At 39.8% G+C, this 135,946-nt stretch overlaps 26 protein-coding genes across 34 annotated transcripts; 11 read left to right on the forward strand and 15 right to left on the reverse strand.

The window, feature by feature from the left end:
* The first annotated feature begins 23,947 nt into the window (after positions 1–23,947).
* BDBG_04983 (40S ribosomal protein S12) lies at positions 23,948–27,353 on the forward strand. The gene is made up of 3 exons (XM_002625073.2): positions 23,948–25,021; positions 25,221–25,548; positions 25,655–27,353. The coding sequence occupies exons 1-3, from the start codon at positions 25,019–25,021 to the stop codon at positions 25,777–25,779; spliced, it is 456 nt and encodes a 151-aa protein (XP_002625119.1). The 5' UTR covers positions 23,948–25,018; the 3' UTR covers positions 25,780–27,353.
* BDBG_04984 (uncharacterized protein) lies at positions 25,331–29,985 on the reverse strand. The gene is made up of 2 exons (XM_031721926.1): positions 27,240–29,985; positions 25,331–27,170 (listed from the first exon to the last, which is right to left on the reverse strand). Exons 1-2 carry the CDS (start codon positions 28,750–28,752, stop codon positions 26,977–26,979), a joined length of 1,707 nt encoding a protein of 568 aa, XP_031578447.1. The 5' UTR covers positions 28,753–29,985; the 3' UTR covers positions 25,331–26,976.
* A 1,449-nt stretch (positions 29,986–31,434) lies between these two features.
* Positions 31,435–33,761, reverse strand: BDBG_04985 (galactonate dehydratase). Its single transcript, XM_002625075.2, has 2 exons — positions 33,321–33,761; positions 31,435–33,250 (listed from the first exon to the last, which is right to left on the reverse strand). Exons 1-2 carry the CDS (start codon positions 33,494–33,496, stop codon positions 32,275–32,277), a joined length of 1,152 nt encoding a protein of 383 aa, XP_002625121.1. The 5' UTR covers positions 33,497–33,761; the 3' UTR covers positions 31,435–32,274.
* Positions 33,762–33,997: 236 nt separating this feature from the next.
* On the reverse strand, positions 33,998–35,763 carry BDBG_04986 (DNA glycosylase). Its single transcript, XM_002625076.2, has 5 exons — positions 35,620–35,763; positions 35,543–35,550; positions 35,257–35,461; positions 34,870–35,186; positions 33,998–34,782 (listed from the first exon to the last, which is right to left on the reverse strand). Exons 1-5 carry the CDS (start codon positions 35,690–35,692, stop codon positions 34,204–34,206), a joined length of 1,182 nt encoding a protein of 393 aa, XP_002625122.1. The 5' UTR covers positions 35,693–35,763; the 3' UTR covers positions 33,998–34,203.
* Positions 35,764–35,886: 123 nt separating this feature from the next.
* Positions 35,887–40,067, forward strand: BDBG_17110 (uncharacterized protein; the record flags this gene model as incomplete). The annotated part of the gene is made up of 3 exons (XM_002625077.2): positions 35,887–36,610; positions 36,684–37,503; positions 39,152–40,067. The coding sequence occupies 3 exons, from the start codon at positions 35,887–35,889 to the stop codon at positions 40,065–40,067; spliced, it is 2,460 nt and encodes an 819-aa protein (XP_002625123.2).
* A 1,944-nt stretch (positions 40,068–42,011) lies between these two features.
* Positions 42,012–47,755, reverse strand: BDBG_04989 (uncharacterized protein). Its single transcript, XM_031721927.1, has 4 exons — positions 46,615–47,755; positions 45,339–46,528; positions 45,231–45,252; positions 42,012–45,152 (listed from the first exon to the last, which is right to left on the reverse strand). The coding sequence occupies exons 2-4, from the start codon at positions 45,766–45,768 to the stop codon at positions 44,027–44,029; spliced, it is 1,578 nt and encodes a 525-aa protein (XP_031578448.1). The 5' UTR covers positions 45,769–46,528; positions 46,615–47,755; the 3' UTR covers positions 42,012–44,026.
* On the forward strand, positions 46,041–47,437 carry BDBG_04990 (uncharacterized protein; the record flags this gene model as incomplete). Its single annotated transcript, XM_031721928.1, has 3 exons — positions 46,041–46,260; positions 46,489–46,725; positions 46,905–47,437. 3 exons carry the CDS (start codon positions 46,041–46,043, stop codon positions 47,174–47,176), a joined length of 729 nt encoding a protein of 242 aa, XP_031578449.1. The 3' UTR covers positions 47,177–47,437.
* Positions 47,756–47,986: 231 nt separating the features above from the next.
* Positions 47,987–49,274, reverse strand: BDBG_04991. Of its 2 annotated transcripts, none has more exons than XM_031721929.1 (2): positions 48,891–49,274; positions 47,987–48,832 (listed from the first exon to the last, which is right to left on the reverse strand). In XM_031721929.1, the coding sequence occupies exon 2, from the start codon at positions 48,469–48,471 to the stop codon at positions 48,175–48,177; it is 297 nt and encodes a 98-aa protein (XP_031578450.1). In that variant the 5' UTR covers positions 48,472–48,832; positions 48,891–49,274; the 3' UTR covers positions 47,987–48,174. The 2 variants fall into 2 exon arrangements, with proteins under 2 accessions (XP_031578450.1, XP_002625127.1); XM_002625081.2 differs by having other exon boundaries at positions 48,086–48,109; positions 48,179–49,060.
* A 549-nt stretch (positions 49,275–49,823) lies between these two features.
* Positions 49,824–50,207, forward strand: BDBG_04992 (uncharacterized protein; the record flags this gene model as incomplete). Its single annotated transcript, XM_031721930.1, has 1 exon — positions 49,824–50,207. One exon carries the CDS (start codon positions 49,824–49,826, stop codon positions 50,205–50,207), a length of 384 nt encoding a protein of 127 aa, XP_031578451.1.
* A 3,663-nt stretch (positions 50,208–53,870) lies between these two features.
* On the reverse strand, positions 53,871–61,246 carry BDBG_04993 (ribosome-interacting GTPase 1). Of its 3 annotated transcripts, none has more exons than XM_031721932.1 (13): positions 58,985–60,119; positions 58,769–58,905; positions 57,441–58,690; positions 57,325–57,345; positions 57,214–57,256; positions 57,042–57,116; positions 56,896–56,932; positions 56,751–56,821; positions 56,336–56,673; positions 55,921–56,277; positions 55,715–55,835; positions 54,673–55,634; positions 53,871–54,566 (listed from the first exon to the last, which is right to left on the reverse strand). In XM_031721932.1, the coding sequence occupies exons 3-12, from the start codon at positions 57,459–57,461 to the stop codon at positions 55,615–55,617; spliced, it is 1,104 nt and encodes a 367-aa protein (XP_031578453.1). In that variant the 5' UTR covers positions 57,462–58,690; positions 58,769–58,905; positions 58,985–60,119; the 3' UTR covers positions 53,871–54,566; positions 54,673–55,614. The 3 variants fall into 3 exon arrangements, with proteins under 3 accessions (XP_031578453.1, XP_031578452.1, XP_002625129.1); XM_031721931.1 differs by lacking the exon at positions 53,871–54,566 and adding an exon at positions 61,040–61,246 and having other exon boundaries at positions 54,799–55,459; positions 55,551–55,634; positions 58,769–60,919; XM_002625083.2 differs by lacking the exons at positions 53,871–54,566; positions 58,769–58,905 and adding an exon at positions 61,040–61,246 and having other exon boundaries at positions 54,799–55,634; positions 58,911–60,919.
* BDBG_04994 (cysteine dioxygenase) lies at positions 57,616–60,074 on the forward strand. Its single transcript, XM_002625084.2, has 5 exons — positions 57,616–58,528; positions 58,632–58,703; positions 58,785–58,922; positions 59,009–59,066; positions 59,179–60,074. The coding sequence occupies exons 1-5, from the start codon at positions 58,271–58,273 to the stop codon at positions 59,292–59,294; spliced, it is 642 nt and encodes a 213-aa protein (XP_002625130.1). The 5' UTR covers positions 57,616–58,270; the 3' UTR covers positions 59,295–60,074.
* Positions 60,209–63,787, forward strand: BDBG_04995 (capsule-associated protein CAP1). Its single transcript, XM_002625085.2, has 2 exons — positions 60,209–62,633; positions 62,750–63,787. Exons 1-2 carry the CDS (start codon positions 60,787–60,789, stop codon positions 62,799–62,801), a joined length of 1,899 nt encoding a protein of 632 aa, XP_002625131.1. The 5' UTR covers positions 60,209–60,786; the 3' UTR covers positions 62,802–63,787.
* Positions 63,788–64,685: 898 nt separating this feature from the next.
* BDBG_17111 (uncharacterized protein) lies at positions 64,686–70,127 on the forward strand (the record flags this gene model as incomplete). The annotated part of the gene is made up of 10 exons (XM_031724898.1): positions 64,686–64,839; positions 65,019–65,536; positions 65,615–66,406; positions 67,213–67,284; positions 67,363–67,390; positions 67,485–67,591; positions 67,726–68,307; positions 68,380–69,107; positions 69,187–69,907; positions 69,975–70,127. The coding sequence occupies 10 exons, from the start codon at positions 64,686–64,688 to the stop codon at positions 70,125–70,127; spliced, it is 3,855 nt and encodes a 1,284-aa protein (XP_031578454.1).
* A 399-nt stretch (positions 70,128–70,526) lies between these two features.
* On the reverse strand, positions 70,527–73,004 carry BDBG_04998 (uncharacterized protein). Its single transcript, XM_002625088.2, has 2 exons — positions 71,735–73,004; positions 70,527–71,543 (listed from the first exon to the last, which is right to left on the reverse strand). Exons 1-2 carry the CDS (start codon positions 72,084–72,086, stop codon positions 71,002–71,004), a joined length of 894 nt encoding a protein of 297 aa, XP_002625134.1. The 5' UTR covers positions 72,087–73,004; the 3' UTR covers positions 70,527–71,001.
* A 320-nt stretch (positions 73,005–73,324) lies between these two features.
* On the reverse strand, positions 73,325–76,764 carry BDBG_04999 (protein phosphatase 2 (formerly 2A), regulatory subunit A). 3 transcript variants are annotated; one of them, XM_031721934.1, is made up of 10 exons: positions 76,599–76,755; positions 76,137–76,481; positions 75,957–76,062; positions 75,707–75,858; positions 75,114–75,605; positions 74,924–75,038; positions 74,725–74,869; positions 74,562–74,662; positions 74,160–74,497; positions 73,325–74,043 (listed from the first exon to the last, which is right to left on the reverse strand). In XM_031721934.1, exons 2-10 carry the CDS (start codon positions 76,197–76,199, stop codon positions 73,702–73,704), a joined length of 1,854 nt encoding a protein of 617 aa, XP_031578456.1. In that variant the 5' UTR covers positions 76,200–76,481; positions 76,599–76,755; the 3' UTR covers positions 73,325–73,701. The 3 variants fall into 3 exon arrangements, with proteins under 3 accessions (XP_031578456.1, XP_031578457.1, XP_031578455.1); XM_031721935.1 differs by having other exon boundaries at positions 76,137–76,388; positions 76,599–76,734; XM_031721933.1 differs by having other exon boundaries at positions 76,137–76,764.
* Positions 76,765–76,787: 23 nt separating this feature from the next.
* BDBG_05000 (phenylalanyl-tRNA synthetase, beta subunit) lies at positions 76,788–80,779 on the forward strand. Its single transcript, XM_002625090.2, has 9 exons — positions 76,788–77,095; positions 77,172–77,212; positions 77,278–77,297; positions 77,353–77,429; positions 77,494–77,623; positions 77,691–77,957; positions 78,018–79,068; positions 79,168–79,334; positions 79,402–80,779. Exons 1-8 carry the CDS (start codon positions 77,043–77,045, stop codon positions 79,329–79,331), a joined length of 1,803 nt encoding a protein of 600 aa, XP_002625136.1. The 5' UTR covers positions 76,788–77,042; the 3' UTR covers positions 79,332–79,334; positions 79,402–80,779.
* Positions 77,966–81,798, reverse strand: BDBG_05001 (40S ribosomal protein S3). Its single transcript, XM_002625091.2, has 3 exons — positions 81,334–81,798; positions 80,701–81,014; positions 77,966–80,463 (listed from the first exon to the last, which is right to left on the reverse strand). The coding sequence occupies exons 1-3, from the start codon at positions 81,485–81,487 to the stop codon at positions 80,119–80,121; spliced, it is 813 nt and encodes a 270-aa protein (XP_002625137.1). The 5' UTR covers positions 81,488–81,798; the 3' UTR covers positions 77,966–80,118.
* Positions 81,799–81,838: 40 nt separating this feature from the next.
* Positions 81,839–84,975, reverse strand: BDBG_05002 (protein phosphatase). Its single transcript, XM_002625092.2, has 3 exons — positions 84,617–84,975; positions 84,042–84,542; positions 81,839–83,981 (listed from the first exon to the last, which is right to left on the reverse strand). The coding sequence occupies exons 1-3, from the start codon at positions 84,638–84,640 to the stop codon at positions 82,203–82,205; spliced, it is 2,304 nt and encodes a 767-aa protein (XP_002625138.1). The 5' UTR covers positions 84,641–84,975; the 3' UTR covers positions 81,839–82,202.
* Positions 84,976–85,025: 50 nt separating this feature from the next.
* On the reverse strand, positions 85,026–87,640 carry BDBG_05003 (phosphotransferase enzyme family protein). The gene is made up of 5 exons (XM_002625093.2): positions 86,767–87,640; positions 86,466–86,677; positions 86,221–86,396; positions 85,561–86,167; positions 85,026–85,477 (listed from the first exon to the last, which is right to left on the reverse strand). Exons 1-5 carry the CDS (start codon positions 87,220–87,222, stop codon positions 85,180–85,182), a joined length of 1,749 nt encoding a protein of 582 aa, XP_002625139.1. The 5' UTR covers positions 87,223–87,640; the 3' UTR covers positions 85,026–85,179.
* BDBG_05004 (G protein coupled receptor family protein) lies at positions 87,531–93,466 on the forward strand. Of its 4 annotated transcripts, none has more exons than XM_031721937.1 (5): positions 87,531–88,186; positions 88,259–88,460; positions 88,526–89,353; positions 89,477–90,891; positions 90,954–93,466. In XM_031721937.1, the coding sequence occupies exons 1-4, from the start codon at positions 87,933–87,935 to the stop codon at positions 89,672–89,674; spliced, it is 1,482 nt and encodes a 493-aa protein (XP_031578459.1). In that variant the 5' UTR covers positions 87,531–87,932; the 3' UTR covers positions 89,675–90,891; positions 90,954–93,466. The 4 variants fall into 4 exon arrangements, with proteins under 4 accessions (XP_031578459.1, XP_031578460.1, XP_031578458.1 ...); XM_031721938.1 differs by having other exon boundaries at positions 89,477–89,788; positions 89,873–93,466; XM_031721936.1 differs by having other exon boundaries at positions 89,477–93,466.
* Positions 90,066–93,153, reverse strand: BDBG_05005 (uncharacterized protein). The gene has a single exon (XM_002625095.2). It carries the CDS (start codon positions 93,080–93,082, stop codon positions 90,485–90,487), a length of 2,598 nt encoding a protein of 865 aa, XP_002625141.1. The 5' UTR covers positions 93,083–93,153; the 3' UTR covers positions 90,066–90,484.
* On the reverse strand, positions 93,286–95,188 carry BDBG_05006 (uncharacterized protein). Its single transcript, XM_031721940.1, has 6 exons — positions 94,984–95,188; positions 94,863–94,879; positions 94,772–94,795; positions 94,294–94,706; positions 93,585–94,229; positions 93,286–93,528 (listed from the first exon to the last, which is right to left on the reverse strand). The coding sequence occupies exons 1-5, from the start codon at positions 94,994–94,996 to the stop codon at positions 93,725–93,727; spliced, it is 972 nt and encodes a 323-aa protein (XP_031578462.1). The 5' UTR covers positions 94,997–95,188; the 3' UTR covers positions 93,286–93,528; positions 93,585–93,724.
* Positions 95,189–95,300: 112 nt separating this feature from the next.
* On the forward strand, positions 95,301–98,576 carry BDBG_05007 (uncharacterized protein). The gene has a single exon (XM_031721941.1). The coding sequence runs from the start codon at positions 95,388–95,390 to the stop codon at positions 95,805–95,807; it is 420 nt and encodes a 139-aa protein (XP_031578463.1). The 5' UTR covers positions 95,301–95,387; the 3' UTR covers positions 95,808–98,576.
* BDBG_05008 (uncharacterized protein) lies at positions 96,337–97,669 on the reverse strand. The gene is made up of 3 exons (XM_002625098.2): positions 97,409–97,669; positions 96,819–97,272; positions 96,337–96,728 (listed from the first exon to the last, which is right to left on the reverse strand). The coding sequence occupies exons 1-3, from the start codon at positions 97,486–97,488 to the stop codon at positions 96,684–96,686; spliced, it is 579 nt and encodes a 192-aa protein (XP_002625144.1). The 5' UTR covers positions 97,489–97,669; the 3' UTR covers positions 96,337–96,683.
* Positions 98,577–103,457: 4,881 nt separating the features above from the next.
* Positions 103,458–109,423, forward strand: BDBG_05011 (uncharacterized protein). The gene is made up of 2 exons (XM_031721942.1): positions 103,458–108,868; positions 108,961–109,423. The coding sequence occupies exon 1, from the start codon at positions 105,680–105,682 to the stop codon at positions 106,733–106,735; it is 1,056 nt and encodes a 351-aa protein (XP_031578464.1). The 5' UTR covers positions 103,458–105,679; the 3' UTR covers positions 106,736–108,868; positions 108,961–109,423.
* On the reverse strand, positions 109,239–109,611 carry BDBG_05012 (splicing factor 3B subunit 10; the record flags this gene model as incomplete). The annotated part of the gene is made up of 2 exons (XM_002625102.1): positions 109,239–109,250; positions 109,369–109,611. The coding sequence occupies 2 exons, from the start codon at positions 109,609–109,611 to the stop codon at positions 109,239–109,241; spliced, it is 255 nt and encodes an 84-aa protein (XP_002625148.1).
* Between the last annotated feature and the right edge of the window lie 26,335 nt (positions 109,612–135,946).

The following is a 135,946-nucleotide window of genomic DNA, read 5'->3' on the forward strand; positions in this document are numbered from 1 at the left end:
AGTTCAGATTGACAGAACAGATATCAGAGTTAATAATTCTCTCACTAAGTCTATGCAGCAATTAGATATCTTTTTTAAGAAAGGCTTCAAATCATCTTCTAGAATCTGATAAATATTAGTAATTTCATGAAGACTGCATGATGCTGAAGACAGAATGCACTATTATAATCTAATAAAAGATAGAATTAATCTTCTCAGAGAAGCTGACACTGTATATTTTACTTACAACTCAGAGAGAAACTGAATATGCAGGTATCAGATACTCACTCATAATAATTTTGATCTTTCACTTAATAGTAAACTCTGTTTATCTGCATGAAGTGATGATAGATCAGCAAGATTACAGACTGATAACATTATACTATTTAACTCAGTGAAAACAAATGTAATGATATTTATCAATTACTTAAAATTCATCACTATATAGAAGAGAGATGACACAGTTCTTCACATATTCTCTCTATATCTGAAGAGTCAGATATTAGAATGACATAACAGTTTATCTACTAAAATGAGAAAGAATATAAGCATCTCTCTCTCTATCACTGTTAATAAGTTAAAATGTGAGTTTCAGCTATTAGAAGAAGAAGCTTGAATGAAAGCTCTGATTCTGTATTTTTTCTTTAAGAAGTTGAATAAACTGTCTCTGACATTATACATCTTATAGAAGATTAACTTACTGTGAGTCACTGCAATCTCTAACTTCATTATAATAAAGAAGCTTCTGTGAAAAGATTTAAAGTTCAATCTTTTCTTAATTACACTGCTCATTCTTACTGAACAATTGAATAACTTCTGATAATAAATTAGAGATAATAAGTCAGTCATCTGACATGTCTAAACTGATCAGAAGACTCAATTCACTGACTATATATATAGTTTCAGACATTTTAAACAGAATAATGATTACTGTCTGTATCACATCTTTCTGTTTAAGTAGACAGAGACTACAAAGTTATCTGTGTCTACTGTGAAGACAGCAGTGATTTCTCTAAGTGCTCTTATAATAAGTAAGTTGCTGATAGACTGACCGTGTGACCGTATCTGAGACCAGGACCAGATTTTTTGATAGTTTCATTATCAATTTGACCGATCTCATTACATGATTTTAACATTAGATAGTAGTTCTATACTGTCTCAGTGAGACTTACTGTCTACTCTTATCATATTTTTCAAATGAGATCATGATTTTCACTTCTCAATTTAAATTATTTTTATTGCTTTAAATGACTTTAAATCTCATTTGAGTGTTACCAAAAAGCATTACTTTTTAAAAAATTAAAAATAGTCTAAAAAAACCTTAAAATATCTAAAAATAGTAACTTTATGCCAAGAATGAAACTAAATGAGATCAAATGAGATCACTTTCTTATTTTTTTCAAGTCATGGTTTCATTTTAAGATCTCATATATAGTCACTTTGCATGTTTTTTTAATGACTAGTCCCAGCGGGATTCACGCTAAGAAATGTATGGGACCAGATCAAATGAGATTAAATGTGAAATTCATGGTCTCAGCGGCCAGTCTAGTTGCTGATTCAGTATATAATAGAAGAAGAAAGACTGCTAATACTCACAGCAGAGTGCTACATCTGTGAAGACTCTCATTACATTAATCACTATCTTAAAAAAGAGAAGAACAGCAATTATTCAGTGAATCAAGTTAAACTGAAGAATACTGAGAAAGATGATGATAAGCTGCTGAATCTAGATCTCAGTCTAGATTCTGACAGTGAGTTAGAAAAATAATCAGTGAGATAGATACTGAGAGACTTATTTTATCTACAGACATTCTCTTAGATAATTATCTGAATATCTTTAACACTGATATATATATAATTGCAGTGTGTGACATCTCTATAAGTGATTAAGAATATATTAGCAGACTGTAGTATTTATCTTACATCTTTCTCATCATTTCTGTTATTATATTACAAGACAATCTCTCTGTCTGTATAAATACAGGCATGAGTATATTACTTATCAGTATAATAATAACAAGTCTATTCTTCTCTCATTATTAACTGACCTCTATATCACATGATCAATATATGAGTATTCAAGAAGTTAACTCAGAAGCAGATGAATTAAATCTATTCATAATAACAGATCTTATCTTAAAGATAGATGATAATTCTTTTTTCATTGTTAAAGATGAATTTCACTTAGTATGATATCTCAGATGCAATATAATCATGACTAATAATGTATTATTATCAGTGAAAGCAACTATCAATATTCACAGTGAGTATGTTATATTTTATAAAAGATATTTCATAAATATCAAGATTATCAGAGATGCTATCTGTGCAGATAGATACTTATTAAACTCACAGTTATCTCAGCAGCAGAGGAAGATTGTCATTTATACTATTAATACTAATGTTATTTATTATTTTGACTTGAAAGATTCTGTTTTCTATCTTATACATTAAATTGCATCACCTGTGCCCTGCCTTGTTGATAAATGTGAAAGATCAGAATAATTCACTTTAAATTCTTACAGCAGACACTCTTATCAAGCAGGTTTAAGTGAATATATCAGATCACTGAGCAGTAGAAGACTGAGCAGTTATTCAAGCAATCATTAATCAACATCACAAACTATTTAACTTCAGTCTAGATTTATTTTTAAATGATATTAAAATATCACTACAGTTCATCAATAAGAGTAACTTTTTCAGCCTGAAACAGAGACTCTATTCTCTGTCTTAAAGAGATTATAAAGTCACTGATCAGATTCTGAACTCACTTCTGTAAAATAGAAGAATCAAATATGTTTCTCTCAGAGACAGAAATCTTATTACTTAACTTATCTTTGTAATCTGACTTAGAAGAATGCTGAGAGTAATAATTAATTTGTGAAAAATAAATACATACTTACTTCTCAATGTATACTCTCTATTAACATAATAAGATATATTGCAATCACTCAGCAGTTCTACAGTATTCTCATTTATAGACATTCATCAAGACTTCTTTTAATAAGCAATTAAACAGAGTGATCATTTTAAAATCATATTTATAACTCTGCATCAAGGTCTTGAATATTTTATAGTTATTATAATAAGATTAGTAATCTTGTCTGAGTTCTTTCAACAGTGTATGAAGAGAATTCTAGTGAAATTTCTATAGTAATTTGTATTAGTCTATATAAATAATATCATCATCTTCTCTCACTCACTGAATGAATATCTTTATTATATACAGTAAGTCTTCAGAGCTCTTGAGACATCTGAAGTAATAATGTTATTAGTTAAATATCATTTCATATATCTCTTGATGCATTTGCTGAGTCATCATATCAGCTGACTAGATATATCTACTTAAGAAGAGAAAGTAGCTAATATCACTAATTTAATCTTCTCTATAACACTCAGAGAACTAGAAGGAATTATCAGTCTCTTCAATTATTATCATAATTTTATCAGCTTTTATACAGATTAGATAAAAGTATTAGAAACTCTCAAGATTAAGTTACTGTATAATAATTCAAAAACAGGTGAGAAAAGAGTATTATACACAGCTAAGATTAAGTTGATGAGATTTGAGAACTCACTGCAGTTTCATACTCTGCTCACAGAAGTCAGATATTTATTTAACATAGTTAAGTAAGTCTTGATAAACACTATTACTCAGACATATTCTGACTTTAAATATCTCTTTATATTGTATATAAATGTCAGTAAGTAAAGAGATATCAGAGTAGTTCTATATTAAGTTAGAATAAATAACATTGAAAGACCTGTTCTATTTCTCTCTCATTAATTAAGCACAGCTGAAAAGCACTACTGAGTAACTGAATTAAAGTTTTTTGAACTTATATGAGCTCTGTAGAAATTACTGCAGTATTTAGACAGTGAGTTTACAGTTACAGATTAACATACTCAGAGAGCAGAGCTGTCTTCTCAATATTCTGAATTATAAAGCACATTCAAGATCTGAATAAGGTCTTAATTCTCTTCTTCTCTGTCAGCTTCTGCTAATTAATTAGAGAACAGAAGTATTATTAAAAATTATTATCTCTTAATAAATAAAAAACTTATCAGTTTTAACTTCTTTATCTTCTACTTTAATACTCTCTCAATCTTCTTCTACTACTGCTTATTTATAGTAATACTCTTCTTCTCTCTTTCTCTCTTTATCTTGATCTCAAATCATTCTCAGAACTTCTTCTAGTCTTATTACTACTGTATAAGACTCTTCACTATCTTCTTTTTTAATCTTTTATAGATAGTGTTATCTGTATTATTTCTATACTTAGTTCAGTCTAAATCTATCAGAAGTGTTACTTAAAGTTGTTATTATTCTACTCTGTTACAGATAGACTGGCCGCTGGGACCATGAATTTCACGTTTGATTCCATTTGGTCTGGTCCCATACATTTCTTGGCGTGAATCCCGCTGGGACTAGTCATTAAAAAAACATGCAAAGTGACCATATATGAGATCTTAAAATGGAACCATGACTTGAAAAAAATGAGAAAGTGGTCCCATTTGGTCCCATTTAGTCCCATTCTTGGCATAAAGTTACTATTTTTAGACATTTTAAGGTTTTTTTTAGACTATTTTTAATTTTTTAAAAAGTAACGCTTTTTGGTAACACTCAAATGAGATTTAAAGTCATTTAAAGCAATAAAAATAATTTAAATTGAGAAGTGGAAATCATGGTCCCATTTGGAAAATGTGACAAGAGTAGACAGTAAGTCTCACTGGGACAGTATGAGACTACTATTGAATGTTAAAACCATGTAATGGGATCGGTCGAATTGGTAATGAAACTATCAAAAAATCTGGTCCTGGTCCCAGACACGGTCACACGGTCAGTCTAGTTACAGAGTCTTTTCAAGGCATTATAATATATCTTATAATCTATCTTCTCTTACTTAAACACCTTCTTCTTCTCTCTCTTCAATCTGTGATAGTACTCATGTGTCTTGATAATCTGCAGAACCGCAGAATATTTAAAGAGAGATGATATAATTAGTTTCAGTAAGTATTAAAGAGAGATGAAGATAAAAAAGACAGTTAGAAATAATATAATAATAATAATAATAATAATAATAATAATAATAATAATAATAATAATAATAATAATAATAGTAATAATAATAGTAATAATGATAATGATGATAATGATAATAATGATAATAATAATGATAATAATAAAAGAAAGAGTGCATTGAAATATATTACTGACTTATCAAATATAGAGAAACTTAAAGAAAATATTAACAGCTTTCAGAGATGTATGAAAACAGCTACAGTATTGCATAATAACATTATCTTTCATTGAATACATGCACTATTAATATTCTTTATATACAGTTATTATATAATCTATATCAGAGATACATGCAGAAAACAGATCTTTATTACTAGAATAAATAATTATAGTAATTCTCTGTTTTTATATTATAAAGATAAGTTATTCTCATTTCTTTCTTCTCTCTTTTCTCTTCTTCAATTAATCACTAATTTCAAGCTGATATGAAAACTATTAAATCACTCTCAGAAACTCTCAAATTGAAGAGTATAGATTAATTAAATTTTAAATACAGAAGAAATTAAATTATCTTCTATAGATTTAATTATTCACTCTCTCTTTAAATAAAATAGTGATCATGTTCTCTTCTCTCTCTCTCAATCAAATGAAACATAGTCTGTAAAAAGTGAGTATTACATCAGATTATAATAACTAATATGATTTCAGTATACAGAGCTGTATATACATAGTGTATACTTAACTGAGAGACTGTATAAGTTGTAAACTGACAGCAGCATCTCAGAAAGAGCTGTGTAGTATAAGAAAGCTATAACTCTCAGTTACATACACAGAGAATAAATCACTACAGTAAGTATATATACATTGCATGAAAGTAACACTTTTTAATAACACTCAGTCTCTGATATCATGAAAATAGAGTCTCTTCATAAGATTTATTTTTATCAGAAGTTAGAGAATTTTATATTTTTTAAGATTATCTTCACATGTTTTATCTGTGAAATCAATGAGAGAAATCATTGATTTCAGTATTCTACTCTTAATATTATTTAAGTAATAGTAGAGTTCACTCTGATCACACTTTTTAAGTGTATATTTTCTAATTATTCACATTTATATAGATATATACTGATTATTTATTAGATAATATTAAGATAATAATTTATTACAGTTATATTATTCTCACTATGAGAAATATATAATTGATAATAAATATTGCAAAGACTCTGAGAAGTAAGTATTTTAAGAATATTACAGCTCTGCAATCTTGAATTTTTTTTTTCTTTTTCTTTTCTTTTTCTTTTCTTTTTCTTTTTTTTTCATTGTGATTTTTTATTGTTTTTATTTTATTTTTTATTTTTTATTTTATTTTTGTATTTTTGTCATGTCTCTGACTGTGTTAAGACTCTGCTGTGATTCTGCATAGCTTATTACTTCTCTGTGAATAATTTTATTTATTCTGCAGACTGTTTAAACCGGTTCTCAATCACTCTATGATATTATTCAGATATATTATAGAAAGATCTGATTAATAAACATAAGAATCTCACTTCTATATAAGATCAGCAGATTACTCTTTCTTAACAGTGAGATGTCACTGAGATATCACTTCAGCTATTCTCACTTATGAAATGAGAGAAGAGTAGTCACTTATTATCTATATAGAATAGCTAGATGCTGACTTCTTATTAAAGAAGTCAGTAATTCATTTTTCTTCTACTGAAATATATACAAGAGTTACTGCATTTCTCATACAATCTTCTTAGTATACTAAGTACTATATCTGTGATATTCTCATGATAACTCTGTAGTCTACAAGCTTGCTATTCAAGTAAGATAGTCAAGCTCACTTATACAGCTTCTTAAACAACTATCTCTATATAATACTGCTGACTAGTCACTGCTTCAGTTTTATTATATTATAATTCAAATCACTTAATCTGATTACAAGTTTGAATCAGTCAAGCTTTAATAGATTAATATGACCTCACATATCTGTGCTGAGACTGACTTAATCTTATTCTCTAAGAGAAACTTCACATCATTCTCTAGAGTGTGTACATCTCTATCTCAGCAGAAATCTGAGATTTCTGAACTCACTGTATACTTTAATATGAATTCTTCAATTACTCTGCTACTACTGCAGTCTCTACACATCTACATCTATTATAAAGATAGAGAGATTAAGATTGAAGATTCTCTGAATTATAAGAGAAATACATTATCTAAATTTCACAGCTTCATCTATACTCTTGAATGAAAATTTCATCTTAACTTAAGTCAGTTTAATACTCATGAGATATAAGTAATATACACTGTTAACCTTCTTAAAGGCATCTGTATGACTACTTGAGTCATTAAGAAGAGAGAGCTTGAGTGTACTAATACTGTCATAACTTGAGAAGAATTCAAGAACTTTCTACTGAATCAAATTAAAGATTATTACAATTATGACTTCATGACAGTGCAGTGATTCAACTCATTATATTAATAAGATAATAAGAATTCTTTCAATTTCAATGTAAGATTTGAAGAATATTGAGAGAAATTGACTGATAATTTGAATCAATTAAAGACACAGCTTTATCTTGTAAAGCTGACTTATAAGATATGAATAATAATATCACAGTATCAGAGTTCATTAATTAATTACACTGAGCTTGTCAACTTGACTTTCTAAATCTATTTGAATAATCAATACTCTGAGAAAAAGATTAATAAGACTTCTTCTAAGTAATTAATAACAGAATCTAAACAGCACTGTGACAGCTCTAGTGTGAAGAAAGTAAAGAAGAATTTCAAGTATTCTAATTCTTCACTCACTATAAAGAAATATTAAAAAAGATTTGATAAAGATCTCTGTTTTAACTGCAGAGCAGATAATCACTATGCTAGTAATTATAAGAAGTTAAAGAAGAGAAGAAACTGAGAAGATACTTTCTCAAAGTTAACTCTTCTTCTGACAAATGTATCTGTGAAAGATAAAGAAGAGAAAGAAATAAAGAATTAATAATTCTTACATCTCTGAGTTTATGTTACAATTACAATAAATACTCTGAATAAGAAGATATTAGTGAGATATCTACTCAACTTCAGAGTAAATACTAACTTCATATTCTATTTCTTTTCTTTGATGAAGAATTGAAAGAAGATAGACTTATCAGATCATGTGAAATTTACTGATGAAATAAAATATCATCATTTTAACATAATTTAAGCAAAGTGTGTAATCACAGACTTAGAAGAAATCTTTAAGAAGAGCAGTCTGCTTCTTCACATAGTTAATATCATAGATGAGAATGTTATTCTAGATCTTTTATAATTGAGAGAAAACAATTCTCTCATTGACTGAGTCACTCAGATGTGATAATACTGTCTGTAACATGGCGGAACTGAAGCAGTGACTAGTCAGCGGCATCACATAGAGATAGTTGTTTGAGAAGTCATATGAGTGAGCTTGACTATCTTGCTTGAATAGCAAGCTCATAGGCTACAGAGTTATTGTGAGGATATCACAGATGTGATACTTAGTATACTAAGAAGATTGTATAAGACACACAGTAACTCTTGTATATATTTCAGTAGAAGAAAAAATGAATCACTGACTTCTTTAATGAGAAGCCAGCATCTAGCTATTCTATATAGATAATGAGTGAATACTCTTCTCTCATTTCATGAGTAAGAATAGCTGAAGTGATATCTCAGCAGTGTCTCACTATCAAGAAAAAGTAATCTGCTGATCTTATATAGAAGTGAGGTTCTTATATTTATTAATCAGATCTTTCTATGATATATCTGAATGATATTATAGAGTGATTGAGAATCAGTTTAAATGAGATGAAATCATCTGTATGAAAGTAATGAGCTGTGTAGAACTGTAGTAAGGTCTTGACACAGTCAGAGATATAACAATATTCTTCTCTTTAAAAGTATAGTTCTGATGCTCTTAAGATTACTGAATTAGAAATTATCTTTGTTATATAGTAATAATTATCAACTGATTAACAGTGTATATACTGTATAAAGAAATAGATGAGTTTTTCTACTGACTGTATAAATCTTTCTTTTCTCATCTTTATTCAAACTGAACATGTAGTAAGTGAGTTCCTTATATATTAATTTGAAATGTGAAAAATGTAGTTAATAAGTGACTTATAGATCTCTCATTATATTTCATTCTATATATAAAATTCTCTGCAAAAGTAATATGTTTTAGAGACAAAGCTAACAGTAGTGATAGAATTTTTTAAAAAGATTCTCTTCTCTGTGAAACATTTTTCTTCTCTTTCTCTCAATTGTAATAGTAAGTGCATGAGAGTATCATTCTTGAAGAATAATAAAGAACTTATTCTGATATTTTTTAGTGAGTAATAAATATCTTTGTGATGTGGCTGTGGCCTCTGTAACTGCTAAGAAAGCCAGGTTGAAGGTGAAGACAGCAGCATCAATGAGCTGCGAGAGCACTGCTCTTATTGCCACATCTTCTTCTTCTTCTGCATCTCTTACAGCTGTGACAGTAGTAGCTGCATCTTGCAGTGAGATGTCATTCCTTCTGCTGGCTGGTTCATCTGTGTTCAGTCTGTTCCCTGCCTCTCTCACTATCATTGTGACACCACCCCTCTCTTCAATTAACACAGTGATATATGACCCTGTGTGATCATTCAGAGAGAATCTCAGAGAGAGCTTGATTTCAGAGACAGCAGCTCTGAGAAGCTCAATCTGTAGTTCTTCTTCTATGGCACATCTGAGCTCTGCTCAGAATGCTGCTGAGTTGAATCTGCAGAGTTCTTCAGTTTCTTCATCTTCTCTCTGTGAGAAGACTTCAGTGCAGTCTCTGATCAGCACTGCTACTTGTCTACACTGTGCTAAGCAGCTGAAGAAGAAGAGGATTTTATACACTTATTTCTTCTCTTACTTCTATTGTTTCTATTATATCTGTAATAATAACTCCTATCTTTCTGTAAGTATTATCTCACAGAAAGATATCATATTGACTCTGATAAGAAGTTCAGATATCTAAGTAGTACAGAGTGAGAATCTCAGAGCTTCAAGTATTAATAGATTCTGTCAAGACTGAGAAGATCTCTCTTACTCATCTGTAAAAGAAGATGAAAGCATGAGTCTCTGAGATGAAAAAACATTTCAGAATGACTGATCTTAAGAAGAAGTCAGTCAGTATCACTGTTGAAAGTGCTATAAAGACTAATCACTAATTAAAGAGAATCTCACTCTAATTGAAGTAGATAACTAAGATGCTTTGTAAATTAATAAATTGATACTTTAAGTATCTCTTATGCTCTTCTATAGCATGCTTCTCTACAGTGCTGCAGTGCTAACTTCTCAGCAGACAAAGATACTGATGTCAGAGACTTCAATAATGAAGAATGAGTTTAATAAAGATGTAATTATTAATAAGTAGACTCTGAGATTCTTCTCTTTTTACTTTTTCAGTGAGCTGCAGTCTTATTAGAATAGCAGCAGTCTGTAAATTGATAATATTAATCTTGTTGATTTCAAATATTCTTTTTCTCTAACTGCTTCAGGAATTTTACACTTGTATAGTCTCATTAAACTTCTAAAAAACCCTTTGAAAGAAAATAGAAGAAGAGTGCTACAGAGCTCATAAGATGCCAGTTCATCACTGTGAGATTATCTCTAAAAAACTCTTTGAGAAAAAATAGAAGAAGAGTGCTACAGAGCTCACAAGATGCTGATTCATCACTGTGAGATTATCTCTAAAAAACTCTTTGAGAAAAAATGAGAAGTCTCAAGCAGTGTTTCTTGCTCAATGTCTCTGATGTGTAATGAAGTAATCTCTACTAGTCATCTTATAGCTTGCAATCTCTTTCTCAGCATTTTTCAAATGCTTAAGCAGTTCTCATGAATTCTCTGACAATGAATAATCTTCTCATTTCACAAGATATTGAAGCTTACTGTAATATATTCACTTGTTCAATATTTTCTTCACAAGATATTCAGTATTACTCTCAATCTCAATATTATTCAGCTGAGACAGCTTCATTCTGAGATATTGCTTATAGAGCTTCAAATAGAAAATGTGAAAAACAGAATGAATTGATTTCAATTCTATGAGTAATTTTAACTTATATATCTGCTTATTCATCACTCTTGTTACTGAGAAAGATTCTAGTCACTACTCACTGAGCTTCTTATATAATCTCATTATCTTAATATTCTTTGCTGAAAGTAGCACTTGATTCTCTATTAAAAACTTCATTAAGAGATGTTTTCAATTATAGTATTTCATCTGCTGCTTCTGAGTGTGATGAATGCTTTTCACTGTCTTCTCATGAATTTTATTCAAAAGTTTTAATCTTACTTTTACTTCTAGTACTGAGAAATACTCTATTCTCTGTATCTGTTTAATATTCTGACTGTCTATCTCTCTCTTTGAAACATTGTTCATGATGTCACTGAGTAATAAAGAATTATATTCATAATAAGCATAGAAAGAAGATACTTTTAAGATTGCATTCTTTACATTATTATATATGAATTCAGTGATTAGAAGATGTTTGAGTCAATCATTCTGATAATATGAATAGAACACTTGAAGATGCTATTCTAGTATCTGATTCTGATGTTCAGTCTGATCATCTGTCTGCAGATGAAATATGATACTGAGAAGACATCTTATCATAAAATGATAGTAAAAAGCTGATCAGTACTTGCTGATGAAGAGGAATTCTTAATCTGTTATCAATGATTTCAGAGCACTGTGATTATGAATAATAATATTTAAAAACAGATCAGTTAATTCAGAGGCTTTAATCTTTTTATAAGTAGAGATATATCTGATCATCTTTATAAAGTAGTTAATAATGACTAAAATTGAGTTATATTCTTTGACTCTTGTTGACTTCAGCAGATCAACTATGAAATTCATTGATAGATTCTGTCATAAGCTCTTTGAAACAGATAGTGATGTCAACTCACTGTATTACTTATACTGTGAGATCTTTATTCTTTAATAGATATTATAAGTCTCAATATACTCTTTAACATCTGTCTGAAGCTTGTCTTAAATATATTTATATTTTAGAAGCTTCTCAGTCTTCTCTAACTCAAAGTGCTCTGTATAGAGATTATTATAATGAATTCTTAATAACTTCTGATGCACTGTTCTGCTACAAGAGATGAAGACTGAATTATTCAGTAGTAGAAGTTTATATTCTTCTAGTTATCAGTGACTTGATTTCTTAGCAGTACTGCTCTGCTCAGAGTCTGTCTCTTTTAAGTTTAAACTAGATTCTTTCTTCTTCAACTTCTGAATTTGAGCTGCAGTAGAGATGTTCATCTTCTATAACTTATTAATGAATTTTAAAAGTAGTTAGATTGAAAGATTGTAGACTGTTTCATTCTTTATTAATTTAATAGTTGTAAGATATAATATAAGAAGCTCATGATCTTCAGTATCAGTTCTCTGCAGAGACTCAGGTTTTCTTCTATCTTCTATACTGAATCATGCAGCTGTCTTATCAGCACTGTTCTCAAGCTTTAGAGAACTTTAATTCTCTGCAGTCAGCTTCTTCTGCAGTGATGATAGAGATTCTTTTATAGAATTCTTCTCTACATCAATAATATTATAATCAGACTGTTTAGACAGTATATTGATAAAGTTAAGCTGATCTGAACAGTATCAGATATAGAAATCATACTCTGAAAGCAGCTCTGCTCACCTGGCTTAATGTTCTGTCAAGCTCTTTATTATCAAGAAGTAATACAGATTTGTATAATCAGTGAGAACTTGTACAGAGTACTTACTACTCTGAAGATAATATTATCAGATTTTAAAGAATTTAATAATTACTAACATTTTCTAATCATAAGTATCATATCTTCTCTGTGTGAGTGATAACTTCTTGAAGAAGAAGATCACTGATCTTTATTCACAGTATCTTATAGACTTTGTGAAAAAGTCTTCTCTCACAGACAATTCATTATCTGTTTTCTCAGAAGTGATTATCTTCTGATTCTTTCAATATTGAAAGATCTTCAGTGTCAACTGTGAAAAGATTTCACAGATCTCATTTCTGAATATATCAGTCTCACACTAACTGAGTAAGTTGAGATTAAAGTGATTCAGTATTGTAATATCTGTAAAAGCTTGTTTCAATTCTGCAAACATCTGTACAGTGTCTTGAATGAGAGTAAACAGTTCTGTTTTTCTATCTTTCACACTTCTCTTTAACAGATCTGTAAGAGAGGCAGTAATCTGTGAATATGTATAGATAAATCATCTGTAGAAATTTATAAATTCTAGAAACATCTGCATCTTATAATACATTCACAGCACTGATCAGTTCTCAATAACAGAGATCTGACTTCTGTTCATTGAAATGTCATTTATCTCAATAATATAATCTAAGAAATCAATCTTCTGCATGTAGAATGAGCATTTTTCAGTATTTGTATAGAGTTAATACTGTCTCAAGCAACTCAATACTTCTTAAACATGAGTATTATATTCTTTCTCTGATTTTGAGAAGACTAGAATGTCATTCAGATATACTATACAGAAGATGTTGACAAGACTCTACAGTATTTCATTTATATAGATCTGAAAGATGACTGAAGTGTTATAAAGATTAAAAGATAAAACAAGATATTCAAAATTACTGTACTTGATATAAAAAGCTGTTTTTCAAATGTCATCTTTATTAATTCTGATCCTATGATAGATATTCTGTATATCAATCTTTGAGAACATCTTTGCTTCAGATAATTGATCAATCATCTCATTAATTAACAGTAATAAATAGTGATTCTTAATTATTATCTTATTGAGGTCTCTGTAGTCTATGCATAGATGTAGTCTATTATTCTTCTTGAGTACAAAGAGTATAGATGTCTCTGTTGAACTCTTTGATAAGTATATTCAGTTCTTTAATTGCACTTCTTTAAGATATTTGCATAGAACATTCAATTTCTTTATAGACAAGTTGTAAAGAGATCTGTATAATACTGTTACACTGTCTTTAAGACAAATCTTATATTATATCTTGATATTAGAAAACTTCACTGCTTCTCTTTCTGAAAAGACATTCTTGTAATCTGTAAAGAGATATTATGTACATCTATCTTTAATAACAGATACTGCTGCTAATCTTGCAGTAAGAGTGATGACTTCTTCATCTATTTTCAAGTCTTAATCACCTGTTATACAGTATATTGACTCTATCTTTTTCTCAAGATTCTTTCAATGAAACTCTTCAGATTTCTCTATTACTGTCTCTTCATCAGTGAGACAGTATCATCACATCTGAGTGACTCAGTCAATGAGAGAATTGTTTTCTCTCAATCACAGAAGACTCAGAATGATGTTCTCATCTTAGACTGACCGTGTGACCGTGTCTGGGACCAGGACCAGATTTTTTGATAGTCTCATTACCAATTCGACTGATCCCATTACACGGTTTTAACATTAGATAGTAGTCTCATACTGTCTCAGTGAGACTTACTGTCTACTCTTGTCACATTTTCCAAATGAGACCATGATTTCCACTTCTCAATTTAAATTATTTTTATTGCTTTAAATGACTTTAAATCTCATTTGAGCGTTATCAAAAAGTGTTACTTTTTAAAAAATTAAAAATAGTCTAAAAAAAACCTTAAAATGTCTAAAAATAGTAACTTTATGCTAAGAATGAGACTAAATGAGACCAAATGAAATCACTTTCTCATTTTTTTCAAGTCATGGTTCCATTTTAAGATCTGATATATAGTCACTTTACATGTTTTTTTGATAGCCAGTCCCAGTGGGATTCACGCCAAGAAATGTATGAGATCAGACCAAATGGGACCAAATGTGAAATTCATGGTCCCGGCGGCCAGTCTACCTCATCTATGATATTAACTGTGTGAAGAAGTAGACTGCTTTTCTTGAAGATTTCTTCTGAGTCTGTGATCACATACTTCACTTAGATTATATTAAAATAGTAACATTTTATTTCATCAGTAAATTTCATATGATCTGACAGATCTATCTTCTTTCAACTCTTTATTAAAGAAAAGAAATAGAATATGAAGTTAATATCTACTCTGAAGTTAAATAGACATCTCACTGATATCTTCTCATTCAGAGTATGCATTGTAATTGTAACATAAACTCAGAGATATGAGAATTATCAATTCTTCATTTCTTTCTCTTCTTTATCTTCTGCAGATATGTTTGTTAGAAGAGAAGTTAATTTTAAGAAGATATCTTCTCAGTTTCTTTTCTTCTTCAGTTTCTTATAATTACTGATATAGTAATCATCAGCTCTGCAGTTGAAATAGAGATTTTTATCAAATCTTTTTTAATATTTCTTTACAGTTAGTGAAGAATTAGAATACTTGAAATTCTTCTTTACTTTCTCTGCACTGAAGCTGTTATAATGTTATTTAGATCTCATCATTGATTGCTTAGAAGAAGTCTTATTAATCTTTTTCTTGAAAAATTGATTATTTAAATAGATCTGAGAAGCCAGGTTGACAAGCTCAGTGTGATTGATTAATGAACTCTGATATTGTGATATCATTATTCACATCTTATGAGTCAGCTTCATAAGATAAAGCTGTGTTTTTAATTGATTCAAATCATCAGCTAATTTCTCTCAATATTCTTCAAATCTTACATTGAAATCAGAAGAATTCTCATCATCTCATTAATATAATAAGTTAAATCACTGTACTGCTGTGAAGCTGTGATTGCAGTGATCTTTAATTTAATTCAGTAGAAAGTTCTTGAATTCTTCTTAAGTTATAATAGTATTGATACACTTAAGCTTTCTCTTCTTAATAACTTAAGTAGTTGCAGAGATATCTTTCAAGGAGATTAACAGTGTATATTACTCATATCTTATGAGTATTATACTGGCTTGAGTTAAGGTGAAATTTCTGTTCAAGAGTACAGATAAAGCTGTGGAATTCAGATAAGATATTTCTCTTATATCTCAGAGAATCTCTGATCTTAATCTCTCTATCTTCATAATAGATGTAGATGTGTAGAGACTGTGATGATAATAGAGCAGTTGAAGAGCTCATGTCAAAATATGCAACAGGTTCAGAAATCTCAGATTTCTGCTGAGATAGAGATGTACACACTCTAGGAAATGATGTAGTATTTTTCTCAGAGAGTGAGATTGAGTCAGTCTCAGTGCAGATATATGAGGTTATATCAGTCTGTTAGAGCTTGACTGATTTAAACTTATAATCAGATTAAGTGATTCAAATTGTAATATAACAGAACTGAAGTGATGATTAGTCAGCAGTGTTATATAGAGATAGTTATTTAAGAAGCTGTATAAGTGAGCTTAACTATCTTACTTGAATAGTGAGCTCATAGACTACAGAATTATTGTGAGAATATCACAGATGTAATACTTAGTATACTAAGAAGATTGTATAAGATATGCAGTAACTCTTGTATATATTTCAGTAGAAGAAAAAACAAATTACTGACTTCTTTGATGAGAAGTCAGTATCTAGCTATTCTATATAGATAATGAATGAATACTCTTCTCTTATTTCATGAGTGAGAATAGTCAGAGTAATACCTCAGCAATGCCTCACTGTCAAGAAAAAGTAATCTGCTGACCTTGTATAGAAGTGAGGTTCTCATATTCATCAATCAGATCTTTCTATGATATATCTGAATGATGTCATAGAGTGGTTGGAAACTGATTCAGATGAGATGAAATCATCCGCATGAAAGCGATGAGCCGTGTGGAACCGCAGCGGGGCCTTGGCGCGGCCAGAGGCGTGACACTGTCTCACTAATGAAGAGACAGTAATAGAGAAACTTGAAGAGTTTCATTGAAAGAATCTTGAGAAAAAGATAGAGTTAATATACTATATAGCAGATGACTGAGACTTGAAAATAGATGAAGAAGTTAATATCTCTACTGCAAGACTAGCAGTAGTATTTATTATTGAAGATGAATGTATACAACATCTCTTTACAGATTATAAGAATGTCTTTTCAGAAAAGAAAGTAGTGAAGTTTTCTGATATTAAGATATAATATAAGATTTGTCTTGAAGACAGTGTAATAACACTGTATAGATTTCTTTACAACTTGTCTGTAAAGAAATTGAATATTCTGTGCAAATATCTTAAGAAAGTGCAATTAAAGAACTGAATATACTTATCAAAGAGTTTAGCAGAAGCATCTATACTCTTTATACTTAAGATGAATAATAGACTATGTCTATGTATAGACTATAGAGGTCTCAATAAAATGATAATTAAGAATTGCTATTTATTACTGTTAATTAATGAGATAATCAATTGATTATCTGAAGTAAGAGTGTTCTCAAAGATTAATATACAGAATGTCTATTATACAATCAGAGTTAATAAAGATAATATTTAAAAAACAGTTTTTCATACTAAGTATGATAATTTTAAATATCTTGTTTTATCTTTTAATCTCTGTAACACTTCAGTTATCTTTCAGATCTATATAAATAAGATACTACAGAGTCTTGTTAATGTCTTCTGTATAGTATACTTGAACAACATTCTAATCTTCTCAAAAATGAAGAAAGAATATAATACTCATGTTTAAGAAGTGTTGAGTCACTTGAGATAGTATTAACTCTATATAAACACTGAAAAATACTCATTCTACATGCAGAAGATTGATTTCTTAGATTATTTTATTAAGATGAACAGCATTTCAATGAATAGAAGTCAGGTCTCTGTTATTAAGAACTGATCAGTACTGTAAATATATCATGAGATGCAGATATTTCTAGAATTTATGAATTTCTACAGATGATTTATCTATACATATTCACAGATTACTGTTCTTCTTACAGATCTGTTAAAGAGAAGTGTGAAAGACAGAAAAATAGAACTATTTACTCTTACTCAAGACACTGTGTAGATATTTGTAGAATTGAAACAAGCTTTTACAGATATTACAATACTGAATTACTTTAATCTCAACTTACTCAGTCAGTGTGAGACTGATATATCTGAGAGTGAAGTCTATGAAATCTTTTCACAGTTGACACTGAAGATCTTTCAATGTTGAAAGAATCAGAGAATAATAACTTCTGAGAATATAGATAATAAAATGTCTGTGAGAGAAGACTTTTTTACAGAGTCTATAAGATACTGTAAATAAAGATCAGTGATCTTCTTCTTCAAGAAGTTATCACTTACACAGAGAAGATATAATACTCATAATTAAGAAATATTAGTAATTATTGAATTCTTTAAGATCTGATAATATTATCTTCAGAATAGTAAGTACTCAGTACAAGTTCTTACTGATTATATAAATCTGCATTACTTCTTAATAATAAAGAGCTTAATAGAATATCAAGTCAGATAAGTGAAGCTGCTTTCAGAGTATGATTTTTATATTCAATATTATTCAGATTAGCTTAATCTCACTGATATATTATCTAGACAGTTTAATTATAATATTATTAATATGAAGAAGAATTCTATAAAAGAATCTCTGTCATCACTGTAGAAGAAGCTAACTGCAGAAAGTTAAGATTCTCTAAAGCTTAGAAACAGTACTGATAAGACAACTGTATAACTCAGTATAAAAGATGAAAGAAAATCTAGATCTCTGCAGAGAACTGATACTAAAGATTATAAGCTTCTTATATTATATTTTATTATCATTGAATTGATAAAGAATGAAACAGTCTACAATCTTTTAACTTAACTACTTCTGAAATTTATTAATAAGTTACAGAAGAAGAATATCTCTACTACAGCTTAAATTCAGAAGTTAAAGAAGAAAGAATTCAGTTTAAACTTAAAAGAGACAGACTCTGAGCAGAGCAGTGTTACTAAGAAATCAAGTCACTGATAACTAGAAGAATATAAACTTCTACTACTGAATAATTCAGTCTTTATCTCTTATAGCAGAGTGATGTATCAGAAGTTATTGAGAATTCATTATAATAATTCTCATACAGAGTGCTTTGAGTTAGAGAAGACTGAGAAGCTTCTAAAATATAAATATATTTAAAATAAGCTTTGAGCAGATATCAAAGAGTATATTAAGACTTATAATATCTGTTAAAGAATAAAGATCTTATAGTATAAGTAATACAGTAAATTAGTATCACTGTCTATTTTAAAGAGTTTATAACAGAATTTATCAATGAATTTCATAGTTAATCTGCTGAAGTTAACAAGAGTCAAAGAATATAACTTAATTTTAATTATTATTAATTACTATACAAAGATAATTAAATATATTTCTACTTATAAAAAGGTTAAAGCCTCTGAATTGACTGACCTGTTTTTAAATATCATTATTTATAATCATGATGCTTTAAAATTATTGATAACAGATTAAGAATCTCTCTTCATTAGTAAATACTGATCAGCTTTTTACTATTATCTTATAATAAGACATCTTCTCAGTATTATATTTCATTCAGAGACAGATAATCAGACTGAATATCAGAATCAGATATTAGAATAGTATCTTTAAGTATTCTATTTATATTATCAGAATGATTAACTCAAACATCTTCTAATTACTGAATTCATATATAATAATGTAAAGACTATAATCTTAAAAGTATCTTCTTTCTATACTTATTATGAATATAATTCTTTATTACTCAGTGACATCACAGATAATATTTCAAAAGAAGAGATAGATAGTCAGAATATTAAATAAATACAGAGAATAGAGTACTTCTCAGTATCAGAAGTAAAAGTGAGATTGAAACTTTTAAATAAAATTTATAAGAAGATGATAAAAAGCATTCACTATACTCAGAAGTAGTAGATAGAATACTATAATTGAAAATATCTTTCAATAAAGTTCTTGATAGAGAATCAAGTACTACTTTTAATAAAGAATATCAAGATAATAAGACTGTATAAAAAGCTCAGTGAGTGATAACTAGAATCTTTTCTAATAATAAAAGTGATAAGTAAGTAAATATATAAGTTAAAATTACTCTCAGAATTGAAATCAATTCATTCTATTTTTCATATTTTCTATTTAAAGCTCTATAAGCAATACTTCAGAGCAGAGCTGTCTCAGTCAGATAATATTAAAATTAAGAGTGATACTGAATATCTTATGAAGAAAATATTAAATAAGTAAACATATTACAGTAAGCTTTAATATCTTATAAAATAAGAAGATTATTTATTATCAGAGAATTCATGAAAACTACTTGAGCATTTGAAAAATACTGAGAAAGAGATTATAAGCTATGAGATAGCTAGTAGAGATTACTCTATTATATATCAGAGACATTAAGTAAGAAATACTGCTTAAAACTTCTCATTTTTTCTTAAAGAGTTTTTTTAGAGATAATCTCACAGTAATGAGCTGATATCTTGTAAACTCTGTAGCACTCTTCTTCTATTTTCTCTCAAAGAGTTTTTAGAAGTTTAATAAGACTACACAAGTATAAAATTCTTAAAGTAATTAGAGAAAAGAGATATTTGAAATTAATAAAAGATTAATATTATTAACTCACAGATCACTGCTATTCTAATAAGACTGCAGTCTGCTGAAAAAGTAAAAAGAGAGATTCAACTCTACTCATTAATAATTATACTTTTATCAAACTTATTCTTCATCATTGAAGTCTTCAGCACTGATATCTTTATCTATTAAGAAGTTAGCACTGCAGTACTACAGAGAAGTATGCTGTAGAAGAGTATAAGAGATACTTAAAGTATTAATTTATTAATTTATAAAGTATTTCAGTTATCTGCTTTAATTGAAGTAAGATTCTCTTCAGTCAGTAATTAATCTCTGTAACACTTTTAATAGCAGTACTGACTAATCTCTTCTTAAAATTAGTTATTCTGAGATATTTTTTTATCTTGAAGATTCACACTTTCATCTTCTTTTACAGATAAGTAAGAGAGATCTTCTTAGTCTTAATAGAATCTATTAACACTTAAAGCTCTGAGACTCTCACTCTGTACTGCTTGAGTATCTGAGCTTCTTATCAGAGTTGATATAACATCTTTCTATGAGATAATATTTATAGAGAGACAGGAGTTATTGTTACAGATATAACAGAAATAACAGAAGTGAGAGAAGAGACAGATATATAAGATTTCTTCTTTCTTCAGTTACTCAACACAGTGCAGATAAGTGATAGCACTAATTAGAGACTATATTAGAGTCTTCTCACAGAGAGAAGATAAAGAAACTGCAGAACTCTGTGAACTTAATTCAGCAGTATTTTGAGCAGAGCTTGAATGTATTATAGAAGAGAAACTACAGATTGAGCTTTTTAAAGTTACTATCTCTGAAATCAAGCTCTCTCTGAGCTTCTCTTCAAATGATTATACAGAGTTATACATTATTATATTAACTGAAGAGAGAGATAGTATCACAACAGTACTGAGAGAGGCAGAGAATGAACTGAGTACAGATAAGTTAACTGATAGAAGAGATGATATCTCACTACTAGATCATACAGTAATTATCATCATAACTGTAAGAGAAGTAGAAGAAGAAGAAGAAGAAGATGTAATAATATAAGTGATACTTCTGTGATCTGTTAACACTACTGTCTTCATCTTTAATCAAGCTTTCTTAACAGTCATGAAGACTGCAGCTGCACTATAAAGATATTTAATTACTAGAAAGTGTCAGAATAAGTCTCTTATTATCTTTCAAGAATAATATTCTTATACACTCACTATTATAGATGAGAGAGAGAAAGAAAAAATGAGTTATAAAAGAAGAAAATCTTTTCAAAAAATTCTGTTACTACTGTTAACTTTATCTCTAAAATACATTACTTTTACAGAGAATTTTATTCATGAAACAGAATATGATAAGAGATCTGTAAGTCACTTATTAACTACATTTTTCACATTTCAAATTAATATATAAGAAACTCACTTTATCATGTATTTAATTTAAACAGAGATGAGAAAGAAAGATCTATACAGTCAGTAGAAAAACTCATTTATTTCTTCATATTATATGCAGTATATATACTGTTAAATCAGTTAGCAACTATTACTATATAATAAAGATAATTTCTAATCTAATAATCTTAAGAGTATCAGAACTATGCTTTTAAAGAGAAGAATATTATCATATCTCTAACTATGTCAAGATCTTACTGCAGTTTCATATAGCTTATCACTTCTCTATGAATAATTTCATTCATCTTACAGATTATTCAAACTGGTTTTCAATCACTCTATAACATTATTCAGATATATTATAGAAAGATTTAATTAATAAATATAAGAATCTCACTTCTATACAAGATCAGCAGATTACTCTTTCTTAATAGTGAGATATCACTGAGATATCACTTCAGCTATTCTCACTTATAAAATGAAAGAAGAGTATTCACTTATTATCTATATAGAATAGCTAGATACTGGCTTCTTATTAAAGAAGTCAGTGATTCATTTTTCTTCTACTGAAATATATACAAGAGTTACTGTATTTTTTATACAATTTTCTTAGTATACTAAGTACTGTATCTGTGATATTCTCATGATAATTCTGTAGTCTATAAGCTTGTTATTTAAGTAAGATAGTCAAGCTCGCTGCTCACTTATATAACTTTTTAAATAACTATCTCTATATAATACTACTGACTAGTCACTGCTTCAGTTCTGTCACATTATAATTTTATATTTTTTTTATAATTAAAATTATATAAATTATAATCTATATTTAGAAAAGTAATAATATTTAATAATACTCTCTATTAAATTTTCAATAAATGAGTACTATGTTATAATATTATGTAAGTGAGAAATGATTTTATAATCTCATTTAATATTATTCTCAATAATGAGATCAGAATAAAAATGTAACTAAGAATTTAAATATATTCTTTATCTAAGACTAGATTTTTATTTAAAAAGTGAATCTGAAATCTTTAATATTTGAAATAATATGATTTGAAATTAATATAAAAAACACAAATCATAATCAGAAGTAATACATTTAAATAATATAATAACTATAAAGTTTGATTCTGATCTCAGACACAGTTATATAATCAGTTTAAATATGACTAGATTAACTGCTGAGATTATAAATTTCATATTTAATCTCATTTAATCTGATTTCATACATTGATTGATATGAATCTCACTGAGACTAGTCATTAAAAAAACATGCAAAGTAACTATATATGAGATCTTAAAATGAAATCATGACTTGAAAAAAATAAGAAAGTGATTTCATTTGATCTCATTTAGTCTTATTCTTAGCATAAAGTTACTATTTTTAGATATTTTAAGGTTTTTTTTAGACTATTTTTAATTTTTTAAAAAGTAACACTTTTTGATAATACTCAAATGAGATTTAAAGTCATTTAAAGCAATAAAAATAATTAAAATTAAGAAGTGAAAATTATAATCTCATTTAAAAAATGTGATAAGAGTAGACAGTAAGTCTCACTGAAACAGTATAAAACTACTATCTAATATTAAAACTGTGTAATGAAATCAGTTAAATTAATAATAAAACTATTAAAAAATCTAGTTCTGATCTCAGACATGATTACATAGTTAGTCTAAATATAATAACTATAAAGTTTGATTCTGATCTCAGATATAATTATATAATCAGTCTAGTTATAAGAGAGTAATTTTTTTTCATTTAGTAGCTTAATTCATTATTTAATTATATTCTTCTAACTCTTATTTAATCTCTTATTAACTAATATCTTCATAGTATTCAGATTTCTTTTATTAATACATACTTAGAGATATTAATAGAGAATATTAAATTCTTATAAAAAAGATAATATTTTAAATTTTGAATTTTTTTTATAGACAGTGATAACTTACTGAATACACTCTTTAATATTTTCATCTTTATTCATCATTGTGATGGTTATTAATTAATTAACAAGATTTTTATCATTTCAGTGTTTTTAGTAAGCAGCGGCACGATTAAATACTATTGCCGAGGTATCTTTTTGTATTTTTCTGCCAGAGATGGGCCAGATTGGGCAGGGCGGTACGTGGATGGGACTTGGCGTTGATGTCTTGGAACATCAAACACAGACAGGGTTTTCGCGGAGGTTGCTCTCCAGATATCTCCACAATCACAGGTCGGGGATCTTCCAAAATCAAGAAGATTGGCGCATAGGGCTAGGTCTCTTCACCTTACAATTTGTATGGCAATTTGACCCGGGGTTGTGGTGTGGTAGGGGTGGACGCGGGAATATCCCACGCGGGGGCTTCAAACCACGTTTGGTTGAATAACTCCACCACCAGACGGGGTATGCGGTCGGCGTTGGGGTCAAAATGCTTGTATGATCGAGTGCTCTTCGATAGATCTATCGGCGGGTTCTTATTCGAAAAATTGAGCGAGTTCGTGGTGGGGCGGTTTTTGCTCGATCTGGACAGCAGCAGATCTGCTGAGCTCAGAAACTGAGTGAGTTCTAGTTCAAGATAGAGTATTTATAACAATTATGTTAGCACCTTGGGTGGGAAACCAAGGTGTGCAGGTTTGAAACCCGCAGGGAATACATTAAATTCAGAACTCAAGCTCCTCAGGTTCCTAATAAATAAAGAGGTGTACAAATCACTACAATTAATCACTCTATGTTCCTGGGCTGGGAAGTTATTATTGCATTATCTAGTTGCCACTCATTCGTATTTTCTATGTTCTTGTTATCTTGGTGTGGTCTCAACACCTGTATTTCCTCCTGTATAGCCAACTCTTGGCCTGTATTTAACATCACACAAGAACTCATAATAAGCTCTGCTTGCATATGAGTATAATGGAATAATAATAATAATAATAATAAATCTGTCAAGATTTGTGACAACTGTCTAGCTGTTTATTTGAGCGCAATCTTTTTCCCGAAAATAAAGCTGCTTACATAATCGTATTCTAGGGCACACCAAAATAGGCGAGGCTCAAATTTTGGTATTTTCGGCAATTCCAACACCAAGAGATCACCAACTTTCAACCTCACACCGAAGAACCTCCTGTTTTCTACACCCACCTCTTTGAGGATAATCCGACATTGGAAACGATCCCCATCGATATTCCTATAATTGAAAATGGTACGTGCAACTACCTTCCACTCTGATCTACAATTGACGACATCCCATTCCTCACTTTGGCTCCATGCACAAAATCGCGCCCGGAGCGCAAGCAAACCATAAAGTGCATATCAATTGAGCCCTACACCTCCCACACTTGAGCCCAACAACAGAGCCAAAGGAAAATATAACTCATTGACATATTACAAAAAAAAAACAGTCGGACGGAGAAGAGACCGCTTCCAACCCGCCCGTCGGCGCTGCCGATGAGGTCGAGGTTTCCGCCGATGCTACCGCTGGCAGCTCCATGTCCGTCCTGGACGCTCTCAAGGGTGTTCTCAAGATCGCTCTGATCCACGACGGTCTTGCCCGTGGCTTGCGCGAAGCCTCCAAGGCGCTCGACCGCCGCCAGGCGCACATGTGCGTGCTCAACGAGGGCTGCGAGGAAGACGCTTACAAGAAGCTCGTCATTGCACTCTGCCAGGAGCATAAGATTCCGCTCATCAAGGTTCCTGATGGAAAGATGTTGGGCGAGTGGGTTGGACTTTGTATGTTTTTTTTTTTCTTCCCCCTTGTTCCTGATTGTTGGTTTTGGGAGAATTCTGTTTGGTGAGCTTGGGGAGCGCTAATTTAAATGTTTTTCACTTTAAACAGGCGTTCTTGACCGCGAAGGCAATCCTCGCAAGGTCGTTAACTGTTCTTGCGTTGTCCTCCGCGACTGGGGTGAAGAGTCCCAGGAGCGCTCCGTCCTCCTCAACTACTTCCAGACCGAACAATAGACCACTCAACCACACACCCGAGGTAAATAACTGGGTGGATAGGAGGTTAATGGAATAGAAAAACAAATTTAAGAAGCCATGTATATGTGCGAGTTATGGACGTGCTTGGTGGTGGACAAATATCTATGATTAATGAAAGGACGAAACTTCTGGCTTGATTTAAGAGCTAGGACCATGCTCAACTTGTAATTGAGGCGAAATTAGACAGGACTTTTGGGGACATAGGTGCTCTCCATTTTAGAGTACCGATCAATATTAACTCGCATGACACATTACTTGGTCTATCTAAATATTCGCCCCTGGTTCATTCTAGTCCACTTGGATTAAGATGGTAACAACTTACTATCTTAGTATTGAGTAAGAAGATGGCACCATTTGAAAGAAATATTGGACCACTTTCATTCATGCGTTCAGTTATTTCAAAGGCAAAATTGGGCCAATGTGATCGATATCCTGGCTTAAAAGATATCGATCTCGCATACCAAATGCCATTTATGAACAGGTGCACGAATACACATAACATAATAGAGATAATGATGAATGCCGCTCTCAGCAAATGAAATGCAGTGGGGTGTAGCGGCGTCTATGGCGTCAATGGCTAGAAAAAGGAGGGAAATCTCCCTCTCCCCCAGTTCTTCACATTAGATAGAAACAAAGCGGAAAAGAACAAACAGGACATAACAGGAGACGTAGCTGTATAGTGACTGCATAAGTTTGAGTGGCGCTGGACGCATAATGGTATAAATTTCAAAAGATAGACACAGATGGGAAAAGAAACAGTCAAAATAAAGGAAGGGTATAAGTTGACTTTCCCCAATCCCCTGTGATATCCAGCATTCATCGACGCCAATGAGATAATGATGAGGGAATAAAAAAATAAAAATAAAAATAAGGGGACCTGTCGGGGTATGATATTGGTAGCGACATCCGTGCACGTACACTCCGCATGAGATTGGACGGGATACCGTGAAGCAGATAAAACCTAATGCAAACCCGAAACTAGGAGATATATATTACATTATATACCCAATCATCAAAGCGCAAGGCTAACGTTCACTGGAGGTCGGATTTGCGTAATGCTTGGTGCCAGAGGACAAAATTATAGAAGGAGACTGGTGTGTGTATTTATCCAACCGGTTAATCGAAGTACATTGATCAGTGGATGAATCAATTAAACAGTCAATCAATGACAGTAGCTCAGCGGAAATCATAGGCAGGAAAAACCATCTTCTCTCTCATTTGTGGAGTTAGAGAGAGGTGCTGATATGGTGAACTGCCAGGGTCATAGTACATGCCCTCGATATGACCGTCCTCGCGACGAATGGAGATATAATAGAAGCCGGATATTGTGAGTCCTTGACGGGAATGTGACGGGGTAATAAAGCATCGTTCTAGCGGTGTAGGTGGGCTAAGCATATCATTATAATACCAAGGATGACGTTGTCGGGAATAAGACCAACCTTTCCAGCGCATTAAGATCCACCCCTTCGCAAGCCGCTCTGTCACCCATTTCTTGCTCACAAGGTTTCTCGCAGTTTCGGTGTAAGACAGGGCTTTGAACGGCTCGAGCTCGCGCCAGTACAAACCATCAATCTCCGCGCTTGCTTTGAAATTCTTCGTCTCCAGCGAGTGCGTGTTGAAGTCGATGATTTCACCCTCGAGGAAAGTGGATATATGCGCCCCTTGGCTATTGGAGGTTTTATCAGGAATGTTATAGGCTTCCATCGTTCCAGAAAGAGTCATCGTGTTATAATCAACGCTATGTATCGTAACCTTGACAGGCCAGTGTTCATGCCTACTGCTGCTGTTCATTTCCATTGGGCCGCTGTTTCCAATCTCGTGCGGAGTATCCGCTCCATAGCTGCGGCGGCCAGCGCTTGTGTATACGCTGCGACCGAGTTCGGTTCCGTTGATAATGACGGGATCATCGATTTGGTGTGATCTCGGTCTCAGATTAAACATCGCCGAACTAGAATAATGATTCGTAGCATGTTGTGAACCCACAAATACTGTCCCTGGCTTTAACCACGAAGAATCTGCAGGGCTACCTATTGACGAGGTGTCAAGGATAAAGTCGTCCTCGTTGCGGCGCAAATATTCATATTGTACAAAATCTCTCGCAGTGGCGGCCTGTACGCTCTCATCGTACGATTCAGCGAATCGCACCCTATCTAGATACTTTATTGTTTCTTCAAGGCGATCGCCCGTCGACCGTTCTTCGCCGTACATATCTCGAAGTTCCGAGGCGCTAATAGTCCTAGCCATATCCCCACGGTTGGCGGCCGAAGAACGGGGTGCCGGGGAAGTAGTTGAGCTCGTAGTTATAGTGGAAGTCGCAGAGGAAGGTTGCCAGTCTCTTTCCTCCGATTCGCGCCCGTCTCGTTCCCTATCGAGGATGTAGGTCTGTAGGGTACGAGTTCGGGAGGAAAACCTCGGGTGGCGACGAACAGATTGGAGTAACGTAGCAGTAGCCAGATCACTCCGACCATACCGTGACGGCTGAATTGATTCTCCACTATGGTCTCCAGCCCATAGACGGGGTGATGTTGCTGATCCTTCCCGCCTGTCATCCCGAGATCCCAGCGCCGTATGTCTCGCTCTTAGCAACCTACCATCCCACAATTCCTGGATAAGATTCGGAGGATCCACGCTAGTATCTTCGTCCTCTTCATAATCTGATCCTGGCGCCCATGTGTAAACAGAATTTGGTGGACGGGAGCGAGTTTCGTAGTTGGGGGCTCCATTTAGAGCTTCCCGACGACGGACGATAGGGATGCGACGGCTTACCCCGACAGCCACAGAGGGCCTTCTGTGATCGTTAGAATCCATACTACTATTCAACTCATCCTCCAAAGGCTGCAACTGTCTCCTTCGATGTCGCACACGACCAGGCGATGAATCTAGAGAGGGGCGTCTGCGCGAACGCAAAAAGCTTATGTTATCGGCATTCACTTCGTCTTCGGGTAGACTCATGGGGATGGCTGCGAGATCGGGGACAGTTCTAGAGATGGTCTGGAGCTGCTATTGGAGATAACGTAAGGAAGGAAATAAAGATAGAGAACTAAGAGAGTTCAAAGGTTACTGGTCCTTTGGTGATGGCCAGAGATGTCAGTTAGTTAACCTTTGCATGGATGGAAATGCGGATACGGCAGCAGACAAGGCGGGCTGTCAGGTAATGAACTGCGAACATGGGGCCTTTCGGCTATATTTTAGTCCTTGGCAGCCTTGTTTCGACATGCAAGGAAGTCAGATTATCGCATCACAACGAGTTGATAAGTCTAAAGCCAGGATGAAGATAGATGGATGTCGACGGAAAGGGGAGATGTCACTCGGCGGCGGATAAAAGACGAGGTGCTTATCGTTGGCGAGATTTCTCTAGTTCGTTCTTGCATCACTCAATCAAGACCGCGGCACGGGTTGACCAGCAACGACTAGACCTTATCACCCCCCATTTATTCTCCGCCACGAATACGAGTACAGGGTAGACTCATAGGAGCGATACGTCTAGCTAACTCCGACAGAAATCATAATGACTTACGGACGGATGTTGCCTGCCGCACTGGTCTCGGTGGAAGCCGTGGATGTGATCGCAGCGAGGAGGACGGTGACTTGTTCATCTCAGACCTATAGAAATCCGCTCAGATGAACTGACCAGGGTATACACAAAGAGCCGTTATATCGCCGCCGTCGTCGTCGTCGTTGTCATCTTCTGGCCTTTCTGTCTTTGACATTCTGACTGAAACGTCCAGTCAAATCCCTTGCAGCCTGCCCTCGTTTCACACTGTCATTCATGTTCAATCGATCCGACGAATAGCTCAAATTAGACAACGTTGGTGGTGGTGCTCTTTGTTCGAATATAGACAGGCCTTCAGAGCGCCATTCGAGTTGACTCGGCTTGGAAACGTGTTGGGGAGTCAACAACACCAACGTCCGCGTCACAGCGATATCCGTCTTTCTGATAGCTAGATCTTAAAAATTCCAACCTAAGGTATATAACTAACTAACCAGCTCGGTTACAGAACCTTGGGAGCAAGCTCCGTGGGGCATCTTTCGCACAGAACTGACTGTGGCGACTCCCACAGAAATTAACTCTCGCAGCAACGGAACAGTCCCAGAATTTCCACAAGAGCTTACGAGAACGTGTGCAAATATTCAATTTCGCGGGCCATCCGGCAGGCATTCTACAGCATCTTGCAGGAGGTTCAGAATTTAGCTTATGCTCCAAGGTTGCGTAGCTCCCGATGGTCAATACCTGCCATTCAGTATTGCACCTCTCTGAGGCTATATTCCGCTTGGAATTGTCCAAGTAGACCTCAGCGATGATGTGCCACGCTCATGTGGAATTGTCTCAGAAGCTGGGAGCTAGAGGTGTCTTTCGTTATCCCAAAACCACAGGTGCGCAATGAATTACAGTCCCAAGACGATAAGACTATGGCCATATCTTGAAGACAAAAACAAAGTGAAGCCGCGTTCACAGTTCTTGGTTGTATGAAGAACCATACTCCGTATGGATTATCATCTTAAATCAGCCATTATTCCAATTTTCGGGTTTATCCTTCCTTCACTATATGTAGGTACAGTTTAAGAGCATGGATTAAACTGTTTCTGAGCAAGCTGGCCAAGTTGAATAAGAAATCAGAAGGCGAGCGTAGAACGTGCACGGCACGGCACCGTTGAATATTCAAGATACCCGTTTCACGATCGCCGCTGTGTCCGTTTTAACGTGGCCGGCCTTATGGTCGCTCTCCACGATTCGGTGCGTAACTGATCATCTGGGGCCCATGGTCTATTATCGACCATGCTGAATCCGCCCATATCATGCGTCAAATCTCCCCCATTGACTTTTTCCGGGCATTCATTGATCATCCTTTTAAACAGATAAAAAGCACATATCGCGATCCACCTTCTCTGGCGCTGATGGGGGTAGGCTTTACCCTTTGAATAACGAGAGTTGAATTTCGACCGGTTTTGCCTTCAGCAGTTTGGACTACCGCATTCTTCAAGCGGGCTTTCCCGGGGGCATGCGCAGGTTGCCCATATTTTTCATTGCAGAACTCCTCGGCGATCTGGATTATATTGGTTTTGGTTTTGTGCCGTCAAAGGATCACTCACCCTTGTTGCACCAGAGGGGACTTTCGTGATATTTGCGACTTTTTACGATCCAAAAGTTTAGTATATTGTGCTTATACATATATACGGGCCCGGAGGGGGTGTTGGGTACTCACTTCCAGGCGGCCCGCCTAGCTGCTGCTACAGTTACATGTACATGTACATACAAGAAAGATAGCTGTTATCTGTCTGGAAAGACACCCGGCACTCAGAACTTGGCTGTACACTCAAAGGTGCTGGATACAAATAATTTGCCGCACATACCTTCATTTTCTTGCTTTTACCTGACAGTGCAAATTGTTGTTCCCTTTATTTAATTCCAAATGAATTGACAGGGTGCATAAATAGCACGAATTTCCCCAATGGAAACCGCGAAAGGCAGGTTGAGGTAGACGACAAACATATATATATATATATATATAAATATATAAAGTCTTCATGGCGTTTGAATTTAACGCAGAATCTCCCCCTCTTTCTTTTTTTCTCGGAAGTAGGACGAGGAGGCGGGTACCCATTGTTTATATGTATGCAATCCCAATATAATAACTCCTGCATTCTATTATTTTCTTTGTAAGCTCTTCTCTCTCCACTGTCCTGCTCCTGTGAGGTGCCCTTTAATGTGCTGCATAGTAAGTCCATGCACAGTACGTAGGCATATCAAACGGACAAGGTGGCCATTCCTTGTCCTGTTGGCTTGTTTGGCTGGCTAATATTCAACTTCGGAGATCATGAAATCGGCTAGCTGTTGGTTGGGCTTCTGTTGGAAGTGGTAGGACTCTTCTGCGATGTTTCCTTTATTAGTTTCGTTGAGGACTGACTGGTTACCGTACGCATCTAAAGTACTCAAAGGGCTGACGGAAATTGCTGAAGCTCCCTATTGCGCCTGAATCGAAATATCTACGAAAATAACGATGATATCAATTCAATTCGATCTAGTAGGATTACCCGGACACATCCAAGTCTGAAATTTGTTTTTTCCCAAACGAAACTCTTCGAATTGACATTAGTATTTTGTTTTGCTGTGCTACTTGCCGCAGACAGGCCTACTAGAACGGGACATACCCGTCCATGTATAAAACTGTTGTATGCTTCCAGCGTCTAACAAGCATCCAAGTGGTTTGATACATTGACGGTTTGCTCAGAATCCTGCATTTGAGGGGCTTTGGTGATGAAACAAGTTGTTTACCCCCGCCGACGATGACCAGTGAACTAGACAGCAATCGCTGCTTTCTCTAGAATTCTATGCCCAAGCCCGAAACAGAAACAAATTATTTACATCAGGATCTCCCTTCCCAGCTCTCGAAATGGAATGGGAAGAGTTGAAGGAGCTGCAAACGCCGAAGAAGGGCAAAGAATATTATATGTTGGGCATACAGACGGCATCAATTACCACTCCCTAATACCTCCATCAACTCCATAAAACCCCTTCGGAGGCCATGACTCCGCAGTCATCGCAACGCGCCGTACTTCCTCCTCATCAATATCGATTCCCAACCCGGGTTTTGTCAGTGCATCCACATATCCGTCCTTGACATCAAAAACTGAAGGATCCGTCACATAGTTGGTAATGTCGTACGAGCCCGCCTCCGTGTTATAGTGGATGCCCAGGCTCATCTCCTGGATGACAAAATTTGGAATCGTGAGGTCGACTTGCATGCTGGCGGCCAGCGAAATGGGGCCTAGCGGGCAGTGCGGGGCGATCGCCACATCGTACGTTTCTGCCATCGCGGCGATGCGCCGGATTTCGGAAATACCTCCGCAATGGCTGATATCTGGCTGCAAGACATCAACACTTGCATCTTCCAAGAACCGCTTGACGTCCCATCGGTTGTAGAGCCGTTCACCCAATGCAATCGGTGTCGAGACGTGGCCGGAGAATTGTTTTATGCCCTCCGGATGCTCCGAAAGTAGGGGTTCCTCGATGAATAAGGGGTGGTAGGGCTCCGCTAGTTTAGCAAGTTGTTTGGCCATGGGTTTGTGGAGACGGCCGTGGAAGTCAAGAGCGGCGTCGAGCCCTAGAGCCTTCACGGCTTTGAGGCGTTCGACGCTGGACTCCAGAACTCGTGGGGAATCAAGCCAGTTCACATCTTCTGTTGCATTCATTTTTATGGCTCTGAACCCTTGAGCTAGCCGCGCTTTGCCAGCTGCTTCAACATCTGCTGGACGATCGCCTCCAATCCAAGCATAGACAGAGATCTTGTTACGGAGCTTGCCTCCCAAGAGCTGATAGATGGGTACACCTAGCTGGCGGCCCTTGAGATCCCAAAGAGCAATATCGATACCGGATATAGCTGACATGAAAACAGCACCACCCCTATAGAAGCCGAGGCGCCAGGCCGTTTGCCAGATTTGTTCGATATCACTATGCCGGTTGGGTCAGTCATTGGATGTTTATAAATTTTGGCATTTGGGTGGATGGTCTTTTGACATACTCCGCTTCATAGCCCTGAAAGCGTTTACACAGCGCATTCAATGCGCCTTCGACAGCTTCCGAATGTCCCTCCAGGGTGCTTTCACCCCATCCATGATTTCCATCTTCATCAGCTACTTTCACGAACAGCCAGCGAGGGAGTACGCGGAAATATTCAATGCTCTTAATTTTACCCATGTTTTCCTCCTTGTACTTCTTTCGCGAGGGACCTTGTGGAGGGGTATTGGAGATCAATGAGGGGAAGTTCTCGTAACGGAAACCACACCAACTTATCGTTCGGAGAGGAGTCTATGGAGGGGTAACCTGATAACCGATAAAAGGGGAGAAAGGTAGCAGCTTCTATTTATATTGTTGAGAGGCGGGAACAAGACGTGGAAACGAGATACATGGCCGCAAAGCTTCCCTCTGAGGATTGAGTGTCTCCGATTCAACTGACAGGGATGGGGGTACTCAGAGCATATAATAGCTGAGAAACGGGGCTTAATGAGTTCAAGGGTATGAGAGATGTTGTGTATTGGCCGCTTGATTCCACAAGGTGATCGGAATCGTAACAGTTAATCGTGTAACTCCAACCCCTTGTCTCGCTTCCAATCGCTCGTCCTGTCGGTTGCAAGAAGTCTGCCAGAACGTGGACGTAGAAGAAAGATTCTACCACAAAAATCAACTGTTTTTTTAACACCCTGCCTCTGGTCAAAAGGAACGTTCTATTGTCTATTTTTCATCTATCTATATGTCCTTTTTGTGAATATATAAATATATAAATAAGTTTATACATGGAAGATATAAATCAACGATCACCACAGAGATGCAGAAGATGTCCAACGCTACAAAACCCATTCCAAACCTACAAATATACCCAAAAGAATCGCACCAATTAGTCCGCTCTAGTTTTGATTGCTGACCCGCGAAGCGTTCCAATCATCTGCCCGTTTTAGACACTCGAGAACGATATTCCAAAATGCATCAACATCGACCCCACGGGGTATGGTCACGCCGCACTTGCCGCGTTCTAAGGGACTTGCATTTGTCCGTCCAACCTCACCAGTAATCTCTGGACCTGAACCATGTTGACCATCTGTTACAACATTAACGAGGAAGCGCTCGCCGTCCCTATCATCGAAATTGAGAATTCCCGGTTTGCTTCCATTGTCACTATGGTTTAGGTTGGACAATAACACAGCAACGGCAACGGGGTCATGCAAGGGGGGTCCAACGTCAAGGCCAAAAACGCTTTCGTAAGTGTTTGCAAAGTAGATGAGGAGGGCGTGGAGGATTCGGCGGAGGACTGAGGGAGTCGGGATCACGCCATTCCCGTTCGCTCCTGGTTGAGTTTCAGTCTGTAAAATCAGAGACTGCACATTTGGCGTGCCTAATACTTTGTGGGTAAGATCTAGGGGTATTAAAACTGTTTTCCGTGCGAGAACCGGGGAAGAGAAAATGGATTGTGCAGATTCGGGATCACACTGAATTTATTGATTAGCCATCAATAAAATAAATGAAATCTTAAACTAGGACGGATCCTAAGATTCATTTCAAGGAAGGATACCAACGTAGATATTGAACTCTGCGAAATGTGTCGTATTTCCAATCCGGGCCTCAGCTCCTGGCCGCTTGCAGATAGAAGCATCTGAGAACCCACCACCTATGGCGCCACCCATGATGCTGAGACCGCGAATGTGCTCCGCAACTTCAGGAAATGTTGCGAAAAGTAGTGCGACATTGGTGAGCGTTCCAGTCGCCACTAGCCAAGCAGTATTTCTAGGCTGTGCCAGCAGGGCCTCTCGCATGGCGACAGTCGCATTTGGATTCCTCACAGGTGGTCGCGTCGGAGTAGGAAGTAAATCGGTCCCATCAAGTCCAGACAAGCCTGATATCATATCCTGCGTGTCAATTATTGATCTGGACGATAGGCAGAGCTCAGCATATGTTTCACATACCATGAATATCCGGTGCATGTACAGCTGCTCTACAGAATGGCTTGTATGCCCCTGGATATACAGGAATATCTGACCTGCCAATGGCTTCCAGGATGCATCCAGCGTTCACTGTGCTATTTTCAAGCGAACCATTTCCATGCACAGTACTGATCCCCAGCAACTTCAGAGATGGGTGGTGGGCAGCTAAGAGGATGGCAAATGCATCCTTTCACGTCCATTAGATTCAACTCCATTCCCACACTTTGTCGAAAAAGGTATCTAATATGCTGGCAACTTGAGAACTTACATCATGGCCTGATATAGGGTCAGCGTCAAGTTATACATTTCTTTGACTGGTGGGCATTAAAAAGGGGTAAAACTCACCTGGATCACAATCTAGCCAAAGAGGAGTCACCTGTCTTTCATGCGACAGGAGCTCAGGCGTCTGATACGGCATGATGGTGAAGGCTTGTGCAACGCGCTGTCTGCTGATACCGGCCTGACACTTTCGAAGATATTTACCTAACGTTCTACATACATATGTTCTTATCGATAAGATATGCGGGATGTGAAATACGCTAGTATGTATTAGTACTAGTTGAGACGCTAACCCGGCCTTATTCTCGGCCCGCTCCCAACTGGCGGAGCCGCATGATTTCAGCACCGAACAGCTGGCGGAGGAAGACGTCCGACAACGACCATCTCAACCTGCCAGATTACGAATCAAACCCAATCTCCCATTATTTTGGAGGCTCTTGTTCCTGGTATCGGCTGCCAATCCGTGTTGTCGATGCAATCATACTGGGGTATTGGCGAAGCGCATACAACTTTTGGGAGATGAGCAATAACACAGGACGAGTACGCCCTTCCCAAGCCGTTGCCTCCAAGTCTGGACCAACACCCTTCTCAGCTAAGCAGCCAACCCTTGCCGTACCATCCTCTAAATCTCCCTCCGCTTCTCGTTCACCTTCACAGGCTCGCCAATTGGGCAAGTCCATTGCATCAGCCAGTCAAACCAATGGATCCAACGATAAAGCTACAGCGGCTCTGATCCGCCGCGTTCTCTGCCCTCAGTCTGGTAGCCATGGGTCAGAACAGCGCGAGCGGGGAACCCCTCGACCACTAGAAGAGTTGCTTCCTCCCCTTACGAGTTCGAACGAAGTGGATCTACAGCTTTATGCTCTTATTGCAATCATAATTAAAGAATTCGTTTATGCCTGGTACTCAAAAATTACCCCAGACCACACGTTTACCGATGAAGTTATACAAATTATCGCCCACTGCACTCGTGCGCTCGAGCAAAGGCTCCGGCAAGTAGATGTGGATGCTTTGGTCTTGGATGAGATTCCTGCGCTGATTGAAGCACATATTGTTGGTGAGAATCGAGTGCAGCCGTGTGAGATCGATGCTTCCAAGCTGGCTGGGCTGACAACGGAATCGGAATATAGCGTACCGCACCGCCCGCCAAAGCCCACATTTAAACCGCTCTACGTCCTATCTTCATACAGTCTACCATACTTTGAACCCACATCCAGCGCTTTCCCCTGTCCCTGAGGTCTCCGACGGTGTGACGATCGCGGAGCAACAGAAACGAGAGACGGCGTACCGCCAATTACTTGCCCAGGGTGTTTTGGCTGTGCTTCTCCCAACCGAGGATTTGGAGAATGTTTACTTGAGGACATTGGTTGGTGATATTTTGGCGGATATGATCTTGGGCGAGCTTGTCGGTGATAAAGCGAGCGAGGGTCCATTTATCTGGGAGATTCTCACACGGCTCATCACCGTGATAAAACAAGACGGCCATAAAGACGAGGAGGCGGAGCACGGTCAAAAAAGCCGACTGGAGAGGTTTGGATTGTTTGTCCCCAGAGAGGACTCTGGCCGCAGCGATTCGTCTGGTGCAAACCAATCAAATTTATCAATGCTGCTGTGGAGAATACTGCAATATTGCTATCTGACATTTATGACTATTCGATTTGTATTGGTTGGACTTTTTCGAGTAGCGTCACCGTCGCTTCCCGTGTCTTCACATAGACTACCATCTACCTTTTCATCAACTCCCGCCAATCCTACGTGTGAATCTCAACCCTGGTCTCGCAATGGTAGCCCCCGTCGACCCGTTCTCAAATATAGAATGTTTGGCATGGTTTCGCAATTACTCGATGTGCCTGGACGAATGCCATGGCTCGGCGGGGTCCTTGCTCTCGTCCAGCATGCGATGGTCGAAGGGCCAGGAAAGTTTGGAGATACGGGACAGATAGTTGACAGGTAAGCCTAAAATATCGTTTTTGGTTTTGTTCTCCCATCCACAGTGCACGAATCGAATCGGCTTTTTTCTCCATTCTTTTCAGGAATGAATGAGACCTTCCCTTTATTGTGTCATCGTCTCTTTTTCGATGCTGTCCACCATGTGTATCATAATGTCCCAACGGGTAGGGCATCGTTCAAATCGTTCGTCACCTGTGCTGGGATCCCTGGCTCTTTTCAAAAAAAAAAAAAAAAAAAAAAAAAAAGGGATCATGCGGTGTTGCAGTTGCATCTGCTAAATATCCCAGCATGCAATCGCGGCATTGGAAGGGATACAGATGGGCCGTTGGTGATTGCGTGCATGGTCCTCCGGTCACTTGATCTGAAGGTCGTTGGCCCTCGTCCAATGAGCACGCCATTCTGCTCCAAGACAAAAGGTTGGCATCTGTGTGGCCTTTATCCACCCAAAGTTGCGCTTTCCGACATGCCCAGGAAACCCTGTCATCTTCACCCGTTACCCGTCTTTGTATGCACGGAGGTATTTTACCTTGGTTGTTGTCATTTTCGTCTTAACCTTACCGTTACAAAACGTGTTTTTACCGTATGGTTGCTCAGCCACTCAGCAACTTTCGATTTCCGTTTTCTTTCGTTTCTTCCTAGCGCCCTTTTCCACCCGTTTCGGCCCTTTCCTTTCTTGCAAAAGCAGTATTTTCCTTCGCAGTTCGGCTAGTAGCTGTTGCAGCATTTTGCTTCCTCCAACCAATGCCGGATAAAAGCATATAGCACAGGATCAGCAGACAGGCCAGAATAAGCCGGTCGTCCTAACCGCCTTGGCCTTTGCCCCATTGGCTGCTGTTATTTGGGTTGCTTTTGGCCGCCTACATCGGGACCGGGCCTTCCCTCCCGTCCGCGCAAAAGACGCCCATTTTCTTTTAGCGTGAGACATGCCATTGGTCGATCATTTCCTTATCGTTCTGGAATCAGCCAACCAACAACCGCAAAAATATGGCAGCTCAACACACGGGGAGTGGATCACGAAGGGATCCAGTCTGTGGATGCTCTACTCTGATCATCCCCCACATGATCTTCTCCTGCTTTATCTGCAAGGCAAAATTCCAGGCCATAACGAAATCGACAATCTCCAGGATGTCTCTTATCCCCGCTCTACCAGCCAATGGCCGATCAGTTCGAACTTTTCGGGCAATAAGCATATTCTGATCGAGGTGAGATCAGCGATATCGGGGGCTCCCTCTCTCCGCTCCAGGGGTTTTCGCATCATGGCTAGGGCGCAAGCAACGGATATTCTTTTCCCTTGTTTCTCTCACTCGTTTCGAAGCGCCTATGATGTCGCCGTTTCCGTTCGAGGAGACGCTCGTGATGATGTTTACAATCTTATCATCCCCCTCATTCGATTTTAGCTTCATCATCTTTTCTCCAATCGACCATGATTGATAATCTCGCTTTCACTGGTTCGGCGAGCTCCAAAACTTGCCCACTTTTGCTCTTGTCGTGATCCTCGTTCATCCCCCTCTTTTCAACAAACTAACGTTCTTTAATTTTCTTCATTCGGCTTGTGATTTTACCATGACTTCTCAATGTCCTAGTACGGACTTATCCTTGAAACGTTTCTTGCTCACCTGCTTACAACGTTCGCTTGGCCCCTCCTTAGGTTCCTGCACGAGACAATCCAGAAGCGTCTATTTACCCCCACATTACTTCCCGTTCTCCTACTCGCGATTCGAACAACTCTATTTCCCTTCAATACCAAACCCAGTCAGAATGCCAACATTTCTACTCTTAGCTCCTCAACAGGCTCCATGGTGCCTCAGGCTGAAGTGGGGATTAACAGTGACTCGGTTGGTAATAATGGTAGGATGGGATGGACTTTCTCGCTTACACCTTCACAACCCTCAGCACAATTGCCCGTAACTCTCCAAACCTGGTCGGAATCGCAAGCCTTGTCGAAGACTCAAGAAAATATGATCAAAAGAGCATGCGCTGCTAGCATACTGTCGCTAATCCCGCGTAGAGTGGCATTGACGGTATTCTGTATTCCAACCCTCCATGCGAAGAATCCGGGAAATAAAACCTTAAATTTAGAATCTCCAAAAATCACCAGTCCAACTATCCACAGCGGGAGCAGGGAACCAAAAGCCGTCACCGGTTATGAGGCCCAGCAGAGTTCATCGAGCAGCCAGAGGTATACAGCTCCTAATCCGCGCGAGTCGGGTGCCAATTTTCCTGCATCTCAACCCACTTCTTCTCCTACAATAACAAACATTCAATCTACAGTTACGAATAGAAAGAGTAAGAATAGCGCCGGTGCCGCCCCTATACAAACAACAGTGTTGCCTTCATCTGGATATGAAGCAAATGCCGGGGCCGATGATGAGGATGACAACGAAGAAACCAACGAACAAGAAGCCCTCCTCTTAGCCATTGAACATGATTTCTTGGACATATTTGCAGATAAATATTGTAACAAACACCTCATGTACTCCATCGTCGAGACGGTCCTCGTTAAGCTCCTACCTGAAATCTCCGAGCATGGCATCGCCGAATTAATGGCTGAACGAGGCGTCTAACCAGTATATACCTACTCCGTCTATGCTATTCCTTCCCCCTTTTTTTTTTTTTTTTTTGCTTATTCCTTCGTATTTTTCTGTTAAACGCCCTCCTCCGTAGATCATCTCATTATTCTTAATTTTTCCAACGTAGTCGCACACCTACAGGTTACCGTTTGCTCAGTAGGCCAGCGCACGCACCTTTTTTAAGCCACTGTATTTCGCGCGGTCCAGGTATGACCTCACGGAAGACCCTTTCCTCGCTTCCCCGCCGCTACCGTCTCGTATAGTTCATCAAGGGAGAGGATGCCGTACTATCTGCGCCGCGCTGCGCGCCCATTGAAAAACTATTGCCGATTCCTTCCCGTGTCGTGTTCAGCTACAAACCATCTTAGTTCTTTTGCATGCCTCAAGTAACTCTAATTATTTCTCCCCCCAAAAGAAATACCCATCCCCCCTTTAATCATTCCCCCGATCCATCAAAACGATTAAGTTGAGCGGAGATTAAAAGGGCAAAGAAAGTGAAAAAAGCGCCACTATATTCGTTACTGAAGCGCTGAAGCACAATAATGGCTGGCATTCTTCTTTTCACTCGACGGTCCAGGACCCGCTTTACCTTTTGTAAATATCAGCGATTCCTTTTTTGCATGCGTCCCTGCTATCTTTCTCGCTGAACAAATGCGTTCCTTTTAAAATCTAGGGAATAGAGTAGAAACAAACAATGTTACCCCATCTGCAGCTTTAATTGCTTTTGCTTGATTCTCTTGGATAAAAACTGAGCTGGATTGGTGTTTTAACTAATAAATGTCTGAATTTTTCCGTTTGACCACGAGGAGTCTAGGAGCTTTCTTTTTCTTTTTCTTTCTTTTCTTTTCTTTTCATTTCTTTTTTTTTTTTTTTTTTTTTTTTTTTTTTTTTTTTTTTTTTTTTTTTTTTTTTTTTTTTTTTTCCCTAACTGAACTAGCCATCTGAGAGCTACGCTGCGTACCGGTTTCTCATTTTGTGGACTTGTCCACCTCAGCCTTATTAACTGCTTCTCTTCCATGATACCCTGCATATGCGACGATACTGGTTGATATCCTTCTCTTTTAAAGGGAGAAAAAAAAAAAAAAAAGCATCCGTGCGGCGCAGAGTCAACTCGATGACGCTGCATAAAATAGTGAAATGGACCAGTTCCTACTCGCCAGCTTCGAAGGTTCGTGCCGTTTTTGAACGGCCCGAGGCGTTTTGTTTCGACCCCTCCTTTTGCGCCCGGGGAGTGGTTAGCTAAAATAATTATAAAAGATCTTATGATGGGCGAGGAAAATAGTTGCAGTGTAGCGTAGCGGATTTGATTTGTCCAAAAATCCAAGCATCAACAACGCCCAGCGCAAAGAGATACGTCACTTGCGTTTGGCTCGTTCGCGGGCGCTAAATTTTAAATTTTTTTTAACTCTTGTGGTGTTTGGCTCTGGTTGAGGGTTGAGTTGGTAAAGCGCCTTTTCCTGATAGATCATTTGTCAGGTCTCTGGAGCCGCTGGAGGCGAAGAATTGTTGATATATGGAGGGAGTACTTTTTAAGTTTCTTTAGATCATCCAACGTACAGAACGTAGAGTACGTGAAGAGTACCTATGTGGCTTGTTCCTGTACATCTCCTTTGCGAACATTCTTCTTTGCACCTGGGGTTAAAAATTATCTTTTGCATTACCGCCCTGTGAACCCCTTTTTTAAGACCGTGTTCGGCCAGAAATTCGACTGCTCACCTCCGCCGTAGTTCGATTTCTCATCCTTCCCCTCCTCCCCCGCCAAATTTCAGGAGAAGATATTTTTTATAACGGATAGCTTGAATTGGGAGAGTAATGCAAAGTGGCATTTAATGGAACTCAGTGCATCAAGACGTATGGCAATTGCCATCGGAATGTCCAAACAGCTAATACTTGACCTACTATACTCCGTATACTGAATTCACTCAGCTTGTGTACAAGTGCAGGGTAGAGTCCACTTTTATGCGGTTTATTTGTTGGGTTAAAATGAATATATGCCTTTAGGAACAAAAAATTAAAAAAAATAAAAATACAAAAGACATCATGAGAGAAAAAAAATAGTTATAAAGACCACATGATTGACTGTATGCAAATTAAGAGAACTCCCTGTAAGACATGACGTCGAAGCATGTGCATTTTCGTCGGGGTACTTAGGGTTGACGAAACTGCGCAAGCTACATATATCTGTATACATCTGATCTGAACTGAAAAGTCTTTGCTTGTCAGATCGGGCTGTGTCGGGTCAGCTTGCGTAGTACAAAAGTGAAGGCAAAAGAGCAGGGGATTAGGCGTGTGGGGATGGGGTTTGGACATAGAACAGCAAGATGTCGGAAACATGAGCTTCTCAAAAGTAAAATATAATATGGATGGATAACAGGTTTGGGGACTATATATGCATAAAGAACCAGAAGAGTTAGGAAAACAACATAAGAAAAGAAACTCAACAACCCAGCTAGCAGCATGGTCATTTCGAAGCTCCGTTGGCAATGTGGTTGTTGCACCATCCGGATGCTCTGCAATATGAGCACGATGGAAACGATAAGGAAACGGTGACTTAGTGTCAGTAGCTAAAATAGCCATAAAATCGAGAGCATGAAGAGATCAGATAAAAATAACACTTTCTTGAGAAAGATATGTCAACACAAGCCTCAAAACCTTCAACAGATAGCCATATGCCCAAAAATGCCAGCAACCCTTTCCCCGATTCCCGGGGTTTCATGCTTCCAAATTTTCATATAGCCATTTTCGAACCAATCACCAGGCCCCTTTCCGCGCGAGCGGTATATATTTAGATTTCCTGACACAAACAAAAACAAATCAAACAAAAAGGTCGGAGTAAAGAGAAGGGAAGAGAGTATAAAAAAGGAGATGAAACAGAGGGAAAAGAATATAGAGGGGGAAAAAAACATACACATATGAAAAGGGAAAGCAAAACGAAGGAGATTCCAATCCTCTTCAGACAGGTGGAAAGGCAGGAGAAATGCGATAAGGGGAGATAAGTGAATTGAAGGGCAAATAAATAATATCAAGCCAAGATAATAACTCCGTTGGAGCAGCAAGCTCTAGAAGTTGTAACTGCATCTTCCAAGGCTGATTGTTTCTGTTTTTTGTTCCGTGTGGATCCTTTCTTGTGCGATAAACCGACGAGTATGATTTCCGATGAATGATAACGAGTTGATGAAACAAAATGCAAAGCAAAAAGGGAAAAAAGATGACAAAACCGTAGAAAGTTAACCAAGCAAAAGCCGATGGTGGATTGGCTGAGGAAAAGTAAAAAAAGCATGATGAATACCAATAAAAATTTTATAATATATGGCAGTTATCAGGTAGGCGACTGGGGGTGGCGCAGTCGACGAAGACAAGAATTGCTCAAAATTCGTTAACCCTCCAGTACATTCATTACCTTGGCTTAAGACCCAGCCTGAGTTCAGAAGCGCCAAGCAAAGCTGAGGTCGGATACTGGGCCTTTCCCAGAATTGCACAACAAGTCCCGCCCATTTATTGGGACTGTTGTCGTACCACAATGAATTATCGTGACTTTGCCGTCATGCGGATATGTATCCTCGGCGCGTGGTGTAGGGGTGTGATACCCGATACCTAAGTTTGTTTCAACGTATCTCTTTCCTGACCTTCCGAAGGGAAGGTTCGGGTGTCGAGAGCAACACAGAGCAGGCCGCTGCGGCCGACGGAAAGTAAATCGCGGACGAGTTCCGCATATAGGTGATTGCGTGCTGCGATCGTGTAAAGGATTCCTTGGGGTTGATTTCCTTTCTAGCGATATCCCCTCATGAAAGTTAAAACAAAATTCGATGCATATTTTCGAGAAAATCTGAACTCATAATAAAGTATCAGAGAAGCTAGCAATAGCTTCCGTTGTAACGTTATAAAATGACCACTGAAAAAAAAAAAAAAAAAAAAGATGAAAAATGAAAAAAATATTTAGCCACGCCTTCGGGTCATAAAGTGTGAATGCTTCTCTTTTTGCTCACTCTGTGACCGTCAGCATGCTCATCGATGCGATGCAGTCCTGCAGTTTGGCTCTGCGCTAACTCGAGTTTTTGCATTAATTTTCCGATGGTTACATAGTCTTGTGCTACCAGGCCAGTCGGTTGACTGTTAAAATAGTTCAAAACAAGCTCCAGAGCACGGCGTGCCTCATCATGGGTAGGAGAGCTAGGAGATACTGGAGAGGCAGTAGTAGATTGCGGTGGGGGTGGGGGTTGCATAGAATTTGTTTTGATCTCAGGATTGCTGCGATTCCTCTGCATTAGGGGTGATTCACTTGATGACGGACGAGTATTTCCGTGGTCTTCATCGGCAACACTTGGAGACGTGGACGGCTGAAAGACATTTTTAGGTGACACATGATCCGACGATCCGTTGGCAACTGGGCCTGGTTCCGTCACGGCAATTGGGAATGTCTGGCTTCTTGGTCGACTGGAATTGTTGACCGAGTCTTGTTCAACACGTAATTGACTTTCAGGAATGAAAGGGTTCTCAGAGAAGATAATAGGGCCAGAACTGGCCGCGCTGGCCGAGAGCGAGAGTTTTCTGTCGAGTGAATTTGTACTTTGCGAGTGAGAGTGCTGCCGGAATTCAGCGCCATACCCCGGCAGGGCACCATCGATGCTCTCTTTCTTTATTGAACTTTTCTGTTTTGGAGACAGAGGCGAAGGTGTTGTTGTTCCATTCGGTGATAGAGGAGAAATTCCATTAGGGGTTTGACTCGATGCGTTGGCTTGTCCGTTTCCTGGGCTATCCAGTTCATTTATTGTATCAATTGAGCCCTTCCGCGACTGAGAACTCCGTAAATAATTCTTCTGCTTGAACTTTTCCAACCAATTGGAGTTCAATATTTTCTGATGGTTTTCAGGGCCACCAACAGTACTCGCGAAGAAAATGGCCTTTTCTTTAATCATCTCATCGTTTAATTGACCGCCTTGGCGCAAGTGGTTCCTGACCCAGTTCGACAGAGCCCGCTCAATATCCGGAAATTTCCCTTTTGACTTCTTTATTGGTGAACGACTTCCATCATCTGGGCAGAGATATTTTTCTTTTTGCCGTAGAACCTTGGAAACAGTGCTGAAAAAAACTAAGGTTAGCAAAGTGGACAGGCAAGGTAAAATAGCGCTAAGTCTTAAGGTGGTTTGTAATATATACCTTCGTTCCACCCCAAACAAGGCTATACGAATTAAAAAAGGAAAAAAAAAAGTCAGCATGACAGCGTCTACAGGAGTTGATTCAGCACACGGGGCAAGTATTCTTTACCTCCAATCTCTGTTTGTTTTACATGCGGGTGCCTTTCGTGATACTCACACATCCGACGTCGATCATTATCCGTGAGAGTCCGTCGCGGCGTAGGAGCTGTGGTTATTGGTGCTGTATGGATAGGATGCAGACTAGGCATGGAGGGCATCGGCATTGGCGGGAGAGGGACTGGGGGGAAGGTGGACTGTGTAGTCAACATGCTCGGCCATTGCGACGGCGTGGACAGAGGAAGTAATTGCTGCGATGTATACGGTTGCGGAATGGACATGCTATAAGAGGGTTCTACTGGCATGACTGGTGAAGAGCCATAGGTAAAACCATTGAACTCGTTTATTGGCGATTGGTGCTGAGACTGACCATATCCTCCTCCCATATCAACCCATTGAGGCGCGGTGAAATCATGATCTTGTGGTTGCGCTTCAGTATCCATTTCTCGCTCTTTCTCTCCTTAAACCAACTTAATGATGACCAGGATACCCTTTTTTCCCCAGCTATTAGCTTTGCGGTCCGTAACCTGTCGAGGTTGTAAGGGTGGGCCGAAGACGAGGCAATATGCCGCCAAGCTGAGGTGGGATAGTAAAAGTAGGTCCGCTGCAGCCAAAGCGCAAGTTGAGCGGGTCTTCCAACTATAAATAAGAAGAGAAAACCCGATGCATGATATAAAATAGCAGCGCGAAATACAGGAGCCCGGGTCAACTAAAAATGAAAGTGAAAAAGGAAAGGAAAAGGGCCAAAAGGGAGAAGGTCAATTCAAATGATTCCAGGTACAAAGCCAGACAAGCCCAGTTATGCACCTTTTCGAGCTTCGTTGATGAGAGCGACAGGAGGTCCGGGAGGGGCCGCACGGCCGTTGTTATAATAATCCGGAGTATACCACAAGAAGGCAACATAAAGGGACAAGGTGCAGAAGTACCCTTTGGAGGTGAGGGATTCTTTGCAAGGAGCAGATCAGCTAAGACTGATTGGTTTTGGCTTTTTTTTTTTTTTTCTTCCTTGGTAAGTAAAAGAAAAGTTAGGAGAGTACGAATGGCGCGAGAATAAAAAACAATAAAAAAGGCCACCAGGAAGTACGAAAAAAAGGCTTTTGGTGATCTGACTGGGTAACTCTGGTATTGACTTTTGCTAGACAGCTGAAAGTAACGGATTGCAGCCAATCCGCGGGGCTACCCGGACCTTGATGAGAGGGGGAACTGTCAACGCATTCATCTCATTAGGGCATTCATTTTACAGCTGGAAGAGAGTAACGAAAGACGGCAAGGAAATACAGTATTCTTACCAACACCATGCAGACAATACGTAAAAATGGAGAGGAAAGTCTCGCCCATTGGTGAATATAAAAGAGTGGACAGGCCGCACCGGCAATCTGGTTGGAGACCTCAAGTTTACGGTAATTATAGTCGCCCCCAACCCAAGTTCACCACCACGGCTTTAGAATGAGGGTGGATCTTGTAAGTAAGGTTTTAAAAATAAAATTATGAATGGATATGGAAAAACAAAACTGGTGGTAGAACTGATCGTTATGATACGGCGCAATCCGACATTCTTTGGAAACCACGCATAAATCAGACGTGAAACCCAAGGATAGAGAGGCCTTGGGCAGCAGAAATGTTTCCACCCACATTGTTACGGGGCGCAGGGGTAACGTATGGTCTGCGTGGTATTCCCATACAGTTCCAGCCCAGCCACAGACGAGACGAGGCCGTCAGAGACAGCAATTACCCAGTACGCGCGGAAAAACTGTCAGGGGAGGGGTGAGGAAGGGGATTGAAGAGATCCCGAAGCATCAAATAATAACTGGCAGGCGACCAAACTGCCTAGAGAGAGTAAGGCCTGTTTAGCGCAATATAATGCCTGAAAGTTTGCTGAGGGGAAGGTTTCGGCTGTGGGTAAATGTCATGATAGGGCAGAGGGGAGCTAGGCGGAGCATCAGCGATCTTGGTGTGGAAACATCGGCAAACGGTGGAAGGTAGGATGCATGGAATGGCTTTCCGCGTTGTTTGACTCGTGCTCTGAACACCAGATTCGAAGATCATTTCGGATCAGCTCTCAGTGGAGTTTCGAAACAACATGAATGGTCCGCGTTTTGGCGCCTTATTAACATCGAATCTCCTCCTAATTGTCTTAGTGTTGCATCACTGCGGCCGGATCTGCTTGACCCATTGGACCTCACTCAGTGTTGCAAGATCATATGAGCTTAAAGGAATCATCTGCCCATCTTTGGACCAGCTATCAGCCAAAGGGACGCGCCCATATGTAAAGCGGGAAAGAAGAGATGAAAAGTATGAGTATTATTACTTGACCGTCTTGTCCACGAGACTGAAGAATTCCCGAGGACGAGAGGGCTCTCAAATTGACATGATTCAAAGGATGGCATTTTGCCATTTCTGGAAGTCTGGGGAACACGAACCAGGATCGTACCCCGCTCCGGCTCCAGATCTCTTTCTTGGCGCTCGTTGATAATGGCAATCACGTGAGAATCGGATAAAGCTGGCTAAGCCCAATTAACCATAGGCAATCGAATATCAGCGCCCAGGTTTCTTAGGCGAGCAGAGCAAACCACTAATTTTTCTTTAGCGACTGACGTCTGATTTTTATGGTTCCTCCTGCCATAGATGCAAGGCCCAAACCAAAACGAAAGGGACATGAAGCGCCTGAGGAATATGTTCTGCTTAAAATTTGCTGATTGGCTGGAATTCCGGGTTATTTTGAATGTGTTCTCTTCAGTATTTGTGGACCATCAATGCAACTCTCAAGCATACAATTCTTTCGAACTAGTAACGATCAACCGTTTAGAAGAAAAAGCAAGCATTCGGTATGGCGAAGTAAAACGACATGCTTACGGAACAATACAATACATTACCAGGTTGACATATACGATACGGATGTATCGTCCTGTTCTTTCAATCGCACTAGCGGAGGCCACGGGCCCGGGCCGGTTGGATTTGTGCACTTCTTGACGCTGACCCTTGCTCTGTTGCCCAGTCGGAGTTTGGCTGGAGCGGCGTACAGTAACGAGGGAAAAAGCCATCGTGTCGCTTAGGTTGCTATTTTCTATCCTCATTAGTTGTCCCGTTGGATCCAATGTCTTCGATAGCATACGGTCATGGGCCTCCTCAGGGATCTTTTGCGCCATCCTGAGGTCAGGACTTTTGGGGCTGCGGGGAGCCGCGGCGAACCTGATTAATATTTGTTTGATTTTGGCGTGGAGGCAAGGGCTCTGTGATAGTTGATCGTTGAAGCAAGGACGGTCTGCTTTGACTGGGATACCAAACTTTTCAGCCAAGGGGACGGCCAGCCGTCACTGCTGCTGCAGCAGGAGGTTGATGATCTTATAGTTTGTCAAAGTTGCTCCACATGAAGGTTTGCTATACACCAACGAATGTCTTCATTTTGGAATTTCAAAAATCTTCACGAGGAAAAAGTTGCTTTTGATTTGATGAATTTTGGCATCCTGTAAGCGCTGGGGAATTTCGGAAATTTGACCGTGGCATTGGCTGTTGATCCATCATCAATATCTTCAAGATCTTTTGCGGAGCCTATGAGATAACTAACTAGGTCAGAGCAATTGGTCAACAACTGATACGATTTGGCTCCATCCCATGAGGACGGTGATGATGTATTTTACATGTGCTCGTTGGCCCAGGTTTCCCGCTTTTGTCGATCTCAACTCGGATACTTTTTTCATTTGGCTGTTGCGCATATTTGAGTCGCATGGCACAAAGCATCAGAGTAACATATAACATGTCGTAAAATAAGGGGATATCGAGGGGATTGCAATTGACGTCGTTGAGCCACTCTGGCTGACTAATCCACTCGCTTAACCAACAAAAGTTTAGACCTTCATCTATGAAATACAAAACCCTACAAGCTTGCTGAAATTGGCATTGCTGAAATTTTTCATTGCGAAGACAAGTGGGGGTTTGGCTGCAGGGTAAAATATGTGTGTGTGTGTGTGTGTGTGTGTGTGTGTGTGTGTGTGGAGATGAAGATTTTCATGTATAAACTCGGTGGACTTTACACGTTCAAATCCTCCCCAATCCGCCCAATCTGACGACGTATATAATAATAATAATTACTCCAGCTCCGCGTTGTATACTCCGTAGAGCCACTCCCAAAAGGATATTAATCCCATAACAAGATGTTATTCCGATGCCAAGAACTATGGCCTCCGGGACCAAGATGATTCTGATCCCCACGCAACTGTGTACTCCGTAGTGTGGTTTGGGATCCTTTTCAGCTCCGCCAGGAGCAGGTGTGTAATGTCCTTTATTTTAAAGAATTGCCTTCAAACCTCATGAACATAAGCATCATCGCTAACTGGGCTGCAGTATGATCCCTAGCGCGGCCAAGCAAGACTCACCCTGTCTCCGTTGAGCTTGGTTGAGTTAGGCCTGATCGACCGTCCAAGCTCCGCATATATTTTTCTAACTTACAAGAACTAAAAACAGACCCAGCTCAAGCTGGGCAAAAATGATCTATCAAATTATGACGCCGGCAGTCATGCTTCGGATCAGCACTGTCACCCCAGGAGCGCCAAGGGGTCCTTGGCTCAAGAACTGCGCAAAGACCATCCTGGCTCAAACTACCCCTTCATGGACGAGTATGGGCACGTTTTTGAAATCTCCTCCAGCCGATGGCACGGCAAGCCAGACCAAGGATGCCGCTTTTGAGCTTCCAGGTCCCTGTACATTAAGTCCTTTAGGGAAGATATTATTTGTGCAAGTCTCCTACAGGCCAAATAAATTCTACAAATCGTACGGATTAAAGGAGTGGCATTCACGGCTGCACAATATTCTGAAAGGGAAAAAGAAGGCTCTGCCCAAGGAAACACCAATAATAATGTCACCTTTGGCATTCATCCAGAGTTGAGCCCGCTCATCGTCAGTTTAGCTCTCAGAATTTCACATGCTCAGAATCTTCAACAGATCATTTTCGTGGACCAATAGAACATTTTTAGCACATATCTGAACATGATGTTGTGAACAGCGACCGATTATCAGCTTTACGGAAGAGACTGCGAGGCCTAATTTAATGACATTTGCAGAAGCGAATCCTGGATATCCTGAACAGATGCGACAATTCTTATCGCCAGCAGACTGCCCTCCTGAGTCCCCAGCTTAGATGTTTGAAGGTGCACGATAGACAGTTTCACCAGAATCAAAGATCAGCTGCCTACGCCGACTTTTCAGGCAAGATCTTTGTGGGTAATTGAACTCCATCTGCAACACAAAGATAAACCGGGAACCAACCACAAGAAAGGCTCAAGAAACACTTGGAGAGACAACTCAACCCAATTTTTATGGACGATTGTGTATTTCATTTCCATTGTTTGATTCTAATCTTCTGGGTTATTTCTTTGTTCAATTCTCATCAAACCCACGCATAGCTGCGAAAAAGCATCAAAACCCCTGCATCTTGTAAAATGCATCCGGCTCTAATAATCTGTACCTTGTCCCTCTCAAATTCAGCCATCTAATCTATCCTTGCCAGGTCTGGACTCAAAACTCAAGGATTCTTCTACTCCCCGGTCCGTCCCCAAAAACGCCGATGTAAAGGAGGACGCGGGTTTTCAACGACCTTAGGCCTATCCATTATTAATGCCAAGACGGAAACTTACAAAAACAGTCCCCTTGCTGCAATGCCAGGGCAAGATGTTGCTAGGCCTTAGCTCCATCCCACCCGAACACCTCGTTTAAATCCAACATCTTGCTTCGCAAGCAGGACAGGAATTTCCGTTTGCCATTGGAGCTTCTTTTAACTCCCACTGTTTCTCCATTTATGGTTAAAGGAATGGACTACGACCGCCGCAAGTCGTTCGCTAAAAAGAGAATAATATCTCGTTTGAACTTCCCCCACGGTTACGTTATGGACCAAAATCCATCGCGGCTCGTTTCAATCCTTGCTGATCCAGTCTTCCAGCCGGCCCTCCCTTTTTTGTGAGGTTCTTATGTAAGAGATCGCCCGGGCAAGTTTCGCACTATTTTTCCGGAAGCGAAAGGGAAAAGTTTGAAGCTGGTTCTCTTCCGCTTCGTGCGAACTTTATTTTCTTTTTCTTTTCTTTTTATGTCCTTTGTCGTTGCGTTGATGGCTGGCTGGCTGAGCGAAGCTAGAGAGTTGGATCAGAACTAAACAAGTCCGTTAAGGTAACTTTCAAACCTCCCTTCGTCGGCTGTCCCAAGCTGAATTGATCTGAAAGGAAGCGGGAAATAAAAATGACAAGGGTCTAAAGCTAACAATTCCAATGTAGGCTAAGGCCGGCTGTTTCCTAAAGTTTTTCCTTTTCATGCAGTATGAAGTCATCTGCGAAATCTGAATTCAAAAAGAACCAATAGAACGGAAAAATTGGCCGGATGCTTGAAGTGGGAACAATATTGCCATTTCACAGAGGTGAAAAATGTTAATTGAACAAGAAGGACAGAACCTGTTCGGAAAGTGGAAGAAGACTCCAATTCCAATTCCCGTTGCCTACTCTCATCCTTTCATTTCAATTGATATCCAGCTAATTTCGTTGTTTGCATGCATTCGTAACTCCCGATATTTTGCGTTCGGGTCCCTCGCCTAAGAGAGTATAAGTTCTTTTCCAAACTTTGGCTTCAGTGGTGCTGATCTGATCTGATGCCTTCCAGTGGTTTAAAAACTCTCGAGTTTTGAACTTTTTTGTCCTACATTACCTAGATAAGCCCTGGGGCCTTTTCTCGTGCGAGTTACAAGCTCAGGAACATCTGAATCAGAAAGCGTTGCTGCTGGGAGACTCGGTGAGAGAAGTGTCCCTGGAAGTACCTCTAAATGGGTTCGCAATAGCTGGGACAGCGCATGGCTCAGGGTCATGCATATGGAAGAGAGATATCCTTCCCCATATCTTCCCCAGGCCTTTTATTTTATCGGCTAGTTCATCGATTAACCGTTTCTTCGTCAGGCCTACACTCCAGTACATACATAACGCTTGAATCTCTGCCAAGCAAAGACATTGGGGTCTTTTTTTATTCAAGCGTTGCAACTACATGGCCAACCAAGAGTTCCAAAAAATGTGCCACGATAGGGGAGTGGTTCCCAGTCTGATATGCAAATGGATACCCACAGCTTGGAGAGAAAAGCCATTTATCGATATATTCCCCTAGGAGCTACTCCGTGAATCCTTCTATGAGGGAGGCTATATGGCAAAGAGATGCAACTGCTCCTATCAACAATCATCATACCAAACATACCTATCTATATTTCTCATGATGTCAATGGCGTTGCGCATCTTGCAGCACAGAGCCGTATCTACTACGTTGGTATGGTATAATATTCCGGAATCGTTACCAGCAAGCCTTAAACGCCTGCAAATGGACGAGATGAAACCCCCCTCAATTGACATGATAGAAGTTGCTCCCAAGGGGGTGGGTCTGACACTGAAGAACTCTGGTTTCGATTTCTAATTTCGGTGAACTTGGGTACATAGATCTTGATGTCCAGGAAATAGATCTCTTTACCGCTTCACCCTGTTGTCGTTCTGACAAATTGGCTCTAAAATAAACCGGGACAGGGTCCTGCTTAAGCCCATGCTCATGCTCATGGATTTCCCTGTTTTCAAGAATCCTAGGAAAAGAAACCGGCTCGATTGGGATGGAGAATGGTATCCCCACCTGGTCCAGAACGAGATGTCTCCTTCTTTACAAGTTCAACACCCTAACTTTGTTAATGATAGAAAACGAATTAAAATGAAAGTAGGCGTTTGCTTTCGGTGATAGGAAGCTAGGAGGCTCTCAAACAGCCCAAAAGCATTCAGACCAAGTTGAAGAAAAAGTGACAAAACCTCTCAACAATTGAGAAGAGTCACCTCCCGAGGTACTCCTATCTCGTTTACAGAGCTCTCCTCTTGATATGAATAGACACGCCCCGTTTTGTTTACTCAACGATACTCGAAGAGTCGGCCGACAACCCTGATTTCACGGCCGTGCTCTCCTTTCGAAAACACATAGGAATTGGGATGGCGAAAAATGAACCATCAAATGGACAAGCAGAGGATAGCTAATATAGGTGGACGGGGAATGGATATGCACGGTAACTCAGATACCCCAACTTTCGGTATATTCTTTAGACGTTTAGTTTGGTTCGATCCATGTTTACCTTTTTACGAACGCCTTTCAGCTGTCGATGAATGAATCTGAACGGGTCACTCACGACGCCGGCGCAAGAGACAGCGGAGAGACGGAGAGAGATAGAGAATGAGAAATGAGAATGAGAAATGAGAATGAGAAATGAGAATGAGAAATGAGAATGAGGCCTTCGCATCAATACCCGATAGAGAGTGGTTCTCGGCTATTGGAAAGAAATGAAGAACAGGAAACAAGAGGGGAAGACTGGACACCGGGTATATATATATAATCTTATAGAACTGGTTGGCTGGCTGACATCGCCTTTTTCCTTTTCATCTTTTTCTCCCTTCTACGCTCCCCTACTTCCCTTTTTCAAAGAATAATAAAAGTGAGAATATCCGGATAGTAAGTTAGTAGTAGCCTTGTGGTTCATAGCAACGAACGGGATGGAGGAGGGAAATGAAACCAGGGGAAAAAAAACTAGTAGCCGGGTTCAAGGTTCCGGAAGGGGGTAGTAGGTATTATGAAGGGCAGCATTGCACACACAGTCAGGTTCCCTTTACATAAAAAATAGAAAATAACGAAAATAAAAATAAAAATAATAAAAATCGATGACATGGTGAGATCGGATAACTATAAAACATAGGAAATATTTTTAGAAGATCAAATGCAAAAAGAGAAGCTGATGTAAATCACACTCATCGCAACCCTTTTCTCTCTAACTATCGAGAAGTCTTCTCTTTTCTCAAAAGATATGGTTCTTCTCAACAACGAACAATTAAAGGGGTAAGTAAGGTAACACAGATGGATATCTAGATGGCTTGGAGTCTTTTGCGACGGAGATGAAGCAAGGGTCTCCGAAAAGCGAAGAAGGGATAAACCGCAGAGTAGCGTTACACTCTACTCTGGTGGGAAAAAAAAGAAAAAGGAGACCGAGCCTGGTTTTCTTTGTTTGATTTTCTTTTGATTTTTGACTCTTTGACTTTTATTATCTTTTTTACACCCTTTTTCAGCCCTCTTCGTGGATCCATGGGATGGAAACAAAGACCCCATGCTTCTCGGTCGCTCACCGAGACGTTCGTCGTAACTAACCTGGAAAAGAGACCTGCCTGCACCGAGACTGGGGATGGATTGGGTAGATATCTATATACTACTAGGGTACTTTGCGTGTAAGTATAGTACGTAGAAGCAGAGCGCATCAGCCCCTTTTTGCACCCTTGCATAAAAGATATGATTGAACATGGATTCTCACATACATAGATACGGTCCACACGGTATGCATTTCCATACAAGGGATGCAATACGCCGAGGGAAAAGAAAATATGGATAGATAGACATTGTTACAGGTGTGTATGAATTCCTTCGAAAAGGGAAAAAAAAAAGGGAGGGGGGGGGGAGATGAAAAAGAACTGCCTGTGTTAATACACTGCTTTTCCTGTGAAAGCGGATACCAACATGAGCAAAACACTATAATCCTGAGTCGCTCTTTTGTTCGCTGTTTTACTCTTTTTGATATCCGCCCTAAAGACCATGTTTGTACGTGGACATCTCTCCTTGTGGCGGGAAAAGAAAAAAAAAAGATAGAAGAACCCTATATGCATTCTCCGTGATAGTCCCGACAGACGGCGACGACATAGGCAAAGTACGATAGATAGTACACACAAAGCTTGAAATCCATTTGGGTATAAAATCTAAAATCTAACATGCGTCAAAAGATTAAACTATAAATTTGCCAAGAAAGGAAAGCAATGCCGGAAACCGTTCGTAGGCTAAAACTTATTCAACAAAAAAGAAAATAACTTTTGTTTATTCCTCCGTATTCCTTGGATGCTATGCTTCCCATGATTCGTCTTGAGGAAAAGGGCGTGCGGGTCGAGAAGGCCACGTATGTTTCTATGTATCATGATCGTTATCATCGCCATGGTCCAGCTCCGTTGCGCTGGGTCGTGTGTCCCGGCCGAGAAAATATGTTTTGCGGCGACTGATTCGTGCATCGAGCACCAAAAAAAGAAAAAGAAAGCCATTTGGCTGGTTGTCATTCGTCTAAAATTGGTAAATTAGATCTCTTTTGCTATTTTTTCTGCCTCTTCCTGGTAGGGATTGCTGCATGGAGTGGTCCGTTGTTTGACTTTGCATAGCTAGGCCACCTTGTCTTTTCTTTTTCCATGGTGCTGTTTTATTTCATCTGCTTGATACTGTTATCGCTTGATAATTGTGACTGTACAGAAATTTCAAATTAGCATTGCACTTGGGTATGAGACAGAGGGGATAGGGAGGAGAGGAGTTGGTTTCGCATACTTATGTCCTCATCTGCAAGTTCATGACTGAGTCCCACTCTTTGTGGTTGATGTTTGACGGAACGACCATAAACGATTGCATGTTTGAATTGTTCTGCGATGGTTTTATGAATGGAATTACACTTGAGGAAAAAAACAGTTAGCTCTGTAACTAGGATTGCGGGTCCAAGTAAGTCCCCAACATGAGATCAATTGATTAAAACCTACGAAATCTTCAACGGTGCAAGCATTACGCCGCAGAACGACCGGGGACGAATAATCTGGAGTTTTCCCCTTGGGTTTTGTATAGACTCTCCTGAGATCGAGTTTCTCCCACATGAGCTCGAGCAATTCATCAATGTTCCACCCATGCTCAGAACTGATCGGGCACGCATTCGGGATTCGATAGAGCAGGTCCAATTCCTCAATTGATATAGCATCGATCTTGTTCAATGCATAAACAACGGGGATATAACTCCGACTCCTCGCCTCGAGCACGTCGATAAGGTCATCAATTGTCGCGTCGCACCGAATCGCAATGTCCGCAGACGAAATCCGATATTCGCTCATCACAGCTTTAATTTCCTAGCAAACCACATGAATGAGCAAAAGGCTCCTCCAAAATCCACTGGGTCAAACTTACATCATGATCAATGTGCGTTAAGGGCACGGTACTCGTGATGGAAATGCCACCCTTGTCCTTCTTCTTAAATACGATGTTCGGTGGAGACTTGTTAATCCGGATCCCAAAGCCTTCCAATTCCGCTTCAATGATTTTTTTATCCGTCAGGGGCTTATTCACGTCCAAAACGATGAAGATGAGATTGCAGGTCTTGGCAACGGCAATAACCTGCCGACCTCGACCTTTGCCATCTTTTGCACCTTGAATGATACCAGGAAGGTCGAGAATTTGGATTTTCGCGCCATTATATATCACCTGGCCAGGAACAGTCGTTAGGGTCGTGAATTCATAAGCGGCAGCTACAAAAGGAAAAGAAATGCTTTTAGAAACCTTCCCGCATTAAGTCACTGGTATATCCATGCGATTTTCGACGTACCCTCAGAATGCTGTCCTGTTATTTTGCTCATCAAAGTGCTCTTCCCGACAGATGGGAAACCGATAAACCCCCTTTAACACACAAAAAAGAAGTCGATTAGTGAAATGATGCCAACAACCATGCTGAGATCAGATTCAGAACGTACACGCTCGCTACTCCCGTGCGAGCAACATCGAAACCAACTGATGGAAGAGGAAAAGAACACCGTCAGTAAGCATTTGTATACAATGACGCCGGGATAAAGACAGATAAGAAAGCATGAGGGAGAAAAATATATAAAAAATAACTTACGTCCACCGCCACCACCGCTAGAGGTAGGTGTAAGAAGCTCTCTCTTTAGCTTCGCAAGCTTAGCTTTCAATTGACCTGCAAAAATAAAATAGATTATCAGCCCATCAGCTTCGGCATATCTGCACGGCCTACCCCGCTTCCCGAGCTATTGCATCAATAATGCAAAACGTACCTAAATGATACGACGTGTTCTTGTTTTTTTGAGTCCGAGCCATCTAGAGGGTGGTTAACTTCGGGGGAGTCCCCAGTTTCCGAAAGGTCATGGGTGGGTAGCAAGGCTTACTTCGGTCTCGATCTCCTTGATCTAATGGGTGCCAGCATGTGTCAGTTGGCAAGTATATCCAGGTGTGTTACAGTTGAAGCGCGGGGTTGGGGATGAAGGGGGAGGGCAGAACGGACCTTGTCCACAGTTGTCGCCATGCTTGCGGATTTGTAACTTTCGTCTTTCTATAAAGCAGAACAGGTATTGGAATGGGGTACTCAAAAAGCGGATGAGGCCAGCTCTATCTATACAACCTGTCTTGCTATCAAAGAGCGGAGATTTTGCGTGGACTTCGGTGTCAATTCGATTTTGATGTTGGGATTTGGGCGCCGGAAGTTCAATAATGTCGCTGAGTCATTTATTAGTCAGGCTTGGCATTGACCTCGCGTGGAATTCCCAAAAGGTTCCAAGGATGGTCCCGAACGGTTCCGGAAGTCGCTTAGTGTCGGATTAACAGGGGCAAAATTCGGGGAATCGGCTCATCGGGGGCTTCCAACTTTGGTTTTAAGGCTCCCAGTTGGGGGAAGTTAGGGTTAGACGAACCGCTGGGCGACGTTAAGATTTCCCTTGGGCCGTTATAGAACTGCGAAATATATATAGGGGTATATGGGGCCGGGCTCGAGTAGTAGCCACCGTGTGCTTTTCGTTCCTGACCGCCTGTTCAGCTAGTAGTATCTATTTTGCACCCAGGTGCCGCCTCCCGCTTGTTCGGCTCAGTCTGGTCTGGGCTCTTTCCTACCCGCGTGATCGAGTTCTCCATCCATCTGATAAGATTTCTCCGCCGCCTCCGCCTCCTACCTGCGCCGTGGTCCCACTGCATTCATTCATATAAGAGACCCTGCACCCAGCCCGCCGTAATTCTTAAATACCTCATAGGAACTATCTTCCTCGCCGTACTCCTCGAACCACGTTCATCTTTCTACTCTCGTTCTCAATCTCCAGGCCCAAGTGCACAGGTCCCGACACAATGCCGTATCTCGTGAACGGCGACTCCTCGCCCGAAGCCTCCCCCGTCGATGCATTCCACAGCTTAGTAGAGGACATCAACACAGTCCTTGGCCCTAGCTCAGGTCTAGATTCCGACGACGTCGATCCGATGGATATCCAGAAGCTCATGGAGGACTATACCTCCAACGAGAGTGAATGGGAACGGTATGCCTTTGGCGATGCTGGAAGAGCATATACGAGAAATCTGGTCGATGAGGGCAATGGTAAATGTAATCTGGTGAGTCATAGGCACGGATGGGCTTGGCGATGTTTGGAGTCATTGATCGATTGATGTCCATGATGCTTCGGGGGTGAAACATGCTAACGGCGAGGGTATATAGCTTATTCTCGTCTGGAGCCCTGGAAAGGGAAGCGCCATTCATGACCATGCCAACGCCCACTGTGTAATGAAGGTTAGTACCATTAGCTGGAGCCCGGTTTGTTTTTGACCCCGATTGAGGGGAAATTTCTCACTGACATTATTCCCGTCACAGGTACTAAAAGGGTCCCTGCGAGAGACGCAATATTCATGGCCCGAGGAGGACAAGGTACAGAAGGGGGAGCCATCACCCTTGTCCATAACCAAGGACACCGTGTATAAAGAAAACCAAGTCACTTACATGTCAGATAAGGTGAGGATAAGACGTGGACCAAGCTCCATCCTATTTTTAGAAACTTTCTGGGGAGAACATACACTAACAAGCTTAAAAACGAAAAGCTCGGCCTGCATAAGATCTCTAATCCTGACCCTGACGATTTTGCTATTTCCCTTCACTGTAAGTTCATCACTTGCCCAAACACGTGCCATCCCTCTTGCTGCATTTCGATTCATGGGAACGATTTTATCTTTTTCCATCTTCTTTGGAGGTAAACCTAACCTGGTGACAGTATACACACCACCAAACGCTGCTCATTATGGGTTTTGCCTTTTTGACGAGAAGACGGGCAAGTCGCGACACATCAAACAATCCATGTTCTTCTCCAGCAAAGGACACAAACTATGATTTCCGTGTCCTGCGAGAAGGGTCAACGAAAGTTGTCCCTGGTCTAGGTATCCGCTCTAGAAGTTGTAAATGAATGAAATGCGGGACGATAAGTGTTCTTTGCGCTGGAGCCCCGTTTTAATGAACCTTTCTGGTCTGGTGTCTTGGGGTATTGCAACTATTTCGGGTTTCGGGCTTGCGCTATAAATGACGTGATTTCATCCTAACGCCAGATGCATCTTAGCTCGTCTTCAACAGACCGGGGGTTTCGTGTGGACGACATACGCAGTACGGCGTATATTTTCATCACCCCAGCTACACGGCAAAACTCCCAAGGCGAGAGCCACTATTATTATTCTTAGAGCCGTTGTAATTAGCATTTTTATCCTCCTCTCCTTGTTTCAGAGAGTTTAGCCCGTTCTTCTTTTCTTTTTTTCAATCCATGCCCACTCCACTCTCCTCAATCAAATATATGTAGAGTTATTAGTTACACGTTCTCAGTAATTCTCCATGAACAGCGCCTTGCCACATTTAATATCAACCCCAAAAATAGTGCTGAGTACTCTATAGATTTCAACGAGCAACCAACAAAAGAGGAAGCGCATTCCACCGTTAGTGGCCGTCCTTCCGGCCTGGATGTGTGCTTCAAATTTAACACACACAGAGAGAGAGGGATTTCAAGACGAGATAAGCCGTATTCAGTCACAGGTGAGGTCAACTTATGTTTGAATCGATGTAGACGTTATTGTGGATAGATATTTCTATGTAAATGCGATCGTCTCCCTTGTCTGCTCCTCGCGGCCTTGTTTCCTATTAAGTTTGTTGATTTATTTGATTGATTCAAGCTTGGTTGGGTGTTTGTTTAAATTTGAGACAGATTCTTCGTCATTTGTCTCAGGAGCCTTGACGGATGTAATAATGTACTGTCCATGTACATGTACATGTACTCCGTACATACATTATTATTACGGTCTGTACTCCGTACATGTATGTACATACACTGCGTCGCTCCTACCCCCGACGTTATGCTGTCCTCTCCACCAACCGAGCCCCAAGCCTATCGCGGTTAAGCTTTGCGCCGAGTCGCTTGGCACGCGTCTAATCCCTGTCGATTCGTCACCCTTGGAGGCCAGACCTCGCGCTTACCGCTTTGGGGGCCTTGACATATTCCGAGAGGTTGGCTCGCTCTCACTGTCGCATCAGAGCGTTCATCGTCCTAGCACTTCCAGGAGTGGCTGAACAAACTTGCGCCCTAGGTACTTTTTTTCTTTTTTTTTTTTTTTTTCAGGGCAAAGGATCCTTCTTGCCTATAAAATTTAACTGCTTGGCGCTGGATCACGAACAGCACCCTCCCAAAATCACAGTTTTATTTACCTTGAACCAAATACGCCGGCCCAAAGGCTACATCTATACCTTCCCTTTTACGCCGTCCCTCAAAAATGCCATTGCTCTCTTCCTGAATGCCGCCCATTTTCGCCCTACACATGTCCGGACCGTTACTTGTCAATTGGGGATGCGAACGCAACGGTTTGTCGTCCTTTTGGCGGTCGTCTGCCTCGTAGGGCTTTCGTTTGTGCTACTGGGCCATCCAGTGCCAGCTGGGAGAGTGAAAGAAAGCGGGAAGAACAATCCGTTATTCATCCCGACTGAAAACCGTCCCAAAAATGTCGACCATCAGCGGCAGCAGCAGCAACAACAACAACAACAACAACAACAACAACAACAACCGCAGCAGCAGCAGCAGAAACAAAATATCCCTCACGAACATCCTATCACCGTCACAGACAAATCCCATCCAGTCGCCCAGCTATTCGATAACGCGAATAGAAAGTTCGAGAATGTCCGTGCCAGACAATCCGAGACGCTCAAGGATGCGGTGGAGGAATACCGACGTCGTTACAAGATGCCTCCCCCACCGAGATTTGACGCGTGGTTCAACTTTGCACAGAAGCGGGGTGTGAAGTTGATTGACGAGTACGATACGATATATCATTCTCTTCTCCCGTTTTGGGGACTGGAACCCCAATTAATCCGAACGAGGGCGAAGGAGGTTATTGGTTTTGATAATGGGGTTATCGCCGTCTTGATTCGGAGTGGCAAGGTTTCTAAAATAGCCGGTGGGGGTGAGGGTATTATGTGGAAGCGAGAGGCACTGAAGAACATGTTGGAGCGATTCGTCAAATACCTGCCTGACATGGATCTGGCCTTTAACATCCATGATGAACCTCGGGTCGTTGTTCCATATGATGACCTACAGCGTTTGGTGCTTCGTGCCGTAGATAACGCTCTGCCGAAGGCCTTTGCGAACGCCTCCCCGAGAAACTCCTGGTCACCACGGCCCAAGGACTTGAACAAAGGCGATAGGGTCGACGAGGTCAGGATCACGCGATTTAATCGATTTGCACATCAACCCACATGGACCATTTCGCGCATGTCCTGCCCTGTGGATAGTCCCGCGCGAAGCCTCGACGAAACAGCTGCCGACAATATAACCGCTTACTCCTACTCGCAGCTTGGCTTCATTTACAACACCACTGCTTTCTCAGATGTGTGCTTGACCCCTTCCCTCCGCCACACGTTCGGGTTTTTCGACCGCCCCAATGCGTTTGATGTCACTCATGATCTCTTCCCTATCTTCTCGCAGAGCAAGGTGTCTAGTTTCCAAGACATTCTATATCCAAGCCCGTGGTACTGGGCTCAAAAGGTTCCATACGATGCTACGATGGATTACGAATGGGATAATAAACAGGAGCAAATGTACTGGCGCGGGTCAACAACGGGCGGCTTCTCCAGAGCAGGGGGTTGGCGGCGACAGCACCGACAGCTATTCGTCAAACGGATAAACGGGTGGGATACGGCAAAGGTCTACGAACGATCCACCACAGCTGCAGAAGACAATGCATGGACCCTCAAGGACGTCGCACGGCGAAAATTTAAACACATCTTCAACGTCAAGTTCAGCCATATCGGCCAATGCGATCCAGAAGATTGCAAAGCGCAAGCCGAGTTCTTCGACGTTGTGCAATCTGCTGCCCAGCAGGATGCGTGGCAGTACAAGCATCTTGTCGACATTGATGGGAACGCGTTTAGTGGCCGCTACTATGCGTTCCTGCAGAGTAATAGCTTGGTATATAAGCTTGCGGTTTTCCGCGAGTGGCATGATGAATGGCTCCGTGCGTGGGTGCATTATATTCCCCTGAGTCTGCACGGGGATGAGCATGTGGAAACTGTACGATATCTTGCCACAGAGAAGGAAGGCCAGGCCATTGCGCGAACGTTGGCGGCTCAGGGGCAGGAGTGGGCACAGTCAGCGTTACGAAACGATGATCTAGAGGTGTATTTTTTTAGGTTGTTATTAGAGTGAGTTTCTTGCCTCTAGACCACACAGCCGCCCCAACCATTCCCCGTGTTATTTTATTTTATCTCTTTTAATCTTTCGGGTCCGAGTAATTACTAACCGCGTGACTACAATTTAGATATGGGAGAATTGTGGATGACAACAGGGAAAGTATAGGATTTTCTCCCTAACCTAATTGCAAGAGGAAACGGACCCATGAGGCGCCAGATTTGCATTTTTGCTCTGGGCAGGTGGTGTATCTATTTATATCTACGCGTACATACTCTTTTTCTTGGTTCTGTTTTTAATTGTCAAAACGTCGTCTTTTTTTTCCTGCTACATACCATATTTATTATCTCTTCTCACCGGGGCCGCCTAGGAAAACTGTTCCCTCCCCACTCCCCATCATAATTCTTGGCCCTCTCTCTCCCATCCACCTTCCTCGTTCCCTCTAACTCCTCGGCCCGGCTCCAGAGAACGTACTTAATATTCGGTTCGCCGATGAGCCAGCACATAGCATACCGCAACCAGCATGGAGCACGCACCGTGCATCGTGCAGTACTTATTTTCTCCCTTCCCTTTCCTTTCTTGAGCATTCGCGTGGTGTAATGAAAATTTGCAGCATTTAGTCGTTGAATCTTGCATTTTTCTTGTATTCGCCTTTTTTTTTTGGTTTTGGTTTTGGCTTTTTACCTTTTTCCCCCCCTTTTCAGTCTCACCTTGAGGTCTAATTCTCCTGCTCTTACATACCTATACCCTTTTATTATTTGTATATGGTTTTCTATTTTTTTGTAAAATAAAGATAGATAATCTCTCGGCATGGGAAAATTCTCTTGACGAAGCGGCGCGCTGCTGTCTCCTAATTTTCTTACTTGCCATGTGAATTCCTCTCTTTCTTGCTTTCTTTTTATTCTTTCTTTCCCCCCCTTCCATTTTCACATTCAAGGATGACATGTTGGTGCTAGGTTGTGTAGATGATGGGAATTGGATGTTAGAAAACAGACTGTATCTGATTGCTCCTTAATGTACAGAGATGTTGCACATAGGAAATGTGTATAGGCAGGTATTTTTATCTACTAGCTTTTGATTCCCGTATATAATTAGTTTATACAAACTTAACATGTGCCAAAAAGTTCGAAACAACAATTTCCTTACGTGCAAAAGGCAACATGACCCAGTTCCTCCAGGCCGAGGCAATGACGTCACTTCCTCCTCCTCCGGCCATCGGCCATCGGTTCCAACACAACGATCAAACTTGGCCACTCTCACACAACCTCATTACATCCAACACTGCCATATATCAACCCCATATTTTGTCACAGAACTACGTGGATCATATTCTCATTATTAGCAGTTATTGGCCAAATCGTCTCTTGCGGGAAATCCGAGCAAATCTCAAAGCCAAAGCAAAAACGCTATCGTCGCTCTTCAGTGAAAGATGTAGCTGCGCGCCCCCCCTGTCCCCTACCCGTGACGGGAATCTATATCCAGTTAAACCACAATAATCCATCCCCAACGTGTGTCTTTAAACCTGGTCTACCAAAAGCTATCCGAGGTAAGAAAGCCGATCTCAAGTTTGATCTTAGTTTCTTACATGTACCATTGATTGATAGCTGATCAGGCTTCAGTATTATCGGTCTGTGGACTGTAGCGAAAAAGGGGGCTAAGCAGGGGGTCCCGACTGAAGCTAGGGCTATGATTTCGCAGCCTTTTGTTGGTCTGTAGTGTGGACAAGAAGTATAAAAGCTGAACAAAAGGCACTTGCTAGGTGGCATGGAAGAGTAGCTGGGTAGGATACTACTTTATATGCTTTGGGAGCGCTGATAATCGAACGAACGGAGTTTTACTCTGCATTCCCTTTCGTCTTCTTCGCCTGCTACTCGTCTTTTTCCTTATCTACCTACCTCCGAAGACCGAATACCGATATACCCACACTGTGCCTTCCACAAATCTCTTCACATTATTATTCTGCCCACGATAATATACTCCGCTCGAAAGCTGGAATTAGGGTTAAACGCCGTGCCCCCTAAAAACTCTTACTGTATCTGAGCTGCGAGCTGTAATAATTAGAAATAATGGGGGAATCTTCACCCTTTGTCAGGGGTCTACTCGCGACCCTCATTGCGTGCTATGGGGTCTACACCTTTTTTACGTACGGAGTCCTTGCGATCTGGTCAGGGACTTTCTTCCACCGGACGACAGAAAAGGAGAAATTGGAGTCATTACTAGGTAAGGAATATCTGATATCCAGTTATAAATAGTACAGATTTTTTTGGCTTAGTCTGGAATTACGACTCGCCTAGCTATGTCTAATTCTTGCTGAGGGAGAAAATTAAAAGGAGAGAGACAAGGCAAATAAAGTGTGAGAACTCAAATCGGCTAATTTCGATTTAATCAAAAATATGTAGCGAAGGACCGCCTCTGGAACCTCTCTAAGCAATGGGAAGGTTTCTCTCACCACTTCATAACCCTACGGGACGGCTTCAAGTTCCACTACGTCGCTAATGACTCCGTCTCAAATCGTAAATCATCACCAAGACTGAGACCAGCAAAACCACTTGTCATTTTCGTTCACAGCTTCCCGGATAGCTGGGCGATATGGCGACACATTCTGCCCTCCTCATTACTCTGGGAGCGCAGCTCTATCGTCGCAGTTGACCTGCCCGGCTACGGCGGGACCGATTCTCTGCCAAGGTATAGCGCGACGGAGGTCATGGAACATTTTGCTGAGTTCCTCATCGCCATTCGACGGAAGTATGGGATTGATTCGGATGATGATGATGGGCCTATCAGACCCATGGATGTGAAACGGCCGGCCGGGAAGGTCATTTACGTCGGGCATGATTGGGGCGCTTTGTTGGGCTTCCGCATTGCTTCGGAGGCACCGAAGTTGGCGAATAGGTTTATATTGACGAATGGCCCACTGGTATGTTTGGCTTTTATGAGGCTATTTTATTTTGCTTTGTGCAATCCGATCTAGCTGGCTAATATATTGTTAAATCAGCTCCCTTTAGCGAAGTCAAATCTCATCCAGACATGGGAATCCTCGGCAAAAATGTTCAAGACATTCCTCCGGAACCCATTCCACTCCCACACCCTTCTTCTCCAGGCAATATCTAGACTGAAGCCTTTGCTCCGCCAAATGGTTCTATCCGGCTACATTTTCATATTCCAGCTACCCATGCCCATGGTACGTTACACGGGCAGTGGGGGCAACTATTCATTCTTGAAAGCGGTGCACATCCAAGCGGCAGGGAACGTGGTTGAATTTACCGTCCGGGACGCCCAAGAATCCATGGCAAGCACTCTCGGTCCCGGCGACGCGGAATTCAAAACAGCAACAGAAGACGGAGAGCACTATCCACCCAGCGTCGCCCGACGTATCCAGATAGGCAGCTTCGGCGACACGGCCTCCTACTACCGCCACGGCGCCGCCGTAGGCACCTGGCATAAGTCACTCGAGACCATCTCGGCACTATACAATCTTGGGGAGCCACGGCGGACCAGCACGGGGATGGCTATGCAGGATGGGGTCCCCGGGGCGCTCCAGGCAAACGCGACCGTTTTATGGGGGGAGCAGGATACGGCGCTGGACCCGCACGTGATGCTGGAAGGGATTGCAGATTATCTTGTGCATGGAAGCCAGGTGGTGATGTTGCCGCGGACGGCGCATTTTTCTCCAATGGAGGTGGAAGGGCGGAGGGCTATTGAGAAGGTGGTGGAATGGGCTGTTGCCGGTGAGAAGGAGGATGTGGGCGCGGTGGTTGCTGGTGTGTATCCGGGCACGGTTGTGACGGTGAGAAAATGAATGGATAGATGGATGGTATGAGATGAGAATGATTGCACTTATGTCTATGAGCTGTTGTGGATTGGGGAGAGAATGGAGAAGGGGGGGGTTTCAATTTCCCATGCTACACAGAATGAGATAAGCACAAACTTAACTGTATTTGGAATTGGATTCTGCAACAAGTACCTAAGCGGAATGTATTTATCTGTGCTGCGTGGCATCAATGAATAGTTATCTCTCTTTTTGCCTCATGGATTTGAATCTGATTTCTTTCTTTTTTTTTTTTTTTTTTTAAAAAAAAAAAAATGCATGATATAATCAACCCCGTTTCAAGCCGCCAAGTAGCTAACTACTTAACTAGTTAAATAGCTGCCGAACTAGCTCCCCTTTTTTTGAGCCGCTGTACAGAAGTATTTTGGCCGAACTCTGTCATTTTTTCCAATTGGCCCCCTGTCATAGTTACATGTAAGCCTGCAAAAAAATGATTTCCCCCTCTCCTGCTTTTGTCTCAAATAACAATAACACCGCCAATAATGGTTCATACAGAACCCATTTTTCCACCCTTGTCTTTCCAGGTGTAAGTGCAATAATAACCGATTGAACAATTTCCCCAGGTACCAGGCAATCCAATCCGGCGATCCAGGTAAGTTCGAGCCGGATCTCCTGGCCACCGAATTGCGGGGCAAAAGCTTCCTCTGGAGCAACCTTCATAGCAAACCAGTTTGAATCTGGCTGGCTATATTCTCTCATATCCCCTCATCCATTTTTATTTTTATCATCTCTCCCTCTATCTTCTCCCCAGCGGCGCCACTCAGAGAGTCATCGCCACCACCACCACCACCGCCGCCATGGAAGACCCAGGTGAACGTGAAGCTGTTTACTGCACCGTGAGTTGATACATCTACGGGAATGTACATTCACTACGTATGTTAATGGGTACCTGAACTAACGAGCTTTGGATCCAGATGCTTCTCAGCGATAGTTACCTCCCAGGTAAATAATGAAGATGCGCGAGAATCAAACCTGCTATTCACAATGCACAAACAATGGTTTTTTGTTCTCTGCTCATTATAACATCGTTGTATAGGTGCAATGGTGCTGGCCCATTCGCTGCGAGACACCGGCTCCAAAGCGAAGCTCGTCGTGCTGGTTACGCTGGACTCTTTGAAGTCTTCAACGATCGATGAGCTGAAAGTATATCTTTTCTTTCCTTTAATGCGTAAAAAAAAAAAAAAGAAGAAGAAGAAAAAAAGAATAAAAAATATTCGTTCGCTTCTTTAACACTGTGTCACTAACTGCTGCCCAACTCAAAAAACAAACCAAAAAAGACCATCTACAACGATATAATCCCCATCACTCAATTCGTCAATCGAAACCCCGCAAACCTATACCTAATGGACAGGCCAGACCTAATATCGACTTTCTCCAAAATAGAGCTCTGGAGACAGACCCAGTACAGTAAGATCGTGTACATCGATGCCGATGTCGTATCTCTTAGAGCCCCGAACGAGCTCCTCAAGCTCGTTTCCCGCTTTGCCGCCGTGCCTGATATTGGCTGGCCGGACTGCTTCAATACTGGGCTCATGGTACTCACTCCCAACATGCAGGATTATTACTCTCTCCTCGCTCTTGCCGAGCGAGGGATTAGCTTTGACGGTGCAGACCAGGGCCTGCTCAACATGCATTTTAAGAAATGGGATAGATTGAGCTTTGCCTACAACTGTACACCGAGTGGGCATTATCAGTATATCCCCGCCTTCCGCCATTTTGGCAGCAATATTAGCCTAGTGCATTATATTGGCAGGCGGAAGCCGTGGAATTTACCCCGCCAGGCGTTTCCGTTGGAGAGTCCGTATAATCAGCTTTTGGGGAGGTGGTGGGCTATGTATGATAGACACTATAGACCGGTGGTATGTATCGATTGCGTCTTTCAATGTGTATGGTTTCGAGTTTGATGGAAATATTACTGATTGCGTTCTCAGGCCAAACCTACCCCTCACCTTACAGATGGAGCTGACATTACTACGGATCAGGAAGCTTCTGGACGAGAACCCCAAGCTCATGGAGTGCAGATTCCCACACGGTCCTGTGGGCGTGATCGTGATCAGCTATCTAAACCATTGGAAATAATGCATATCTCGGAGCAACTCTACACACAAGGTCATCCACAGACTCAATCCTACCCGCCTGATCCTTCCGCTCCCGTTCCTGCTCCCGCCGAAGCTGCAGTCCAAACTGAAGCTAATGGAGTTACCCAGCAACACGATGAGCGGGGCGACTTTGAGCCATCCCGCTTCCCTGAAATTTCACGTGTAATTGATGGTGCTTCAGTATTAGAGAGCAGTGCAGTTGGAGCCAGGCCAATTAGTCCGCCCTCACAACCTAAAGCCCCTGAAAAGAATCATCATCTTGTCATCAGCGCTGTCCCCCAATATGTCCATGGCGAAGAGCATGTATCTGCCTACCGACACCCTCTTTCTTTTCCTCTTGATCCCCCTTCCGACTCAAAGGAAGTGCCAAATCTCAGAAGTATTCCTACTGCTGACATAACAGACGTACCTATACATCATCATCTCCCACGGGAGCTAACTGACCCGATAAATCAGCCACAAGTAGAGCAAATTATTACCTCTTCCCAGGAGCCCGAGCCGTTGAAGGTAGCTCCGGAGATACCATTCTCGCTGCCAAGAGCGGAATGGGATCCTTCCCGGTATGTATCTCCAAATATAAATAACGAAGCAAAAATAATGGTCCCGGAAGCCATACCATTACTGATAGTAAAACTATAGAGCACCTCCCCCCGTGGATTCTAAACCAGAGGCATTTAATTTACCCTCACAAACATACACTATGTCGCAGGACATGCAACTTTTCCAACCACCAAGTTTATACCCGGAAGCCCCGAAAGATATGTACTACCAAGTACCCCCTAGACAACCAGAAACAAAGCCTCTAGCTCCCGTATTCCCGTGGGAGGCTTACGCCCCAAAACCTACACGTGTTTTCCTGGACGAATCGACAGAACCCAATGCAAAAACAGAATCTCATTCGAAATTATTAGCCAAAGGCGAAGATAAAATAGGCGGCTCCACAGGACCAGCGTCCGCAGGCTCAGTACCTTCTGAGGACCCGTGGTTAAGCTACACTCGCTCGAACGCATGGGACGAAGTTCCCGAAATTGAGAGATATATGCGTTCCCTCCAACGGCCCCGGAGGGGCCAAATCCAGGTCTTAAAATCCGGGGCAACCAGCACCACAGGAGACCGTTCCGGAACAGAAACTAAACGTCGAAGGCCCAGCCTACTACTCACCGATTTCCCCACGGAGGCAGAGCGGCCCAGCCTCCCAGTAACACCGGCACCTATTCCGCGCTCGCAATATATGGACGAGTCCGATTCTGAGTCTACTGGAAGAGACAAAAAGAAATGGGGAGGAAGGGGAGCAGCGGGTAGTAGTGGTGCTGATGACAGTCTGCCGCTTGCCGCCGGAGTCCCATCGCAGGATAACTGGGTGCGTTTCACGATCGATGCGTTCGTGCAACTTCTTGGGGTGACCTACTTATTCTGGAGACTTACAGAACCCCGTGGAGCGCCTGGAAGAACTCCACCGGCGCCAGTCTGCGTTACTTGATGAGACGCGTGGTGGGCCGCCGGAGCTTGAGGTGAGAGAGATTCCGAGGCGGAGGATGCCCGGAGAAGGAGGTGGTGGTGAAGAAGAAGGGAGGGGATAACCAGAATGGATGAATTCTGTGGCTTTCGGTTATTATATACAGCACATGTACACTGTACATACAATACATTTTTTGTACCTCGTTCCCCAACTTCCAAAGCCCTTTTCCCTTGGATCTTGCATTGCATGCTATGCGACCTGGACTTCGTGAAAGACGTTGTATACTCTATGCTTTGAACGATGGAATGAAAAATTTACCTGTTTGATAGCGATAAGTTCTGAGATTATCCAGCATTCGATTCGTCTGGAGTGTCTTCCCGCACAATGAAATCATGTGGATCGTTCTCTTTTATTAGCGCTATTGTTTATTACTTATTCCTATCATCATGATTACTTTTTGGCTGTTTCATTTCCATCGTTCGTCTCGCCATTATTTTTGCCTGAATTTATCCTTCAAGCTTTCCGCGGTTGCCATTTCAAATTTTGGGGACTGATCTGATTGCTTATCCCTGATATACCATTACTGGTTGATACTAGCTCATATATCATCTGCAATTTCAAAGCTCTCTTCTCTCTATAGCATTATCTTTCAGGCTTACTTACTCTCCCTTATAGCACCATATTCTGACTTTGTGCATCCCCACCCCCTATGTCTATGTCGTCACCATCTATCCTCTTTGTCCATCCATCATAGCAAACCCATCCATCCGCTGTATCTTTGGATCTTAAATACACATCCCATCTCCTTCTGGTCATGTCTGTTTATCTCTTGTCATGGCAAAGGGATCTTTTCCCCCCTCCATGCTAACGCTTACTCCGTCCCAGCAAACACAGAAAATCCAGCCCCCAGAAAAATGAAATCTCAGCCCCACAACCTCACGGCATTCTCTCTAACCATATCCCCAATAACATATCCAAAAAGGAGTATATCCATTTCATCTCACGACCAACATCCTGACCACCCAACTCCCCACATCCACCCCATAAATCACCAGAGCCTGCACCACAAATCTCCTCGCATGCTCAACATGAAAATACACAACCCCCAAAAGAAGCATAACGAACGCAACATGCAAAACATACGCCCCCCTCTTCGACATCCGTCCCGACGAACCCGATCGTGCCGTCGAACTTCCCTTCCGCCTCACCCATCCGCTCGTCCCCCATAGTCCAACCAAAGCGAAAAACGCCCAGATCCCAAATTGCACATCGGAATCATTGAGCCGCGTCTCCAGCACCCCGTTCTCCGCGAAGAAAATGAGATAGAGTAGGGAATGCAGGGAGATGAGGGCGGGGATGACTAGGCGGCCGAACAGGCGGTGGTAAGGGGTCAGATGGGTCTGGGGCAGCAGGAGGAGGTTGGAGCAGATGAGGTTGAAGGGGTTGGTTGTTGTGGAGAGTTTGGGGGAGAGGAGGAGGTTGAATGGGATTGTGGCCAGGGTGGTGTGGCCGAGGGATTTGGTTAGGTGGAGGTAGTCTTGTTGTTTTAGTGTCAGTACAGGATTGGGGGTTTGTGTTATTGGGTGTGTTGTGTATATATATTTGTGGGACAACAGGGGATTTTTTATTTTTATTTTTTTTATTTTTTTCTATTATTTTGCATTGTATGTATAGAGAAAATATAGAGAGGGGAGGGGTGAAGGTGAAGGAAACAGTGATTATCCATACCATCACCCGTCCTCCAAGCGGAAAGCGCCAGCAACCATATCATCCATACCGCCGCAACGAGATACTGTCCCCTCGTCTCGCCCCCGCCGCGCATGAGCGGGGAATCTAACCACGAGGGCGCTCCCCTATCCGTAGCGGTGTCATTGCCATTGCCTCTACTCCTGCCACTGCCTCTGTTTGCTCCGAACCTATACACACTGAATAGTAGAAGTAGAACGAGGGTAGATAGCTGGGCGTATTCACCGCGTAGGTTGAGGAGCTCGCGCCGTTCGCGGAGCTGTTCGGGCGTGGGAGATGTGTAGCGGTAGTACACGAGGGATGAGAGCCATGAATTTGTATCTGAGGAAGACATGGCTTTTTTTTTCGCTGGGTTGTTCAGCGTGTTCGGTGAGGCTGGTGAGCCTGAAACTGAGGTTGTCACACCCGTGGGACGGGATGCCAATGGGAATATAAAGAGAAGGGGGGTATGGTACAAGAAACAGAGACGGACGATGGCGCGAATAAAAATATGCTGTTAACAGATTTTAGAAGGATAAAGATGATACTAAAAAAATATTCAGAAAGAAAAAGGGGGAATTTTAAAATTCTTTAACTTGGGCAAGAATCCTGATGGCACATATACACGATTCAAACTGTCCGCTGTCGTTATTTAACGCGCCATCGAAAAGGGGCGTTATCCTTAAACGCTGAGATTGCGAACAAATTCAAGAATAGGGGCAATTATTATGTCAAGCTTTTCAAGAAATGACAGGGAGAAATCTCAGAATAACTAAACGAAAAACTGACCAGGTCCAAAATTGTTGGAGATGAAAACTGCGGGAGAGGGTTTTTTAATAATAGTTAAATGAATGGAATAGAACACGAAACGCGGTGGCACGTGATTTAGATAGCTCCTCCTCCTCTTGGGGCGCTTTGCTGCCTGATTTGCGAGGGACAAATCGAAGATTAAGCTTCTGGTTGGAGAACAAAACTTGCATGTATAGTTAGAGGATAAAAGCATAGGATTAAGGGTGTTGAGGGAACAACTCATCTATCTGCTCTCCGCTCTGCGTTCTTGGTCTTGCTCTGCCTGAATTCATTGTTCATACTTTGCCTTGATATCTCACCGATTAACTCTTCTTTTTATCTTCTTTGAACCCCATCTGGCGGTGCATGCTTCTTAAGCGGGTTATTTTACGCCTTGAAAAAGGGATATTCAGAAAGAACTCTCGATACGATACGATAGATCTATCTTTTCTTTTTTTCTTTTCTTTTTTTTTTTTTTTTTATTCCGCTTTAATCAAAGAAATGGGGGGATTGGAGTCAAGCATTTGCGGTGCGGGCTAGGGCTGGCAGCACACGCGAAGACTTGAATAGGGATGGAAAGCCAACAGGCAAGAGGAAAAAGGCGATGCTAGGAGGAAAGGAGAAGAAGACACACTATATATGATTTTCAAAGCGCACATGATGACTTCCATTTCCACTTTCTAACCTGACTTGAAAGGGGAAAAAAATAGCAAGCGAAGGCAAAGTGTATTTCTCTTTCAAGTACTTGTGCATGTTTTCCTCATCCCTCCACGAGCGTCTCGTCCCTCGCCGCCGTTCTTTTCTTTCTTTCTTTCATTCATTCTTTCATTCATTCTTTCCCCTTTTTTTTTACCATTTCGTAAATCAGGAGAGCATAAAAAGCTAGATTAATTGGCCGATTGATTATATTGAATTCTGAGCCCGTCTCTTCCTCCCGAGCAATTACAGAAAAGAACAAGCAACGAAGAAACGAAAAAGGAAAGGGGAAGGAAAGGGGGGTTCCTCTAGATCAGTGAATCATAAAGCAAAGGACGAGAGGGAGGGAAGACGGCAACACAAGCATGCATGCATGAAAATAATGTATTTAGTAAAGTCATTGATTAAAATAAAACAAAGAACGGGCCGTATTGTCGGGGACATATTGAATGTATTCTTTTTTGTTATTTTTCTAGAGAGGAAAATCATGGCGACGTTTGCATGGCTTCCGAAAAGCTGTTTGCGGCAGTGGTGGCAAAATATCGCACGTCGACATCATCGTCCTGCTGCAGCTTCTCAAGATTTGGGAGGATCTGTTGCTGTACGATGGTGTGGTTGCGCGGTCCTGGAGTGCTGTTTGTCTGCCCGGATTTTTCGAGCTCGGCCAAAGTGCCCTCTGCGGGTAGGCGTCGGAGGGTATCTATCATGACAGCGTAGGATTTCGCGACGTTGAAGCGGATGTTCGGGATGTCGTCACCGACAAGTCTCTCGAGAATCGGGAGGATGGACATCTCGATTATAGTGAGGTTGACAGCTGGCGCAAGGGTCTAACCATCGCGAAATTAGCTCTATCGGGCTAAACTTCCCCCTGTTCCCCAAAAGAAGAAGGGAAATTCTAAGAAGTGGGGGTGGGTAAGGAAGGTAGAGGTTCGTTTCGACTTACAGATATAGCGAAACAAGTTGTCATTCTATAAAGATAGTTTGGATGCTGGCCCATCGATATAACCTTTGGAATAATGGAATTTTTCGCCCATTCCACGCCGAACACTTCCGTCAGTTTCTTTAGGTTCAGAGTAGCTGCCTCGCGAATCGAGAACACAGCATCCCCAAGCCAGCCCATGCACAGGGCGCTGAGCTGCTCGTCGAAGAACTTTACGCCAAGCTGGCTGGCAAGAAGGGGGATGTATTCGATGATTGCCAAGCGGACACGCCACTGCTTATCTTCCGCTAGCTGTACAATCGCGGGGAGGAGAGATTGGGATAGAAGCTCGATACCAATAACTATTTATATAACATGTGAGTTGTGGCGGGACATTGTATCTTATATTGGCGTGTGTAGACATACCTTTATTGACCATTTCCAGCTTGGATATAATGTGCAGGCGTACATCGGGGAATTCATCTTTCAGCATTTGCAAAAACATAGGGAGTAGGTGCGCAATAGTTCTAAAGCAAGGGCTAGGTTAGCAATATATTATTTTAAGGAAGAAAACGAAAACATCACTCACTCATCCTTGCCAAGTATCGGCGCCAGTCCACTGATTTGTATGCCTAGCGCAGCGCGCACATGTTGCGAAGGATCAGACACGAGGTCTTCAATGCTAGTCATTATTTCATTCAAAAGGGTATCTCTATCGAGCAGTTCGCAGAAACCTACAACAGTGTTAGATTACGTAGGAAAACGTACTGCCGCAGTTCATCTCTTACCAGGAATTTGTCCGGCGATTGCTGTGCGGACTTCTGCCTCGGTATCCTTTAGCAACTTCACGAAGGCAGGGACCAGATCCCGATTCAACACGTCATCATCAACAGCTTTTGCGATCTATGTAGTCGCTAGTCAGTTATTTATGGATGGATATAGCGCGGCCGCAGCTCAGGAGTTGAATGTTAATTGTACCTTTTCAAACCTATCAGCCACCATGTATCTAACCCTCCAGCTTTTATCTTCGAATAAACTCCGCAGTGCGGTTAGAAGGACACCATGGCTTGACTGTTGCTCCTTGGGGATCTCTTCGCAGATTGATATCAAGATATCCACTGTTAATAGTCGCACACTATCCTGGTCATCGTTTGCAAGGTATTGGAAGAGAGGGATTATTTCATCTATGATCACTTGTGTGCTCATCTCTTTGGTGAACTTGGCAAGGTTATTTGCTGCCTGGCGTCTGACCATGGGAGTGTCATCGTGGACCAGGTGTCCAAACTGCTGTCGAAGACCTTGCTGCGAAGTGGGGGAGGCTTTGGAGTATGGAGCGCTGTAGAGGCCTGTGGCAGATATTTTGGAAGTGAACCAGTCCGCTTTCGAGAGGCTCACAGTGAGGGGTATGAAATAATCTTCGATCTGCTTTGAGGAAAGCTGTGCGCAAATCTTGTTCAGCGATTCAACCGCCTGTAGATCGATATATTGTCAGTAGACAGTCGCGCGTGCGTGGTTGGAGGTATGCCAGGTTCAGAGTTTTCATTTCACTTGGGGGCCAAAAGGCAACTTGCCTTTTCTCGCACCAAGGGTTCCTCAATCGCGGCCAAATTCTCTAGCGGAGATAGTAGAACGTGTGCATATTCCGGACCACCAACATAGTCGACGAAATTGCCCATTTCCTCACTGAGCGCAGTCAAAACTTCATCTTCATCTTCGACTGACTCTGGATGGGGGGGATAGCAGTAGGCTTGGTCAGTCTTTTTGGACTTTCGGATACGACGATGGACCCGCAAATCAGGAAGAAGGCTGAGTGAGACAAACCGTCAAGAAAAGGAATCAATTCGTCCCGTGTTCGTTCCGGACCAAGAGCCAGAGCAATAGTAGATAGGCGATGAATGGCGTTTAAACGGAGGAGGACATCCTCATGCTATATCTTGGGTGAGAAGGCTGCTTTTACCAGGGTTGCTACCACCCGCAGAGAATAAATAATGGGGGACGTACCTTCAGTTCATCGATCAGAACAGCGATGGGGTAGAGCTCATCATTTTCGCCTTGGCCTTCCATAGCTAGCAGCGGAGGAGGGAGGAGGAGGAGAGGATGCTGCGACAAGGCCTCCAGAGAGTTGTGTTTTCGACCGGGGAGGGGAAGGCCAATTGAGTTCTTCTTTTGAGTGCTGGATGTCGACGGAGGGACTCAATAGGCAGATGAGGGGAATCCAAGCATGAACCTTTGGCGTAGGCGGTGAAAATATATCTGGGGAGCAATGAATACCGGCAAGGTAGGTTAGTTGGCGCGGGCAAGAAGCAGCGTGGAGGGGAGAGATGTCACGGTCACGGTGAGGTATGTCTGGGGGAGTCTCGTGGGGTTGAGGTCAACAGGGCAAAGCCAATCGCCAGCGCGAACAAACGAAAAACGCCGTAACTTAGAGCAGAAGCAACCAGCAGGACGCAAATACAAACGCACCTTGAGTTCTTCCCAGTGACAGAAATCCAACCCTGGTGCGCTTACAAGAAGAACAGGCCCAGTGGTAAACAGTAAGAACAGAAATACGAGCTGGTCTTTGCAGTTTGCTGGAAGCATGATCCGCGCTCAGTGTTTTGTTCCTTTGCGTTGGTATGTGGCTGGTGGCCTTGGAAATAGGCGCCCGGCTGTGGCGGTGCAGCATGCTTCAACTCTCGTCGCTGACTCAACTTTGCTTTTTCCCCTCCATGAACAAAGCACTGACTCCGCGTGAAAAACCAGCTTGTGCTTGTCACTACGGTTGTTTTTCTGTCTGCACTCTGCTAGATAACCTGTCTTAGATTATAGGACAATTTTCTCTTGCGGAGTTTACCCCCCCTTTTACCCGTTTTAACAAACAGTGCGCGGCGTTTTATCTCCCCGGTGCCATATAGACCCCCCTCCACCATGCCGACCATCGCCGTGGATAAGGCTGCTCTCTTCAAGGAGCTGGGGCGAGAGTGAGTCCAATTGACTTCTCCGTATGTCTTGGTCATGTCTGACCTGTTTCTCTGTTTACTTTGTGTGATGCGCCAGGTATACTACAGAGGAGTTTGACGAACTATGCTTTGAGTTCGGTATGCGCCCCAACCATTACCAACCTCTCCTTACGAACACCCAAACTAAAATCATTCTTCTATAGGCCTTGAACTGGACGAAGACGTAATATGCCCCTTGTTGTACCCTCTCCAGAGCTGTCCATTCTGATCAATCACAGACCGAGAATTCAGAAAGACCGTTCGTAAATGGGAAACAAGAACCCCCGCAATTGAAAATTGAGGTTCCCGCGAATCGGTTGGTGGTACCACTATATTATCTATGGCTATACGGAAAAGAATCGGGGCTAACAGATTTATAGATATGATCTCCTCTGCATTGAAGGCATTGCTCTCATGCTGAATATCTTCCGTGAACGAACTCCGTCACCCCAATATCGCCTTGTTTCGCCTCCCAATGGCGAATTGGAAACAATCGTCGTAAAAGAGGAGGTGAGGAATGGGGACAAAGAACTACACATATATGTATAAATTGGCATTTACTGAGCTTTAAATTTAGACGACGAAAATTCGCCCTTATATTTCCGGCGCCATCCTTCGGAATGTCCACTTCGATCAAGCTCGGTACGAATCCTTCATCGCCCTTCAGGACAAATTGCACCAAAATCTTGCCCGTCAGAGAACGTTAGTGGCCATTGGAACACATGACTTGGATAAACTCAAGGGGCCCTTCACTTATGAGGCTTTGCCTCCAAAGGATATCAGCTTTGTCCCTTTAAGTCAAACACAGAAAATGAATGGAGAGGAGATGATGGAGTTCTATGAGGTAATATTTCACTGCGTTCTATTTTGTGATTCGCGCCACAGTACTAAAAAATTCCTACAGAAAGATAAGCACATAGGGAAATACCTTCATATTATCCGAGATTCTCCTCTGTACCCCGTTATTTATGACTCAAACCGTGTTGTCTGCTCGCTGCCACCAATTATCAATGGTGACCACTCGAAAATCACCTTAAACACCAAGAATGTGTTCCTCGAGTATACAGCAACTGATAAAACCAAGGTTGAGGTTGTGAACAATATCATGGTTACCATGTTCTCCCAATTTACATCAGAGCCCTTCACAGTGGAACCCGTGAGAATAGTGTCAGAGCACAACAACGAAACTCGACAGACCCCCGATCTTACGCCCCGGTCCGCTCAAGCCAGTGTGTCTTACATTAATCAATGTTGCGGTCTCTCCCTCTCCGCCACAGAAATTTGCAATCTCCTCAAGCGCATGTCCTACTTTGCCGAACCATCCAAAACGTCCCCAGATCTGATCGACGTCCAAGTCCCAGTAACCCGCGCAGACGTACTCCATCAAGCAGATATCATGGAAGACGTCGCCATCGCCTACGGCTTCAATGAACTTCCGCGGTCCTTCCCCAGCAAATCCGGCACAGTCGCCCAACCCTTACCCGTAAACAAACTTACCGACATCATCAGAACAGAGGCCGCGATGGCCGGCTGGTCCGAAGTCATGCCTCTTATCCTCTGCTCACACGATGAGAACTTTGCCTGGCTGAACCGCAAGGACGACGGCAATACAGCCGTCAAGCTTGCGAATCCCAAAACGATAGAGTTTCAAGTCGTCCGCACGAGCCTGCTGCCGGGCCTGTTGAAGACGATTAGTGAAAATAAGCATCATGCGATTCCCATGAAGATCTTTGAGGTTAGCGACGTTGCGTTCAAGGATGTTTCTCTTGAGCGTAAGAGCAGGAATGAGAGGCATTTCGCTGCGGCCTGGTATGGGAAGAACAGTGGGTTCGAGATTGTGCATGGGTTGCTTGACAGGGTTATGGCGATGCTGAAGACTGCGTTCATTATTGGAGAGGAAGGGCTGGATAATCCTTCGATGGGGAATGCTACTTATTGGATTGAAGAGTTGGAAGGTCCGTACATCCATCCCCAAATCATAGATGCGGGGAAAAGAGAAGGGGGCGAAGGAAGCTCTTATGGACGATCACTAACGTTTTCATTTTTTATTTTAGATCCGACATATTTCACCGGCCATGCAGCCTCCGTACACGTCAGCATTTCCGGAAAGGATCACATCATTGGTTCCTTCGGGATTTTGCATCCGACAGTGCTTGAGAAGTTCGAGTTGAAATACCCCGTCAGCACACTGGAGATTAACATTGAGGCGTTCCTATGAGGAGTAAGATTTCTGATTTCCCGTTTTCCTATCTTCATGCTCTTATGTCACTCACACATGGCTCGCGTAGATTTGAGTATGATTTATCAGAGGAAGTATTCGCCCTTGGGGCTGTTTCACGATGTAGAACGAATCGTGGGTATGAATGATGACGATGATAATTGAAAAAAGAGAAAAGAGAAAAGGGGCACGTGGGCTTATTGACAAAAATCAACGGGGTCGCATCGCGCAGGCACAGCCAGAGCTAGAGCTGGAATAGAAGAATACCTAGATATGAATGCATTGTTTTTGGCTTCTTAAATCATTTCTTTGCATTGGTTGCTTTTAGCGAGCGGTGACGCGACTGTGGGTGATAGATAAAATATTCATACCCAGGTAGTAATCCGTGCTCACCATATACAGAGTGGTAAGGAATTTATACGCAGGAAGATTTCGTGCAGATTTTATCACTGCGACTCTCCTTTCTCATTCTCACTTCGGAGAGAATCAATCAATCATCCCGTGGCAGAGGGACCCATATACGCACCATCACACACGTGTCAACAGGGATCAGTCGAGGTTTCCATCCCCTTGAGCAGCAAACCTAATGGACAAGGGAGAAAGCAGAAGCTAATCAAACAAAACCGGCAGAGGGAAAATAATCTTGTATTTATTTTGCGCCAAACAGACCATCAACACATGACCCTTGGGGAGGGGGGGAAAAAAAAGAAAAAAAAAGAAAAAAAAATTAGAACATTTTAACAGAACATCAGAAAAAGAGCTCCATTCATCATTAACGAACAAAAATTTACTCCTGAACCCCTTCCACTACACCTTCGGCACCAGCAACCTGACCCGCAGCCTCCGCCTCCTGCTGCTCAGCCAATCGCTGCTGCTCCGCCAACTGCTGGGCCGCAAGAGCCTTGGCGCCGTAGTCCTGGCTGAGTGGTTGCAGGACGGGCTGCTCCTCCTTGGGCTCAATGATGGTGACGGAATCCGGGAGGGATTTCTGAGGACCCGATTTGCCTTCGGGGTCGCTGCCGCGCATGATTTTGACTTTGATACCGAGGACACCCTGGCGGAGGAGGACGTGGCGGGTGGCGCTGTCGATGAAGTCGCGGACGGGTTGGCCGGAGTGGATCATGAAGCCGTCCTGTATTGAGTTGGTTAGTTGATGTTGATATTCAGGGGAAATCCCACCGTGCTGCGCGTGCGTGGATCTGGGAAGTGGAATTTTGAGGTGATGGAATGGGGATGCGGATGGGATTGAGGATAGGTAGGAGTAGATTTCAACCAAATGCCTCCTAGCTCCCCATATGTTTTCCTGCTGACCAAAAGAAAATCGTACTGCTAAAATAAATAAAAAATGTAATGTAATGGATGAACATACGGTGAACTTCATGCTCTTAGCACGGGCAGCTCTCAGCTTCCCAGACACAACAACCTCGCAACCCTTGGCACCGCTCTCCATGATAAATCTGAGGACACCATAGCAAGCTCTTCGGACAGCGAGACCGTTGAGCAGCTTATATCGCAAGCTCTCGCACTGAGCAACAGCAGAAAGACCACGGTTCTGGACCTTGGCGGCGTAGAGGGAGACGGAGTTTTCGGGGAACTTGAAGCGCTTCTGGATTAGGGAGGTGAGTTCGCGGATGCGGCGGCCTTGTTCACCCAGAACTTCTTGAGTGTGAGTGGCACGGATGACTATTGTGTGCAAAAAGAGTGAAATGGTTAGTTTCTTATCCAGATGTTTCAATATTTTTATTCACGCGTTTCGTCTATGTTCCCACGTCGTTCCCATCGTGCCATTCCATCTTTTTATCTGTTTTGCCCTTTCCTAACTTGTCGAATGTAACGCAATGCAAATTTCGGCAAGTTCTTCCTTTTCTCATATTCAATTGCAACCCTTGCACGCCGCGAATACATTGTAAACTAGGATAGGTATGCTCTTCCGTTCGTTTCCCCTTCTCCATCTCACAAGCTCAACGAAAAACAGATAAATGATAAATGCAGTGAGACATACTGATATCGGTAACCGTGGGAGTAACGCGGACCTCAACACCAGAGTATCCCTCCTCAGCCAACTCGCGCTGGAAGAACTCATTCAACTCAGCGTAGAAGACACCGTCAGCCACGAACTTGCGGCGCTTCGAGATCGCTCCTTGGACGGCAGCCATGATTGCAATTTGTTGTTTTTTGTTTTTTGTGTAAACAAAAAAGAAAACAAGGTCCGCCGGGGATGAAAGGGGGGTCGTGGGAAGGGAGATTCGTTGGGCGACGGCGACGGCTGGGAGCGCTTCTCTTCTCTTCTCTTCTCTTTCGTCTTCCTGGCGAGGTTTGATTTCGCTTGCCGATGGGTTTTAGTGGGGGATATTTCCAGGTAGGGCTTGGGGTTTGCCCTGATTCCGCTTTGGGACATTGTTAGGGCCACTAGGCCGGTTTGGGCTTGGCGCCTCGGACGCCAGCCGCGGCAGTGGTTTGAATGATATCAGAGATTAGCAACGCATATGATTTAGGTAGTTCCATTGCATTAGACATTGAAACTAAAAATTTGTTCAAATTACTCTGTGTTGCGAGTTGCTAAAGAGAGATGCTAAACACATGACCAACTTGCCAATTATGCTGTGATGGAACGATGCGGTCTCAATGCCTCAAAGAGAAAGAGAAGAGACATATATACATATGCCTGTTGATTCTTAATACTGAGAAATAAAAATAAATAAATGAAACGTTGTTCCATCAGTCGTCTCATGTTCCAATGCAAACCCAAGAGAAACTAACCTCGCATGATACGGATGTATATATTCAACGCCGCCATCCATATCTCCCAGCAGCATAGAAACGAAAGAAAAGGAGAAAAAGACTAGAAATATAATATGAATGCTACCCCATTTACTGCATCTCTACTTCCATCTCCTTATTGCCTGCCGCCTCTGATCGTTTTCCCTGGCTGCTCTCCCGGCCAGTGGGTAAGCCTAGGCCCACCAGTCCGGCAGCAAGGGCTGCCATCCCCCCGGACGGCATACTGGTGGTATTGCTGGGTGTAGGTTGCGCGAATGTAGAGCTGCCGAAAGATCGTTCAGCAGTCTCAACTCCAGTGAGCACCGGTGTCCTCGAGCCAGAAGGGTAATCTTTATCTAGAGATACACCGCTGCGTGGGGTATTCATATCTGCATCACTACGGCCAAAGGCCTCACTCCACCACCTCACCTCGCCGGGCCGAGGGAAAAGAAGCCGTTCCCGGCCCCTCTTATTATCATCTATGACAGGATCGTATCGCGGGTTCGTGAACTGTTCTCGCCGGGCGAGGAAATAGTCCCACACGCTTCTTGTCTTTTCCTTGGCTTTTGAATCTATTCGTTCCTTTTCGCTGTTGAAGAGGAAGGTCCCGTATTGGCATGAGTAGAGATGATATAGGAGTCGTCGAAGGAAGCGTTCGTTGAACTCAAAACGTGTGGGGTGCTGGTATAGCAGTTGATATGTCGCATCAAGGAACTGGTGAAAAACAGGGCTAGTTTCCTTGATTTTCGTCACCTCAACGCCGTTCGCGGGTGTGGATATCCGCGAGGCAGGCTTTTTAGAATTATCCAAGTCCAGCGCGTTAGTTTCCCCGTCAGATTCGCCCAATGAATCCCGGCTCGCGTTATCCCTGTTGAAAAAGCCCTTGGCACTGAGGAGAGCATTTTCTAGTGCTTTTCCAGCGCCGCCGGCATCTCCAAAGCCAGTACGGTTAGCATCTCCCCCCAATCGGTCATTCTCGATTTGGAACCATTTCTCGCTATTTAAAAATCCAGATCTATGACGAAACATGTGACCAAAAGAAAGCCAATCTTTTTCAACCAGGACCATGAATCCTTCCATCGTTCTATAATATGGGTCGAGACATAACTGGCTCAACGCGCTCAACTGGGCAGTTCTATCCCATCCATCCGAGCAGTGAATGAGCACATGAGAGTGCTGCAAGCCCACTTGCCGCGCAATTAAAGCCGCTCCGTCAAGTATTCCAGTGATATGTTTCAGCCAACCGCTTCTCGCAAGCTGATCTCGGTTTGGCCCGAGTGGTGTCACATCAGATTCCTTGAGCGAATCAATAACACGGTTTAGAGAATCCCTCATAACATGAATATTATCAATCCCTAGGTAAGCCTTGGTAGCGAACTTGTAGTTATCCATATTTTCGGACCCTAGGCCGACAGCCTGCATCGCAAATGCGTTCACAGTTGGACGAGCATCAACGATAAGATTGTGCTGCTGCGCGCCATAAATCTGGGGCTGGTTTGCAGTACCTTCCTCCCTTGCCGCAGAAATCACTTCGTCTTCAAGTTGTTCAGCGTTGGATAATTCAAAATCAGCTGGAGCTTTAGGTTGTTCTTCCTGGCTGGAGTTTAATGATTCAGCCTCCAAGGATGACGGAGGCGTATAGTTCGCAAGAGGCCTCTCCGGGCGAGATGTCGAAAAAATAGCCGCTAAAAGCTTTTCGTCTTGTATGCTTCTCTTCCCACGAACACCTACCAGCGGTTGCGAAGATCTTGTAATGGAACAGTTGTTGACGGGATGGAGATAGGTAAGAACAGGTATTCGAGCTCTAGATCTATATCTTCCAGCATAGTTGAGCGTATTATCAGACATTGTCGAAGGGACTGGAAGAAGGGCGGGATAGGTGGGCGAGAACTGCAGAAACAAACATGTTAGTATGTTTAACGATATAGAAGACCCAGGACTTATCCATACCGAATAATCTTGATTAATAGTAGATATCCTCCAGCCACAGTTTGTGTCTGGCTTTCCAACACCCAATCGCAACCATTCTTCCCGTGGATCATATAGATTCCATCCGTTCAGGCCCCGTTCCGGAGGTGGGGGCTGATAGGTGAACGCATAAAGTTTCTCGATTCGACCAAGCCTGCAAGTCCATGACTTTATGCTTTCATATGCATCTCTTGCTCTAGACTCATTGGGGAAGTAGAAACAGACGAATGTGAAATCACGACATCGGAGCCGTATCGAAGATGGTTGTCTTGAAGATGCGGCTGCTGGTCTGTAGGTGCAAAAGGAAATGATCGGGTATGTGATCCAGAGCTCTTTTGGTTTCGGGACCACACTATCTCCCTGCGGCTGATCTGCGGTTGCCGCTGTAGCTGGCGGGGTATGCGAAAATATGAGGTGGTGAGGTGTGAGATGCAGGGTGCCGAGGACTTGCTCTCCCCGTCTCGAAAGAGTCACATTGTCCACCTTTTACGTACATGCAAAATGGAAAGTCAGCGCTACCTGTGTATTTGCAGCGGACTTCAAGTAGCTGTCCTTACCTTTGCGATCCTCGTGCGTTCCATCTTGCTGTGTAAAATCCGTGCGGCGAATTTTTAAAGTAATGGCATGATGAAGACGAGCTTTGCTGGTATCGCTTCTTTGCAGGCTGTCTTGGCTTGGAGGAGAGCAATCAGGATCGATGAAGCGGATAGCGAAGCTACAAAAAGGTAACTTGGAAGCACTTCAGGGCGATGTTTGACAAATTATCTGTCTTCGTGGACTGCTTGCTGGGTATCGCGGTGGTGATTCTTTTTCAGCTCTCGATGTTGGTGCTGGCAGTTCTTTCCAGCAAAATAGCGTCGCTAAGGATCACCCCTCCTACGTCAGATATTATTTGGCGATTGTTAAACTTTTCGACCCACCAACATTTTCTGCCCTGCACCACCTACAAAGGAACAGTCCTCAATTTTATGCAAAAGAAAAGTTATAAATATATTTGCTATATAACAGCATATCTAATGGACTGAGGGGGGTATCGTCTCGCTATTTATACAGTACGAAGAGAGAAACAAGTACAAGATAACAACCTGGAGACAAGAGAAAGATGGGGGGTTGGGAGAATTTATTTTGGCTCTCCTTCAAGCTCTGATTCTTTATCGATGAACTGTTGAAATTCAGCTTTTATGCCTTCGTCAACGTTGCCATCTTGATTCACCTCCCTCGCCATCTCAGCAAACATTCTCACCGCCTGCGGATAAGTACTGTTGCTCGTCCATCCACATCTACTCACGAGGGGCGAAATCTGATCCAAGAAGTCCTGATGTCGGTTGAATGTGTCTGCGCTATCCGCTTGCCTTTTTAATTCTTCGTCGGTAAATTTGTACGGAATCGGCCCTTCGATACCCAAGAAGTCCCAGCGTCTATGGTTTTTTATGGTCAGCGTGACTGGATTATGGCATGATTGCGTTTCAAATGAGGAGGGGAAAGGGAGTGGAAACTCAACCGTTGAATCTTCATAAGGGATTCCCTAAACCGTGCGATGTCGTCGTCTTTCCATGAGCTGACACATAGCTGGATAGGTAATGCTCTGATTTGCGCGAAATCAAAGGAGAAAAGTTTGTCAAGCTGGGGAACGTCCCTGGAGACGAATTTCTGGTAAGCGTACCGGAGAACAGATTGAGCAATTTTTTCGTCGATTTCTCTTCGTTCGTCCTCCGCTAGATTCTTATATTCATCTGGATAATCGAGGGTCAAATCATCGCCATTGACCTTAACGAGTGCTGGCGGGGAGGCCTCAATGAATAAAGGTCCCGCCCATACATGCTGCCAGCCAAGAATACTACTGATCCGATTGCCTTCCAAAAATATGTTCTCGCTATGAAAAGGTGGAAGGGAAAGGTAAGATGCCACCAATGTAGGGTCCTTCGGTAGGAGCAGAGGAGCAATACGTATGTACTTGTCAAATAGGGAATTGTGTGCTTCCGATGATAGCAAATCATCTGTAGGTGGGCAATCCGAATCAATATCAATCTCCCTCATATTGGGATGCTTTTTCATCCAGTCTATTTCTCGTTGGCCAACTGCCATTGCATATTCAAGAGGAGTTTCCCCTGTGATCCATCAGCAAGAACATTGAAGATATGTCAATTAGGTGCGGCCTTACATGGGCCCCGATCTATATCCAGGTTTGCTCTTTCCTTGAACCAAAAGTCATTCCGAGCGGTAGGCCCAATTGTAAACTTGTCCATGACATCTCGTTGAACGGCAGTGGAAATGAGGCCTTTAACTTCAGCCCTTGACCCCTTGATAGGGCAGCTTGAAAAATACAGGCTTCCATACCTTTGACCAAAAAAATGTATCAATTCGGTGTCCTCCTATTTGCGTGGGTGGGGAAATGCTAATACGTACCGATTAAAAGTTACAGACAAGAGTTTCTTATGAATTGAGACAAGATTCTCAATGAAAGCTATCTGATCCCGCGCTTCCATATTTGCCCATACGTCTTTCAGTGGAGTCCCCCTGGCCTCTTCGGTCAGGATAAACTCCGTGCCCACTGAATTGTCCTCGTTTGCGTCCCATGCTAGAACTTTAGGAACAGGAATCCCAAGAATTGTTCTCACCTAGAATGCGTCTCCATTAGCACTCCTCGTTTATTTTAAAAGTTAAAAGGGAGTATAATTAAAAAATAACACCAGACGAAACGCCTTACAAATTCCATCGTTGCAGCTGTTGATGCCGTTGAGTAGTACTTGGGAAATCCATCGATTAAATATGGTATGCTTGCGATAGCAACCGCGCCGTTATCCATTACAAGCCGGAATACTTTGCTGTGCCCGCCATCTGTGACTTTGGAAATATGTTCACATTTGTTCGCTCCGACTGCCTGGGCTGCTATGCGCTGCAAGGCATTGACATTGAATTCTTTGTAACGGAGCCGTAATTGTTTTTCTTCATCCCACAACCAGCGCCCCCCCGTATAATTGTAAAACTCGCAATAGTCAGTGCTAAGTTCTGGAGAGCTACCACGGTCTGGAACAAAACTATATCGTCGGGATATCCATTGATGAGGGAAATATCTGGGGGCGTAGCGTTGACCGAAACGATGGCGGGCGCAAAATATGTTAGATGAATACCTCCATGGATACACAGGCTTTAAGGGGCCCATCTCGTTAGATTAAGATTGAAATTATCAGTATAAGTCCATCGCTCAATGTATTAGATATCAGGTACTTAAGATTGCAGTCTCCCGGGCCTGTGATCTGATGTTGACGAATGATTTGATGGTGACGAGACACCTGGTAGGCTGGGACATGTCAGATAATCAACATGCCAAGGAGGCCAAGATAGCCAAACTTCGGGAGCCACTTCGGGAGCCACTCCCGCGCTCCCGCGCGCTTACAGTCACGTGACTATATAGCAAAGACCCACATTGAGCCTCCAACCTTCCAACTGCATCAAGCGGTTGGTATCATCTTTATATAGCGGGAGCATGGGCTGTTGGGAATCTGTTTCTCCCCTCTGATAATGCGACTCTAGAGATGATGAGGAATCATAACGGTTTTTCCCGTCTCATTTCTGTATCATGTGGGCATCTCATTGCCACTTTTAAGCTCTGATAAACCCCAAAACAGGAAACCCTACCTGTTGTCATTACCATGGAAAGACCTCGCTGTTCCGATAAAGTTCTATCGATCCAATCATGACCATTAGATGGTTAAACAAGATGAGTTTGTGGAGTGGCGTCTTAGATCGTTGTGTCGTTTGAAAAGACGGACAACAGAAGTTTCAGGTGCAGGATCCCAGCCCTATACAGAATGGATATCAATCGTGCTTTAATGCACAACGCATGAATCCGGGAGAACCCAAGCGTTGATAATGCTATCACGCTACCAGATCCATGCGATCGAAACCAGTGTTCGGGTGATGTCCGCCGTCTCCGTCACTTCGTCATTTTTTGTCATACTCAGTTTTCTGTGGGGCAAGCTATTTCAAACGCCGGTCAACAGGCTAATGTTTTATGCCACCTGGGGTAACGTCCTTGCGAATGTTGGCACTATGATTGGAGGGGCTGGAATCTCTCATGGTGCGGGTAGTAGTCTTTGTAGATGCCAGGCATTTCTTTTACAATGGTGTGTTCGTCCAATTTGAACTAAAGTCCCAGTTGATTCAGAAGGAAACTGACAAATATTTTATGAGCGTAGGTTTTTGCCAACAAATGCTCTCTGGATCCTTTGCCTGGCCATCAATGTATACCTGACCGCATCTCACAAGTACAGACCATCTGAATTAAAGAGGCTAGAATGGCGTTACTTGATCATGTGCTACATAGTACCGCTCATCCCCGCCTTCGCCTTTCTATTTGTGGAAACGAAGGCATCAGGCCCTGTTTATGGAGATGCTGTGGTGAGTAAAGTGTATGACAAGTTTTACGATATAGCTGCCTGATTGTTAACAAATATATGTCTCAGATATGGTGCTGGATTAGACCGGAATGGCAAGCCTTTCGCTTCGCTTTTTTTTTTGGACCAATCTGGCTCACAATAATTATGACCATTGCGATCCTTCTGTACCAGGGCATCGAAATCTACTCGAAGCGAATGAAGATTAAAAAACTTTCCGTGGATGCTGTTCATGAGATCTCAGACAAACATCATCGGCGTGACACCGCCACCAGCGTGCAAGCGGTTGCTCCATTACCGAGTATAGTTTCCACGAGGGCGGACAATGGACCTGGAAATGCCTCAACTTTCGAATCCCAACCCTCTTCCGGAGACGTACAGCCTCTAGGAGAAGGAGATACAAGCGCCAATGAAAGGACACCGCCAAAGACGGATCTGTCAACCCGCGAAACACCAGAAAGAACACCAGAAACAACTACAGAGAGCGCAAGGTCTAACATTAATCATGGGCAACTTCCAACACGGAAACCGTCAACTCTTACACTAGGTCCCACTTTTTATGCGACGGGAGCTGCTCAAGATGAATCGAGATCAAACTATGAACAGCACGGAACACCGGTATCAAGTGGAACTACCGACGCTAGAAGAAACGATTTAGGCCTCGACGAACTCGAAAATCGAAGCGCAGCGAGCAGCGCTCCTACTGCGTACGCCCAAGTAAGATCACACGACGGTGCATCGCTCGGACCTACTCGAACCTCGAGCTTAAGCCAAAACAGGACCTGGAGAACGCGCCTGCCCATTTTACGACCCCTGCAGACTGCTGACAGACATACCGCAACTTATTTGTATATGAAACGAGTTTCACTATTTTTCCTTTCACTACTCCTAACTTGGGTTCGTTCTAAAACAACTAATATTTATCCCTCCCCTTCCTTTCTAACATTTTGTATTTATAACCGTTTCATGCTTATAAGATGTTTTGGATTTTTGCTGACACGGGAAAATTACCTTTCTAAGACACCCTCCACCATTAACCGTATCCATCGCGTTTCTAATCCGGATGACCCAGTATTTGGTTTGGCTCTTTTATCTGCAGTAGTCCTTTCACTGCAGGGTTTTTGGAACTTAATAGTCTACATAAGCACGTCGTTCGATGCTATCAAAACTCTCTGCGCCGCGTGCCGTGTAAAATTCCGTTCGTATACCGAGGTGTGACGATAAGCGCGGAAATTTCGGCTGAGCAACAGCTCGATATGGTAAACCAAACGTGGGATGCATTCCGCGAAATGGCAGGGATGGGCGACATTTCTGGATGGCCGATAAACCCAAGTTGGTATCCCGAGGTTGCCCAATGGCGGAATTTTTGTTGATACTATGGGCAAAGTGATCTGATCGGTTCATCTATCTATTAAGGCTCCTCAAGTTAGCGGACCGCTCTGTTGGGGGGCACTCTCCAGCTGGAGGCGCTGTTGCGACTGATGATACTGATAGTGATGATAATGATAGTGGCATGGATGACCAGGCGTCTGATACGAAAATGGGTCCGTGGTGCGTGTGTTAGTTTGGAGGGTTTGATGAACCGAGTTTATCCAGCTGCATGAATGCTGCCTAAAGAATTTGGGAGGATGGCCGCTCTCCATGCGATGGTATTGGTGAAATTAGTTTTCTTCACCAGTTTGCTGCAGCAAATGTAGTTATACTATACAGTTAGCTGGGGTTTGAAAGGAACAAGAGGTTTTAATCTAATCAACCCTGAACTTTATTTAACAGTATATGTTCAAAGTATTTGAATCCAGTTGCCTTTCCAATCAATGGGCCCATTTCTACTTTTGCATGTATACATTTCGCCCAGCATAGATAGATAGATAGGTAAACATCGCTAGCAACCAACCCACCCTAAACACCAAGATCACAGAAGACAATGCAACCTACACAAAAAGGAATACAATATGATCTATAACGAAGTAAAAAACACTAAATGTACAGGGGGATTAAGAAATCGAAAGCGCCAAAGTATACATCACTTTATTCCAAGCCGTTCCGGACCTTGCTATTAAATCTACGCTCAGACTCCCCTTGTGAGCCTTGTTCCACCCACTGACGAAACATGTCCTCAGGGTCAAGATTGAAGTCTGGCTTATAATCCTCTTCAATGACAGTTGTGACGTCTGCCAAGCCGTCTTCGTCCCCGACTTCTACCTTTCCCTTATAATTCGCCGCAGCAGCGCTCTGTTCAAAAGCCATCTCGCAAGCTTGGGCATAGAATTGTTCGAACGCGGCCTGAAGCGATCCCTCAGATTGACCCTTCGCGACAGCGGAGGAGAGATGGGTATTTGGTTGGCAAAGCTCCGGCCGTAGTTCATTGTCATCACGACCCAGAGAAATGGACATATCGATCACATGTTCAGGTAAGGCAGGACCCATGTTCACGTGTGAGTAACTGAGCTCGAGATCCTTGTAGTTGAAGCGCGAAATTCGAGCTGATCTGAGGTAGCGTATGGGAGGAAGCATATATGTCCCTGTAACGAAATCTGCCTCTCCTTTCCCGCTGCCATGCGAACCTGCTGTCGCCGCGACGGATGATCGTTTAGCGATCAGTTTGCGTGGGATCGTCAGCTCGCAGGACATGGGCATACGCGGCTGCATGTAAACATCTTCCGAGACCATATTTTGGATAACTTCTGAAATGCTGGAGATATCAGCCCTCTGCTTCTCGGCTTGTGACAAAGCGGATGCTTTCCGGCCTTCCAGAAGGTCATAGTGTGTGAATTTATTAAAGCGGAGGTCTAGCGACGTTTCCGGCAGTAACACGTCTATGTCCGCTCTATGGACGATGGCAGTGGCTTTTCGTAGAATTGGTACCAGGAATTGACGTTTACCAGCATATCGGAGTACGACGTCGAGTTCTAATTCAATAGGCGGGAGGCGCGTCTTGTTTTTAGCTGATGGTTTGAGTCGAATTCGGTGAAAGGTACCATTTCCCACGTTCGGTAACGGAGAGAGACGTTGGAGGAACGATATGGGATTGGAGATGTTGGCAGCAAAAGCTCGAGGGACCGTAGGACTGAAAGATTTAAATTTCATCTTTCCGGGTTTCATTGATTGTTGGTGCGCAAACAGCGATTTTCCGAGGGAAGCGACAACGACCTCGCGAATGTGGGGCTGGCCAGGGCTGCGCCAGCTGGATGAAGCTGGTGGAGTAAACAACTCATTGCACACTTTCTCGCAAACTGATCCACGACCTTTCTGGACGAGAGCTGGGGGTGGTTCTGATTGAGTACCACTTGGAGTTTTTGTCCCAGAAAGCGGTTTCATCCATCTTAGCCATCGTCTCTGGCGATCAGCCCAAGGTAGGAATTCCTGGTAGGAAACGGAGTACATAACTGCCGGCTCAGTGTCCGACAAATATGTGCAGAACCGGGTTTGGTCTTCTTCCGTCATTGATACTGCGGTTTCGATATTCCTGTATGCCTCCTCTGCGTCTTTCTCCATCTCCTGAACGAAATAGATATTTATTTGGTTTGTCCCTTGCTCTTTACAGCAAAATACATTGAGAGACTTTTGCATGGAACGGAAAAATCGCTCCTCGAATCTTCTGTTCTTTCCATGGAATACAAAGCCTCTGCTGGGTAGGTCCACAGTTTTGGAGATTATCCTAGGGAAAAACTCCATGACACCCTGTCGAACAAGCTCACAGGCACTTTCGTTTGCGGTAATTCTCACAAGGTTTAAAGATCGCGAAACATCTATCTTGGCGCCATATGTGATTGCAAGATCTTTGAGAGGGCTAATATCAGGCAATAGGAGCATGAAAATTTCTTGGGGCGCCAGATGGATGTCCAATTGACCGATCTCACCCAAAACGGATAGCTGCCAGCAGTCTCGTAATACCATCTCCGCTAAAGCAATTTTTCCAGCCATATGTCCGAGACTCCCGATCCTGGATGCTGTCTGCTTCTGGGCTTCGGGGTCCATTTCCAGAAAAAGTGATGTCCCAGGCCTCCATCCGGAATGCGGTGTGGCCGAGATGTCCTTTTGGTCAGAGATACTCGCAGGTGGTTCGAATTGTTTGCGATAATCAGTTAGCTGATTAGCTGTAAACCCATCTTCTAATATTTTCCGTAGCTTGCGCCATTCATTTCGGTCTAGCTTGTCTCCAGGTTTGCGGTTCCCCCGGATTTGCTCAATATTTTCAATCACCTCTTTGGCGCCTCCTAATTGCAGTCTTGTTTTATCGACCTCTTTCAGGAGCTCAGACGGATTATCCCAAGGAGCATCACCATCAGTTTCCTTTTCTAGTATCCTTGAAAACTTGCGAACGGTCATCTGCTTTGGTCGACTGGCTCTCTCCTTGAGTATCACAACCTCACCGACCTCTCCCAGCGTCTTCACATCCAAACGGGCAACATGTCTTTGGTAGCGCGATTTCTTGACGCCCAATACCGGGTATAGTTTAGGGTCTGTTTCGCCAGGTTGGTTTGGGAGTGTTGTGCTATTATATCGGTTTTGACGGAGGCCAAATGCTTGGGATAGGAGGATAGTCGTCAGGGCCTTTGGAGAACGCGGAGGGCCAAATTGGCATCGAAGACAGGCCGCCGCATTTTGCGACGACGTCTTAAACATCCGTAATGATGGGACCACAGGACGAACGGCCCTGTGTTTCCGTTCAGGGCATAATTTAAAAAAATAAAAGTTGGGATCTCTCCTCTGACGGATGCCAAACTTTTTCGGGAAGGAAGGAAAGTTCCCACGTGATTAGCCGCACTTAGTGCCATACTACTCCGTAACGTTGGAAGATTTACTGGGATCCATGGAGCCAAATTGGAGGCCGAAAACCACTGTCGTGAACCAGAGCATTATTGAATTAAATTAAATATATAGTATAGACATCACGAGGATGATTAATCGTAACATATAAAAGTGTTTCTCTCGCTGATAAATTTCTGCATGGTTGACCAGGTGACCATGAAAGCACAAGGATTGTAAAAATGTACGCGTTGAATCAAGCAGGACGAGTTACATCAAGATATGTCGATCACCATAATGTTACAGTAATGCTGATAAGCGATCTGCTATCAATCTCAGATAGGTACCAAGGACGTGCTGTATAGGAGGACGGTCTTACCTTAATCGTATATTATATATTTATATAGAACGTTATAAAGAGCCAGTTCGGCACCCGACTAAATTTCTGCTCCACTAATCGTGCACAGTATATATTCCTGCCGTAAAAGTCGCGATATTCCGGGGATACTGGGCCGCGAATCACTGGGGCGTAGAAATTTCCCAGCTCCTCAGGTCTTCACGAAGGTCAAACTCAGAGACTTCCCTGGCTTTCCCTTTCCTTGGGCGCATCTCGTATCCGGAAAGTTCGAGATTCTCTTTACTCTTGCTAAGGCCTCTTCGATGGCCTCCGAAGGATGATTTGGACCTCCTATCAACCGTACCGTCCCGAATTGTCTGCCGGGAGTGGGCATCACTAAACGACGTGATGTCTTCATTATCATCGTCTAGTCTTAAACTAGGGGCACCTGATTCCCAGCCGTCACCTCCCGCGAAGATGTCTTCGATCAAACGGTCAGGGGGGAGTTCGCCAGCTCGACACGCCCAGGAGGCAGCTAGCGTACGGCGGTACATGTCCTGCAAATCGCCAGCCTCGCGACTTCGGCTATTAATAGAGGGAATAGAGGATGAATTTTGCAGGTCGCCCTGCTCCGCGGATATAAAACCGCCAATCCCACCGAATACCATGGCAGTTTTGAGAGGGGGCCTACAAACAGTCAGTACGGTGATGCATTCAGATACCTTCTTCAAAACTAAAGATAGATACTTACGTGACAAAGTTGGTTTCGCCTTCGACCTGACGCATCACAATCCCGACCTTTAGGGTACCATTGATTTTGCTGTCCTGCATCAAGTACCGCCTAGTGACTCCTTCGCCGTCCTCATTCTTCTCAACATACTCGGCCAGGTTAAGTCGCACGTTGCCTAGCAGCTGCCTATCCCCGCGGCTTCCAGTGCTAAACTCTTGGATTATCTCGAAACAGATTTCACATTCGTGGAGCATCTGATTCCGATCCACAGTAAGTCTGATGGGTAGAACCTTTCTGTAGTCCCACGAAGCTCGGTGGTCCTGGATGACAGCTTTATCCGTCTGCCCACGATGCTCAGCTGAAGTAGATGACGGGAGGTGCCATTTTGTGTAAGATGACCCAACGACAAGCGGGATGTTATTCAAGTCAATTATCTAGATAAATCAGTTTGGATGGCCCGCCTACAACAGGCTCAGATGTTAAAGCTTGTAGAACATACCCGCAATGTAAATTCGAACTTGGGCTAAGTTGATGGTAAAATATAGGTGAGCCTGTGTTCTGCAATCCAAGGGGAGGGGAGACATGATTACCCGCCTGTTTTTTGGGACTGTGAAAGTGCTTGTTAGCGTTTTGGCCGAGTACACCATGTATTCCCAGGGCTTCATCCTGGCTGGTAGCTGTGCAGGACAAGAGGGAATTGAAACAGCTCACCAAAGGCCTGCATTGTGGAGCAGAAGGGGATGTGTGCAGCCTGTCCAATTTGGGCATGTGTCCTTTCACATAGCAGATTTGTCAGGTGCTTGCTTCCCTATATTTCCATGTAGATGTTTGTCTATATGCACCACTTCATATTGGACAAAAATTAACAATAATGAATGCTTTCTTTTGATCTGGCTTTACCAAGATTGGATGAATAGGATTTTGCCCTGATGATGCTCTTATCAAGCTCGCCGCTTAGTGTGTTAGAGTTATCATCACGTGCTTATTTAGTTGTCTGTGCTGGCTTTTCAACACTTGAGTTACAGTATAAGACAACCAACCACACTGAAGTTACTTACTAGGGCCCCCGAGAGTTGAACTGGACAAATTCATCGCCAGCAGCACACCTCGCAATAATGGGCCGGCTACCACCATCACCGCCTTCAGAGCCCCAATCGCCTGGAGGGCAGTTACATTCGGCAGAACCTGTTCCTCTTGATTCGGCAATACGCACGACCCCAATTCACCATCTTTTACCCGACATTCGTGTCCCTTCTGACCCTCTCCCTGCGCATCGTTACCACCCAATCACCTGCACTCCGCTTGACGCTGTCGAAATTCGCGCGCAGTTGCAGTCATTGCGAAAGGAGTATCCGACTTCCGTAGCTGCTGTCAAGGGCCAGGAAGAAATGGCGAAAGAGGTGAAAAGGCGGATGAAGGAGGCAGAGGAGAAGAGAGAGAATTTACAGAGGCTTATGAAGAGGAAGACAGAAGAGAGGGACACGGAGCGGAGAGTGTTTGAGAAGATCAAGAAGGAAAGAGAGCGCAAAACTTAACTGGTCTTTTTGACTTCAATTGTCGGAGAATGGATGGACAAGATCGAGCCTCACTATACCGAAGGGGGGATGCGCCAGTTACAATTCCGGTATAGGTGATACCCAGGAGATGTTGCATCTTCGCGCCTCCGAGTGGTGAATATTTTATCCAACGGCGCTCGCGAAGTACATCAAACTGATGGTTGTATCGAGTTACATGCATCAGTATACCCGGAACCCGACATCGTTTGACGGCGCACGGATACAACTCTCAGCCCATCTCTCAATCTACAAAATTGGCCTATAAGAGAGATTTCAATACACGCTTACGCGCTTCTTCATGGGCTAGTTGAAAAAGTTTCAGTCCGTAAATCGGATCGAACATTCATAGGTTTTTGCAAAAAGTCAAAATAACAAAAAAAAAGGTTGCTTTCGGAGGGATGGAGTAATGCAACAATCGAGCAAGGTGGGAAATAACGATCAATGGGGCAGATGGTGCAGGCGAATTGTTACATTGACAAACCAGCCTTACGGGATTGGGGATAAATTTCCTGTCGGAATTAAGACCCGTCAAGTCACATATTCAATTCCTTAAATATTTTGCGCGAGTGTCTAAACTATATTAAACGTGTATTTCGCTAGGCACAAGCTGCTCGTGGGTATCATCATCTAACAGTAGTAGCAGCAGATATATGCGATATCAAACTGGCCTTCGCACAACCTCCTCATCCCGGACCTATGCAAAGTGTTCAAGCCATCCCGAATTTTCTGATCATTCTGGACCGGCAATGGGGATTTTACGAGCACATAGACGCTTGATATTCGGCCTTTATGATTTCTCGCACGGTTCCGTGAACCCCGTTTCTCGTCACTTGTCGATTCTATTCAATGATAGGCTTAAAGCCCAAGTGATTTGAACAAAGCATCGACAGTATCAAGCAGCTATTTCGATGAGTCAGCGATAAGGACCCCGGGTATATATGTTCATATGTGTGGGTGGGCTGGGAAGGGATAGGGCGATGATGCACCTACTTTGCTAGCTTTCTTGATCAAATTCTTGGTCGGATTAACGAAATCAGGAGCCAAAAGCTTGCTTCCATCGTCTAGGAGGCCGCTGACTTTCTTCAAGAGCGCAGGAGTGGTTGCGGGTCCAGCTGTCATGAGAAGGTTCTTTGTAACCTTTGTTGATTTACCGTCTAGCAAATCGTCGACATGGCGGATCGCGGATTGAACTTGTCTGGGAAACTCGCCAGTTAGAATTTCGCCGATGCCCCGAAGTTTTTCGCTGATGTCGCCTAGCTGCGGGTCTGGGGTAGGGGCAGGTTCGGGGTTGGCAAGAGCGAAAACGGTGAAAAGGAGGAGGGAGATGAGAATGAAGAAACGTATATTGTCTTCCTTATTGCGTTTCGAGTTTATATTTGGTTTGCTTTGGTTTGCGAGGCTAGGTAGCTTCTTTGGGCCTGGAGCTTGGGCTTGGATTGATTTCCTAAGTGGCTGGAAAGGAACTTGCTCAATGGAACTTGAGCCGCTCTCTTATAACTTCATACCAAATGGTAGTTCATTGACTACTAAGGAGAGAGATGGAGGCGTGAGAAAGATGTAAATGCTCCGAGCGGACTTACCCAAGGCTTTTACAGCTATTCGGATAATGCCTAGGAGTCGGTCTCTGAAAAACCAACACAAAATCGTTGAGCAGCTTCATGTGAAGATATCCGAACGGGAAGAACCGCCCGCAGTCTATCTCGGCAGGACAATGCTCATTTCTACGCTGACTTGAATTCCTGTGGACCTCATCCCAGCTCCCCTAAGAAAGCTACTGGTGCCCTGGCCCCTGGCCGATGACCCATGATTGATATAACCTCTTGAACTATCGCAACTCCAAGCCTGTTCCAAGCAGGAAAGTTGTATGCCCATGGAACTCTAATTCATTCTTCCGACCATCGTAGCCGCGCTCGGCATTTCCCGTTGTTTCCTGAGCTAGAGACGGAGTCTCATGACTGTCGTCATATCATCGGCAGTCTTAAAAAGCATGCTAACGACGTGGGAACCTGCAATACTAAATCATCTCGGCATCGATACATATTTCATATGAACTCCACCAGTTACCTTGATATGGGCCGGCCGCTGCGGGGATATATATTTGATGATATTAGTCAGGCGGAATGAAAATCTTGGACGATGGGGAACAAGCTTCCGGCGATCATTATTGGGCGCGCAATCCACTCAGTTTTGGGCAACTTCCAAAATAAGAAAAAGCAAATATGCGGGGAGTGGTCGTGGAGTGGGAACATAAATATCCCAGGAACTGGAAAGTTGACTCGCCAAAAAGCCACGTTTTAAGGGTGACATCAATAATGAAAAGTAGCATATATTTTCTCAATCTGTGCAATATTTATAAACGTCATAGCTCATACGCGTTTCAGACACCCCATATTCTCACAATATAAAATCTCCCAATTCGAAAAGACACCTCAATTTCCCAATTAACCCTATGGTTGACCACAGACGGAGCTTTTAAAGTCCACGCTCTCCCAGGACCTGAGATGGGGCGTGGATATCGGCTGGGGGGTTATGATCGACGACACTGATCAACTTGCGGAGAGGAAGTGCTCGCACTAGCACAGCAAAGGCCCTATTGGCTTGTTTTTGGGGTCTTGAGTCAAGTTGAATGAACAGCAATGATAAGAGACTCCAACATGCTTTATTATGATGAGATTTTGTTGAACTATCACAATTGATTGATTATTGGATGATGTTGGCGATTGATTTTTTTTTTTTTTTTTTTTTTTTTTTTTATCCCAGGTGGCTACTATATATTTTTGAGAATTGATTCTGGAGATCACTTTTCATGAAGACTGATTGCTTCGAGTCTATATAGAGTAGTTACGCATGCTCTCACTGAACCAACCAACGAGACAAGACATGACGTTGGTTAAGCCTCTTCCCCCGTGCGGGCGGGTTTTGTTGGTGTTCCCAAGCCGGGGAAGTACAGCGTAGATTAGTAGGCGAACGGACGCTTAGCACATGGTGACAAAGAAGAGCGGTGGTGGTCCCCATATTCGATCGATTGAGATCGAAATTTCTGGTGTTGATGATGCTGCTACTGGTGGTATGCACGTGTTCGATTGTAAGAGAAATACAGCTGATATGTCCGCTATTGCCTGCAGGTAAGATAGTGATAGGTTGTGCAGGAGGATTAGGACACTATCTATCTGAAATCTCCGGTTGAGAGAGCTGGGAGGGATATGGCTGAGATAAATAGAACATTATATGGACATTAGGTAACTACTTCAAAAGGAACTTCATCCATCCATTCTTCCCGATTCAACCATGGGTACAGAGTACATGGCCCATGGATTTCTCCTTCTCCTCGCCCTGATCGGTCTCTCTTTGTACATGAGTTCTGGTTTCCAATTTGCATATTTATTTCCCTTGCTTTGTTCACCACACCACGGCAAAATCCATCGAACAAACACTATGGAGCTTGTGAACATTCCACCAGACAATGCAAACACGTCCGCCACCTTCCTCGACATAACTAGAGGAATAGCTTCAAGGCTGACACCATGTATGTACATACATCCGTGTCGCACAATCTTCAGGGCCACTTCAACAACTGCTTCCGCCTATGCATCGGAACCAACACTGCGGCAACTACTCCGTACTCAGAGCTATCCGTTGTCATTCCTGTGACAAAGGAAAAACGCCTCTATGCTCCCTCCATCAGACAGAGACGCAGGTTAGATATGGCATCGGCAGAATAGGCAAATCTTACTTGTCAACCGTGTTTTTGGCTTTATGTTTTCCCCTGCTTGCACCCTCATTTATCGTCCAACGACATACGTTTAACATAGAGTATCTGAGCCCTCAATCGGCCGAACATGTACTCTGTATTTCGCAGTAGGATGGCCCAGCAGGCGAGGCGCAGAACATCCGGCTGCATGTAGAAAATATGTAGAGTAGTAGCCAAAGGATGTCGCGTAAATCCGAACGACCATCTTTCTCGCAAGGCTGACTTATTTTAACCCACACTCATCGACATCGGTGTTCCCTTTCCACTTTGCCTTTGCAGTGGATTACGGCTGAATATCGCATATTTAGAGTGGGAAATGCCGTACCAAACTGGGAATACATTCGACTCTAAAAGGAAATTACCAAATCATGGAAAATACGATTAAATCGGCAACTTGAATGGGGATACGTAGCCTTGCCGTGCATAATTTGCAAGAGGACTTGATGGCCTTCGGAATATGAATATCAGCTGAACACCAAATGCATGGTCGGGATGTGTACCGTTTTTCTCTCCCACGATTGCTAAACCATGATGTTGGCATTTCTGTTCCAGCATTCCATTCTCATATGGTATTTGGAGTTGGCCCAAAGCACAACAGACTCGCGTACCAAGCGCAATGGGGTGTGGGGTTAAGGGTACGGTATGCCGCACCTTAACACATCACGGATACGCGAAAGTACCGTCCTGCAAGTAACTTGATCAATCGAGACGATAAATAGTTGATATTTCGTATAAACGCGAAAAGGGAAATCATAAATCCCGAACGAATCTTTTGCGACACGCGCTGTTTGGAAGATTCTGCCACCCAATCTGCAACTTGCTTGATATGTATGGTTGAGGGTATGGAAACTTCATCGCGACTTTCTGAATTTCTCTTCTTTTCTTTTTCTTTTTCTTTTCTTTTTTTTTAAATTTTTATTTTGGCCTGCAGAAACGACAAACCTCACATCTCCATATCAATGATGCGAATGCAGGGATCCTGAAACAGAAACATGGGGATATATTTAGTTATCGCGTCGGAGAGCAAACATAGTTCAACATTTTTCCCGCGAAGCCAAGGACCGCGACAAATAACTTCAGTCTCCTCGACCTCGCGCTTTGCATACCTATGTCAAGAGACATTTGTCTGTCGGCAATGATGGGATGACGTCGGCATCAAGAAAAATGGCAACGTTCGGAAACATAAAGAGAAAAGCGTCACGCGCTCTCGTGTGTCTCATAAAAAAGCCCCGAATCTCACGTTCATTTTAATATCATCCCGCAGGTGATTTTTTTTCGCCCGGTTGAAGAGAAAGGAAAATCGAACCGTGAAAGTGGTTGAAAAATGGAACAGGTCGCGTCAGAGGTGCAAAAGCAACCCCCCCCCCCAAAAAAAAAAAGTATTTGAAACTACGTAAAGGCGCGTTGTTGCTCGTGGTTACTCGTGCGTCATTTTATTTACGTTACAGCGGATTTCCCGCCTCGCATAAGTTTTTATTTTTTGTTACGTTGCCCTGCAGATGAGCTGCTTCAGATTTTGTGTTGTTTATTTTTGCTGCCTTAAATGTTTCCATCTTGTTTCAACAGGTGATAAAAGTTAAAGAAGTTAAAGGCCTTTTTTCACGCCTCCATGCATGAGGATGGCACCTAGGATACGCAGTAAACATGGCGGAGAGTACGGAGTATCAAGTTCACATCTGTGCCCAAGTAATTCTTAATAATATTTATTGGCACAATAAAACAAATCTTCCTTTTCGAGGGCCTGGCATGACTGAAAACAAGAATAATGGAGGTCATCTGTTAAGTGGGCAGCAAGCAGTGAGCAGCGAGGTGAAAGGTTTGATAGCTGGCTGCAAGGTGAAGAGGCGGTAAAAGAATAATCCCTCTGAAAACTGCAAAGTAGCGGTCACTTGTAGACGGCACAAACTTGATGTCATGAGCAAGTCGGGGAAAAAAGGGGAAAAAAAAAAAAGTATGGCTCGTACTCATTATTGTGTGGACAATATTGGCGACTCATGCAGTGAACATGTGAATTCAAACGACGAAAGCAGCGATGGCGCCCCTCACCCCGCGCCCACTTCACCGGTGTGGGAATCAGCTCTCGGCCCGTCGTAACGCAGCGGGAGGCGGTCAAGATAGCCGATTTAGAGATTACCGTCTAGGGCATTTCAGACTGTCCATGAATGTAATGATAATGGGCGCCGTTATCTTATCAAATACCAGGCTGTAGATCCCGTTGACGCACAACAACAACTCGCGGATCAAGGTTGTTGCAAAATTATCAAATTATCCTCACAAAGCGAAGCAGATCAACCTCTAGTCCAGCCTTGACAAAAGTGGCGGGTTTGGGGTTCATCTTTTCAGCTGGGCTTGGTCGGGCCTCGCTGCATGCACAGACAGACAGACATGGTAACTAGGTATGTGCGAGAAAAAGCGCCCGGGCCAGGCTAATAAGGCTGGACTGGGCGGGGCGACGATGAAACAAGAAACCCCCGTTGAAACTGCAGGTATAACCATTTGATGACTCACGCAAAATATGCATGCAACTTTTCGAGGTTTGCCTTGTTCTGGTCCATATGGACTCTTGGTGGAAGCCACCAAGAGGCGCGAGAAAAAAGCTGTCACTGCAGAGGTTTCAAAACGCCCGCTTGCAGAGAAAACCACTGGTTCCTCATCGCGGATGTCCGAGTATAGTGTAGATCAGAGCTAGTATGGCGTCATTGGGCTCTGGACGGTTTTGCCCCGGACGCGACGATGGCGAAATGTCGCGCGTCTTGAGCTTGGGACTCTCGGGGTTAAAAATTGATGGTTACAAAATATGCATTGTGGGCCCAGCATACAGACTGTAGAGGCGTGCCGCATCTTTTTTTTTTTTTTTTTTTTTCGAGGGAGTTGATGCCAGATGGTGAAATATTTAATATTCAGTAGTACTGTTCAGAACAGGTAGTTACATACAATGTGAAATTTTGGAAATATTCATGCATGATACCCAAAGAGAAAGTCAAGTAAATCGACCACAGCAAGGACAGTTGTGACATTGATATTGACTGATTGCGTCAGCACAGCCACGCTGCGAGGCGCAGTCGGGATTATCGTATTGCCGAGCAGAGTCCACGATATCCAAAAAGAAGGCTGCTGGGGTATCACTTTTGCCTTGTCTAGGTAATAATAATAAGAATAATCATGTTACTGGTGTGTCATCTGCCGCCGTCCATTTATCTGACCCGTCAATCTTCTTCCAGTTCCGCACAGAACCGGTTGAAAGCGTCCTTTGCGAGCTGAACTCCGGAGCTGCTGGTTGTTTGGCCTGTTAACTATAGCTTCCACTACCAGCGCGCGCGTGTTGTGACATCTGGTCGTTTGACTTTCTGGGGGCTCCTGTCAGAATAGGAACGGCGAATGGTCAGTAGGAGGGGAAAGGCTATTCCTGAATTTGACCAGCGGCTAGGTGGAAATGGCAGAGTTATCTGTTGCGGCGCGGTATTTGCTGAGCCTCTGTGAAGTAATAATCACTACATCCAACCATACTTTACTGCGTACATTCGCGCTGAATGGAGATCGTCCGGGATCACGGGGCATATCATTCATCCCCGGCAGCCGTGGATACTAGGTAGGTTCTAACCATCACCTGATGCTGACATAGCGGGAAGTATCACTATAGGTAGGGTGAGTGAGAAGAAACTGCCTCCAGAAGACAGCAAGTGGTTACTGAAACATCAAAAGTCAAGATCCTGACCGCATTCTCGGGATGGACGCAAAAGCAAAATATGACTGGTACAAAGCATAAAACCGTGGCCCAGCATCAAGGAAGGGGGGCTTTCCCTCGCTATATCAACCCTTCATCCTTGCTCCCAAAGCGGCCCGGACGTTACTTAGTTACTACTACCTTGAAAATGATGAGAAAGCCTGGAATCAAGGTGGAGCCCAGCTCGATCCAATCGGCGATCAGAACAGGGATCTTGTCAATGTAATGGGTTTTGGGGTCCTTGGGCAGCAGCGAATCTGATCCCCAAACTCCTCCAAGACACAACCCGCCATCAGCTGAACCTGTCCTCGAAAAGGTTTCAATACTGGAACTGTTTGAAAGGCCATCCGCGGACAAGCTCTAGTGAACCCGCTTCCTCCCCCGCCCAGTATCGTCCCTATCGCCCATTCCATCATGGTCCATGTCCTCTCTGACACTAGCCATTTGTTGGCCAAAACATTGTTATCCCCTTACCCTACACGAGCCTGTGGATATGTTTCGAAACTATAACCTTGCGTATCTTTCTTTGCCCTTGTCTGGCCCTGTTCCAAAGCCCACCACAGGGATTGCGAGATCTGTGGGTTGACACTCGCCAGATGTAGAAGACTTATCTGGGACACCTGGAGGCTAGTAGTGCATGAATTTAATCCTATTCAATGGATCTATTGACTCCCAACAAACTTTTCTTTCGTTGAACTTCCTCACGGGCTAAAAAAATGCATTGAGGATGTTGCTCGGGCCTCATCCCTTGAATACAATCAGTTCAGAAGAGACGGGATAAAGCGAGTCTAGATTACATGATTCTGTCAGATTGTCGAAGATCAAGAATCAAGATATAGGATCCCGGAATCACATCTTAACTTTTTTTGATGTGGAAGTTTGTAGGCTTCCTCGCGTCGCGCCCCGCTACAGTGGAACATGCAAGTCTTCAGTTGGGTAACTAGAGGTTAATCTGAGCATGCAAGAAGCTTTCCTGCATTTACTTTCCAACCACTGGAATGGCGGAAATTCTGGTGGTAATTTCACCTGCAGCAAGCTGCGTCCACTCCCAGCGATGCCCGCTTGAGTCTCTATCACCTGGGGAAACCCGCGGGGTGTTGCAACTAGTGGTCATTGCGATTATCCACAAAAAAGTTTGGAACCCTGAGCTCATCAAAGCACCTGCCTACCTATCCGAGCACATATGCCCACCAAAGCGTAGGTGGATGTGCCATCAAGGGGAAAGTTATAATGTCCCGTGAGTGCGTGCTAGCAGCGACGCAGGAAAGGGTTGTAGACAAACCACTCGCCACAGGGAATTTGTACTATTGCATATTTCCGGAAAGTCTTTAGAGACCTGCATATCAACTGAAACCTTTTATGGACATGGAGCTATTTTGAGTCGTCATCAGCAAAAGACCTCTCGTTCTCCTGCTCCCTTTTCGTCGCCTATTCCCTTAAACTGGCTGGGCCTCAGCGGACGATTGACAAGGTGCCTCCTTGACCCTAGTCCACCTAGTTCCGCCAGGGTATCGGCGTGAGCAATACAGCGTACCGTATCATACCTTACAATACAGCCTCCACCCAGCCGGCCAGCCCAAACAAGCCAGCAGGATTCTTACCTTTTGCCCGGCATATCATACATCCAGCCGCCAAGCACTTTAGGGCAAGATGTATTTGATATCTTTCACTGCCAATGCATCCTGAACCCTTTTGCATGCGACCATCTGCGACCATCTGCAAGACTGCAACCAGCCCACTTGCCGAGCAAAATTTGAGCAAGAAAAGGATATCTGGATAAAAAATTATTCAAAATGGGGGAAAGCAAAAAAGTGCCTTGCTTCATGTGTGGACGCGAAGAGCCCTCGGAGTCAGCGCGCCATGATTTTGAACGGGCCTGCGCTGATATAACCTCGCTTCGCCCCCGCCTTCCCTCTCCTTCGGAACATCCCCATCTCCTCTTCTGGCTATTATCGCCATCTCTCCTCCGCCGCCATTTCTAATACTCATCTTTTTCTTCTTCTTCTTCTTCTTCTTCTTCTTCTTCTTCTTCTTCTTCTTCTTCTTCTTCTCTTTTTGTTTCTTCCATTCATCTTCTTTTCCCTTCGCACTCCATCACCATTTTCCCACCGCCTCCCCTGCGCCCTCTAAAACCCTCCTCCCGCCACCCTCAATTTATACTTATGCTCTTCATCCCTCCATTCTCCTCTCCCTCCCTTGGCGCATCTTTGGTGACCTGGATTACGAGTCTGGCAAATTGTGGACGAATGTTGATTTTATTATTATAATATACATATGTTGGATGATTATACTCTTTCTAAATTTCGATCTATTATTATATTGTTGAAACCCTTCTTGCTCAGCCCTTAGGGACCTTCATAGTCCCGCCCAGCCAGGATGCCCACAATCCTACTTCCAGCGTCGGCTGCTGCCTTCGCGCCAAGGTCATCTCCAAATGTTGTTTTAAGCTCCCGGGTAGAACCGTGGTTAACGGTTACATTGAAAAGAGTCAACCGGGTCGAGCGCCCTCTTAATAACGTCACGCAGCACACGCGATGTTTGACGGAAACCCTTTCGTCGCCAAATGCCATCTGGACTCTGTGCTCTATCATGCTTCCCAAGGCTCCGGAATCGGAGTTGCGACAGGACGACAATCCACTGGTTGAAGCCCTGTTTAACTACCAACTCCTCCACATGGAAGCATACGTCGTTCACGTTGACATGGTGTCCCAGAACGAAGTCGCTTTTAAACTCACCCCGGAGACTATTGAATCATTGGTTGAGTATCATAAGGATATCTACTCTGTGGACACTGCCGCCAAAAACTGGAACTGGCCGGAGAAAGAGGTACAGCTTAAGAAATTGCAGCAGGAGTTCGTTCAAGCCGCGAACAGATTCGTTTATCGCACGTCTGCGACTGCACTCGAGGGAATGGAGGAGGACGGTGCGGGTGAGCTTCTTTGTGGTCGGAGCGATGAGGCCAAGGCCGCCATTCTTGGATTGTTTGTGCCGCTGCTACCTCCTCCGCCTCGCATTGTTGATGTGGTGAGGCCTACTCCACTCCTACCCAGCTCGACGGGGCCTGATAACTGGTGGCACAGTCCAATCCATCAACCTCATCCCGAGCCGGTTGATTCGTGGAATGTTCTCCCGTCCAGCCCAAGCACAACTACCTCGACCGATACACACCAGAACCTGTGGGCTGCCAGCCTTGCGCTCAATGAGATTCAAATTTCGTCGCCAGCGCCGCCACAGCCCACCCAGTCGTACTCCACCGCCGCGTACAGTGAACCTCAGTATTTCAGCTCTCCGGCAACCACAGCATCAATCCCGCAGTTCCTGCTGCCCAGCATGCTTGCGCAGCAACAGTGTAGCACCGCAGCGAGTATTGGGGGTTTTGGTCTGGGTGAGCGATATCAGGACTTCGCCCTTCCATATGGAACTACGATGTAGCAGCCACAGGCGGTCAGGTTACGCGCGGACCTGCCAGAGCATGAACTGGGATTATACTTCCGTCAATAATTACATTTGGAGGCATCTACGCTTCGTGAATATGTGGCACTTTGACCAATGTTATAATGAGACATGCGACTTCGACGCTCAGACACGACCTTCGCGTGTGACACCAACGACATCAGCGGCATACTCCGACGGCGTTTCATAATTCATCGACATAGCGGCAATTTAGGGAGGGCACTTTTTTCTTTTTTTCTTTTCTTCCCAGTTGAGACTGCCTAATCTTTTTTTTTCTTTTTTTTCTTTTTTATTTCTTATTGTCATTGATTTGATTTTGTCATGCGTTGTTCAGCAAGCGTTGCTTTTTTTTCCATGGGTCTGGTCATCTCATTTTGTTTTCTGCATTTTGCATAAGAACCGGCGGGTCGGCTATCTGACGATTTATTTTACGTCATACTAACTCCCTTGGCGGATGTAATTTTTCCTTTCTTATTGTTGCGTTTTCGTTGTCCCTTTCGCATTTTGATATTACCCTCAAGATCTGATGTGCCTCGCGGCTCGAAACGTCTTTTTTTCGTCGCTTATTATAGATTGCGGTTTAAGGAAAGGTATAATACCGGGACCTGGGGACTGGCTAGCACAGTTCTTTGGTCCTGGATACTTTTTGTTCCCTATCTTTGGTCCACACTCGCTCTTGGTACTGTGTACCGGACTGGCAATCCCTATACGGATTGGTGAGGCTACGACCGGCGACATTCCCGGCTCTACCCAACATCTGGCATGTTTTGGTATCCATCCACACACTCCATGTCCCGATTCTGGTCGTTCGGAAAGGTTGAAGTGAGGATGTCCTGAAACATGGCAGCTGCTGGCGACTCCTTTTAACATTTCTGCCTGCGGTTGAACTCTTTTAAGGATGAGAATAAGGAAACCCTCTCGGAAAATGGGATCTGTGGTTCCTATCTGACGTTAACCGTTCTTCCCGCCAGCTCAACGCTTTTGTTTTGGTGGATCTTCTCAATTTTTATACCGGAACATCGACCAGATACGTGGACTATCCTCTTCTAGGCTCATCCCCTTTTCTCCGGGCAGATTTTTTATTCGTTTTAATACCTTAATAGTCGAATCATGTCCCGGAGAGGCCTCCCAATTTCTCACCTCTTCCCTGGCTGGAAGGAAAAGGGTTGGTAGGAATCGGATGCAGGAACTCCCATACCTTTACATTCTTTTGGTTAGTTTTAGGGCTGGTTGGGAACCTCCAAAGCTGGGCTTTGGAGATTTTTTTTTTGATTTTTTTGATTTTTACTATTATTACACCTCTTTGTTAGCCTATTAATTAGTCTGTTAGTTATTCCCACCCAGCCAGCCCTATAGTCTATATAGTATCTACGGAGTAGTTAAATTCGTATTGTTCGATAGTTAGCTCGTTAGTCGACCCCTTAGTTTGAAATTTTAATTTCGGACGGGATATATACAGTGCTTTTCATGAAACTCATCGTGACTGTTGATTTTGTCCCATGGTTCATCAATGGATGCATTTTCAATGCGCTTTCGCGGCATCGCTCGCCTAAATTTATCAACGCCTCCAAGCCCCGTTCAACAGCGGGTTGGGTTCCTCCCGTTGACGTCAGTACCAATTCGATGGAATCCATCCTGGCCTCCGCTTACATTTTTCTCGAGCCCGGTATTGGCTTACGGAGTACACAGGGAGGAGAGGGTGGTATGCTTGGTGGGCATTTTTGGTGATATTCTCGATTAGCAACGTCGTTGCTGCCATGTAGACATGGTCTGGAGGGCAGACAGTGAGCTATGATAATGACATTTTGATTTTATTCACTGTACATGCACATACATTATCTATATGTCTGCCTTGCGTCTAGCGAAAATGCGTCTATGATCGATTCAACTTGCTCCAAAGCTCTGACGTGTGAAAAGGGTCCCCTAATAACGGGATATAATTCGACCCATAGCGGACGTACAGGAGTACGCGACAATGCCTAAGGTGGCATCACTATAGGAGCTCCTCCAGCTCCTCCAGCTCCTTCAGCTCCTCCCTACACATATCAGAAAATCTGACATACCCACCTCTCCAACCATTCAAGAGTCGTGTCATTCCTAATGAAAATAAATGTACGTATCCGCTGCCCTGCCTCGCAGCTCGACCCCTCGCAACGAGGTGGACAGAGAGATATTCAAGAGGCTGATGCACGGTTCCCATGAAGTCTAAGATCGTTCCCAAAGTTTCGAGCGCCAACATCCTAGGTCGATGCATCGTTATGTCGAAATCTGATATTAATCCGAATATGGGGTGACGCATGACTCGGAATTCCGATATCGTTAGACGACTGCCAAACCGATGATATACCATTTGTGTCCAGTTGTGGAAGCACATGCGAATAGAATGCCATTGAGGAGGAGGAGGGCGTTAGCGAATATTCCAAGATAAGGGGGCCATGTGTCCGGTCTTCTCCATCCCACCGCAGCAGCGGCTAGGATAATGTTATTCTTGCACCTATATTTTCCAAGCCAAGTCATTAGCACTCCATAAGACAGATTTCAACATGATCCCTCCCATGACTCCGGATGCCCAAATCCGGGAAGAGAGAAACAAGAGGAGAGGGCCATCTTACCTCCGGCGGGTTCCCCGCCCCGCGGACCATCTTTTCTATCATCATAGCCCGAACTTTCTCCTTGTTCTCGCCCATCCCTATTGCCATGTATTCCAACAGGGGCGGGTGTCCGATGTACGATGCATAGCTATCACGGAGGATGTTGGACGTCCACTCGTATTTAGTGGTATCAGCGTGGCCGGTACCGACGTAGCGGGCTTGGAGGGCCTCGAGATTCTGAAGAGTGCGCAATTTATCCGCCATTGTTGTTTATTTATTTATTAATTTTTCTTTTAGTTCGTGAGATGAGAGGGTGATGTAGGTCGTTCAATAATGTGAAGTTCAAGTTGGAAGTTGAGGACCGGCGCGGGTATGAGATAAAATATTTCCCGTTTAATAATTTGATTTCCACGTGATTCTGCGAGAGATACCATCCATCATTATATTCAGTGACATGTCACTGAATATTAAATATCAAGATGATGTTGAGACAGTGCAGAACTTTCTAATATTATCATGACACTACTCAGTAACTGTATAATTAATAGATATCATTATCAGAATACTACTAAGATATTATAAGATACTGTATACTGTTCTGTCAGTGAAATCAATATACTATTAAACTAGTTATCTATTACTCAGCTGCTATTCATCAACTATTTATTTAAAGAAATAAGATATTTCAATTGTAATATAAATATCTTATTACTCAAGACTTATATATTAAATAATCATTATTTTTATCACTATTCTATATTAAAATATTATATAATACTGTCTTTTAAACTGCTGACAGTCTGATAATAGTATAATTATCAGAATTCTCTTATAAAATTAACAGATTCAGTAGATAATCATATATAATATAATATAGAGAAATAAGTGTAAAGAAAATTCACTTAATTTCTCTTATTTTATAAATAAATATAATTATAATTCAGTCAAGCTCTGTCTTTTAATATTGAATAATATTTTCTTTTATAAGAGAGATTCAGTGAATATGATCTCTGATTTATATATTAATAAGTTAATAACTAATTAATTAATTAATTGATTAAATAGACATACTTAGACTGGCCGGTGAAATCATGAATTTCATATTTAATCTCATTTAATCTGATCTCATACATTTCTTGATATAAGTCTCACCAGAATCAAGCATTAAAAAAATCTGAAAATGAATCATTTCTGAGAGAAATGATATGAAAAATGATCAGATTTAATATAAGAATAGTGAAATGAGAGTAATTTCTCAGAATAAACTGTGAAAAATGATTATTCTTTCAAAATCAGAATGAGACTGAGACTGAAGATTAAATTCAGTCTTATTCAGTTCATTTAGTGATTACTTATATAATTAGAATTTGACAATGATTATTGATAATACTTATAAAATAACTAAATACATTTCTATATAAGTTTATTCTTTACTTTCTTATGAAAACTATACTTCTCTGATATACTGTGATCAGAGATATTAAACTATTCAATAATTTTATATTTTATAATTATAAGTTTCTTGATTATTTCTTCTTATAATTATTCTCAGTAATAGTAATAAATATCTTAGCTTGAGTTGAACTTTCACTTCATTTTCATCTCTATTAATAAAATTGTTAGAATATCATATATTATCAGTGTAACAGTTAAATATATACTTTCAACAATTTTTTATAACTCTAGAATTGATTTAATGTATAAATTCATTAAATTATCTTAAAGATAGTAATTAAATTCAGTTTTATAAGTATATAATTTTATCTGATTTTCAGTTATAATTAATATATGTAAGTTCTGTTTCAAAGTGAGTATTATAGTTCTATGTGATATAAAGTGTTATCAAAGATTGTTACTTATTAGAGAATTATATTTTACTATCTTTATATCTTGAATATCTGCTTATTCAAATCTCTGATAGTTGATATTGTAGTAGTCTTGAGCTAATTTAATATATAAGTCTTATTTCTTCTCTATTCAATCTTGAGAAGTGTAGATATTAACTTAACAGAAGAAATCTAGTAGAGCTGCTATAGTATAGTACTCTGTAAAAGATTGTTCAGTTTTACTGTAGTAATATATCAGTTTATCTCTTACAGTAATAGTAGTCTGCACTATAGTATTATTTCAGACTGAATTTCTTTTTGAGTGATTTAACTGCTTCTCAAGATAAGTAAATAAACTGTGATATACTTATCAGACTGACTGCAGTATTGATGTATAAGTGATTAAGACTATCTTTATTATTTTATAAAACTGAAACAGTAAATCAATCACATATTTTAACTGAGTTTACTTCATATCAAAAAGTTTCAATATCTGAATCTTTTCTTAATCAGAGTATTGCACTTAATAATTAATTATCTGATATAATTGAAGAGTCTGAACAGTTATTTTATATATTAAACTTTATTATATTTTAATATTCTATATTATATTCAGTGATGTAACTGATTTGTTTATTTATTAAATATTATGAAATCATTATTATTATTTAGAGAAGATATAAATCATATTAATAATATTTCAAATCTGTGATATTTAAATTATTAGTCAATCTATTCAAAATTAATAGTAGTATTATTAAAAAGCATTATTAAAAAATAATATTAAAAAGTATTATTAAAAAATATTATCTTTTACAAAGTGAATATAAAAGTTACTTAAGTAATCACTTTTATCTCATTCTCATCTTAAGAATCAGTTATCTTATTATTCTTCATCTCAATATTAAGATTCTTTATCAGTGTTTATATTACAAGTTAAATCATATAAGTAATACAGAGAATATAATCTTATTTATTATTTCAGAAATACAAAGTTAATTTTTGCTTCAAGCTCTTTATCATAGTATAGTTATTCACAGTATTATTAGTTATAATTGTAAGAAGACTGAGACTAATATCTCAATAGTTATTTTTAATCACAGTTATTAATATCTCTGCTATATAATTCTCAGTATGACTACTGATTAATGATTTAAATTCAATTAATGTCTCTTGATTAGACTGGCCGCCGGGATCATTGTAACATAGCGGAACCGAAGCAGTGACTAGTCAGCAGTGTCATGTAGAGATAGTTATTTAAGAAGCTGTATAAGTGAGCTTAACTATCTTACTTGAATAGTGAGCTTGTAGACTACAGAGTTATTGCAAGAATATCACAGATATGATACTTAGTATACTAAGAAGATTGTATGAGACACATAGTAACTCTTGTATATATTTCAGTAGAAGAAAAAATGAATTACTGACTTCTTTAATAAGAAGTCAGTATCTAGCTATTCTATATAGACAATAAATGAGTATTCTTCTCTCATTTCATGAGTGAGAATAGCTAGAGTGATACCTCAGCAGCATCTTATTATTAAGAAAGAGTAATCTGCTAATCTTATATAGAAGTGAGATTCTCATATTCATTAATCAGATCTTTCTATAATATATTCAAATAATATTATAGAGTGATTGCAAACTAGTTCAGATAAGATAAAATCATCTGTATGAAAGTAATGAGCTGTGTAAAACTGTAACAAGATCTTGACATAACTGAGAGTATAATAATACTCTTCTCTTTAAGAGTATAGTCTCTATACTTTCAAGATTATCAGATTAGAAATTATCTTTATTGTATAGTAATAATTACTAACTGATTGACAGTGCATGTACTATGTATAATACAAAGAAATAGATGAGTTTTTCTGCTGACTGTGTAGATCTTTTCTTTCTCATCTTCATTCAAATCAAATATATGATAAGTGAGTTTCTTATATATTAACTTAAGATATGAAAAATGTAGTTAATAAGTGACTTACAGATCTTTCAATATATTTCATTCTATATATGAAATTTTCTGTAAAAGTGATGTATTTTAGAAACAAAGTTAACAGTAGTAACAGGATTTTTTAAAAAGATTCTCTTTTCTGTGAAACATTTTTCTTCCCTCTTCTCATCTATAATAGTGAGTGCATGAAAGCATTATTCTTGAGAGATAATAAGAAACTTATTCTGATGTTTTCTAGTGAGTAAATGTCTTCATGATGCAGCTGCAGTCTTCATAATCACTAAGAAAGCCAGATTGAAGACAGCAGTGTCAATGAGCTGCAGAAGTATCACTCTCATTATCACATCTTCTTCTGCTTCTCTTACAGCTGCAGCAGTAGTTGCTGTGTCTTGTAGTGAGATATCATCTCTTCTGCCAGTTAATGTGTCTGTATTCAGTCTGTTCTCTGCCTCTCTCATCACTGTTACAATGCTGCCTCTCTTCTCAGTTAATACAGTGATATATGACCTCATGTGATTATTTGAAGAGAAACTCAGAGAGAGCTTGATTTCAAAGACAGTGACTCTGAGAAGCTCAATCTGTAGTTTCTCTCTCACAGTATATCTGAGCTCTGCTCAGAATACTGCTAAGTTGAGTCTACAGAGTTCTATAATTTCTTTATCTTCTCTCTGTGAGAAGACTCTGATACAGTCTCTGATTAGTACTGCTACTTATCTGTACTATGCTAAGCAGCTGAAGAAGAGAAAGATTTTATACACTTACTTCTTCTCTTACTCTTATTATTTCTGTTATATCTATAACAATAACTTCTATCTCTCTGTAAGTATTACTTCACAGAAAGATGTTATATCAGCTCTGATAAGAAGTCTAGATACTCAAGCAGTACAGAGTGAGAGTTTCAGAGCTTTAAATATTAATGAATTCTATTAAGACTGAGAAGATCTCTCTTACTTATCTATAAAAGAAGATGAAAGTATGAATCTCTAAAATAAAAAAATATCTCAGAATAACTAATCTTAAGAAGAAATCAGCTGATGCTGCTGTTGAAAATGCTATAAAGATTAATTACTGATTAAAGAGAATCTCACTTCAATTAAAGCAGAGAACTGAGATGCTTTATAAATTAATAAGTTAATACTTTAAGTATCTCTTATACTCTTCTATAGCATGCTTCTCTGCAGTATCACAGTACTAACTTCTCAGTAGATAAAGATATCAATATCTGAGACTTTAATAATGAAGAATAAGTTTGATAAGAATATGATTATTAATAAGTAAGCTCTGAGATTTCTTCTTTTTACTTTTTCAGCAGATTACAGCTCTATTAGAATAGCAGCAGTCTGTGAATTAATAGTATTAATCTTTTTATTGATTTTTAATATCTCTTTTCTCTAATTACTTCAGGAATTTTACACTTGTATAGTCTTATTAAACTTCTAAAAAATTTTTTGAGAGAAAATAGAAGAAGAGTGCTACAGAGTCTATAAGATACTGACTTATTACTATAAGATTATCTCTAAAAAACTCTTTGAGAAAAATGAGAAGTCTTAAGCAGTATTTCTTACTCAATGTCTCTGATGTGTAACAGAATAATCTCTACTAGCTGTTTCATAGCTTGTAATCTCTTTCTCAGTATTTTTCAAATGCTCAAGCAGTTTTTATGAATTCTCTGACAATGAATAATCTTCTCATTTAATAAGGTATTGAAGCTTATTATAATGTGTTCACTTATTCAATATTTTCTTCACAAGATATTCAGTATTACTCTTGATCTTAATATTATCTGACTGAGACAGCTCTGCTCTGAGATATTACTTATAGAGCTTTAAATAGAAAATATGAAAAACAGAATGAATTGATTTCAATTCTGTGAGTAATTTTAACTTATATATCTACTTATTTATCACTCTTATTACTGAGAAAGATTTTAGTCACTGCTCACTGAGCTTTTTATACAGTCTTATTATCTTGATATTCTTTGCTGAAAGTAGTACTTGATTCTCTATCAAGAACTTTATTAAAAGATGTTTTCAATTATAGTATTTTATCTACTGCTTCTGAGTATGATAAATACTTTTCACTGTCTTCTTATAAGTTTTATTCAAAAGTTTCAATCTCACTTTTACTTCTGATACTAAGAGATACTCTGTTCTCTGTATTTATTTAATATTTTGACTGTCTATCTCTCTCTTTGAAATATTGTTCATGACATTACTGAATAATGAAGAATTATATTCATAATAAGTATAGAAAGAAGATATCTTTAAGATTGCATTCTTTATATTATTATATACAAATTCAGTGATTAGAAGATGTTTGAGCTAATCATTCTAATAATATGAATAGAACACTTGAAGATGCTGTTCTAGTATCTGATTCTGATGTTCAGTCTGATCATCTGTCTGTGAATGAAATGTAATACTGAGAAGACATCTTATTATAAGATAATAGTAAAAAGCTGATCAGTATTTACTGATAAAGAGAGATTCTCAATCTATTATCAACAATTTCAGAGCACTGTGATTATAAATGATAATATCTAAAAACAGATCAGTTAATTCAGAGGCTTTAATCTTTTTATAAATAAAGATATATCTGATCATCTTTATAAAGTAGTTAACAATGATTAAAATTAAGTCATATTCTTTGACTCTTATTGACTTTGATAGATCAACTATGAAATTCATTAATAGATTCTATTATAAGTTCTTTAAAACAGATAGTAATATTAACTCACTGTATTACTTATACTGCAGAATCTTTATTCTTTGATAGATATTATAAGTCTCAATATACTCTTTGACATCTGTCTGAAGCTTGTCTTAAATATATTTATATTTTAGAAGCTTCTCAGTCTTCTCTAACCTGAAGTGTTCTGTATAAGAATTATTATAATGAATTCTCAATAACTTCTGATGCACTGCTCTACTATAAGAAATGAAGACTGAATTATTTAGTAGTAGAAGTTTACATTCTTCTAGTTATCAGTGACTTAATTTCTTAACAGTATTATCTCACTCAGAGTCTGTCTCTTTCAAGTTCAAACTGAATTCTTTCTTCTTTAACTTCTGAATTCAAGCTGTAGTAGAGATATTCCTCTTCTGTAACTTATTAATGAATTTTAAAAGTAGTCAGATTGAAAGATTCTAGACTGTTTCATTCTTTATCAATTCAATAATTGTAAGATATAATATAAGAAGCTTATAATCTTCAGTGTCAGTTCTCTGCAGAGACTCAGATTTTCTTTCATCTTCTATACTGAGTTATACAGCTGTCTTATCAGCACTGTTTCTAAGCTTCAGAGAATCTCAACTCTCTGCAGTCAGCTTCTTCTGCAGTGATAATAGAGATTCTTTTATAGAATTCTTCTCTGTATTAATAATATTATAATTGAGCTGTTTAGATAGTATATTAGTGAGATTAAGTCAATCTGAACAGTATTGAATATAAAAATCATACTCTGAAAGCAGCTTCATTCATCTGACTTGATATTCTATCAAGCTCTTTGTTATTAAGAAGTAATACAGATTTATATAATCAGTAAGAACTTACACTGAGTACTTACTATTCTGAAGATAATGTTATCAGATCTTAAAGAATTTGATAATTACTAACATCTTTTAATTATGAGTATTATATCTTCTCTATATAAGTGATAATTTCTTGAAGAAGAAGATCACTGATCTTTATTCACAGTATTTTATAGATTTCATGAAAAAGTCTTCTTTCATAGATAATTCATTATCTGTTTTCTCAGAAGTGATTATTTTCTGATTCTTTCAATGTTGAAAGATCTCTGATATTAACTGTGAAAAGATTTCACAGACTTCATTTCTGAATGTATCAGTCTCACACTGACTGAGTAAGTCAGAGTTAAAGTGATTCAGTATTGTGACATCTGTGAAAGCTTGTTTCAATTTCATAAATATCTGTACAGTATCTTAAGTAAGAATAAATGATTTTATTTTTCTATCTTTCACACTTCTCTTTAACAGATCTGTAAGAAGAACAGTAATCTGTGAATATATATAGATGAATTATCTGTAGAAATTTATAAATTCTAGAAATATCTGCATCTTATAGTACATCTGCAGTGCTGATCAGTTCTCAATAATGAAGACTCAGCTTCTATTCATTGAAATACTGTTCATCTCAATAATATAATCTAAGAAATCAATCTTCTGCATGTAGAATAAGCATTTTTCAGTATTTATATAGAGTTAATACTGTCTCAAGTGACTTAATACTTCTTAAACATGAGTATCATATTCTTTCTCTGATTTTGAGAAGATTAGAATGTTGTTCAGATATACTATATAGAAGATGTTAACAAGGTCTCACAGCATCTCATTTATATAGATCTGAAAGATGACTGAAGTGTTACAAAGATTAAAAGATAAAACAAGATATTTAAAATTACTGTACTTGATATAAAAAGTCATTTTTCAAACATTATCTTTGTTAACTCTGATTCTATGATAGATATCTTATATATCAATCTTTGAGAACATCTTTACTTCAGATAATCAATTGATTATCTTATTAATTAACAGTAATGAATAGTGATTCTTAATCATCATCTTATTAAGATCTCTGTAGTCTATACATAGATATAGTCTATCATTCTTCTTGAATATAAAGAGTATAGACATCTCTGCTGAACTCTTTGATAAATATATTCAGTTCTTTGATTGTGCTTCTTCAAGATATTTGCACAGAACATTCAATTTCTTTATAGACAAGTTATAAAAAGGTCTGTACAGCATCATTGCATTATCTTCAAGATGAATCTTATATTGTATCTTGATATCAGGAAACTTCACTGCTTCTCTTTCTGAAAAGACATTCTTAAAATCTGTAAAGAGATGTCATGTACATCTATCTTCAATAATGAATACTGCTATTAATCTTGCAGTGAGAATGATGACTTCTTCATCTATTTCTAAGTCTCAATCACCTGCTATACAGTATATCAACTCAATCTTTTTCTCAAGATTCTTCTGATAAAACTCTTCAGATTTCTCTATCACTGTCTCTTCATTAGTGAGACAGTATTATCATGTCTGAGTGACTCAGTCAATGAGAGAATTGTTTTCTCTCAATTATAAAAGATCTAGAATGATATTCTTATCTATAATATTAACTGTGTGAAGAAGCAGACTGCTCTTCTTAAAGATTTCTTCTAAGTCTGTGATTACATACTTCACTTGAATTATGCTAAAATGATGATATTTTATTTTATCAGTAAATTTTATATAATCTGACAGATCTATCTTCTTTCAATTCTTCATTAAAGAAAAGAAATAGAATATGAAGTTAGTATTCACTCTGAAGTTGAGTAAGCATCTCACTAATATCTTCTTATTTAAGATGTGCATTGTGATTGTAACATGAACTCAGAGATATGAGAATTATTAATTCTTCATTTCTTTCTCTTCTTTATCTTCTGCAGATATGTTTGTCAGAAGAGAAGTTAACTTTGAGAAGATATCTTCTCAGTTTCTTCTCTTCTTCAGCTTCTTATAATCACTGATATAGTGTTTATCAGCTTCACAGTTGAAATAGAGATCTTTGTCAAATCTTTTTTAATATTTCTTCACAGTGAGTGAAGAATCAGAATACTTGAAATTCTTCTTTACTTTCTTCACACTGAAGCTGTCACAGTGCTGTTTAGATTCTGTTATTATTATTATTATTATTATTATTCTTCCATTATACTCATATGCAAGCGGAGCTTATGATGAGTCCTTGCGTGATGTTAAATACAGGTCAAGTGTTGGTTATACAGGAGGAAATACAGGTGTTGAGACCATGCCAAGATAACAAGAACATAGGAAAATACAAAGGAGTGACAATTAGATACATGCGATAATAACTTCCCAGCCCAGGAACATAGAGCAATTCATTGAAGCGATTTGTACACCTCTGTATTTATTAGAAACCTGAGGTGCTTGAGTTCCGGATTTAATGTATCCCCTGTGGGTTTCGAACCCACGCGCCTTGGTTTCCCACGCCAAGGTGCTACCGGGTGGCCGCATTAATCATTCGGCCACCGGGGCTAGATTCTGTTATTAATTACTTAGAAGAAGTCTTATTAATCTTTTTCTCAGAGAATTAATTATTCAAATAGATCTGAGAAGTCAGATTGACAAGCTCAGTGTGATTGATTGATGAACTCTGATATTATAATATCATTGTCTGCATCTTATAAGTCAGCTTTATAAGATAAAGCTATATTTTTAATTAATTTAAATCATCAGTTAATTTCTCTCAATATTCTTCAAATCTTACATTGAAATCAGAAGAATTCTCATTATCTTATTAATATAATAAGTTGAACTGCTGTGCTGCTGTGAAGCTGTGATTACAGTGATCTTTAATTTAATTCAGTAGAAAGTTCTTAAATTCTTTTCAAGTTATAACAGTATTGATACACTCAAGCTTTCTCTTCTTAATGACTCAAGTAGTTGCAGAGATGCCTTCAAGAAGATTGATGATGTATATTACTCATATCTTATGAGTATTATACTGGCTCAGATTAAGGTGGAATTTCTGTTCAAGAATATGAATAAAGCTGTGGAATTCAGATAAGGTGTTTCTCTTATATCTCAGAGAATCTCTGACCTTAATCTCTCTATTTTCATGATAGATGTAGGTGTGTAGAGGCCGCAGTGATGACAGAGTGATTGAAGAGCTCATGTTAAAATATACAGTGAGTTCAGAAATCTTGAATTTCTGCTAAGATAGAGATGTATACACTCTAGAGAATAATGTGATATTTCTCTCAGAGAGTAAGATCAGATCAGTCTCAGTATAAATACATGAGATTATATTAATCTATTAGAGCTTGACTGATTCAAATATATAATCAGATCAAGTGATTCAAATTGTAATATAATGAAATCAAAGTAGTGACTAGTCAGCAGTATTATATAGAGATAGTTGTTTAAGAAGCTGTATAAGTGAGCTTAACTATCTTGCTTGAATAGTGAGCTTATAGACTACAGAGTTATTACAAGAATATCACAGATATGGTATTTAATATACTAAGAAGATTATATGAGACATGTAGTAACTCTTATATATATTTCAGTAGAAGAAAAAATAAATCACTGACTTCTTTGATGAAGAGTCAGTATCTAGCTATTCTATATAGATAATGAACAGATACTCTTCTTTCATTTTATAAGTAAGAATAGTCAGAGTAATACCTCAGCAGTGTCTTATTACTAAGAAAGAGTAATCTGCTGATCTCATATAGAAGCAGAGTTCTCATATTCATTAATCAGATCTTTCTATGATATATCTGAATAATGTCATAGAGTAGTTGCAAACTGGTTTAAATAATCTATGAAATAAATAGAATTATTCACAGAAAAGTAATGAGCCGTGTGAAATCACAACAGGGTCTTGACGCGGCCGGGAGCGTGATAATCATGAATTTCATGTTTGATTTCATTTGATCTGATCTCATACATTTCTTGGTGTGAATCCCGCTGGGACTAGTTATTAAAAAAAATATGCAAAGTGACTATATATCAGATCTTAAAATGAAATCATGACTTGAAAAAAATAAGAAAGTGATCTCATTTAATCTCATTTAGTTTCATTCTTAGTATAAAGTTACTATTTTTAGACTTTTTAAGGTTTTTTTTAGACTATTTTTAATTTTTTAAAAAGTAATGCTTTTTGATAACACTTAAATGAGATTTAAAGTCATTTAAAGCAATAAAAATAATTTAAATTGAGAAGTGAAAATCATGATCTCATTTGAAAAATGTGATAAGAGTAGACAGTAAGTCTCACTGAGATAGTATGAAACTACTATCTAATGTTAAAACTGTGTAATGAGATCAGTCAAATTGGTAATGAGACTATTAAAAAATCTGGTCCTGGTCTCAGACACGGTCACACAGTCAGTCTACTCTTGATAAGTTCAGTTCTCATCAATGTAATAACATATAACTCTTATAAATGCAAGATTGTTTATACTAGTTTATACATTCACTATAAGAGACACTTTTCAATGATTCTTCAACTCTGATTCTAGATATTATATATTAACTTTATAGTATATCTCAAGATTGAACTGAAGACAGAATTAATATGAAATATGAAGATTTGAATTAAGCATTTAAAGAAGTATTCAGAATTCAGAGTTTTCAATTAATCAAAGAGAAAGATTCAGAGATATACACATACAAAGTAATTATTCATAGAAGTTATTAGATAAGAGTTGTGAAATCAGAGTACTGATATATAATTATTTTCATATGATTTTCTTTAAATTAGAAAGTTAGTATTATTAAAAATCATTATCTGATAGAGTAACTTATCAGCTCAGTAGTAATTTTCTGATTATTTTTCTTTTATTATCTGCATTCTGATAACTTCAGATGTCAGAAAATTTCTTCAGAGTTATAATTAGTTCATAATAAATGTTTCTGAATGAAGTTGCAGTGATTGTAACAGAGAGATAACTCTTCAGTAATCTATAATACAATCTGTTGATAATTATTCTATAGTTTATCTCAGTATTTATGTTGAGTTTTTCATAAATTTCATGACCTGAAATTAGATGTGAAGAATGAAGTAATTATTCATTATAATTAAAAGAGAGTATTCTGTATTAAATTATAAATAACATAGACTTTGTGATTTATAGTGATTTCTTGAAGAGTTTGTGAATCTTCAATAGAAGTAAAAGAAGTGAAAGAAGTGAATTCAGAAGATATGATAATAATTTAAGAAAGATAATAATTTATTTTCAATAACTGATCACTGATATGTGTAAGAAGAATTAATATAAGAGAAAATAATCTTATTTCTTAACTTAGTTATAATTTTAGTACTAACTCAGATTGAATATTATTAATATATAAAAGTAAATAAACAATCTTGATTAATCTCTTGTAACGTGACGGAACCGAAGTGATGACTAGTCAGCGGTGTCATGTAGAGATAGTTGTTTGAGAAGCTGTATAAGTGAGCTTAACTATCTTGCTTAAATAGTGAGCTTGTAGACTACAGAGTTATTGCAAGAATATCACAGATATGATACTTAGTATACTAAGAAGATTATATAAGATATGCAGTAACTCTTGTATATATTTCAGTAGAAGAAAAAATGAATTACTGACTTCTTTGATGAGAAGTCAGCATCTAGCTATTCTATATAGATAATGAGTGAATACTCTTCTCTTATTTCATAAGTAAGAGTAGCTGAAGTGATATCTCAGCAGTATCTTATTATCAAGAAAGAGTAATCTGCTGATCTTATATAGAAGTGAGATTCTTATATTCATCAATTGAATCTTTCTATGATATATCTGAATAATGTCATAGAGTGATTGCAAACCAGTTTGAATAAGATGAAATTATCTGCATGAAAGTGATGAGCTGTATAAAACTGTAACAGAGTCTTGACACAGCTGAGAGTATGATAATACTCTCTTTTTTAAGAACATAGTCTCTATACTCTTAAGATTACTGAATTAGGAATTATCTTTATTGTATAGCAATAATTGTCAACTGATTGACAGTGTGTGTACTATGTATGATATAAAGAAATAGATGAGTTTTTCTGCTGACTGTATAGATCTTCTCTTTCTCATCTTCATTTAAATCAAATATGTGATAAGTGAGTTTCTTATATATTAACTTGAGATGTGAAAAATGTAGTTAATAAGTGACTTGCAGATCTTTCAATATATTTCATTCTATATATAAAATTCTCTGCAAAAGTAATGTATTTTAGAGACAAAGTTAACAGTAGTGACAGGATTTTTTGAAAAGATTTTCTTCTCTGTGAAACATTTTTCTTCCCTTCTCTTATCTGTAATAGTGAGTGTATGAAAGTATCATTCTTAAGAGATAATAAGAAACTTATTCTGACATTTTCTAGTGAGTAAACATCTTCATAATGCAGCTGCAGTCTCTGTGACTGCTAAGAAAGTCAGGTTGAAGGCAGTGATGTCAATGAGCTGTGAGAGTATTACTCTTATTATCACATCTTCTTCTGCTTCTCTTACAGCTGCAGTAGTAGTTACTATACCTTGTAGTAAGATGTTATCTCTTCTGCTAGCTGATGCATCTATGTCTGATCTGTTCTCTGCTTCTCTCACTGTCATTGTGATGCTGCTCTCTCTCTCAGTTAATACAGTGATGTATGATTCTGTGTGATCATTTGAAGAGAAATCTGAGAAGAGCTTGATTCTGAGAATAGTGACTCTGAGAAGCTTAATCTGTAGTTTCTCTCCTGCAGCATATCTGAGCTCTGCTCAGAATACTGCTGAGTTGAGTCTGCAGAGTTCTGTGATTTCTTCATCTTCTCTCTGTGAAGTAGACTGGCCGCCGGGACCATGAATTTCACGTTTGGTCTCATTTGGTCTGGTCCCATACATTTCTTGGCGTGAATCCCGCTGGGACTGGCTATCAAAAAAACATGTAAAGTGACTATATATCAGATCTTAAAATGGAACCATGACTTGAAAAAAATGAGAAAGTGGTCTCATTTGGTTTCATTTAGTCCCATTCTTGACATAAAGTTACTATTTTTAGACATTTTAAGGTTTTTTTTAGACTATTTTTAATTTTTTAAAAAGTAACACTTTTTGGTAACACTCAAATGAGATTTAAAGTCATTTAAAGCAATAAAAATAATTTAAATTGAGAAGTGAAAATCATGGTCTCATTTGAAAAATGTGACAAGAGTAGACAGTAAGTCTCACTGAGACAGTATGAAACTACTATCTAATGTTAAAACCGTGTAATGAGATCAGTCGAATTGGTAATGAGACTATCAAAAAATCTGGTCCTGGTTCCAGACACGGTCACACGGTCAGTCTACTGTGAAGAGGCTTCAGTGCAGTCTCTGATCAGTACTGCTACTTATCTGTGCTACATTAAACAGCTGAAGAAGAGAGAGATTTTATATATCTACTTCTTCTCTCACTTCTGTTATTTCTATTATATCTGTAACAACAACTTCTATCTCTCTGTAAGTATTATCTCATAGAAAGATGTTGTATCAGCTCTGATAAGAAGTCTAGATACTCAAGCAGTACAGAGTAAGAATCTTGAAGCTTCAAGTATTAATGAATTTTATTAAGACTGAAAAGATCTTTCTTACTTATCTATAAAAGAAGATGAAAGTGTGAATCTTTAAGATGAAAAAATATCTCAGAATAACTGATCTTAAGAAGAGATCAGCTGATGCTGCTGTTAAAAGCATTATAAAGATTAATTACTGATTAAAGAGAATCTCACTTCAATTAAAGTAGATGACTGAGATGTTTTATAAATTGATAAGTTGATACTTCAAGTATCTCTCATACTCTTTTACAGTATGCTTCTCTGCAGTGCTGCAGTGCTAACTTCTCAGCAGATAAAGATATCAATATCAGAGACTTCAACAGTGAAGAATGAGTTTAGTGAAGATATAATTATTAATAAGTAGATTCTGAAATTCTCTCTTTTTACTTTTTCAGTGAGTTGTGACTCTATTAGAATAGCAGCAGTCTGTGAGTTGATAATATTAATCTTTTTATTAATTTCTAATATCTCTTTTCTCTAACTGCTTCAGGAATTTTACACTTATATAGTCTCATTAAACTTCTAAAAAACTCTTTGAGAGAAAATAGAGGAAGAGTGCTACAGAGCTTATAAGACATCAGCTCACTATCACAAGATTATCTCTAAAAAATTCTTTAAGAAAAATAAGAAGTCTCAAGTGACATTTCTTGCTCAATGTCTCTGATATATAATGAGACAGTCTCTACTAGCTGTCTCATAGCTTGCAATCTCTTTCTCAGCATTTTTCAAATACTTAAGCAGTTTTCATGAATTCTCTGATGATGAATAATTTTTTTATTTAATAAGATATTGAAGCTTGCTGTAATATATTCACTTATTTAATATTTTCTTCACAAGATATTCAGTATCACTCTCAATCTTGATATTATTTAGCTGAGACAGCTTCATTTCAGAGTATTACTTATAGAGCTTTAAATAGAAAATGTGAAAAACAGAATGAATTGATTTCAATTCTGTGAGTAATTTCAACTCATATATCTGCTTACTCATCACTTTTATTACTGAGAAAGATTCTAGTCACTACTCACTGAGCTTCTTACACAGTCTTATTATCTTGATATTTTTCACTGAAAGTAGTACTTGATTCTCTATTAAGAACTTTATTAAAAGATGTTTTCAATTATAGTATTTCATCTACTACTTCTGAATATAATAGATACTTTTCACTATCTTCTTATAAATTTTATTTAAAAGTTTCAATCTTGCTTTTACTTCTGATACTGAGAAATACTTTGTTCTCTGTATCTGTTCAACATTCTGACTGTCTATTTCTCTCTTTAAAATATTATTCACAACATCACTGAGTAGTGAAGAATTATATTTATAATAAGCATAGAAAGAAGATATCTTTAAGATTGCATTCTTTGTATTATTATATATGAATTTAACAGTTAGAAGATGTTTAAGTCAATCATTCTGATAATATGAATAGAATACTTGAAGATGCTGTTTTAGTGTCTGATTCTGATGTTCAGTCTGATTATCTGTCTGCAGATGAAATGTAGTACTGAGAAGACATCTTATTATAAGATGATAGTAAAAAGCCAATCAGTATTTACTGATAAAGAGAGATTCTCAATCTGTTATCAATGATTTCAGAGCACTGTGATTATAAATGATGATATCTAAAAACAGATCAGTCAATTCAGAGGCTTTAATCTTTTTATAGATAGAGATATATCTGATCATCTTTATGAAGTGATTAACAATGATTAAAATTGAGTTATATTCTTTGACTCTTGTTGACTTTAGCAGATCAACTATGAAATTCATCAATAGATTCTGTCATAAGCTCTTTGAAACACACAGTGATATTAACTTGCTATATTACTTATACTGCAGAATCTTTATTCTTTGACAGATATTATAAGTCTTAATATACTCTTTAACATCTGCTCAGAGCTTGTTTCAAATGTATTTACATTTTAGAAGCTTCTCAGTCTTCTCTAACCTGAAGTGCTCTATATGAGAATCATTATAATGAATTCTCAATAACTTCTGATACACTGCTCTACTACAAGAGATGAAGACTGAATTATTCAGTAGTAGAAGTTCACATTCTTCTAGTTATCAGTGACTTGATTTCTTAGCAGCACTGTCTCACTCAGAGTCTGTCTCTTTCAAGTTCAAACTGAATTCTTTCTTCTTCAACTTCTGAATTCAAGCTGTAGTAGAGATGTTTCTCTTCTATAACTTATTAATGAATTTCAAAAGTAGTCAGATTGAAAGATTGTAGACTATTTCATTCTTTACTAATTTAATGATTGTAAGATATAATATAAGAAGCTCATGATCTTCAGTGTCAGTTCTCTGCAGAGATCTGAGTTTTCTTTCATCTTCTATACTGAGTTATACAGCTGTCTTACTAGTGCTATTTCTGAGCTTCAGAGAATCTTAATCCTCTACAGTCAGCTTCTTCTATAGTGATGATAGAGATTCTTTTATAGAATTCTTCTTGACATTAATAATATTATAATCAGATTATTTAGACAGTGTATTGATGAGATTAAGCTGATCTGAATAGTATCAGATATAGAAATTATACTCTGAAAGCAGCTTTGCTCATCTGACATGATATTCTGTCAAGCTCTTTATTGTCAAGAAGTAACACAGATTTGTATAATTAGTGAGAACTTACACTGAGTACTTACTATTCTGAAGATAATATTATCAGATCTTAAAGAATTTGATAATTACTAACATCTTCTGATTATGAGTATTATATCTTCTCTGTATAAGTAATAACTTCTTGAAGAAGAAGATCACTGATCTTTATTCACAGTGTCTTATAGACTTTATAAAAAAGTCTTCTCTTACAGACAATTCATTATCTGTTTTCTCAGAAGTGATTATTCTCTGATTCTTTCAATATTAAAAGGCCTTCAATGTCAACTGTGAAAAGATTTCACAGATCTTATTCTCAGATACATCAGTCTCACACTAACTGAGTAAATCAGAGTTAAAGTGATTCAGTATTATGACATCTGTGAAAGCTTGTTTCAATTTCACAAATGCCTGTATAGTGTCTTGAATAAGAATAAATGATTCTGTTTTTCTATCTTTCACACTTCTCTTTAACAGATCTGTAAGAGAGACAGTAATCTGTGAATATGCATAGATGAATTATCTGTAGAAATTTGCAAATTCTAGAAATATCTACATCTCACAGTACATTCACAGCACTGGCCAGTTCTCAATGATGAAGACTCAGCTTCTGTTCATTGAAATGTCATTTATCTCAATAATATAATCTAAGAAATCAATCTCCTGCATGTAGAATGAGCATTTTTCAGTGTTTGTATAGAGTTAATACTGTCTCAAGTGACTCAACACTTCTTGAACATGAGTATCATATTCTTTCTCTGATTTTGAGAAGATTAGAATGTTATTCAGATATACTATACAGAAGATATTGACAAGACTCTGCAGTGTCTTATTTATATAGATCTGAAAGATGACTGAAGTGTTACAAAGATTAAAAGATAAAACAAGATATTCAAAATTATTATACTTAGTATGAAAAGCTGTTTTTTAAATATTATCTTCATTAACTCTGATTCTATAATAGACATTCTGTATATCAATCTTTGAGAATATCTTTACTTCAGATAATCAATTGATCATCTCATTAATTAACAGTAATGAATAGTAATTCTTAATCATCATCTTATTAAGATCTCTGTAGTCTATACATAGACATAGTCTATCATTCTTCTTGAATACAAAGAGTATAGATGTCTCTGTCAGACTCTTTAATAAATATATTCAGTTCTTTGATTGTGCTTCTTCAAGATATTTATGCAGAATATTCAATTTCTTTACAGATAAGTTGTAAAGAGACTCATACAGTGTTATTACACTGTCTTCAAGATAAATTCTATATTATATCTTGATATCAGAAAACTTTGCTGCTTCTCTTTTCAAAAAGACATTCTTAAAATCTGTAAAGAGACATTGTGTATATCTGTCTTCAATGACAGATACTGCTGTTAATCTTGCAGTGAGAATGATGACTTCTTTATCTGTTTTCAAGTCTCAATTATCTGCTATACAGTATATTAACTTAATCTTTTTCTCAAGATTCTTCTGATAAAACTCTTCAGATTTCTCTATCACTGTCTCTTCATCAGTGAGATAATATCATTATATCTGAGTGACTCAGTTAATAAGAGAATTGTTTTCTCTCAATTATAGAAGATCTAGAATGATATTCTCATCTATAATATTAACTATGTAAAGAAGCAGACTGCTCTTCTTAAAGAATTTCTTCTAAATCTATGATCACATACTTTGCTTAAATTATGTTAAAATGATGATATTTTATTTTATCAGTAAATTTCATATGATCTGACAGATCTATCTTCTTTCAACTCTTCATTAAAGAAAAGAAATAAAATATGAAGTTAGTATTCATTCTGAAGTCAAGTAGATATCTCACTAGTATCTCCTCATTCAGAATATGTATTATAATCATAACATGAACTCAGAGATATGAGAATTATCAATTCTTCATTTCTTTCTCTTCTTTATCTTTCATGAATATGTTTGTTAGAAGAGAAGTTAACTTTGAGAAGATATCTTCTCAGTTTCTTTTCTTCTTCAGCTTCTTATAATTACTGATATAGTGTTCATCAGCTCTGCAGTTGAAACAGAGATCTTTATCAAATCTTTTTTAATATTTCTTTACAGTGAGTGAAGAATCAGAATACTTGAAATTCTTCTTTACTTTCTTTATACTGAAGCTGTCACAGCACTGTTTAGATTCTGTTATTGATTACTTAGAAGAGATCTTATTAATCTTTTTCTCAGAGAATTGATTATTCAAATAGATTCAGAAAGTCAGATTGACAAGCTCAGTATAATTAATTAATAAACTCTGATATTATAATATTATTATCTGCATCTTATAAGTCAGCTTTATGAGATAAAGCTATATTTTTAATTAATTCAAATCATCAGTCAATTTCTCTCAATATTCTTTAAATCTTATATTGAAATTAAAAGAATTCTCATCATCTTATTAATATAATGAGTTGAACTACTATGCTGCTGTGAAGTTATAATTGCAGTGATCTTTGATTTGATTCAGTAGAAAGTTCTTAAATTCTTCTCAAGTCATAATAGTATTAATACACTCAAGCTCTCTCTTCTTGATGACTCAAGTAGTTGTAGAGATGTTTTCAAGGAGGTTGATAATGTATATTACTTATATCTCATAAGTATTATACTGGCTTGAATTAAGGCAGAATTTCTGTTCAAGAGTACAGATAAAGCTGTGAAATTCAGATAAGATATTTCTCTTATATCTCAGAGAATCTCTGATCTTAATCTCTCTATCTTCATGATAGATGTAGGTGTGTAGAGGCCGCGGCGGTGGCAGAGCAGTTGAAGAGCTCATATTAAAATATGCAGCAGATTTAGAAATCTTGAATTTCTGTCAGAGTAGAGATGTACACACTCTAGAGAATAATATAATATTTCTCTCAGAGAGTGAGATTGAATCAGTCTCAGTGCAGGTGCATGAGACTATATCAGTCTGTTAAAGCTTGACTGATTCAAATGTGTAATCAGATTAAGTGATTTAAATTGTAATGTAATAGAACTGAAGTGATGACTAGTCAGTGATATTATATAGAGATAGTTGTTTAAAAAGCTGTATAAATGAGCTTGACTATTTTGCTTGAATAGCAAGCTTATAGACTACAGAGTTATTGTGAGAATATCACAGATATGATACTTAGTATACTAAGAAGATTATATAAGATATACAGTAACTCTCATATATATTTCAGTAGAAGAAAAAACAAATCACTGACTTTTTTAATGAGAAGTCAGCATCTAGCTATTCTATATAGACAATGAATGAATACTCTTCTCTTATTTCATAAGTGAGAATAGCTGAAGTAATATCTCAGCAGTGTTTCATTGTTAAGAAAGAGTAATCTGCTGATCTTGTATAGAAGTAAAGTTCTCATATTCATCAATTGAATCTTTCTATGATATATCTGAATGATGTCATAGAGTGATTGCAAACCGGTTTGAATGAAATGAAATCATCCGCATGAAAGTGATGAGCCGTGTGAAACTGCAATGAGGTCTTGGCGCGGCCGGGAGCGTGACATCTCTGTTATATTTCTTGAAATATATTAATATTATAAAAGAGAGTATTATTAAATTATATTATCAGATAATATCATTAAAAATATATTAATATTATGAATATTAATGTTGAAAAAATGTTGATACTTATACATTATAGATATATATATATATATATATTATTCCTGACTTGATTACAACTTGTACAATAATTTTTGAAAACTCAAAATTAATTTCAATTATTAATAATTATGAACTTATAATTAATTAATATAAAAAGAAAAAAACTTTTACTACTTATTATCTTTCTTCTCTTTCTTATTCTTTTAATTATTCTTTATAATTTATTTCTTATTCTTCTTCTTCTTCTTCTTCTTCTCATCTGAGATAATAATCATCTTAAAATCTCTCTTCACTATCTTCTCAGAGAAGAGTTCTCACTGCTTTCTCTCAGTCAGATTAATCTGTATCTCAAAATCTCACATTTTCTGATCTGCTGTCTCAGGTTTCATCTCAGTAGTAAGTAGATTAATATACTCAGAGAGCAGAGCTGTCTTCTTAATATTCTGAATTATGAAGTGTATTTGAGATCTGAACAAGGTCTTAATTCTCTTCTTCTCTATCAGCTTCTACTAATCAATTAGAGAACAGAAGTATTATTAAAAATCATTATCTCTTAATAAATAAAAATCTTATCAGTTTTAACTTCTTTATCTCTTACTTTAACACTCTCTCAATCTTCTTCTACTGCTGTTTATTTATAGTAATACTCTTCTTCTCTCTCTCTCTCTTTATCTTGATCTCAAATCATTCTTAGAACTTCTTCTAGTCTCACTACTACTATATAAGACTCTTCACTATCTTCTTCTTCAATCTCTCACAGACAGTGTTATTCACATTATTTCTATACTTAGTTCAGTCTAAATCTATCAGAAGTGTTACTTAAAATCATTATTATTTTACTCTCTTATAGAGCCTCTTCAAGGCATTATAATATGTCTTATAATTTATCTTCTCTTACTTAAACATCTTCTTCTTCTCTCTCTTTAATCTATGACAGCACTTACACACCTTGATAGTTCACAGAACTGCAGAATATTTGAAGAGAGATAATATAATTGATTTTAATAAGTATTGAAGAGAAGTGAAGACAGAAGAGATGATCAGAAATAATATAATAATAATAATAATAATAATAATAATAATGATAATGATGGTGATAATAGTAATAATAATGATGATAATGATAATGATGATGATGATGAAAGAGAGAGTGTATTGAAATATATTACTGACTTATCAAATATAAAGAGACTTAAAGAAAATATTAACAGCTTTCAGAGATGTACAGAAACAGCTACAGTATTGTATAGTAATATCATCTTTATTTAATACATATACTATTGATATTCTTTATATGCAGTTATTATATAATCTGTATCAGAGATACATGCAGAAAACAGATCTTTATTACTAGAATAAATAATTACAGTAATTCTCTGTTTTCATATTATAAAGATAAGTTATTCTTATTTCTTTCTTCTCTCTTTTCTCTTCTTCAATCAATCACTAATTTCAAGCTGATATGACAACTATTAAAACACTCTCAGATACTCTCAAATTGAAGAGTATAGATTAATTAAATTTTAAATACAGAAGAAACTAAATTATCTTCTATAGATTTAATTATTCATCTTTTTTTTAAATAAAACAGCAGTTATGTTCTTCTCTTCTCTCAATCAAATGAAACATAATCTATGAAAAGTGAGTATTATATCAGACTATAATGATCAACATGGTCTCAGCATGCAGAGCTGTATATACACAGCATGTACTGAACTGAAAGACTGTGTGAGTTGTAAATTAACAGCAGTATCTCAGAGAGAGCTGTGTGATATGAGAAAGTTATAACTCTTAGTCATGTGTGCAGAGAATGAATTATCACAGTAAGTATATATACATTGAAGTAATACTTTTTAATAATACTCAGTCTCTGATATAATGAAAATAGAGTCTCTTCATGAGATCTGTTTTTATCAGAAGTCAGAAAATCTTATATTTCTTAAGATCATCTTCACACATCTTGTCTGTGAAATCAATGAGAAGAATTATTGATTTCAGTGTTCTGTTCTTGATATTATTTAAATAACAGCAGAGTTCACTCTGATCACACTTTTTAAGTGTATATTTTCTAATTATTCACATTTATACAGATATATACTGATTATTTATTAAATAATATTAAGATAATAACTTATCACAGCTGTGTTATTCTCACTGTAAGAAATATATAATTGATAATAAATATTGTAAAGACTCTGAAGAGTGAGTATTTTGAAAGTACTGTAGCTCTGTGATCTTGATTTTTTTTATTTTTATTTTTTATTTTTTTCTTTTTCTTTTATTTTTTTTTTCTTTCTCTTTTCTTTTTTTTTTTTTCTTTCTCTTTCTTTCTCTTTTTTTCTTTCTCTTCTTTTTTTTCTTTCTCTTTTTTTTTTGTTATGATTTTTTCTTATTATTGTTTTATTTTTTGTTTTTTTATTTTTTTTGTATTTTATATTTTTTTTTGAATTAAAATGATATTAATTATAATCTGTGTTTAGAAAAGTAATAATATTTAATAACACTCTCTATTGAATTTTCAACAAATGAGCACTATGTTATGATATTATATAAGTGAGAAATGATTTCATAATCTCATTTAATATCATTTTCAATAATGAGATCAGAATGAAAATATGACTAAGAATTTAAACATATTCTTTATCTGAGACTAGATTTCTATTTGAAAAGTGAATCTGAGATCTTTAATATTTGAAATAATGTGATTTAGAATCAATGTGATGAACACAAATTATGATCAGAAGTAATGCTTTTAAATAATATAATAACTGTAAAGTTTGATCCTGATCTCAGACACGGTCACACGGTCAGTCTAGACATACTAAACTGAGAATGTTAACTTATTATAGAAAAGTATTGAACAGTGATCTGATTTTAAAACTGAGAACTTATTTCAATCAGTATCATAGAATTCTTATAGCTTATTAAGAAATGAATAAAGTAATTCAAGGTTGAAAAGATTTATAAATTATATACTGACTTTCTCTGATATCTTATTTAATAATAGATGATTAAAAATCTTTAAAGTAATATAATCTTTTATTAACTTTAACTTTATAGAGTAGTTCAGTAAATTATCATTCTTATCTTCAGCTTCTTCATTTATTCTCAGCAGATTATTAAACAGTGCTGAATAAATTATATATAAATCTTAAATCTTCTACATTAGATATATATCAGAGCTATTAAAGAAATCTCTTAATACTAGTTATAAAGTTTAGTAAAAGCTCTTTTATAAGAGTAGTATCTTTTTTATATCTTAATAATTTATTCACTGTACTAGATTTTTATAGTCTTAATACTTATTCTCTTCTATCAGAATATTACAGTTATTGAATACTATATATTTTTTAATCTGCTTAATATAATATAAATTAATATATATATTCAGCTATTTCTTTATATATTATATAAGCTTTGTTTTTTTTGTATAATCACTGATATATATGATGACAGTGCTCATAGTTGAAGTAGAGAATAACTGATAATTAATAACTGAACTAGCTTGAAATAACTTAAATATTATTACTGCTCTGACTGCTGCTTTAATAAGAAATTATAGTTATTAGTAAACTCTCAGTATAATTTAATAAATTACTTCAGAATTATTTTCTCTCAGTAATTAAAATATTAATAGACTATTATTTCTTATAATAACTGTATATATCTGAATAATAAGATTAATAGATGATTAATTTAATACTGAAAATACTGTAGAAATAATCTACTTAATTACTGAACTGAGTCATTTCTCTCTAAGCTTACACTGTAAGATAAGAGATATAATAATTGAAGCTTAAGTATATTCTTAAAGCTGATACTTCTTGAGATAAGTAATCAGTGACTGTAGATAATTTTAACTATAAGAAAAAGAGAATATCTATAATATTCAGAAGTATTCTAACTGATTATACAGTAATAAGACAGTACTGATTAATAATAAGTATGAAATCTCTGATATATCAGTGAACTCACTATGATATGAATCAGATAAGAAAAAAAAGATTAAATTCAAACTTAAATATATCTGAAAAAGAAATATAATCTGTGATATTATTTCTTACTCTTAATATATTTAATCTCTGTATATGAAATTCAGTAGATCATTCAGTTTAGCTCAAAGATGTTATATATAGTAGTGAAATCAGCTGTTATTATATAAATTATAGTTCAGATTCAGTTAATTCTTATCATTGATAAAGTAGTTTTAATATAATCTTCTTACTATTAATTCTTTAATCTCTGTATTGCTATTTTACTGCAGTATATCTTTAAAAAATATAATATAAGATATAATCACTCTTATCTTTTTTTCACTAATATTTATTATAACTCTCTTATAATTCAATATAAATAAGTTATATAATAATACAGTAACTATATCAGAAAAATTGATACTATAAGAATTAAAGATTAGAATAAAAATATTATTTCAATTTAAGTACTTAACAGCACTCAGTGTAGAAATCAAATAAAAACTTATTAAGCTTCAGTACATATTCTGATATAAATCAAATTCATCAATAAATAATTAATATGATAGAAAAATAACTTATATATCAGAATAAAATATACTTTTCAAAAGATCTTATTTATATGTCATAATTTTCAACTCAGTCTGAATCAGTGAAGATTTATAATATAGTTATATCTTAATAACTTCAGTTTTAATTCTCATAATCTGATGAAGAAAATACTGATCTTGACTCTTATATATCAGCAGATCAGAACCTGATTCAAATACTATATTTATATAAATATTAAGTTAATTAAGAACTTGAGTAATTAAGATATATTTCATCTCATTCTTCATTGCAATTATTTCAAAGAGACTAAATAATAAATTCAAGAATAATAATCTTTATACAGTCTGTGAAGTATAGTAAACAGCTTCTTAAACTTTCAGAACTATTATATAAGATCTTATATCTGAATATCAGTAATTATATCTGATAAAATACACTCTTTTAATATAAGATATATTATTCAATTCTAATTTATAAAAGTATTTAATATATAGCCTGTATTACCTCAGTAGCTGATTATGAAGTTTAAGTTTGATGAAATAATCAAGGAAATTTCACTGAACTCTTTCAAAGTCTGTAAAACAGAGCTTTGAGAAGAATTCTGAAAGCATTCAAATTATCTTCTATTAAAGTAATGAAAATTAAAGCTTCAATTTTCTCTTCTGCTATTAAATTTGAAAAGATCTGTATGAACTATGCTCTGAGAGTTATAAAGATGAGCTTAAATCATATAATCAGAGAAAGAGTCTCTTCTTCATTTTCATCAATTAACTCTGAAAATGAACTGGATTGAAATAGATTTCTTGATTGAAATGAAAATAATTCTTCAAAGAAAATGCCTTCTCAACTGTACAGACTATACTCACTGATTAAAAATCAATTTTCTTCTTTAAATGTTGAAAAAGTTGATCATGAGAAGTTATCTCTCTGAAGAGAAAAGCTTGAATCTCTTATAGACTTATAAATAAGTGAACTAT

Source organism: Blastomyces gilchristii (genome assembly GCF_000003855.2).
Source record: "Blastomyces gilchristii SLH14081 genomic scaffold supercont1.8, whole genome shotgun sequence".
In the NCBI taxonomy this organism is placed as follows: domain Eukaryota; kingdom Fungi; phylum Ascomycota; class Eurotiomycetes; order Onygenales; family Ajellomycetaceae; genus Blastomyces; species Blastomyces gilchristii.

Coding starts and splice junctions, on each gene's coding strand:
- BDBG_04995 (XM_002625085.2), top strand. CDS start 60,787: ATGCGAACGCAACGGTTTGTCGTCCTTTTGGCGGTCGTCTGCCTCGTA. Junction 62,634..62,749: donor TTTTTTAGGTTGTTATTAGA/GTGAGTTTCTTG, acceptor ACTACAATTTAG/ATATGGGAGAATTGTGGATG.
- BDBG_05008 (XM_002625098.2), bottom strand. CDS start 97,488: ATGAAGCTGCTCAACGATTTTGTGTTGGTTTTTCAGAGACCGACTCCT. Junction 97,273..97,408: donor AATAGCTGTAAAAGCCTTGG/GTAAGTCCGCTC, acceptor CCAGCCACTTAG/GAAATCAATCCAAGCCCAAG. Junction 96,729..96,818: donor TGATCAAGAAAGCTAGCAAA/GTAGGTGCATCA, acceptor TCATCGAAATAG/CTGCTTGATACTGTCGATGC.
- BDBG_04993 (XM_031721932.1), bottom strand. CDS start 57,461: ATGGCGACAACTGTGGACAAG. Junction 57,257..57,324: donor TCAAGGAGATCGAGACCGAA/GTAAGCCTTGCT, acceptor ACCACCCTCTAG/ATGGCTCGGACTCAAAAAAA. Junction 56,822..56,895: donor CGCACGGGAGTAGCGAGCGT/GTACGTTCTGAA, acceptor TGTGTGTTAAAG/GGGGTTTATCGGTTTCCCAT.
- BDBG_05004 (XM_031721936.1), top strand. CDS start 87,933: ATGCTATCACGCTACCAGATCCATGCGATCGAAACCAGTGTTCGGGTG. Junction 88,187..88,258: donor CAGGCATTTCTTTTACAATG/GTGTGTTCGTCC, acceptor TTATGAGCGTAG/GTTTTTGCCAACAAATGCTC. Junction 89,354..89,476: donor TTTCACTACTCCTAACTTGG/GTTCGTTCTAAA, acceptor TACCTTTCTAAG/ACACCCTCCACCATTAACCG.
- BDBG_05005 (XM_002625095.2), bottom strand. CDS start 93,082: ATGTTTAAGACGTCGTCGCAAAATGCGGCGGCCTGTCTTCGATGCCAA.
- BDBG_04985 (XM_002625075.2), bottom strand. CDS start 33,496: ATGGGTAAAATTAAGAGCATTGAATATTTCCGCGTACTCCCTCGCTGG. Junction 33,251..33,320: donor TTTCAGGGCTATGAAGCGGA/GTATGTCAAAAG, acceptor CAACCGGCATAG/TGATATCGAACAAATCTGGC.
- BDBG_05007 (XM_031721941.1), top strand. CDS start 95,388: ATGGGCCGGCTACCACCATCACCGCCTTCAGAGCCCCAATCGCCTGGA.
- BDBG_04986 (XM_002625076.2), bottom strand. CDS start 35,692: ATGCCGTATCAGACGCCTGAGCTCCTGTCGCATGAAAGACAGGTGACT. Junction 35,187..35,256: donor ACATGCACCGGATATTCATG/GTATGTGAAACA, acceptor ATATGATATCAG/GCTTGTCTGGACTTGATGGG. Junction 34,783..34,869: donor TCGCAGAGTTCAATATCTAC/GTTGGTATCCTT, acceptor CAATAAATTCAG/TGTGATCCCGAATCTGCACA.
- BDBG_05000 (XM_002625090.2), top strand. CDS start 77,043: ATGCCGACCATCGCCGTGGATAAGGCTGCTCTCTTCAAGGAGCTGGGG. Junction 77,298..77,352: donor GCCTTGAACTGGACGAAGAC/GTAATATGCCCC, acceptor GATCAATCACAG/ACCGAGAATTCAGAAAGACC. Junction 77,430..77,493: donor ATTGAGGTTCCCGCGAATCG/GTTGGTGGTACC, acceptor ACAGATTTATAG/ATATGATCTCCTCTGCATTG.
- BDBG_05002 (XM_002625092.2), bottom strand. CDS start 84,640: ATGGAACGCACGAGGATCGCAAAG. Junction 84,543..84,616: donor AACGCACGAGGATCGCAAAG/GTAAGGACAGCT, acceptor TGTACGTAAAAG/GTGGACAATGTGACTCTTTC. Junction 83,982..84,041: donor CTATTAATCAAGATTATTCG/GTATGGATAAGT, acceptor TTGTTTCTGCAG/TTCTCGCCCACCTATCCCGC.
- BDBG_04999 (XM_031721933.1), bottom strand. CDS start 76,199: ATGGAAGGCCAAGGCGAAAATGATGAGCTCTACCCCATCGCTGTTCTG. Junction 75,606..75,706: donor AACCCTTGGTGCGAGAAAAG/GCAAGTTGCCTT, acceptor ATCGATCTACAG/GCGGTTGAATCGCTGAACAA. Junction 75,039..75,113: donor TGGCTGATAGGTTTGAAAAG/GTACAATTAACA, acceptor GCGACTACATAG/ATCGCAAAAGCTGTTGATGA.
- BDBG_04998 (XM_002625088.2), bottom strand. CDS start 72,086: ATGTCTTCCTCAGATACAAATTCATGGCTCTCATCCCTCGTGTACTAC. Junction 71,544..71,734: donor CGCTTGGAGGACGGGTGATG/GTATGGATAATC, acceptor TAAAACAACAAG/ACTACCTCCACCTAACCAAA.
- BDBG_05006 (XM_031721940.1), bottom strand. Junction 94,707..94,771: donor AGTTCGAATTTACATTGCGG/GTATGTTCTACA, acceptor TGATTTATCTAG/ATAATTGACTTGAATAACAT. Junction 94,230..94,293: donor GGCGAAACCAACTTTGTCAC/GTAAGTATCTAT, acceptor GACTGTTTGTAG/GCCCCCTCTCAAAACTGCCA.
- BDBG_04989 (XM_031721927.1), bottom strand. CDS start 45,768: ATGGATACTGAAGCGCAACCACAAGATCATGATTTCACCGCGCCTCAA. Junction 45,253..45,338: donor AAAACAAACAGAGATTGGAG/GTAAAGAATACT, acceptor TAATTCGTATAG/CCTTGTTTGGGGTGGAACGA. Junction 45,153..45,230: donor TTGTTTGGGGTGGAACGAAG/GTATATATTACA, acceptor AGTTTTTTTCAG/CACTGTTTCCAAGGTTCTAC.
- BDBG_04994 (XM_002625084.2), top strand. CDS start 58,271: ATGCCGTATCTCGTGAACGGCGACTCCTCGCCCGAAGCCTCCCCCGTC. Junction 58,704..58,784: donor ACGCCCACTGTGTAATGAAG/GTTAGTACCATT, acceptor TTCCCGTCACAG/GTACTAAAAGGGTCCCTGCG. Junction 59,067..59,178: donor TTTTGCTATTTCCCTTCACT/GTAAGTTCATCA, acceptor ACCTGGTGACAG/TATACACACCACCAAACGCT.
- BDBG_05003 (XM_002625093.2), bottom strand. CDS start 87,222: ATGGGCCCCTTAAAGCCTGTGTATCCATGGAGGTATTCATCTAACATA. Junction 86,397..86,465: donor TTGTCTGTAACTTTTAATCG/GTACGTATTAGC, acceptor TTTTGGTCAAAG/GTATGGAAGCCTGTATTTTT. Junction 85,478..85,560: donor TCCCTTATGAAGATTCAACG/GTTGAGTTTCCA, acceptor AAAAAACCATAG/ACGCTGGGACTTCTTGGGTA.
- BDBG_04991 (XM_002625081.2), bottom strand. CDS start 48,471: ATGGCGCAAAAGATCCCTGAGGAGGCCCATGACCGTATGCTATCGAAG. Junction 48,110..48,178: donor GTAATGTATTGTATTGTTCC/GTAAGCATGTCG, acceptor GATCGTTACTAG/TTCGAAAGAATTGTATGCTT.
- BDBG_05011 (XM_031721942.1), top strand. CDS start 105,680: ATGCCCACAATCCTACTTCCAGCGTCGGCTGCTGCCTTCGCGCCAAGG.
- BDBG_05001 (XM_002625091.2), bottom strand. CDS start 81,487: ATGGCTGCCGTCCAAGGAGCGATCTCGAAGCGCCGCAAGTTCGTGGCT. Junction 81,015..81,333: donor TCCCACGGTTACCGATATCA/GTATGTCTCACT, acceptor TGCACACAATAG/TCATCCGTGCCACTCACACT. Junction 80,464..80,700: donor CTAAGAGCATGAAGTTCACC/GTATGTTCATCC, acceptor AACTCAATACAG/GACGGCTTCATGATCCACTC.
- BDBG_04983 (XM_002625073.2), top strand. Junction 25,549..25,654: donor GGGCGAGTGGGTTGGACTTT/GTATGTTTTTTT, acceptor CACTTTAAACAG/GCGTTCTTGACCGCGAAGGC.
- BDBG_04984 (XM_031721926.1), bottom strand. CDS start 28,752: ATGAGTCTACCCGAAGACGAAGTGAATGCCGATAACATAAGCTTTTTG. Junction 27,171..27,239: donor GATCTTAATGCGCTGGAAAG/GTTGGTCTTATT, acceptor CTACACCGCTAG/AACGATGCTTTATTACCCCG.